We start from the raw sequence: 126,204 nt of genomic DNA, 5'->3' as shown, positions 1-126,204 counted from the left end.
ATAGAGTAGGAAAGATATAATGTATCTGTATAATGGATATAGAGTAGGAAAGATATAATGTATGAGTATAATGGATATAGAGTAGGAAAGATATAATGTATGGGTATAATGGATATACAGTAGGAAAGATATAATGTATCAGTATAATGGATATAGAGTAGGAAAGATATAATGTATCAGTATAATGGATATAGAGTAGAAAAGATATAATGTATGGGTATAATGGATATACAGTAGGAAAGATATAATGTATCAGTATAATGGATATAGAGTAGGAAAGATATAATGTATGGGTATAATGGATATACAGTAGGAAAGATATAATGTATCAGTATAAAAATGAAAAATTAAAAATGAAAAATTATTGGTGAACTTTGTATAAAGTACTTACGAAAAATGCTTTAGCTCCTAGTTGTTGCTCTGTGCTGCAACCAAATACAACTGCAAAAATCCAAAAATAGGAAAAAAAGCTCCAGCAGATTAACTGCAAAACATTTATTATGGGTAGTGGTAACACGACATGTTTCGGGTTAATACCCTTTATCAAGTGTACACTTGATAAAGGGTATTAACCCGAAACATGTCGTGTTACCACTACCCATAATAAATGTTTTGCAGTTAATCTGCTGGAGCTTTTTTTCCTATTTTTGGATTTTTGCAATGTATCAGTATAATGGATATAGAGTAGGAAAGATATAATGTATGGGTATAATGGATATAGAGTAGGAAAGATAAAATGTATCGGTATAATGGATATAGAGTAGGAAAGATATAATGTATGGGTATAATGGATATACAGTAGGAAAGATATAATGTATCAGTATAATGGATATAGAGTAGGAAAGATATAATGTATGGGTATAATGGATATAGAGTAGGAAAGATATAATGTATGGGTATAATGGATATACAGTAGGAAAGATATAATGTATCAGTATAATGGATATAGAGTAGGAAAGATATAATGTATGGGTATAATGGATATAGAGTAGGAAAGATATAATGTATCGGTATAATGGATATACAGTAGGAAAGATATAATGTATCAGTATAATGGATATAGAGTAGGAAAGATATAATGTATGGGTATAATGGATATAGAGTAGGAAAGATAAAATGTATCGGTATAATGGATATAGAGTAGGAAAGATATAATGTATGGGTATAATGGATATACAGTAGGAAAGATATAATGTATCAGTATAATGGATATAGAGTAGGAAAGATATAATGTATGGGTATAATGGATATAGAGTAGGAAAGATAAAATGTATCGGTATAATGGATATAGAGTAGGAAAGATATAATGTATGGGTATAATGGATATACAGTAGGAAAGATATAATGTATCAGTATAATGGATATAGAGTAGGAAAGATATAATGTATGGGTATAATGGATATAGAGTAGGAAAGATATAATGTATGGGTATAATGGATATACAGTAGGAAAGATATAATGTATCAGTATAATGGATATAGAGTAGGAAAGATATAATGTATGGGTATAATGGATATAGAGTAGGAAAGATATAATGTATCGGTATAATGGATATACAGTAGGAAAGATATAATGTATCAGTATAATGGATATAGAGTAGGAAAGATATAATGTATGGGTATAATGGATATAGAGTAGGAAAGATATAATGTATCAGTATAATGGATATAGAGTAGGAAAGATATAATGTATGGGTATAATGGATATAGAGTAGGAAAGATAAAATGTATCGGTATAATGGATATAGAGTAGGAAAGATATAATGTATGAGTATAATGGATATAGAGTAGGAAAGATATAATGTATCAGTATAATGGATATAGAGTAGGAAAGATATAATGTATGGGTATAATGGATATAGAGTAGGAAAGATAAAATGTATCGGTATAATGGATATAGAGTAGGAAAGATATAATGTATCTGTATAATGGATATAGAGTAGGAAAGATATAATGTATCTGTATAATGGATATAGAGTAGTAAAGATATAATGTATGAGTATAATGGATATAGAGTAGGAAAGATATAATGTATGGGTATAATGGATATAGAGTAGGAAAGATATAATGTATGGGTATAATGGATATAGAGTAGGAAAGATAAAATGTATCTGTATAATGGATATAGAGTAGGAAAGATATAATGTATGGGTATAATGGATATAGAGTAGGAAAGATATAATGTATGGGTATAATGGATATAGAGTAGGAAAGATATAATGTATGAGTATAATGGATATAGAGTAGGAAAGATAAAATGTATCTGTATAATGGATATAGAGTAGTAAAGATATAATGTATGGGTATAATGGATATAGAGTAGGAAAGATAAAATGTATCGGTATAATGGATATAGAGTAGTAAAGATATAATGTATGAGTATAATGGATATAGAGTAGGAAAGATATAATGTATGAGTATAATGGATATAGAGTAGGAAAGATATAATGTATCAGTATAATGGATATAGAGTAGGAAAGATATAATGTATCTGTATAATGGATATAGAGTAGGAAAGATATAATGTATCTGTATAATGGATATAGAGTAGGAAAGATATAATGTATGGGTATAATGGATATAGAGTAGGAAAGATATAATGTGTCAATATAATCCAGATAGATGTTGAGCGCTTTCATAGGGCTATTGACCTGGGGTTTCACTGAAACCCCTAGCTGACACCCCAGTCTCTCCCACTGTAGCACTACAGCTCCCAGAATCCTCAGCTCTCAAGTGTCTGACTGCATTTGTTAATCTCTTACTGAGGATGCTGGGTATTGCGCTCAACCTGTTGCCAAAGGGGCAACTGTGACTCAGAGGAGATATAAACCCAGCCATGATGCTGTCCCACTGCGCCCCCCAGTTTTACTATAGAAGTTGCCAAAAACATAATTATAAATGCAAGGAAATTCACCAATGAGAATTCTACTGATAAAAATCTTCATTATAAATGCAGAAGAAGTGACCAATGAGAATGCTGATTCCCAGCACTGTGTCAGGCCCCTTGCTGGTACCTTACATATAGAGATAATGATGGCATTTTCCCCTCATTATATGGCACAGGAATCAGACATGGGGATAAGGGCAGACTTGTTCAGTGCTGGGAAACTGGGTTTAATGCTCCCAACTCCAATTGCAGGAACAGAGAACATGGAGCCGGATTTATACAGATCAGCTGGGATTCTCATTGGGGGATTTTCACAGATTTTTTTGTAAATCTCAAAAATAAAATAAAATATATATATATATGTATATAGGCACATAAAGCATGTACCCTAGAATAACCCCAACATACAGCCCTGCTGGGCCCTATGGGTCTCACTGTACAAAATGTACAAGGAATCTCAGTCCGGCCTGGCTGCGCTACAGCAGCATCTGTTCCTCTATGAATTGGAAATAATATTAAATTATAGAGTGAGGGTTTGTTCCTGAATGCATTTATATGCAATAACTGACTCACATCAGTAGGATTCTGGCACATGTAGAATACTGGGATTTTAGCACAAGTCTGTGGATGAGAGAACTCTGTATCCTGGCTAGCCTAAATATACAGGATGAGTGGGGTATATGGATCACAACACATGAGTAGCATTTGGCGGGGGTGGAAGGAATGAGTAGAGATTATAATAAAATAAGAGGGTGCTTGGGAAGGGGTGAGTAGGGATTATAGTAAGGTAACAGGGTGCTTGGGAAGGGGTGAGTAGGGATTATAGTAAAGTAACAGGGTGTTTGGGAAGGGGTGAGTAGAGATTATAGTAAAGTAACAGGGTGTTTGGGAAGGGGTGAGTAGAGATTATAGTAAGATAAGAGGGTGCTTGGGAAGGGGTGAGTAGGGATTATAGTAAAGTAACAGGGTGTTTGGGAAGGGGTGAGTAGAGATTATAGTAAGATAAGAGGGTGCTTGGGAAGGGGTGAGTAGAGATTATAGTAAGGTAACAGGGTGCTTGGGAAGGGGTGAGTAGGGATTATAGTAAGGTAACAGGGTGCTTGGGAAGGGGTGAGTAGAGATTATAGTAAAATAAGAGGGTGCTTGGGAAGGGGTGAGTAGAGATTATAGTAAGGTAACAGGGTGCTTGGGAAGGGGTGAGTAGGGATTATAGTAAGGTAACAGGGTGCTTGGGAAGGGGTGAGTAGGGATTATAGTAAGGTAACAGGGTGCTTGGGAAGGGGTGAGTAGGGATTATAGTAAAGTAACAGGGTGCTTGGGAAGGGGTGAGTAGGGATTATAGTAAGATAAGAGGGTGCTTGGGAAGGGGTGAGTAGGGATTATAGTAAGGTAACAGGGTGCTTGGGAAGGGGTGAGTAGGGATTATAGTAAAGTAACAGGGTGCTTGGGAAGGGGTGAGTAGGGATTATAGTAAGGTAACAGGGTGCTTGGGAAGGGGTGAGTAGGGATTATAGTAAGGTAACAGGGTGCTTGGGAAGGGGTGAGTAGGGATTATAGTAAAATAAGAGGGTGCTTGGGAAGGGGTGAGTAGGGATTATAGTAAAATAAGAGGGTGCTTGGGAAGGGGTGAGTAGGGATTATAGTAAGGTAACAGGGTGCTTGGGAAAGGGTGAGTAGAGATTATAGTAAGGTAACAGGGTGCTTGGGAAGGGGTGAGTAGGGATTATAGTAAGGTAACAGGGTGCTTGGGAAGGGGTGAGTAGGGATTATAGTAAAATAAGAGGGTGCTTGGGAAGGGGTGAGTAGGGATTATAGTAAAATAAGAGGGTGCTTGGGAAGGGGTGAGTAGGGATTATAGTAAATAAGAGGGTGCTTGGGAAGGGGTGAGTAGGGATTATAGTAAGGTAACAGGGTGCTTGGGAAGGGGTGAGTAGGGATTATAGTAAGGTAACAGGGTGCTTGGGAAGGGGTGAGTAGGGATTATAGTAAGGTAACAGGGTGCTTGGGAAGGGGTGAGTAGGGATTATAGTAAAATAAGAGGGTGCTTGGGAAGGGGTGAGTAGGGATTATAGTAAAATAAGAGGGTGCTTGGGAAGGGGTGAGTAGGGATTATAGTAAAATAAGAGGGTGCTTGGGAAGGGGTGAGTAGGGATTATAGTAAGGTAACAGGGTGCTTGGGAAGGGGTGAGTAGGGATTATAGTAAGGTAACAGGGTGCTTGGGAAAGGGTGAGTAGAGATTATAGTAAGGTAACAGGGTGCTTGGGAAGGGGTGAGTAGGGATTATAGTAAGGTAACAGGGTGCTTGGGAAGGGGTGAGTAGGGATTATAGTAAAATAAGAGGGTGCTTGGGAAGGGGTGAGTAGGGATTATAGTAAGGTAACAGGGTGCTTGGGAAGGGGTGAGTAGGGATTATAGTAAGGTAACAGGGTGCTTGGGAAGGGGTGAGTAGGGATTATAGTAAGGTAACAGGGTGCTTGGGAAGGGGTGAGTAGGGATTATAGTAAGGTAACAGGGTGCTTGGGAAGGGGTGAGTAGGGATTATAATAAGGTAACAGGGTGCTTGGGAAGGGGTGAGTAGAGATTATAATAAGGTAACAGGGTGCTTGGGAAGGGGTGAGTAGAGATTATAATAAGGTAACAGGGTGCTTGGGAAGGGGTGAGTAGGGATTATAATAAGGTAACAGGGTGCTTGGGAAGGGGTGAGTAGGGATTATAATAAGGTAACAGGGTGCTTGGGAAGGGGTGAGTAGAGATTATAATAAGGTAACAGGGTGCTTGGGAAGGGGTGAGTAGAGATTATAATAAGGTAACAGGGTGCTTGGGAAGGGGTGAGTAGGGATTATAATAAGGTAACAGGGTGCTTGGGAAGGGGTGAGTAGAGAATGTAATGGGGGGTTATTTGTGTGTATTACACTATACTGTATACCAGTCTGTGTGTCTTACACCATATGCAGCCATGTGAGATTAAAGATATCAGAAGAGGCAATGGATTATGGGTAACTACTCCAGTTCCAGGGCTTCTGTCCTGCACCTCAGATTTGGGCTCAGAAAATATTATTTCCCCTTTACTGAAAAAATACTGTGGACAATGACTTATACTCCCCACATTGTGCCTGCAGGGGGCGCAGCTGCACATTAAATAAACAGTCAGGTTCTGCTGCCAGTCCCATCTGTTCCATAGGCAGGAATCGTGACCCTGCAAGCTGGGAGTCGGAGCAGGGACACAGCAGGGCCTCGACACGAACACAAAAATCATTTGATTTCATTAGAGCAACACAATGAAACAGACTGATGGGCCCGGGCACGAGTTCTGCTACTCATGGCGTATATATCTCACTGGGTTTGGACGTCTCTGGTTCTGTTCTGCCGTTAGACACACTCAAATAGACTGGATAATATAGTGAATAAAGTGCCCCCTATTGTAACATATAGGGATATTATAAGCCCCCGAGGAGTTCCTTATAATATATAGTGAATAAAGTGCCCCCTATTGTAACATATAGGGATATTATAAGTCACAGAGGAGTTCCTTATAATATATAGTGAATAAAGTACCCCCTATTGTAACATATAGGGATATTATAAGTCACAGAGGAGTTCCTTATAATATATAGTGAATAAAGTGCCCCCTATTGTAACATATAGGGATATTATAAGTCCCCAAGGAGTTCCTTATAATATATAGTGAATAAAGTGCCCCCTATTGTAACATATAGGGATATTATAGTTCCCTGAGGAGTTCCTTATAATATATAGTGAATAAAGTACCCCCTATTGTAACATATAGGGATATTATAGTTCCCTGAGGAGTTCCTTATAATATATAGTGAATAAAGTACCCCCTATTGTAACATATAGGGATATTATAGTTCCCTGAGGAGTTCCTTATAATATATAGTGAATAAAGTGCCCCCTATTTTAACATATAGGGATATTATAAGTCCCCGAGGGGTTCCTTATAATATATAGTGAATAAAGTACCCCCTATTGTAACATATAGGGATATTATAAGCCCCCGAGGAGTTCCTTATAATATATAGTGAATAAAGTACCCCCTATTGTAACATATAGGGATATTATAAGCCCCCGAGGAGTTCCTTATAATATATAGTGAATAAAGTGCCCCCTATTGTAACATATAGGGATATTATAAGCCCCCGAGGAATTCCTTATAATATATAGTGAATAAAGTGCCCCCTATTGTAACATATAGGGATATTATAAGTCCCCGAGGGGTTCCTTATAATATATAGTGAATAAAGTGCCCCCTATTGTAACATATAGGGATATTATAAGCCCCCGAGGAGTTCCTTATAATATATAGTGAATAAAGTGCCCCCTATTGTAACATATATGGATATTATAAGTCCCCGAGGGGTTCCTTATAATATATAGTGAATAAAGTACCCCCTATTTTAACATATAGGGATATTATAAGTCCCCGAGGGGTTCCATGACCATATATGGAACTCTAAACTGACTTCTAATATTGTCATATTTTACAACAAGTGGTACTTTATTTATTATAATATACAGGTTTCAGTGAGTCATGTGACAGAAATGACATCACTAAGCTCCAATTATAACTGATGACATCACTAAGCACTGTTTATAAGGATATTTTCTACAGTTTGGTCCCATAGGGAAATGACCCATGTGTATATTATAAGTGGATTATCCCTTAGCTCTTACCCTGTTGGTAATGGTAAATACCTACCCATGTGATTCTGGCCTTTCCATTAATATGGACCAGTGTTTGAGCTCCTATGTCAAATATAAAGCTATTATAAACAACCGACCCTCAACTAGTCCCCGTGTGGGTCATCGCCACTTCCACTCTTTGAAGTCCACCCTTGGGCTCCAAGCTGAGCTCAGCTTTTTGGATACCAGGGGCAATAGAAGATGTTTTTGGTTGGGGGGGGGGGCAGGAGAGGGAGGATTCAAAACATGGGGGGATTCTGGGAGGGCCAAGGCCCCCCTGGTTCCGACCCCTATGTTGGGTACCATCAAGATTGGTGTGAGGGAAAGGCACGGCCAGCCTGATACAGGCCCAGGCCAGAACCAGATTGGGACAGACTGCTAGCCAAAACACTGAACTGCTAGCCACAAACTGGAGCACCGAACTGAGCAGAACCGACTCCAAATAGGAACAGGCAGCACGGGTCAATAGATAACTAGATAACTAGAGAAATAGGAACAAGAGATCCTTTTGGCTCATTTATCAACAGTAGCATGGGACAGCAACCCATAGCAACCAATCAGTGATTAGCTTTCTTTCTGCTAGCTGCAAGTAGAAATAAATGCAACAATTTGATTGGTTGCCACAGGTTACTGCCCATGGGCACATTTGCCCACTGTTGATAATGAGCCGGATCATAACAGATTCCATAACGGAACAAGGCAGGATGGATCAGAAACAGGGTCGGACCAGACCCGACCCTTGCGGCGCTCCCCCTGCCCGACCGCTCCTGCCCTGATGCGTAAATTTTACCTGCTCGGGGGAGGACGTCGGGTGGGGAGGCCCTGCTAGGTGGGCCCCTTGGGGGGCTATGGGTGCAGGCCCCGGTGGGCCCTTCACCCCCAAGTCCAACCCTGATCAGAAATGACTCCGTATTTTCATAACGGTTGAGGTTGAAGCAAGACACCGAGGGGCAGAGTGACTAAAACTCCATTGTTTTTTTATTTTCAGATTCAACTGGGCAAATTAGCGGTTCAGACTCATAGGGGGAGATTTACTAATGCACGAACGGACCGAAAGCGTCCGAATGCGTTTTTTTCGTAATGATCCCTTTTTTTTTTTGCGACTTTTTTGTCACCATTGCAACTTTTTCGCATGTTCCATTATTTTTTTTGGCGCCGTCGCAACTTTTTCGTATATTTTCCGCAACTTTTTCTTTGCCGTCGTGAAAAAATCGGCTTGGTTTTTCCGCCGTTTACAATCGCTCAAGACGAAAAAATCGCGACTGTGGCATGAAATAGTCGCGCAAAATTCGATAAAGTCGCGAAAAATATGAAAAAATCACGACGGCGATGAAAAAGTCGCAACATTTTCATTTCCAATCCGATTTTTTCCCTTTTTTTTCCCCCCATAATAAATTTAGGAAAAATCAAAGTGTTTTTTGATCTAAAAATTAAATTTGAGTGTGCTGGGGGGGTGTGGGGCCCACTGTGGGGGTCCCTTGAGGGGGTGCGGGGCCCCTGGGGAGCAGTCCGACCCTGGCAGGTTAGATCAGTGGAATTGGGGCCCCACAAAGTCTGCTTCACTTTGGGCAACATCCAGAGAGCAGAGAAAGACGCTCTGTTTCCTATCAGAGGAGACAGATTATTGCGTTTGGGCCGAGGCTCCAGGGCTGTCTCTGCGCGGGGGGAATAAATCAGTCGTTACACACATCACTAGCGCCCATTTTAATCTGTAACCGGCTGGGAAACCCAGGGAAGCCAAAATCATTTATCCATAAAGGGAAAATATTCATATTTCATGTCATTTTTTTTATTTTTATTCTCCTTAAAGGGGTAGTTCACCTTTAATATGATGTACACATTGATATTCTGAGACAATTTGCAATTGGTCTTTATTTTTTATTGTTTTTTGGGTTATTTAGCTTTTTTGTTCAGCAGTTCTCCGTTTGGTTTTTAAGCAGCTATCTTGGTTGCTAGGGTTTATTTACTCTAGCCACCAGGCAGTGGTTTGAAATGAGAGACGGGAATATGAATAGTACGGAGCCTGCATAGACAGATAAGGAATAAAAAGTAACTATAATAATAAAATTGTGGCCCCACAGAGCAGTAGGGTTTTTGGTTGCCGGGGTCAGTGACCCCCATTTGAAAGCTGGAAAGAGGCAGAAGAGAAAGGCAAATCATTTAAAAACGATAAAAAATAAATAATGAAGACCAATTGCAAAGTTGCTAGGAATAGGGAATTCTATAACATACTAAAGGTGAACCAAAGGTTTAAATAAGCAGCAAGGAATAAGGAGCCACTTATCTGTGTGCCCTTAATGTCCCTCCCCCAGGTATTTGCACCCAATACTGATATACAGAGAAAAAACACAACAGGGGGGAATTTACAAAGTGCAGGGCAGGGGGGCAAAGTGCAAAATGGCACAAACCCCCATGTTTCATGCACGTGAATACAGTGTAGCCTGCGCCTGTCAGCTCTGTATTCATGCAACGATGAGCAATGGCATATAGGCAGGGTTGGACTGGGCCACCGGGGCACCGGGAAAAAACCCAGTGGGCCCCGGTGGCCCACACCCAATCACTCCAAGCACCCCCCCAGTCCAACCCTGCTGCATATAGGCAATCGGGTCCCCCATGTCTCAACATATTGGATAAGAATCATAGGCTTAGGGGCAGGGAGGAGGGCAGGAGGAGGGCAGGGAGGAGGGCAGGGTTGCTGGAGTCCTGACCACTCTGAGCCAGTTGGGTATATTAATAGCAGACTTGGCATGGCTCTACTCGTGGCATCTGTGGGACGGCTTGTATTACTGTTTCTCACAGTATCGGCCGCCCCAAGCCTGACTGCTGTGCATGATACATGGGGCAAGTCCTTCCAGTGTCACTGGGGGGGGGGGGAGACTGATAAACAAGGGCCCCCAGGCACTCAGGTTCTACCTGTTCTAATACACAGATCCAACTTGGTTCATGAATGGCTGGGAGTTCTTGAAAAGAGAAGGGTGTGGCTTACCTAAATGGGTGTGGCATGGTGGGATTGGGCGTGGCCTTGAACTCAACAGAAAGACCAGATACTGGGGCTGTGTCCCAGGTCACAGTCTGTGGGTGGGGGGCCTAGAGATAATATTTCATGGGGAGCCATAGGGTTAAAGTTATGCCCCTGGAGAGGACATCTGAAAGGCTGAACCCCCTGCAGTAGACTGGGAAGGGGGGAATAGTTGGGTCAGGCCCCTCATATGAAGCCCCCTTGGCATAGAGACTGTTGCTTCTGCGAGATGGATCAGTGTGTGTGACGGGAGCAGCCAGAGGGAGTGATGTTCTGACTGCCAAGAGCTTGTTTACACATCCCTGCCAGCACTTAGTGAGCCTGGGCCCATTAACCCCTTAACTCTCTGTAATCTGATCATTAACCCTCACCTGGGGGGGGGGCACAGCCCAACCTGTCACTGGGAGGGGGGGGGGGTAAAAAGCTAAACTTCTTAATGTCAGCTCATTAGTAACCCTTTCCTTCGGGCTGCAATTAGTGCTGGGGAAAGAGACGGAAAGCTCAGCTGCTGCAGAACATCTTTCGACTGGCATCTGTCAATCACTCTTCTGTCCAATCCGATCAGTGGTTTTAAGGTTATTTGCAAATGATCTCTCTGCACTGCTGCTTCTGACTCCTGAAATGATATATTAGCAACCTGCTGGTTTCTCATATCCTTATACTTTTCAGTAGGGGGTACATCATTTCCTATATAACTGACATGTTTTTGGTAAATTTGTAGGATCATGATATTCCGTTTGATAAACACATTGGCAGCACAGAAGTCTTTTCTGTCTCTGAGAATAGGAGCTGCCATATAGATTGACTTCCAGCTTGCTATGCTGTGTGCTGGCCTGTAGGGGGAGCATGACTCAGCAATGGACTCGATAATGCCTATACCAGGTTACAGACAATAGAAAGCCACTAAACTGGCCAGCCCTCACCTCCAAGTAGGTGGAGCAGGGTAGCCATTGTTACTCTGTCAGCCTTGGCACAAGTTTCCCATAGGCCTCCTATTGTTTTATAATAATGGCCAAAAGCCAAGCTGTTGTGCCACCCCTGATTATCCTATTGCTCTGATACCCTGCCCTGCTACTGTACATGCCCCTCGGTGTCCGGATAGCGGGGCAGTTGGCATCTGGCCCATATGGATTGCCACCATTTGTCCTGCTGTGTTGCAATGCTGTTTGGACACATTTCCCAGCAATCCCCGCACTTTCCAGTCTCCCTTTGGGCGTCCCTTCCAAGTGAAATAATATCCCTTTGACCCAAGTAACCGAGGGAACAGGAAGTGCGCCTGTTTCCAAATTCCTCCCTCCAAACATCTGGGATCAAACCAATATTCCAACCCCCCCCCGGCTCATCATTCTTCACCCCCCCCATCCCGTTGGAAGCATTAACTGACCCAATGATCAGTCTCAGGGACCAGGACAAAGCAGCCCTTCAGTTGTTGCTGAACTACAACTCCCAGCAGCCACTGCAAGCTTAAGGTGCTAGAATGCACAGCAACCAACCCAATGTTTGACTGGTTAAAACTCTGCCTACTGATTGGTTTCTGTGGGCTAATAGACCCGGAATTTTACCTTAGATTAGAAAGCGATATGGCAGCTCCCACAACGCAAAACGTCAGCATCTTCTGTCCTTTGTCTTTCCCCGAACTGCTGGTTCTGACTGTCTGCCTGTGCCCGAAGGTGATTGTTCAGTAGGTCGAGCGGCCCAAACACAATAAAAAAGGTGGGAACTGGAGGGGAGGTGACTACAGCCTGAATGATACATGTAGTCGGAACCAGCAGTGCAGAGAATAGAAAGAGACAGAATTTGCAATTGTATTTATTTGCTTTGAAAATCATTATTGTATTACAGGGGTTTCCCATATTCTGCTTTATATACAGTAAGGATTCCCCCACCACCCAACGTTTTGCCTGCACGGAAGGGGTTAAATCCGTCTGCCCCGGCTGCATGCCAGGAAAATAAACCAGCAGCAACAAACACAAACAAAAAAGAAGCGAATTTCCATGGCAACCGCCTAAAATTCTCCAGGCAAAAAGGCACGAGGTTTCATTAAAACATTTTCCTGCGGGGAATCTCTGTTCTCCGACACAGTCTGACAACTTGGGCACAGAGAGGATTTATTTGGGCTCCCAGGGGCCACATGATCCCCTCCTTCCCTCTTAGTAACCTCAGCAGATATGCCTTTGGGCATTTGTGGGTGCCCAATATGACTGACAGCACCAATACAGACCATGTTGCAGGGAATCTCTTGGGATCCATATCTCCCTGAGCCAAATCCCAGCCAAGTTGGGGAGATCACACAATCATGTCATTGACTGTGAAGCATTGGTTTCCCTTACTGATCTCCAGTTTGGGTGTTCCACCAGTTTTAAAGGGGATACAAACCCAGCCATGATGCTGTCCCACGGCGCCCCCTAGTTTTGCTATAGAAGCTGCCAAAAAACATAATTATAGATGCAAGAAAATTCACCAATGAGAATTCTACTGATAAAAACTTCATTATAAATGCAGAAGAAGTGACCAATGAGAATGCTGATTCCCAGCACTGTGTCAGGCCCCTTGCTGGTACCTTACATATAGAGATAATGATGGCATTTTCCCCTCATTATATGGCACAGGAATCAGACATGGGGATAAGGGCAGACTTGTTCAGTGCTGGGAAACTGGGTTTAATGCTCCCAACTCCAATTGCAGGAACAGAGAACATGGAGCCGGATTTATACAGATCAGCTGGGATTCTCATTGGAGGGTTTTTTTGCATATTAAAGCAGTCGCTGGCTGTGGGGATTTGGGGGAAAGTTTTATTGTGCAATATTGCTTTAAGAATACAGCCCTGATGTTGCTGGACTGCAGCTCCCAGCATGCCTCACCCTTCATTATATGTTACATTATTCTGGGATTTGTAGTCCAGCAACAACTGAGTAACGATTGGTTGAGCCGCGCTGTGCCTTTTTCCAGCTTTCAAATAGGGGGTCACTGACCCCGGCAGCCAAAACCTATTGCTCTGTGAGGCTCCACTTTTATTGTTATCTCTGGTTGCTAAGGTAAGATGGACTCTAGCAACCAAATAACTGCTTATTAAACTCCAAACTGGAGAGCTGCTGAACTGAAAATGAAATAACTAACAAACTACAAATAATACAAAATGAAGACCAATTGCAAATTGTCTGAGAATATCACTCTCTGCACCATACTGAAAGTTATCTCAAAGGTGAACAATCCCTTTAATATCATTTACCACTTCTTTAGGAAGTATTCTTTTCCCCTTCATCTTTCAAGATGATCAGTTTTCCAAAATGATTCCAGTTCTTCATTTCTAACTTTATAGGTCAATTTTTTTATGCCCCATCCCAGAGAATGTATCACAGTGGAATGTATTCTCTTGTAGGATCATTAAAATTCATATAAAGTCTGATCTGTTTGACAAGGAATTTTTAATAGCAGCCCTCAGTGACTTCTAATATCCTTATCATTTACAGTAGGGGGTACATTATCCCTTATAATACATGAGTGATACTCAGAGTTCCCTGTATAACTCAGCCTGCAGCCTTGTGCCTTTATATGGGCACAGAACCCCTCAGTGACTGCTAATATCCTTATCATTTACAGTAGGGGGTACATTATCCCTAATAATACATGAGTGATACTCAGAGTTCCCTGTATAACTCAGCCTGCAGCCTTGTGCCTTTATATGGGCACAGAACCCCTCAGTGACTGCTAATATCCTTATCATTTACAGTAGGGGGTACAGTATCCCTTATAATACATGAGTGATACTCAGAGTTCCCTGTATAACTCAGCCTGCAGCCTTGTGCCTTTATATGGGCACAGAACCCCTCAGTGACTGCTAATATCCTTATCATTTACAGTAGGGGGTACATTATCCCTTATAATACATGAGTGATACTCAGAGTTCCCTGTATAACTAAGTAGACACAGCAGAGGATACAATATCCTATATATTATTAAGCAACTGAAGCTAATTATATACTTGCATTTTCCCAGTGATTGCAATGAGCAGATGATTATAAAGCACTGAGATTTATATTAACAGAGCTGCTGTATTTAGATCAGTAATATGTCACATGGTTACCCAAAGTTCAATGGAAAAAAATGTCTGTTTTATTAAAAATAGTCTGTTACAAACAAATGAGCCCTTCTGGATACAAGAGAGAACGGAACATTAAAAAATAGGGTCTATTTGAGGGAAGATGAGTCATTTTATACTTTAAAAATCAGAATTCAAGGACTGATCACATGGCCTGGTGAGCATAGCAACAGAGATAACAGGAAAGTAAGTGTTACTCTATCTGCTCTGGCAAAATAATGGAAGGGTTCTTCTTTCATTTGCCATAAAAAATAGGGGTTGGTAGCACTAGGTAGGTACCTAATATATAGGGGCAGAGACAGGGGAAAGTGTTGGAAGGGTTACTGCCTGCCCTGCTCTCATTTCCCTACAGAAATAGGGGTTGGTAGCACTAGGTAGGTACCTAATATATAGGGGCAGAGACAGGGGAAAGTGTTGGAAGGGTTACTGCCTGCTCTGCTCTCATTTCCCTACAGAAATAGGGGTTGGTAGCACTAGGTAGGTACCTAATATATAGGGGCAGAGACAGGGGAAAGTGTTGGAAGGGTTACTGCCTGCCCTGCTCTCATTTCCCTACAGAAATAGGGGTTGGTAGCACTAGGTAGGTACCTAATATATAGGGGCAGAGACAGGGGAAAGTGTTGGAAGGGTTACTGCCTGCTCTGCTCTCATTTCCCTACAGAAATAGGGGTTGGTAGCACTAGGTAGGTACCTAATATATAGGGGCAGAGACAGGGGAAAGTGTTGGAAGGGTTACTGCCTGCCCTGCTCTCATTTCCCTACAGAAATAGGGGTTGGTAGCACTAGGTAGGTACCTAATATATAGGGGCAGAGACAGGGGAAAGTGTTGGAAGGGTTACTGCCTGCCCTGCTCTCATTTCCCTACAGAAATAGGGGTTGGTAGCACTAGGTAGGTACCTAATATATAGGGGCAGAGACAGGGGAAAGTGTTGGAAGGGTTACTGCCTGCTCTGCTCTCATTTCCCTACAGAAATAGGGGTTGGTAGCACTAGGTAGGTACCTAATATATAGGGGCAGAGACAGGGGAAAGTGTTAGATCTGTGTAGGATCTGTGCCACTGTGACAGAATGCTCTGTTATACAGATAGCTAGAATCTCAGCCATAAAGCAGGGCAGGACTGCTGCTTACAATGGAGGGATCAGATAGGATCTGTGCCACTGTGACAGAATGCTCTGTTATACAGATAGCTAGAATCTCAGCCATAAAGCAGGGCAGGACTGCTGCTTACAATGGGGGGATCAGATAGGATCTGTGCCACTGTGACAGAATGCTCTGTTATACAGATAGCTAGAATCTCAGCCATAAAGCAGGGCAGGACTGCTGCTTACAATGGGGGGATCAGATAGGATCTGTGCCACTGTGACAGAATGCTCTGTTATACAGATAGCTAGAATCTCAGCCATAAAGCAGGGCAGGACTGCTGCTTACAATGGGGGGATCAGATAGGATCTGTGCCACTGTGACAGAATGTTCTGTTATACAGATAGCTAGAATCTCAGCCATAAAGCAGGGCAGGACTGCTGCTTACAATGGGGGGATCAGATAGGATCTGTGCCACTGTGACAGAATGCTCTGTTATACAGATAGCTAGAATCTCAGCCATAAAGCAGGGCAGGACTGCTGCTTACAATGGGGGGATCAGATAGGATCTGTGCCACTGTGACAGAATGCTCTGTTATACAGATAGCTAGAATCTCAGCCATAAAGCAGGGCAGGACTGCTGCTTACAATGGGGGGATCAGATAGGATCTGTGCCACTGTGACAGAATGCTCTGTTATACAGATAGCTAGAATCTCAGCCATATCAAATATCCTTAAAAAATACATTAATCGGTTCCTCAGATTCGCTTTACTTTACTAACAATGTGTTTGTAATCTGCCCCACATGTTTCCAGCAAATATGCAGCTCAGATCAAAAGAAACCCCAGAAGGGCAGTATCAGAGATGCAGGCGTGACTGTACCTTTATAAAAGGGCAATAGATTCCAAATATTTCTGGGCACCTATAGGGTTAAGGTCTTGGGTTCCCATCTGTTTATACAAATACGAACATTATTTACTAACAATTTTGCTGAATTTTCTGCAGAATAATCAGAATCCACAGAAAGTCACTGACAGATCCCTATTGCCTGGGGCTGTAGAACCGCAAAATAATTACTATAGGAATAAAAAGGACAGTAAAACCTTTGTTTCACCCGGAGTTTGTTTGCATTAATCTTCCCAGGACGTCTTTGTGGCTAAAGAGAATTTTTTTTTTTATTATAGGGCAACTTTCACTTGATTTTGTTATAAATGTTCAGTAAAACTGTTTATTCTGCATAGTAAATGTTATAGCTTTATAAATGAGTGAGTGCTGACATACAGGGTGTTTTTTCATTGCAATTAGATCTGCAGGCTTCATAACAGTAAGGCTTTAACCCTGCTATAGTTCCAGGGGTACCCAGGGCACAAATAAGCACTCACCCCAAATCCCCCCTAACTGACCTTCAGGCTGGGCCCCCTTAGCCCATAACAAGGTTACAGATATATAGAAACATTGGGGTAACAGTCACCCTGCTATAGTTCCAGGGGTACCCAGGGCACAAATAAGCACTCACCCCAAATCCCCCCTAACTGGCCTTCAGGCTGGGCCCCCTTAGCCCATAACAAGGTTACAGATATATAGAAACATTGGGGTAACAGTCACCCCGCTATAGTTCCAGGGGTACCCAGGGCACAAATAAGCACTCACCCCAAATCCCCCCTAACTGGCATTCAGGCTGGGCCCCCTTAGCCCATAACAAGGTTACAGATATATAGAAACATTGGGGTAACAGTCACCCCGCTATAGTTCCAGGGGTACCCAGGGCACAAATAAGCACTCACCCCAAATCCCCCCTAACTGGCCTTCAGGCTGGGCCCCCTTAGCCCATAACAAGGTTACAGATATATAGAAACATTGGGGTAACAGTCACCCTGCTATAGTTCCAGGGGTACCCAGGGCACAAATAAGCACTCACCCCAAATCCCCCCCTAACTGGCCTTCAGGCTGGGCCCCCTTAGCCCATAACAAGGTTACAGATATATAGAAACATTGGGGTAACAGTCACCCTGCTATAGTTCCAGGGGTACCCAGGGCACAAATAAGCACTCACCCCAAATCCCCCCTAACTGGCCTTCAGGCTGGGCCCCCTTAGCCCATAACAAGGTTACAGATATATAGAAACATTGGGGTAACAGTCACCCCGCTATAGTTCCAGGGGTACCCAGGGCACAAATAAGCACTCACCCCAAATCTCCCCCTAACTGGCCTTCAGGCTGGGCCCCCTTAGCCCATAACAAGGTTACAGATATATAGAAACATTGGGGTAACAGTCACCCCGCTATAGTTCCAGGGGTACCCAGGGCACAAATAAGCACTCACCCCAAATCCCCCCCTAACTGGCCTTCAGGCTGGGCCCCCTTAGCCCATAACAAGGTTACAGATATATAGAAACATTGGGGTAACAGTCACCCTGCTATAGTTCCAGGGGTACCCAGGGCACAAATAAGCACTCACCCCAAATCCCCCCCTAACTGGCCTTCAGGCTGGGCCCCCTTAGCCCATAACAAGGTTACAGATATATAGAAACATTGGGGTAACAGTCACCCTGCTATAGTTCCAGGGGTACCCAGGGCACAAATAAGCACTCACCCCATATCCCCCCCTAACTGGCCTTCAGGCTGGGCCCCCTTAGCCCATAACAAGGTTACAGATATATAGAAACATTGGGGTAACAGTCACCCTGCTATAGTTCCAGGGGTACCCAGGGCACAAATAAGCACTCACCCCAAATCCCCCCCTAACTGGCCTTCAGGCTGGGCCCCCTTAGCCCATAACAAGGTTACAGATATATAGAAACATTGGGGTAACAGTCACCCTGCTATAGTTCCAGGGGTACCCAGGGCACAAATAAGCACTCACCCCAAATCCCCCCCTAACTGGCCTTCAGGCTGGGCCCCCTTAGCCCATAACAAGGTTACAGATATATAGAAACATTGGGGTAACAGTCACCCTGCTATAGTTCCAGGGGTACCCAGGGCACAAATAAGCACTCACCCCATATCCCCCCCTAACTGGCCTTCAGGCTGGGCCCCCTTAGCCCATAACAAGGTTACAGATATATAGAAACATTGGGGTAACAGTCACCCCGCTATAGTTCCAGGGGTACCCAGGGCACAAATAAGCTCTCACCCCAAATCCCCCCCCCCCCGGCCTTCAGACTGGGCCCCCTTAGCCCATAACAAGGTTACAAATATATAGAAACATTGGGGTAACAGTCACCCCGCTATAGTTCCAGGGGTACCCAGGGCACAAATAAGCACTCACCCCATATCCCCCCCCTAACTGGCCTTCAGGCTGGGCCCCCTTAGCCCATAACAAGGTTACAGATATATAGAAATGATATTAATAGAAAGAGTTCCTACATGTATCCCTCACCCCAAGCCTAAGGAAGGAATTACAGTAATACAGAGTAGGCGGATAACATTACAGGCCTACAGCCAAGCCCAATGGATGGGACGGAACTAAATCAAAGGGAATATATAATATATATATAAAAGGAATCTACATCAAAGCCATTGCCGGTGCCGGTTGTGTAAGTGTTTGCCTCAGACAATGCCGGACTTGTTTGGTGGAACATATGATGAGATTGATTATACAGTTAGTTGGACTTCTCTCCCTGTTACATGTGATTCTGAGAAGACGCCATGGGCAGATCTACAGTAGAACTTGCACGTGGCCCAGAACAACTCAGAATATTCTATAGACCAGTGACTTGATGGACTGCTTTGGATCCATAGACTGAGCCAATCACTCTTCTACCCAAGCCAATTGAGTAGAAACCCAGCCATGATGCTGTCCCACTGCGCCCCCTAGTTTTGCTATAGAAGCTGCCAAAAACATAATTATAGATGCAAGAAAATTCACCAATGAGAATTCTACTGATAAATAACTTCATTATAAATGCAGAAGAAGTGACCAATGAGAATGCTGATTCCCAGCACTGTGTCAGGCCCCTTGCTGGTACCTTACATATAGAGATAATGATGGCATTTTCCCCTCATTATATGGCACAGGAATCAGATAAGGCTTTCATGAAGGATTCAGGGTTTGGCCGAATCCCAAAATAGTGGATTTGGTGCATTCTGTAGAGTGTAAGCTCTTTTGGGCAGGGCTCCCTTCCCCTCTTGTATCGGTTATTGATTGCTTTATATGTTACTCTGTATGTCCCATGTATGAAACCCACTTATTGTACAGCGCTGCGGAATATGTTGGCGCTTTATAAATAAATGTTAATAATAATAATAATAATAATTCCTATCCTCCAGTTCATCATTTTGAATGTAATCGCCTAACAAAGCGTCAAATAAGATCCTAAGAGTTTTTGGACCAATAATCCCCAATATGAGATCAAAACCCCCCGGCCTTGGGGGAACAGTGCCCGGGGCAAACCACCTGCATTTGCACCCCCCCGCGCTTACACAGGGATGAACCAGGGGGAGGAGTGATGAGCAGTGGGTGGGGCTAGTGATGAGAACCATAGACCTCTGCTCATCTGATGGTTCTGAAGGACCTTGACCTAGGGGTAGGAGGACAGAAGAGGTATGTATCTGGCGTTCCTCAGAACCCAAAGAGCAAAATGTAGACAAATTAAAGGGGAACTGTCACCCACACATAAAAAGCTGTATAATGAAACCCAATTTTTTTTTTTAAATTAATTTATCCATACCTGTTATAAATGCATTTAAAAATCTGAGCTGATTTTTCCTTACAATTACTTTCACTTTCCATTTAGCACTTCCTAGATATCACCCAGAAGGCAAATGCATAAGATTTTGGAATGATATAAAGCTTTGCCTTAATAACACCATTTAAGGTGACAGGTCCCCTTTTAAGAGAAGGAAAGTTAAAATCACTGGGGGGGTGCAAATGTTAGGCACCCCCCTGTGATTGTAATCACTTACCTGATACCCTGGGCCGCTGCAGTTTGCTCCTAACAGGGGTTTCAATTACAATCTCTTACCTGAAAAAAAGCTTACCATTTGGCACCTCCAGTTATAATCACTGGGGGGGGGGGCAAATGTTAGGCACCCCCCTGTGATTGTAATCACTTACCTGATACCCTGGGCCGGGGCACCGGCCGGGGGTTTCAATTACAATCTCTTACCTGAAAAAAAGCCTAACATTTGGCACCCCCAGTTATAATCACTGGGGGGGGGGCAAATATTAGGCACCCCCCTGTGATTGTAATCACTTACCTGATACCCTGGGCCGGAGCACCGGCCGGGGGTTTCAATTACAATCTCTTACGTGAAAAAAAGCCCCCAGTTACTTAGCCTTTGCTTCCCCTTTAAACTGCAAATAACTTTTTTTTTTTTTTTACAGAAGCCTGTTGCAAAAAAATAGAGGGGGGGGGTGGTATTCATTTTATGGATTGGCATTCTGTATGGGTGCCCCCTTGTGTAGGCAGCGTGACTCAGCTCTCATTGACGCAGCCAACTGACGTAACCCTGTATGCACTGAGTAGCAGCAGGTATCCCCCTTTTCTATCTAATCTAATGAGCTTTAATCACTTTTTGGTTAAGATACCCCCCCCCTCCCGGCTGTGCCACTGCCTCAGATGTTGGTGCTACCGACAGGCGGGCAATTAGCCTGGCAGTGGGCAATATGCGTGGGCTCTGATTAGATTTGCTCTCTTGGCTGAGTGACGTCAGCGCCACTTGTCGTCGCAGAGCGTCCCATTCGGGATGGATAATCCGAGGACACAAAGTACTCTGTGTGGGTAGCGGGTTTACAGAAGGAACATTTCTGTACATAAACAGCCTTGTGCTTCTGCCGGATCCCCAAGCAGTGCCAGTCCCAGGGGCTGGGAAACAGAGCACCCATTCACTGGCGCGCCGCTCCGCAGGAAACACACAATGCTCTGCGCCGAGTACAAGACACGACTTGTGCTGCACTGTGTATATATATATATGTGTGTATATTGGCCAATGCAATGCTTATATAGAAATGCATGGTTAAATCAGGCTGGCAGCTCATTTCTAGTGATGGGCGAAATGTTTCGCCAGGCATGGCACGTCCAAAAATTGTCGCCGACGTCAAAAGAATAGCCACGCAACGAAATAATAGCCGTGGGCGACAAAATAATAGCCGTGGGCAACAAAATAATAGCCGCGGGCGACGAAATCATAACCGCGGGTGACAAAATAATAGCCGTGGGTGACAAAATAATAGCCGTGGGCGACAAAATAATAGCCGCCGGCGACAAAATAATAGTTGTGCGACAAAAGAATAGCCGTGCGACAAAATAATAGCCGTGGGCGACAAAATAATAGCCGCGCGACAAAATAATAGCCGCACGACAAAATAATAGCTGTGGGTGACAAAAGTATAGTCGCGAAACATTTTCGCCGTTTCACGAATTTTTCACCGTTTTGCGGATCTTTTGAAAGATTTGCAAATTTTTCGGCAAAGCAAAACGGAACAGATTCACTCATCACTACTCATTTCCGTATTTCACCATTGGCGACTTGTGCTGTGAAATATCGCCGCATAAATGCGCAGTCACGTCAAAAAAGGGCGGGGTACATAAAAAAGGGCGGGGTCACATCAATTGAAACGGGGCAGATTCGCTCATCACTACTCATACATAGCTCACAGCTAAATGCATAATAAGGGGTTATTTATGGATCCCTGGGCCCCAAGTGCTAGAGTGCGCCCCCTAGTGCTCACTTAAGAAGTACAAACACTGCTGGACCTAACAGGGAGTTGCAGTTTACCTTTCTAATGGCAGAGTAGTGGTTGGTTACTCATGTTGTACTGTGTTACTGGGGAGAACCATTAGGACATACCCAGTGCCAGGGGCATAACTTCATGGCCCTGGACCCCCAGCAAAATATTTCTTCTTTCCTCCCCACCCACAATTCACCCAAACACTTACCCTTAAGAGGGCCCTGTTCCCCAAGCCTCTCCCATAGTAACATGGTCTGCTCCCCCCTACAGTCATGCCAGTTAGGTGCCCCCAGCCTGCTCCCATACCCCACTACACACACTCTACTATCAGTCAGGCTTCTTGTGCCCAGTGCTTCTCCTTTCTGCCTAGATACCATCTTCCATGTCTTGTTTGGCTTAGCAACAAAACTCAAAGCCATCCCAACCCAGTATATAGTAGATGCCCCTTCCCCAACCCTATTGTCTCTTGTACTTGGTCTGCACAACTCAACTTTGTTTCCTACCAAACCCTGCCATTAACGCCCCCTGGGGGACAAGAGCTCCTAACAGTGGGCACAAAGCATCGCTGGACCATGGATAATGGAAACGTTGAGTGTTGGTGGCAGTTGGGGGGGGGGTGCTGCGCATTTATTGTATACAGATAGGATGGGGGAGTTAGATGGTGGGATTTGGAGTAATGGGAACCCCCCCAGCTTGTGGGAGAAGCCATTATTATAACAGAAGTGTGGCCTGGGAAGACATTCAGTAGGTAGCCCTGACACAAGTCTTTGGTGTTGGCAGCCAATCTCTTGTTGTAAAGTATGAAAACCCACACAACCCTCATGAGACATATCCCTTCTTCCACCTCTTCATCTAGAACCAGCTCAGATCATTTCCACCTCATCCTCTAGAACCTGCTCAGATCATATCCACCTCATCCTCTAGAACCTGCTCAGATCATATTCACCTCTTCCTCTACAACCTGCTCAGATAATTTTCACCTCTTCATCTGGTCCCACTCAAATTTTGGATATAGACCTTCTCAGCTCCACCACTTCATTGAGAACCCATTCAAATAATTTCCACTTTTTTATCTAGAACCCACTCAGATCATCTCCACCTCTTCCTCTAGAACCCATTCAGATAATTTCCACCTCTCCATTTGGTCCCACTCAGATTTTGGATATAGACCTTCTCAGCTCCACCTCTTCATCTAGAACCTATTCATATAATTTACACCTCTTAATACAGAACCGACTCAGATAATTTCTACTTTTTCATCCAGGACCCGCTCAAATCATTTTCAGATCTTCATCTAGAACCCACTCAGATCATTTGCACCTCTTCATCTAGAACCCACTCAGATCATTTTCACCTCTTCATCTAGAACCCACTCAGATCAACTGAGTATCTTTTCTGCAGAAAAGTGTCAAGTTTCCATCCGGACTTTGTACAGACAAAATAGAAATTAAATCAGCCCCTTGTCCCCTGCTCCTCCTCTTTCCTCCAACTTCATCCCGAGTTCTTGTCCCCTGCTGGACCTCTAACTTTATGTCTAATTATGGGCAGAATACTGAGCAGACTAAGTATATTTCTCTGAAAGTGCATTTCTGTCTGGATGTAGATTCCATTCATTTCATTATTATTTGGGAACAGCAAATTCCTCTGGCTGTCTGTGGTCATCGTCACTCCGCCTGTGGCTTCTACCGATAGCTTTGTGTTTGGCCTCAGTGCAAATTAACTGTATGAGACCTCACTCCTACCCTACAGTTGGCCCAGCCGTTCAATGGTAATATAAACTGAATGGCCAGTGTTAATCAGTATTATTCAGTTCATCGGGATCATTCCATTTGCATCTGTTAACTTTACTTAAGTCATAAATGAGTCCAGAGAGTAAGACCAAGCGCCTATAGTTATGGTGGGACTGGCCTAGCAGGAACCTCCCATTGGCCCCACAGAACCCATCAACAATTGTATTCCTTCCTGTGTAATACAGATATATAGAGATTCCATTTAGTATGTTTTTTAGATAATGGTGCATAGAGTGGGCCCCAGGTTTCCTGGGGGGCCCTAGGAGACCCAGAAAAAAACACATTCTTAGCATTATTTAACTTAGTGCAGCCTCCATATTGTACTGGGATCATCTAACGTTAGGAAAAGTCAATGGGTGCTTTTGTGTTGTTAATAGAAGTCACGTTGGTAATAGAAAGTGAGAGCCGACTGGTGGGACATTAGGTTGAACTGAACACCCTGGCCCTCAGCCAAGGAACCAATCACAAGGCAGCCAGCAGTGGCCTTTATTGGTGTCCATATCAAAAGACAATGTTCAGCTGAAGGCCTTTTTGCCCAGGTAACGTCTAAACGAACCCTGGTTAGATACTGAATGGGAAGATGATCATTTGTTGGACCCATAAACATGACAATCAGTTGCCAACAAACATCTGCAGCCATTTTGGAGGCAGACCTTCAAGTATCTCCTGAATGTCCTAGCTTGAAGGCCAATTATGGGGACATTTGGGGTGATGGCTTATTTGATGTTCTAGGTTAGAGATCCATGCCTGACCTAGACCTACTGACCCCCTAGACATCCTTGAAACCATGGCTGAATGATAAATTGATTCTTGTAGCACCCCAATATCTACAGCACCTCTTTCCATGACTAACAATTCCTGACTGGGACTTTCCTACAAGATAAGTGTCTGGCACCTTCTAGACATGAACAAAACCAGACATTGGCTGCACTGCCCGACAGATGAAATGCGGCCGTTTGGGTCCAGCGAGTGTCTGTACATTCCCGGCCTGGAGAGTTCTGTGGAAATAGAAATCCCTGAGGATTATTCAGCAAAGGGATCCAGCAAACTGCAGACAAAACTGGGGGTCCAGGCGTGAAGGGGCCACACTGGGGTGTTAATTGTGTTAGTGAGAACATCCAAAATCAGATGCTTTGTTTGTTGTACAGAGAAGCGAGAATTCTAAAGGGGAACTAAAGTTCTATAAAGAATTAGGCTAGAAATGTTTTGGGGTTCTGTACCAGCCCAAGGCCCCCCACGGCCCATTAGCAGGGAAGAACTATACAATATACAGTATATATACACTATAACGGGCACTATATACAGTATATATACACTATAACTGTCACTATATACAGTATATATACACTATAACTGTCACTATATACAGTATATATACACTATAACTGTCACTATATACAGTATATATACACTATAACTGTCACTATATACAGTATATATACACTATAACTGTCACTATATACAGTATATATACACTATAATGGGCACTATATACAGTATATATACACTATAACGGGCACTATATACAGTATATATACACTATAACCGTCACTATATACAGTATATATACACTATAACCGTCACTATATACAGTATATATACACTATAACTGTCACTATATACAGTATATATACACTATAACTGTCACTATATACAGTATATATACACTATAACGGGCACTATATACAGTATATATACACTATAACTGTCACTATATACAGTATATATACACTATAACCGTCACTATATACAGTATATATACACTATAACCGTCACTATATACAGTATATATACACTATAACTGTCACTATATACAGTATATATACACTATAACCGTCACTATATACAGTATATACACACTATAACCGTCACTATATACAGTATATACACACTATAACCGTCACTATATACAGTATATACACACTATAACCGTCACTATATACAGTATATACACACTATAACTGTCACTATATACAGTATATATACACTATAACTGTCACTATATACAGTATATACACACTATAACTGTCACTATATACAGTATATATACACTATAACTGTCACTATATACAGTATATATACACTATAACTGTCACTATATACAGTATATATACACTATAACTGTCACTATATACAGTATATATACACTATAACCGTCACTATATACAGTATATATACACTATAACTGTCACTATATACAGTATATATACACTATAACTGTCACTACATACAGTATATATATACACTATAACTGTCACTATATACAGTATATATACACACTATAACTGTCACTACATACAGTATATATACACTATAACTGTCACTATATACAGTATATATACACTATAACTGTCACTATATACAGTATATATACACTATCACTGTCACTATATACAGTATATATACACTATAACCGTCACTATATACAGTATATATACACTATAACTGTCACTATATACAGTATATATACACTATAACTGTCACTACATACAGTATATATATACACTATAACTGTCACTATATACAGTATATATACACTATAACTGTCACTATATACAGTATATATACACTATAACTGTCACTATATACAGTATATATACACTATAACTGTCACTACATACAGTATATATACACTATAACTGTCACTATATACAGTATATATACACTATAACTGTCACTATATACAGTATATATACACTATAACTGTCACTATATACAGTATATATACACTATAACTGTCACTATATACAGTATATATACACTATAACTGTCACTATATACAGTATATATACACTATAACTGTCACTATATACAGTATATATACACTATAACCGTCACTATATACAGTATATATACACTATAACTGTCACTATATACAGTATATATACACTATAACTGTCACTACATACAGTATATATATACACTATAACTGTCACTATATACAGTATATATACACTATAACTGTCACTACATACAGTATATATATACACTATAACTGTCACTATATACAGTATATATACACACTATAACTGTCACTACATACAGTATATATACACTATAACTGTCACTACATACAGTATATATATACACTATAACTGTCACTATATACAGTATATATACACACTATAACTGTCACTACATACAGTATATATACACTATAACTGTCACTATATACAGTATATATACACTATAACTGTCACTATATACAGTATATATACACTATAACTGTCACTATATACAGTATATATACACTATAACCGTCACTATATACAGTATATATACACTATAACTGTCACTATATACAGTATATATACACTATAACTGTCACTACATACAGTATATATATACACTATAACTGTCACTATATACAGTATATATACACACTATAACTGTCACTACATACAGTATATATACACTATAACTGTCACTATATACAGTATATATACACTATAACTGTCACTATATACAGTATATATACACTATAACTGTCACTATATACAGTATATATACACTATAACTGTCACTACATACAGTATATATATACACTATAACTGTCACTATATACAGTATATATACACACTATAACTGTCACTATATACAGTATATATACACTATAACTGTCACTATATACAGTATATATACACTATAACTGTCACTATATACAGTATATATACACTATAACTGTCACTATATACAGTATATATACACTATAACTGTCACTATATACAGTATATATACACTATAACTGTCACTATATACAGTATATATACACTATAACCGTCACTATATACAGTATATATACACTATAACTGTCACTATATACAGTATATATACACTATAACTGTCACTACATACAGTATATATATACACTATAACTGTCACTATATACAGTATATATACACTATAACTGTCACTACATACAGTATATATATACACTATAACTGTCACTATATACAGTATATATACACACTATAACTGTCACTACATACAGTATATATACACTATAACTGTCACTACATACAGTATATATATACACTATAACTGTCACTATATACAGTATATATACACACTATAACTGTCACTACATACAGTATATATACACTATAACTGTCACTATATACAGTATATATACACTATAACTGTCACTATATACAGTATATATACACTATAACTGTCACTATATACAGTATATATACACTATAACCGTCACTATATACAGTATATATACACTATAACTGTCACTATATACAGTATATATACACTATAACTGTCACTACATACAGTATATATATACACTATAACTGTCACTATATACAGTATATATACACACTATAACTGTCACTACATACAGTATATATACACTATAACTGTCACTATATACAGTATATATACACTATAACTGTCACTATATACAGTATATATACACTATAACTGTCACTATATACAGTATATATACACTATAACTGTCACTACATACAGTATATATATACACTATAACTGTCACTATATACAGTATATATACACACTATAACTGTCACTACATACAGTATATATACACTATAACTGTCACTACATACAGTATATATACACTATAACTGTCACTACATACAGTATATATACACTATAACTGTCACTATATACAGTATATATACACTATAACTGTCACTATATACAGTATATATACACTATAACTGTCACTATATACAGTATATATACAATATAACAGGCATAATACAAGGCTGATTAGTAATTAATTCAGAGTCACATTACATGGCAGCTCAGAAACCAGTGCAGTCAGTATTTAATAATGAGCCCTGTAGCTTCAGCTTCTATGACAGATGAATCTCACTTTCTGCTTGATGATTTCCCACACCCCCCCAAGCTCAGCTCCTCCCCCAGCAGCCCAGAGCCCACTGAGCATGTGCAGTGCCACTGACACACAAAAGATGGCCTAACCAGATCCAAGATGGGGGGCTGCTGGGGGCAACTGTGCAGACCTGTATCATTACTGCTATAGGGTTGCTGCCCCCTCTGGGATGGTACAGTAACTACAGTATATAAAATACAGAATTTCTAGCAATCTTCATTTTAAGGTTTTACTTCTCCTTTAATAGCTCCTTCAGTCTCCTATCCTTTACTATGCCAAGTTCCTTTGGGCCAAGACGTCAGTATGACGTGAACATACATGTGTTTTTGGTTTGGGGGGGGGGGGTGAGATATTTTTCCCCAATGTTTTCTTTGGGTCCGGCTACAGGGAAGCAATTTGTTTGTACTCCTAACTTCCTGTTGTTCCTCGCTGTACTAGATTACAGTAACCCAAGCAGGAAGTGAGTGAGTAGTAGGTGGCGTTACGCATAGACCGGACAATGTCGGCTTTGATTCCAGTACAGCCCGCGTCAGTGTCACTTCAACCACCAAAATATACTCAGCCCAGGCCAGACGGACAGCACAGACACTCATATACAGCATAACGCCAACATATGCCCCCCCCCCTACCCCCAGCTGGGGGCAAGATGCCAGCAAACCCTGCAGCAACTGGTTCTGTTGCCCAATACTGAGCGGCGCTGGCCATTTGAGTGATGTTTGTTTACATTCACATCTCAATGAATCATTCATCTCGACGTTCCCGGTCTCTGCCAGCTGGCGCGGGTCACCGAGCATGGAGACTGGGCTGGCAACAAATAACAGGTGGCACTTGTCTAAGCCGGAGGGGGGGGCGATTCTCTTGTCCAAAGAGCTTTACTTTCCCCCCCAAAAGTCTTCATTTTTTATTATTTGTAGTTTTTTAGTTATTTCACTTCTTGTTCAGCAGCTCTGCAGTTTGGCGTTACAGCAGCTATCTGGTTGCTAGGGTCTAAATTACCTTAGCGACCAGGGAGCAGTTTGAATCAGTAGATGGTAATTGAATAGAAGAGAAAAACAAAATAAAAATAATGGTAGAGCCGCACCGAGCAATGGCTTTTTTGGCTGCCGGGGTCATTGACCCCCATGGGAAAGCTGCAAAGAGAAGATAAAGGCAAATAGATCAAAAATATGAAAGAAATAAATAATAAAGACCAATTGAAAAATTGCTTAGAACAGGCACTTGTATAATTACAGGTGAACCACCCGTTTAAAGCCACATTTAGGGTTGACACCTTCTTTGTAGGGTAACTCCGGCCTTGGGGCAGGGAGTAGGCGGGGACTGGGCGGGGCATAGGCAGATCTGTCCTTATAAGGGGTGATCGGGCTGCAGAGAGGGATTTATAGAGTTGTTACTAATGTACCGGCAATTACATTGCCACTTACTGGCCGGCTGGTCTAATACTGGCCAAGTGCTAACCATAGCCACATTGGATTAAAAAAAATGAACTACATTGCTTAAAAGAGCACTTTTACTTTTTTCTGAACATTAAGTTGCCCTTTAAAGGGATACTGACAGCAAGAAAATTGTATTTCTAGACTCAGAGGAACCATCCCCAGGGCCGACAGATATATATTTGGGCCTACAGCTCACACTGCCGGCCCATTGTTCCCTATGGGAAAACACAGCAACCTGACTGCCTAGAGTGCTCCTTGGGCAGTCGAGATTATAAGGAGCTTTAGGCTGAGGGCATTAGGACTTGGTCCAAATAAACAAGAAAAAATGCCACTGTTTCTGGATCCCCAAGGATCTTGGCCATGAAGGGGTGGAAAACAGTTTAATATTGAACAAACAGTGCGTGTTGCCTGGCAGGGCTGTGAGCGCCGGGTTGCACTTATGCTCAAAAAAGGACTGGATGGGTGTCTCGCAATGAGAGCGCCCGGGACAGGACAATTAACTGCGCTCCCGTGTAGGTCTGTACAGACAGCTGCTTTAAAGTGAAATGATATATTGATCTTCTAGAATGGGGTTTGATTTTATACAGAGAAAATAAAATAGGACTTGACAAGTAGGTTGTGTGCTCTTCATCCGCAGTAGGGCAAGATGGAGACAGTAGGGCAAGATGGAGACAGTAGGGCAAGATGGAGACAGTAGGGCAAGATGGAGACAGTAGGGCAAGATGGAGACAGTAGGGCAAGATGGAGACAGTAGGGCAAGATGGAGACAGTAGGGCAAGATGGAGACAGTAGGGCAAGATGGAGATAGTAGGGCAAGGTGGAGACAGTAGGGCAAGGTGGAGACAGTAGGACAAGGTGGAGACAGTAGGACAAGGTGGAGACAGTAGGGCAAGATGGAGACAGTAGGGCAAGATGGAGACAGTAGGGCAAGATGGAGACAGTAGGGCAAGATGGAGACAGTAGGGGGAGATGGAGACAGTAGGGCAAGGTGGAGACAGTAGGGCAAGATGGAGACAGTAGGGCAAGATGGAGACAGTAGGGCAAGATGGAGACAGTAGGGCAAGGTGGAGACAGTAGGGCAAGATGGAGACAGTAGGGCAAGATGGAGACAGTAGGGCAAGATGGAGACAGTAGGGCAAGATGGAGACAGTAGGGCAAGATGGAGACAGTAGGGCAAGGTGGAGACAGTAGGGCAAGATGGAGACAGTAGGGCAAGATGGAGACAGTAGGACAAGATGGAGACAGTAGGGCAAGATGGAGACAGTAGGGCAAGGTGGAGACAGTAGGGCAAGATGGAGACAGTAGGGCAAGATGGAGACAGTAGGGCAAGGTGGAGACAGTAGGGCAAGGTGGAGACAGTAGCGCAAGATGGAGACAGTAGGACAAGGTGGAGACAGTAGGACAAGGTGGAGACAGTAGGGCAAGGTGGAGACAGTAGGACAAGGTGGAGACAGTAGGACAAGGTGGAGACAGTAGGGCAAGGTGGAGACAGTAGGGCAAGGTGGAGACAGTAGGGCAAGATGGAGACAGTAGGGCAAGGTGGAGGCAGTAGGGCAAGATGGAGACAGTAGGGCAAGGTGGAGACAGTAGGGCAAGGTGGAGACAGTAGGACAAGGTGGAGACAGTAGGACAAGGTGGAGACAGTAGGACAAGGTGGAGACAGTAGGGCAAGGTGGAGACAGTAGGACAAGGTGGAGACAGTAGGACAAGGTGGAGACAGTAGGACAAGGTGGAGACAGTAGGACAAGGTGGAGACAGTAGGGCAAGGTGGAGACAGTAGGGCAAGGTGGAGACAGTAGGGCAAGATGGAGACAGTAGGGCAAGGTGGAGGCAGTAGGGCAAGATGGAGACAGTAGGGCAAGGTGGAGACAGTAGGGCAAGGTGGAGACAGTAGGACAAGGTGGAGACAGTAGGACAAGGTGGAGACAGTAGGGCAAGATGGAGACATTAGGGTAAGATGGTGACAGCAGGGCAAGATGGAGGCAGTAGGACATGAAGGAATTAAGGGAAGAGAGAGACAATGGGCAAGATGGAGGTTGTAGGACAAGTTGGTGACAGTTAAGCAAGATAAAGGTAGTAGGGCAAGAGGAAGAGAGTAACTCAAGACCGGAGCAGTAGGGCAAGATAGAGAGATTAGGGCAAAAAGGAAACAGCAGGAGAAGTCACCGACAGAAGAGCAAGATGGAGGCAGTATGGCAAGATGGAGACAGTCGCCGACAGAAGAGCAAGATGGAGGCAGTATGGCAAGATGGAGACAGTCGCCGACAGAAGAGCAAGATGGAGGCAGTATGGCAAGATGGAGACAGTCGCCGACAGAAGAGCAAGATGGAGGCAGTATGGCAAGATGGAGACAGTCGCCGACAGAAGAGCAAGATGGAGGCAGTATGGCAAGATGGAGACAGTCGCCGACAGAAGAGCAAGATGGAGGCAGTATGGCAAGATGGAGACAGTCGCCGACAGAAGAGCAAGATGGAGGCAGTATGGCAAGATGGAGACAGTCGCCGACAGAAGAGCAAGATGGAGGCAGTATGGCAAGGAGGGAATAGGGCTGGATGGAGCTGGTACAACAAGATGAAGACAATGAGACAAGATAGAAACAGTAGGACAACATGAGTCACTAGGAAACAAGGGACTTATTATGATGGAAGCAGTAAGACAAGATGAAGAAAATGTGGGAAGGACAATTATTTATGTAGGACTTTTCTCCCATGGAACTCAAGGCACAGGGTTTTTCCCAACCAATCAAGGCAGCTATGATGGGTGCACTAAATATGCTAGGGAACCAGGGGACATGCCCAAGGAAATGCCACTAAACTGAGCCAGGGTTCTTGGCACAAAGGCTGATCACTTACCTCTAGGCCAACTCCTCCCCTAAAAAAGTGAGGTCTGGGGAAAAGGCCAACCTAGTCCCCCATTACTAGTAACTATGCTGTTGACTTTGAGGATCTGAAGAAATCACAGGGGTCACGATCAAGATCAACATCCAGCGTCCCAGCAGCCTCGGCCAGTTGGACAACACAACAGTTTTATATCAATAAATTGGAAACCATATTTTCTGCCCACCACAAAAGTCTCTGTTCTTGATACACGAGACCTTCCTTGAATGGATGGGACCCGAGTAAGGACTGGACCCCTAAGCTCCTGGGTGAAAGAACTAATGAAAGTGATCATCGCTGTCAGCCCCAGTGGTGCAGTTAGGGAAAGCAGCCAATCAGCACCTAGGACTGAATGGTGTGGATCAGTTAACCTAATAAAAGAAAACATCTGATTGGTTCTTGTAGGCGACTTCACTAGTTCATAGTTGTATCTGTTCTCTTACAGTTTTCTCCTTTGTCTCAGTTACCTGTTGCTACAGGCCAGTTGTCACAGCTACGTCGGTCACCCCCACACCAACGGATGATCGTTCAAATATCAGAGATGGCCGCCATGGTCCCAGTGTATGACTCCTAACCCCAGAAAGCAGCATGACCTCACCGTGACAGACAGCTCAGCTTCCCAAGGGGCATTGCAACAGCTGCCCCCTATGACAGACATGGGTACGATTACTTCATTAGGACTGCATGGGGGCAGAATGGAATATTGAGCCCCCCCCCCCCCGGTCCCACACATGGTTTGGCCCAGCTTGCAGCCACCACCTGATGTGTAGGATATATTTAGTAGGCAGTGGAATGTACAGGAAATGAGTGAGGAGCTCAGTAATTGCATCTGTTTATAGATACAGGGGTATCAGCGGGTACTCACTGCCCCCACTGTGCCCCCCCCCCGGGGAATCCCAGAGAGAGATGAGCTAATTGTACAGTAACTATGGCGGCTCAGCCGGCTTTGGTGCCCACCTCCATGCCCCTACGTGATGCCTCAGCCATGTTATCTGCTCCTTATTACTCGGTGGTTTTTCTTTTGGACCTGTAGCAGAGGCCAGGATAACAATTGCCCCCCTAGGGGGTTATACAGTATACACATTCATGGGGTGGGGCAGATACCTTTTGGCCTAATTTTCTCTCTCCCGTCGGTGAGCCAATGAAAGAGGCACAGAGAAAGGAGAAAGAAAGTATTATTGTGAGAGTGTAATTTGTGGGGAGAGGTGGGGAGCGAGGTGTGTGGGAAGGAACCAATCACAGCCGGGCACAGAGAGCGGCGTATATACAGGCTCCCTCTGTAGATCCCTATCATGGGCCCAACAAATCAAACGGTCTCATTGTAATCAGCTGGCAGGGGTCACCCCGTGTCCTCCGTCCCCTGCCCAACCAGAGGCCCCTTGGGTGGTGGGCCCTGACTATATTGATATGGGGCCCCGTGCTTTAAAAAAAAAAAAAAAAAATTTGTATCAAAATAGGTGAAACTTATGGCAAACTTAAGGGGCTGTTCCTGCTGAATTGTGCTTAGTACAGGGGAATCCCTATGTGTCATAGTTTTATGGTTTCTCTCTGTACAGGCTATGAGCAAACTTAGGGGGCTGTTCCTGCTGAATTGTGCTTAGTACAGGGGAATCCCTATGTGCCATAGTTTTATGGTATCTCTCTGTACAGGCTATGAGCAAACTTAGGGGGCTGTTCCTGCTGAATTGTGCTTAGTACAGGGGAATCCTTATGCTGCCATAGTTTTATGGTATCTCTCTGTACAGGCTATGAGCAAACTTAGGGGGCTGTTCCTGCTGAATTGTGCTTAGTACAGGGGAATCCCTATGTGCCATAGTTTTATGGTATCTCTCTGTACAGGCTATGAGCAAACTTAGGGGGCTGTTCCTGCTGAATTGTGCTTAGTACAGGGGAATCCCTATGTGCCATAGTTTTATGGTATCTCTCTGTACAGGCTATGACCAAACTTAGGGGGCTGTTCCTGCTGAATTGTGCTTAGTACAGGGGAATCCCTATGTGCCATAGTTTTATGGTATCTCTCTGTACAGGCTATGAGCAAACTTAGGGGGCTGTTCCTGCTGAATTGTGCTTAGTACAGGGTAATGCAATACTAGAATGCCATCTTCTGGTACATTCTGCAGGCATTACACCCATTTATTGACAATAACTCCAATTCCCATATGATATATATATATACAGTATATAAGGGTTCCTGCTGACATAAGAACACTGGAATCTTGTGATTAATAGCAGTGAGCAGACTGACATCATTTCTGGAAAAGTCCGGCGTTAGTTGACATGGAAAAAATTCAGAACTGTCGTTAGGTAACTAATTAATGAAAAGAGCTGGCAGCCAATCAAGAGAGTTCATTGGCCGCTGGTTGCCACGGTGCCAGTGCGTTGTTGCTGGTTATTTATTTAACGTTACAGGTCGGACATAACTGCAAGTAAGTTAGGGCTTCGGCACAGAGGAGTGTGGGGCAAATAAAGGGGGTAATGTAACAAAAAGTGCAACATTTGCTACAGGGCCTAGTAACCCATAGCAACCCATCAGCAGGTCAGCTGCGTTAAAGGGGATGTAAACCCTGCTGCACTGCTCAACCAAGCTTTAATCATTGGTCAAGTCTTCTGCTTTTATAATGAAGTTTTTTCAGCAGAATTCTCATTGGTGAATTTTCTTGCATTTATAATTATGCAGTGGGACAGCTGGGTTTACGTCCCCTTTAAAACAAACTTGAACCCTTTGCTTTGGGAAAGAGATGTTGGACAGACAGGGGGCCCCATACAATTCACTAACATTAGATCCCCGAGTAAATCCAAGTGCCAATATATTCCGTCCCGAGCCAGACTTTTCCCATAGGGAGAGTCATTATATCAACATTTGTTCTGGCAAGAGAGAAGTTTCCCCATGTTTGCATTGCATGCTGGGAAGTTTGTGACAATTTGACAGACTCAGGACAGGGGACTTTGCATTAGTTAATTGCACGTGCCTTAGTTGTAAATCTGCTTCACTGAGAATTCTGGGTAATAACACACAAAGATAGGATCTGGATATCATTTTATTGAGGCAAAGGATTCTGGGTAGGAAACTGCCCACACGGAGATATTGGCACTTCCACTCTAGAACAAGGTGCCCAGTTGCTGCACTGCTTGCCCTTTGGGCATAGGGTGGGCATCATGGCTGGCCAAGACAGGAGATGGGCAGCCCTTATAGTTGGAGAGATTCAAAACAGCCCCCTACAGGCCCAGTATAAGGGGAAGGTTTATGGCAGCCCCTTTGGCATTCACCTCATCTGCCCTAAGGTGGCCCTGTAACTACCCAGGCTCCTCTCTGGCCAATGTTCCGAGACGTCTGAGCACAGAATATAATCCAGGCCCTCTGCCCATTTTGGCTGGGGGGGTCCCAGTCACTGACAGATGGATTAGCCACGCCCCCTCTCTGCAGTCACTTTCTAACTGTAGGCACGGGGGCTGTGTGGGGATTTCACTTGTTTCAGCAGAGAGGAATGCACAAGAGCTGACGCTCCAATCCCTGTTACTCATGCACTGACCTCATCGCTCTGCATTGTGCCCCCACTACTGCTGCCCTGGCTATGGTCTCTATCCCATTCTCATCAGTCCCTGCCCCAGTGAGCTTACAATCTAAGGTCCCTATCCCATTCCCATCAGCCCCTGCCCCAGGGAGCTTACAATCTAAGGTCCCTATCCCATTCCCATCAGTCCCTGCCCCAGTGAGCTTACAATCTATGGTCTCTATCCCATTCCCATCAGTCCCTGCCCCAGTGAGCTTACAATCTAAGGTCCCTATCCCATTCCCATCAGCCCCTGCCCCAGGGAGCTTACAATCTAAGGTCCCTATCACATTCCCATCAGTCCTTGCCCCAGGGAGCTTACAATCTAAGGTCCCTATCACATTCCCATCAGTCCCTGCCCCAGTGAGCTTACAATCTAAGGTCCCTATCACATTCCCATCAGTCCCTGCCCCAGTGAGCTTACAATCTAAGGTCCCTATCACATTCCCATCAGTCCCTGCCCCAGTGAGCTTACAATCTAAGGTCCCTATCCCATTCCCATCAGTCCCTGCCCCAGTGAGCTTACAGTCTAAGGTCCCTATCACATTCCCATCAGTCCCTGCCCCAGTGAGCTTACAATCTAAGGTCCCTATCACATTCCCATCAGCCCCTGCCCCAGTGAGCTTACAATCTAAGGTCCCTATCACATTCCCATCAGCCCCTGCCCCAGTGAGCTTACAATCTAAGGTCCCTATCCCATTCCCATCAGCCCCTGCCCCAGTGAGCTTACAATCTAAGGTCCCTATCCCATTCCCATCAGTCCCTGCCCCAGTGAGCTTACAATCTAAGGTCCCTATCCCATTCCCATCAGTCCCTGCCCCAGTGAGCTTACAATCTAAGGTCCCTATCCCATTCCCATCAGTCCCTTCCCCAGTGAGCTTACGATCTAAGGTCCCTATCCCATTCCCATCATTCCCTGCCCCAGTGAGCTTACAATCTAAGGTCCCTATCCCATTCCCATCAGTCCCTGCCCCAGTGAGCTTACAATCTAAGGTCCCTATCCCATTCCCATCAGTCCCTGCCCCAGTGAGCTTACAATCTAAGGTCCCTATCACATTCCCATCAGTCCCTGCCCCAGTGAGCTTACAATCTAAGGTCCCTATCACATTCCCATCAGCCCCTGCCCCAGTGAGCTTACAATCTAAGGTCCCTATCACATTCCCATCAGTCCCTGCCCCAGTGAGCTTACAATCTAAGGTCCCTATCACATTCCCATCAGTCCCTGCCCCAGTGAGCTTACAATCTAAGGTCCCTATCACATTCCCATCAGTCCCTGCCCCAGTGAGCTTACAATCTAAGGTCCCTATCACATTCCCATCAGTCCCTGCCCCAGTGAGCTTACAATCTAAGGTCCCTATCCCATTCCCATCAGTCCCTGCCCCAGTGAGCTTACAATCTAAGGTCCCTATCCCATTCCCATCAGTCCCTGCCCCAGTGAGCTTACAATCTAAGGTCCCTATCCCATTCCCATCAGTCCCTGCCCCAGTGAGCTTACAATTTAAGGTCCCTATCACATTCCCATCAGCCCCTGCCCCAGTAAGCTTACAATCTAAGGTCCCTATCACATTCCCATCAGTCCCTGCCCCAGTGAGCTTACAATCTAAGGTCCCTATCACATTCCCATCAGTCCCTGCCCCAGTGAGCTTACAATCTAAGGCCCCTATCACATTCCCATCAGCCCCTGCCCCAGTGAGCTTACAATCTAAGGTCCCTATCACATTCCCATCAGTCCCTGCCCCAGTGAGCTTACAATCCAAGGTCCCTATCACATTCCCATATTGTGCCATTAGACCCCAAAATGAAGATCCTTCCTCCATCAACCCCTGACTCCTTGGGCCCACACACACCTTGGCACTGTCACTGGCACGATCCTTCGCTTGGCAGATTGTCCTTTTTATGACGCTTTCTCCTCCAATCACAACGTTCCGTCTGTGCCCATCTTCCCCTTGGCACCCTCTGCGCTTCCCTGTTTCCTTAAGGATAAAGAACTCCGTTTGTCACAATGTAACGTTGGGAGCAGCCAGAGACGTCAGCGGCTTGTTGGCACAGAGCAGGGGAAGGATTAGGATTATCCCTGGGCAGTGCCACCTTACACCGGTGCCTTTATACATTTGCTTGCCAATCTCTAGACTTGGCTACACATATTGATCTGCCCATACAGTTGGGCAACCTCCAGCTGAATTGTGTCACCTTTAGGCAATGTCTGTGCAACACAATAGACTGTGCCCACCCCGGCAGGGGTTCAATGCCCCCCTCCAGCTCTGGTTTTGGGCAAAGCATGAAGGCTTTTTGCTCTCCCCAATAAAGGGGTTTCTGCGTCTCCCCAGCTGCCCCCTCTGTTTTAGGATAGTAGGGGCACAATACAGGGGTGAGCTCTATAGAATAATAGGGAATCACTGTGGGTTCCCTTATCTAATAATAAGGCGAGAGACGTGTAATATACAGAGTATTGTGCCCTACTGAATACAGTGAGATGTGTATTATACAGAGACATAGAGGTTTATGATATAGAAAGTTATGTATAATACAGGGAGAAGGACACAGGGCTGTTTTATATGCAGAGAGCTGCGTATTATACAGAGAGAGGTACAGAGAGTTGTGTATTATACAGAGAGAGGTACAGAGGCTTATATATTATACAGAGAGAGGTACAGAGGCTTATATATTATACAGAGAGAGGTACAGAGGCTTATATATTATACAGAGAGAGGTGCAGAGGCTTATAGATTATACAGAGAGAGGTACAGAGGCTTATATATTATACAGAGAGAGGTACAGAGGCTTATATATTATACAGAGAGAGGTACAGAGGCTTATATATTATACAGAGAGAGGTACAGAGGCTTATAGATTATACAGAGAGAGGTACAGAGGCTTATAGATTATACAGAGAGAGGTACAGAGGCTTATATATTATACAGAGAGAGGTACAGAGGCTTATATATTATACAGAGAGAGGTGCAGATAACAGTGTATTATACAGAGGCACAGACAGACTTCTAATATATATATATGTTACACAGAGAGAGCCAAGTGTTATACATAGGGAGTAATACAAATACTGTTTATCACTGTAACAGACAGAATGGATTGGGGTCAGCGTTACCCTTATAATTTCGGGGTACATTTACAGACTCCCCAACTCTTTGCCAGAAATAACAACTACTGCTTCCCCCCCCCCCCTCAGTTACAGTTAGAATGGACCCACCCCGCTCAGAATGGGGGCAGTTAGGGCAGGGGGGTGCCCTCCTTACAGACTGCTCCCATGTCATCAATTAATTAAAATTAACTAAAACCAGATTGATTCTACCTGAAAGATTTACCTTACAATCCACCCCGACCAAAGTATTTCCCCCATTGATGCTGCAGCCTACACCGTTCCCATATAGCCATGCAGCGTCTTAATTACTTACTAATTAACCAATCAGCGTGGGGGGCGCCGACTCTCAGGTGTAAATGAATGGTTTGTGTAGATGAATTTAACCCCAAATGATACTTAGCAGTTCTAATGCCATTGCATGGAGTCTTTGCATTGCACTACATTACCCAGAATCCCTTGTAGTATTTTCACCTGGAGCCTAATTTCATGGATTTTGGCTGAGGGCTAATGAGCGTTTCTCCGCCGGCGTATTTACCCTTTATACTAGAGCCTTATAGTAAAGGAAGGGTGCTGGGAGTTGTAGTTATGTAACAGTAGCTAAATGGCAGCCTATTCATTATACACTGCAAAGAGGCAATTATTATTGCGCAATATCGGCCTCTTGTGTTTGTTGCAACATTTAATTCCCCCCCCGGGGGGTATTTGCACCGGCGCTGAAAGGGTTTGGGGAATTGGGCTGGGAAACGCCAGGAGTCGCTGCCTTTCCATGGAACTTACGGGGCTGGAGCAGCTGTGAGTGTGGGAGGGGGGAGGCTGGGATATAAAGCAGAGAGGGGGCAGCAGCCCACAGAAGCACATTCAGAGCTCCAAGGCTTGGGGGGCTCCATCTGGGGGAGAGAGAGGAGGGTTGGACCCTATACAAGCCTGGGACAAGCCTTGGATATTGCTCATTCTCCCCCTGCTGTTGGGCTGTTCCTGCTCGATATTTACCAACAGGATTAAATCCCCAGGTGCCTCCGATCTACTGCCCACCCCCCGGCCGCAGAGAACCCCCCCCAGGGAGCTGGATCAGTGGGCTACTACCTGGGCAACCATGTCGGCCAAGCAGGCAGAGCCATTGGCCGTCTGCTCCACTTACCAGGCGGTGATGCCCCACTTCAGCGGGGTCACCGAGGAATACCCCCAGCCCATCCAAGCCAGGACCCTGAAGGGCAAGGGCAAGCTCAGGCGGCCAAGGCAGAGCCGGTTCAAGACCCAACCGGTGACCTTCGATGAGATCCAGGAGGTAGAGGAGGAAGGGGTGTCCCCGACAGAAGAGGAGAAAGCCAGAAAGTCCTTCCTGCAGTCGCTGGAGTCCCTGCGGAGAAGCTCCCACAATAATCACATCCAGCGGGAGAAGCTGGGCAGCTCCAAACTGAGGCACAGCCTGGACTCCAGCGACTCCGACTCGACCCTCTAATCCCAGGCTGGGCTCTTCCTACAACTCGGGGGCCACTGTCACGGCCAGGAGGTGTCGCCTTCCTCCAGTGGGACCACTTTGGGGTGCAGCAGTTTGGGGGAACCTTGAATGGATCGCTGGAACATTACTGAGCTGTATATTTGTTTTTGGCATAAACAACACCCCCCCCCCCCCCTCCCAGCTGTTGCACTATATTCGGACAGAAGAGCTTGCAATTTCCAGTCTGGGGTATGGGGGGGACTGGCAGCAATGACTTGGCAAAGTCGTAGTAAACTTGCTGCTTTAATTCTCTTGTACTCCTGAAACCCTCAGCTGTCCATCGGCTAGCCGAGGATTCTGGGAGTGATTAAACAGTGCCACATGACTTGTTAAAGAGACGGTACACTTGTTTAAAAAAAATGGCACAAATCAGGGGTAGAACATATATAGCCTGCAACTCCCAGCATGCCCTGGGCTGTAGTTATCCAAAGCCTTCCGGTCCCCGTTTTGCCTTACTACACACAGGCTGGTTTTCATGCCTTGCTGGCTGAGGATTCTGGGTAGCAGTCACGCCCCTATATCTCTGTTAGCTATTTGTATTGGGTGAGGTCTTGACTTACTGTGGGGCCAATGTTGGGTGGGGGGGGGTGGTGTCCTTTTGGAATTAAGGCTGCTAAAGAGAACTACAACTCCCAGCATCCCACCTTCCACCTGTACTAGATGTAGTAATAGCAACTGCTACTCCCAGCAACACCTACTGGTTTAGGCCCAACACAAGTAGGTTAAATATCCTTGTTATAGAGCAACAGTCACCCCTACAGCTCTAGCAGAGGATGCTGGGAGTTGTAGTGCTATAAGCTTCCTATGGAGCCTTTATATACAAAGCTATGGGGATAGAGTTGATGGTAACAGTCATGACAGGGGTGGGTTGTGGGATTGAATTTAAAGCGACGGGCAATTCCCCATTGGCGTTTCTTTAATACCCCCAGGGGGGGCAGCCACATTTCCTACACTCACGGGGGGGTCCCTGCACAGCGAGGCTTATTTTTGTAACATAAATATAAAAAATAATGTGTTGAAATGGGGTAAATATTTATTTTTGCACTTGCACCGCTCTCTGCATTTCCCCTAGAAATCTATATATTTGTATAAAGAGGTTACTGTTCTTTTAAATAAACACTGTTCTTTTCTTTTTTTTTTGGCAACGTCTCCCCAATAGTCTGTGTTTGTGGGTTGTACCCCCAGGGGCACCTTGTACTGCATTTGTTAGGGGGATCCAATCAGCCGCCTTCTACCTATTGATGAACTGCATCTCCCTGCAATACAGATTGAGGCTTCTTCCCCTTTATGCTTATGGCTTTGCCTCCTGCTGCCCTCTAGTGACGACAAGGGGTAATTATAACATTAGGGGCAGTGAGAGGGGGATAATGTTTCCCAGATGTTTTTAGACTACAAATCCCAGCATGCTTTAACCCCTGATTGGATGCTGAAGATAGTTGAGAGTTGTAGTCCAGCAACATCTGAGCAAAGAGGTTAAGAAACTCGGCACAGGGGTTTAACATTACTGGTTAGAAGCTTTGGATGTGTTTAGACCCAGCTCTGAGTCTGGCCTTGCCCCTGATGCGCCCCAAATACCCACCCACTTTATATAATACCCACCTCAGGTCTGCAAAATAGGGGCTGGATTACTTCAATGGCAACAACAACAAAATAAATGCAAACTGTTAAGTAACTGTCATACCTGCTTACTTACTTACTTATAATATTGTTTTTAGGTGAACTTGTCCTTTAATTGCCACTGTGACAGAATGCTCTGTTATACAGATAGCTAGAATCTCAGCCATAAAGCAGGGCAGGACTGCTGCTTACAATGGAGGGGGGGGGGGGTCAGATAGGATCTGTGCCACTGTGACAGAATGCGCTGTTATACAGATAGCTAGAATCTCAGCCATAAAGCAGGGCAGGACTGCTGCTTACAATGGGGGGATCAGATAGGATCTGTGCCACTGTGACAGAATGCTCTGTTATACAGATAGCTAGAATCTCAGCCATAAAGCAGGGCAGGGCTGCTGCTTACAATGGGGGGGATCAGATAGGATCTGTGCCACTGTGACAGAATGCTCTGTTATACAGATAGCTAGAATCTCAGCCATAAAGCAGGGCAGGACTGCTGCTTACAATGGGGGGATCAGATAGGATCTGTGCCACTGTGACAGAATGCTCTGTTATACAGATAGCTAGAATCTCAGCCATAAAGCAGGGCAGGACTGCTGCTTACAATGGGGGGGATCAGATAGGATCTGTGCCACTGTGACAGAATGCTCTGTTATACAGATAGCTAGAATCTCAGCCATAAAGCAGGGCAGGACTGCTGCTTACAATGGGGGGGATCAGATAGGATCTGTGCCACTGTGACAGAATGCTCTGTTATACAGATAGCTAGAATCTCAGCCATAAAGCAGGGCAGGACTGCTGCTTACAATGGGGGGATCAGATAGGGTCTGTGCCACTGTGACAGAATGCTCTGTTATACAGATAGCTAGAATCTCAGCCATAAAGCAGGGCAGGACTGCTGCTTACAATGGGGGGATCAGATAGGATCTGTGCCACTGTGACAGAATGCTCTGTTATACAGATAGCTAGAATCTCAGCCATAAAGCAGGGCAGGACTGCTGCTTACAATGGGGGGATCAGATAGGATCTGTGCCACTGTGACAGAATGCTCTGTTATACAGATAGCTAGAATCTCAGCCATAAAGCAGGGCAGGACTGCTGCTTACAATGGGGGGATCAGATAGGATCTGTGCCACTGTGACAGAATGCTCTGTTATACAGATAGCTAGAATCTCAGCCATAAAGCAGGGCAGGACTGCTGCTTACAATGGGGGGGGGGGATCAGATAGGATCTGGGTCACTGTGACAGAATGCTCTGTTATACAGATAGCTAGAATCTCAGCCCAAACAGCTTGGGGTTTAAAAACTTAACTGAGGTTATTAACTACTACATCTGCGTAGTAACCCATAGCAACCAGTTAGCAGTTTGCTTTGACCAGTGTGTTACTCAGACAGAATAATTAAATCTGATCCCTAATGGGTTACTGCACAAGTAAGGTTGCAGGGAACTCATGTATAAGGGATAATGTACCCCCTACTGTAAATGATAAGGATATTAGCAGTCACTGAGGGGTTCTGTGCCCATATAAAGGCACAAGGCTGCAGGCTGAGTTATACAGGGAACTCTGAGTATCACTCATGTATTATAAGGGATAATGTACCCCCTACTGTAAATGATAAGGATATTAGCAGTCACTGAGGGGTTCTGTGACCATATAAAGGCACAAGGCTGCAGGCTGAGTTATACAGGGAACTCTGAGTATCACTCATGTATTATAAGGGATAATGTACCCCCTACTGTAAATGATAAGGATATTAGCAGTCACTGAGGGGTGTGTGCCCATATAAAGGCACAAGGCTGCAGGCTGAGTTATACAGGGAACTCTGAGTATCACTCATGTATTATAAGGGATAATGTACCCCCTACTGTAAATGATAAGGATATTAGCAGTCACTGAGGGGTTCTGTGCCCATATAAAGGCACAAGGCTGCAGGCTGAGTTATACAGGGAACTCTGAGTATCACTCATGTATTATAAGGGATAATGTACCCCCTACTGTAAATGATAAGGATATTAGCAGTCACTGAGCACAGAGCACCCCCTACAGGATCACACTGGGATTGCCACTCATTATTGGTACCTCCTGTAGGAAACTTCGAGCGACTTTGGAAAACTGAAGCCAAGGGCTTTCCATTGGCGACTCCTATGGTCGAGAGTGTAGAGTTCTGGGCAGTTTCTGAGACCTGTGCCAAGTTCTGTTCTCACTCTTCGATAAATATGCCCCCAAGCAGGGACACTGCAGCCATGGGGCAAAAAGCCACATTAATGGGGGCACGGGGGGCAGCATCCCCTTGGCCACCTCAGGGTCAAAACCCCCTGCCCCTTAGAACCCCATTTACATTTTGTGGCATCATCCACTACAAACCCCTTCTCCCCAATAGGGCCCCCCATATTTATAACAATAAAATTCTGACTCCATGGATTGGGACCCCTTAATTTCTCCAGACTGTGCCTTTACCTGGGCCCCCTGAAGACCCAGAGGCCCCCCTGCAGCTAGGGGTCTGCGGGGCCCTTATTTAAACCCTTGTTTCTGGGGTAAGTGCGACCTCCAACAGTTATAATTACAAAGTGAAAATCCACATGTAAAAGGAACTATAAACCCAAATGAATTTGAGATCACAGCGCCACCTGCTGGTCATTGCAACAGACTGGCTCCTGTCGGCTGAGAGTTCATTTCCTGGGAAAACAAAAGTCCAGCAATGTTTTTCAGCTCAGAAAATTGAAATAGCGGCATAGAAGAGTTTCCCTGATAAGTTCTATGCAGAGCAATATCGCAAGACTTTCCTTTTTTTCCCAAGAAATGAATTGTCAGCCGACTGGAGCCATTTGGTCAAAAGGACCAGCAAGTCATGCTGTGGGCTGTTTCAAATTAATTTGGCTTTACATTTTCTTTAATTAATTTAAAAAAAAAAAAAGACACGCAAACAATAAAAGTATAGCTCTAAATGGCCTTGGAATACAATTGTCTATATTATACTGAGAGGGAAGGGAAAGTTCCCCTTTAACTTAGAATAAGTCGTTTCTTGCACAGGTAACAGGCACACAGTACCAGCAGGGGTCACTAGTGAGTTAAACAAACTACATGATCAGACTATGAGCAAGTTTCTTACTGAACGTAAAGGCAATTGCCATTGCTCTTTCCTCCAGAGCTTACAATCTGATTCCCTATCCCTATAACACATACACACACTCGGGTCCAATACATTAGAAACCAATGAACCCACTAGTTTGTCGTGTGAGATAAATCCCGGATTGACTGAACGTACAAACTCCTTGCAGATCTTGCCCTAGTCAGAATCAAACTCAGGACCCAGCAGGGCAAAGAAGCAGTGTGGGGCAATTGTGGGTATTAATTCTGCCCCCCAGTGGCTTCAGCTAATGGGCATCTGGGCATCAGACTGTGTCACTGTTCCCATGGGCAAAGTCCTAGAGAGCAGGAAGAGCTGCCATAAGGAGATGCTGCCCCCCCCCTAATTCTGCCCCCCCCCCCAGTGGCTTCAGCTAATGGGCATCTGGGCATCAGAATGTGCCCAGAGAGAGCAGGAAGGAGATGCTAACCTGCCCCTTTGATGACCTCCCCCCCGTTGCTCCAGCTAATGGGCATCTGGGCATCAGACTGTGCCACTCTTCCCATGGGCAAAGTCCTAGAGAGCAGGAAGATCTGCCATAAGGAGATGCTGCCCCCCCTAATTCTGCCCCCCAGTGGCTTTAGCTAATGGGTAACTGGGCATCAGACTGTGTCACTGTTCCTATAGGCAAAGTCCTAGAGAGCAGGAAGATCTGCCATAAGTAGATGCTGCCCCCCCCCCTAATTCTGCCCCCCCCCAGTGGCTTCAGCAAATGGGCATCTGGGCATCAGACTGTGTCACTCTTCCCATGGGCAAAGTCATAGAGAGCAGGAAGATCTGCCATAAGGAGATGCTGCCCCCCCTAATTCTGCCCCCCCCCCCCCAGTGGCTTCAGCTAATGGGCATCTGGGCATCAGACTGTGCCACTGTTCCTATAGGCAAAGTCCTAGAGAGCAGGAAGATCTGCCATGGGAAGGAGATGCTGCCCCCCACTTTGCTGACCCGCCCCTCCTTGCTGACCCCCCCAATTCTGCCCCCCCCAGTAGCTTCAGCTAATGAGCTTCTGGGCATCAGACTGTGCCACTCTTCCCATGGGCAAAGTCCTAGAGAGCAGGAAGATCTGCCATAAGGAGATGCTGCCCCCCCTAATTCTGACCCCCCCAGTGGCTTCAGCTAATGGGCAACTGGGCATCAGACTGTGTCACTGTTCCTATAGGCAAAGTCATAGAGAGCAGGAAGATCTGCCATGGGAAGGAGGTGCTGACCCCCCCCTTGCTGACCCCCCCTCCTTGCTGACTCACCCCCCCCCTTGCTGACCCCCCTCCTTGCTGACTCGCCCCCCCTTGCTGACCCCCCACCCTTGCTGACCCCCCCTTGCTGACCCCCCCCCTCCTTACCAGCCTTCTCCCTTCCACCTGTGTGTGCCAGCCTTGGCTCTGCAGCGTCACTGCCGGATGGAAGCCTTTACATGGAATGAGCAGTGAGCGGAGCAGCCTGGGTGGGAGGGGACTGGGGTATAAAGCAGGGAGCCTGGAACCGGATTCCCAAACAAGCAGCTCCAGAGCGGAGGAGACACAAGGTGCCCCAGGGCTACAGAGCACCCCAGGGGGGCAAACGACTGCCACTTATACGCGTTATCTGCTCTCCTCCCTCTGCGGAACTACCCCCTGCCCCCTGTTCTGCCCCTACTTGGGTGAGGATGTCTGGGGGTCCAGCTGAGGAGCAGCTTTGCAGCTTCCAGGAGCTCCTGCGCCAGAGCCTGTTCCTCCAGGAGGAATTCCCACAGCCCCCAACATTCAGGGGGGCTCTAAGGTGGCCCTGGACTGGCAAGCTCAGGGCTCAGCCTCTGTCCTTCGAGGAGATCCAGGAGGTGGAAGAGGAAGGGGTGTCCCCTACTGAGGAGGAGAAGGCCAGGAGATCCTTCCTACAGTCGCTGGAATCCCTGAGGAGGAACTCGAATCTCTCCCAGAGAGGGAAGCTGGGAAGGTCTAGCCTGGACTCTACTGACTCCGACTCGGGGGCTCTGTGACCCCCCAGCTGAGAATCTTCCATGACTTGAGGCCAAGATCTGCTGAATGGTGCTAAACTCCTACACCCTGCTTGGTGCTGGTCCCATGCCTTTGGATGTTGGATTGGAGATACGTTGGGATGGAAACTTGAAGGACTGGCCAGTCTTTGGGTCTTTAGCTGAACTCCCAGCATGCCCAGGGGCTGCAAGTTGGCCAACACTTGCTCTACTGTCATCTTGTCATATTGCCCCCCTGTACTATTGCCCATTCCTCCCAACCTGCTCCTCTGTGGGCCCCAGTAGTACCCCCCATTGGCAACCCCAGCTCGTCTCATACCAAGTTCTCAGGATCCCCGAACCCCAAAATCCGACACCGAGGGGGATTAGAGACGGATTATTCTATTCCCATGGATTATCTGAGCGTGACAGAGCCAAGGACACGTCCGCAAATGTCCCTTTATTTTTGTATCAGGAAATATGAATTTATTTATAGTCTGTTGAATAAATCTGTGCCCGGCGGGGGCTGCCATGTGGCAATGCCATCCTGTAGGCTCTGAAATGTAAGTGTATAGATTTGACCCTTTTTGCACTGGTTCTGCCTTTTCTTTCAATAAATTGACATATTTATTATATGTTTCTGCTGCCTGCTGATTGGTTGGGGGTGGTGGGGTTCATTATCCTGGTCATGTGATATCGAGTAGTAAAAAGTCTTAATCAGCTCGTCTTGAAAATGTTTCCCCCCCCCCCCCATCTGAATGGCTTAGTCCAGCCGATTTACCAAATCGTTACACTGGACCTCTTGGTCGACCTGGTCCATAACCATAGCAACCTATTCCAATAGGAAGTTTCCCCATTCCAGTTCATTATAATGGTTAACTTCCCCTTTAAACTGATGTCATGACCGAGGGTGCTGATACATTCCAAGAAATTCCCATTGCCTATGGGTCTGATTCTTTTCCAGCCCCCCCCAGGGGAATTTTACCATCGGGGGGGTAGTTAAGTGCATATTTGCCCTTATGGATCACTCTTCCCATGATGCATCTTTATGACACATTCATTGGCAGAGAATAAATGCTGAGTGTGTGTGGTTAGGCACAGAAAGGTGGGTGCGTAGTAAGCCCAATATCCTATGACAGAGTCTCATGTAGATAATTATGGGATGTAACCCAGGGGAATTATTATTATTAACATGTATGTATAAAGCGCCAACATACCCCGCAGCGCTGTACAATAAGTGGGTTACATACATTGGACATACAGAGTAACATATAAAGCAATCAGTAACCGATACAAGAAGGGAAGAGGGCCCTGCCCAAAAGAGCTTACAATCTACAAAATGCCAGCCAGTTGGCACCCAGTTGGGATGCAGCACAAACCCATTGCTTTACGGGCAGCAGCGACACAGTAGGAGCTTGTACCAAGGTGAGTCAGTTGGCGCTGCCCAACCTATACCCATAATACTAGGTGCTGCAGCTTCATCCTGCCCCCTCCTCTCTCTGAGAATTCCCATCAGCCATTGAGTCACTGGGAGCTGGCCAGGGTGCTGAACTCTAACAGAATGGGTGCTGCTGAGATGCCCGACTAGGACTCTGCTGATCAATCAGGGGCCCCCCTGTACCTCCTGAGCCCCCCCAAACAGTTGCAAGGCCTGCAAGTATTTTTCCTCTTTCTTCCCATACAGAAATAGGGACTGGCCATAAAATAGGCCAAAAGCTTAGGAGTAGGAGGGCCCCCTGGGCAGTGTCAGTCTGTCCATCCTGGGTAAGAACAGAGCGCTGGAGAAAGCAGCCGGCAGTGTAAAGATCCCAGATTATTCCAAATCCTTTGTAATGTAATTAGCAGTATCTATCGGCAGGGAGGCTTATGGGCTGTTGTGTCTTTATCCGGGGCCGGCCATGAAGCATGGGAGCTGCCATAGTGTTTCCCTCAGACAGTACAGTATGGGGGTACAGCTTATTGTGTGCCCAGAACATTCCTTCTCTGTATATTTGTATTTATACATATGGGTAGGAGGTGCCATAGTGTTTCCCTTAGACAGTACAGTATGGGGGTACAGCTTATTGTGTGCCCAGAACATTCCTTCTCTGTATATTTGTATTTATACATATGGGTAGGAGGTGCCATAGTGTTTCCCTCAGACAGTACAGTATGGGGGTACAGTTTATTGTGTGCCCAGAACATTCCTTCTCTGTATATTTGTATTTATACATATGGGTAGGGGGTGCCATAGTGTTTCCCTTAGACAGTACAGTATGGGGGTACAGCTTATTGTGTGCCCAGAACATTCCTTCTCTGTATATTTGTATTTATACATATGGGTAGGAGGTGCCATAGTGTTTCCCTTAGACAGTACAGTATGGGGGTACAGCTTATTGTGTGCCCAGAACATTCCTTCTCTGTATATTTGTATTTATACATATGGGTAGGAGGTGCCATAGTGTTTCCCTCAGACAGTACAGTATGGGGGTACAGTTTATTGTGTGCCCAGAACATTCCTTCTCTGTATATTTGTATTTATACATATGGGTAGGAGGTGCCATAGTGTTTCCCTTAGACAGTACAGTATGGGGGTATAGCTTATTGTGTGCCCAGAACATTCCTTCTCTGTATATTTGTATTTATACATATGGGTAGGAGGTGCCATAGTGTTTCCCTCAGACAGTACAGTATGGGGGTACAGTTTATTGTGTGCCCAGAACATTCCTTCTCTGTATATTTGTATTTATACATATGGGTAGGAGGTGCCATAGTGTTTCCCTCAGACAGTACAGTATGGGGGTACAGTTTATTGTGTGCCCAGAACATTCCTTCTCTGTATATTTGTATTTATACATATGGGTAGGAGGTGCCATAGTATTTCCCTCAGACAGTACAGTATGGGGGTACAGTTTATTGTGTGCCCAGAACATTCCTTCTCTGTATATTTGTATTTATACATATGGGTAGGAGGTGCCATAGTGTTTCCCTTAGACAGTACAGTATGGGGGTACAGTTTATTGTGTGCCCAGAACATTCCTTCTCTGTATATTTGTATTTATACATATGGGTAGGAGGTGCCATAGTGTTTCCCTTAGACAGTACAGTATGGGGGTACATCTTATTGTGTGCCCAGAACATTCCTTCTCTGTATATTTGTATTTATACATATGGGTAGGAGGTGCCATAGTGTTTCCCTTACACAGTACAGTATGGGGGTACAGCTTATTGTGTGCCCAGAACATTCCTTCTCTGTATATTTGTATTTATACATAAGGGTAGGGGGTGCCATAGTGTTTCCCTTAGACAGTACAGTATAGTATGGGGGTACAGCTTATTGTGTGCCCAGAACATTCCTTCTCTGTATATTTGTTTTTATACATATGGGTAGGAGGTGCCATAGTGTTTCCCTTAGACAGTACAGTATGGGGGTACATCTTATTGTGTGCCCAGAACATTCCTTCTCTGTATATTTGTATTTATACATATGGGTAGGAGGTGCCATAGTGTTTCCCTTAGACAGTACAGTATGGGGGTACAGCTTATTGTGTGCCCAGAACATTCCCTCTCTGTATATTTGTATTTATACATATGGGTAGGAGGTGCCATAGTGTTTACCTTAGACAGTACAGTATGGGGGTACAGCTTATTGTGTGCCCAGAACATTCCCTCTCTGTATATTTGTATTTATACATATGGGTAGGAGGTGCCATAGTGTTTACCTTAGACAGTACAGTATGGGGGTACAGCTTATTGTGTGCCCAGAACATTCCTTCTCTGTATATTTGTATTTATACATATGGGTAGGAGGTGCCATAGTGTTTACCTTAGACAGTACAGTATGGGGGTACAGCTTATTGTGTGCCCAGAACATTCCCTCTCTGTATATTTGTATTTATACATATGGGTAGGAGGTGCCATAGTGTTTACCTTAGACAGTACAGTATGGGGGTACAGCTTATTGTGTGCCCAGAACATTCCTTCTCTGTATATTTGTATTTATACATATGGGTAGGGGGTGCCATAGTGTTTACCTTAGACAGTACAGTATGGGGGTACAGCTTATTGTGTGCCCAGAACATTCCCTCTCTGTATATTTGTATTTATACATATGGGTAGGAGGTGCCATAGTGTTTACCTTAGACAGTACAGTATGGGGGTACAGCTTATTGTGTGCCCAGAACATTCCTTCTCTGTATATTTGTATTTATACATATGGGTAGGGGGTGCCATAGTGTTTCCCATTAGAGACCCGAGCCTCACTTAAGTCCAGTAAATACCTGGTATGTATATTTCTATTTATGAAATTAAAAAGCTGCCATGTTGTTTGCCTACAACCACAGTAAAACATTATCGTATTGTGCTTTTGCTATAGGGTTTAAAGGGGATATAAACCCTGCTTCACAGCACTTCTAAACCAAACGTTACTCAGTTGTTGTTGGACTACAAATCCCAGAATAATGTAACATATAATGAAGGGTGAGGCATGCTGGGAGCTGTAGTCCAGCAACATCAGGGCTGTATTCTTAAAGCAATATTGGAGTTGGGAGCATTAAACACAGTTTAGACTGGGCAAGCAGTATGTCAGCTCCCATTCTCATGATAGGATTTTGGGCTCCAGTTCATAATAGAAATCCAAATGGGGGAAAAAGAATATAGAAAAGCAATACAATGAATAAAGGGAATGGTGCAATGTACTTTTCAGCATCTTTCCAACAGACATACATAGGGGTAATAAACCGACTGGGGGTGATTATTTGCCCCCCACCCCTCTGCCTAGAGCACATAAGTGATAACACAGACAATGGATAAAAAGTTAGAATAAATCTGTTTATTTGCCGATAAATACTGAGCAATCCAGATAGCAAGCGTGTCCCAGCACAGCCCAGCGTATCCTACATCAGTAGCGAGTATATACACCCCCCCACAGCAGCATTCACACATAGTGCATAGATCACCGTATAAAAAGACATGGCATTGTGTGCGGCACATTTATTGGCTCCGAATGACCCGTTAGTGGGCAGCCCTTGAATTTCTTGAGGCCCCCTTTCCAGAGCAAGGAGCGGACACCCAGCGCAGGAGGTAATCCCACCAGTAAAGTTCATGGGTGGCCCTAGGGACACAGTTAGAGACCCCCCCTGTTACAGTCATAGCACCGAGTCCAGGCTGTGTCTGGCGCCCCCCAGCTTCTCCCTCCGCAGGTACATGTGATAGGAGTTTCTCCTGAGAGATTCCAGGGATCGCTGGAAGGACTTCTTTGCCTTCTCCTCCTCACTTGGGGAGACCCCTTCCTCTTCCACCTCTCGGATCTCCTCGAAGGACAGAGGCTGGGTCAGGAGCCGGCTGTGCCGGGGCCGCCTTAGGGGACCCCTGGAGGAGGAAGGTTGGGAGAAGTCTCCCTCCAGGTAGGTGCTCTGGCGAATGGCCTCCTCGTAGCTGCACAGGTGGTCTTCAGCCTGGGGGGCAGACATGGCGAATGAGGAAGAGGAGCAGAGACGGGGGGTGCTGAAGAGCTGGCACAGGGTGGGGGAGATGCTGGGCAGCTGGGCAGAAGGATAAGGGGCAGCAAGAAAGGATAAATCCAATGATCTTCTCCTCTCCCCTGTGGCTGTAGGACCCTTCTCTGTGGCTGTAGGACCCTTCTCTGTGGCTGTAGGACCCTTCCCTGTGGCTGTAGGACCCTTCTCTGTGGCTGTAGGACCCTTCTCTGTGGCTGTAGGACCCTTCTCTGTGGCTGTAGGACCCTTCTCTGTCACCGTAGGACCCTTCTCTGTCACCGTAGGACCCTTCTCTGCGGCTGTAGGACCCTTCTCTGTGGCTGTAGGACCCTTCTCTGTGGCTGTAGGACCCTTCTCTGTCACCGTAGGACCCTTCTCTGTGGCTGTAGGACCCTTCTCTGTCACCGTAGGACCCTTCTCTGTCTCTCTGCCTGGAGCTCTTTGCTTGTGATTCCTGTTGCCGGCTCCCTGCTTTATACCCCAGCCCCCTCCCACACTCAGGCTGCTCTGATGACATCCAATTCCATGTAAAGGCTTCCATCCGGCCGTGGAGCTAAATAGGGATGCCAGTGGGTGGGAGAGGGAAGTGCCAGACAGATAGGGGGGCTTCCTGCACAGGCACTGGGGGGGGATTCTTTCTGTTATGTAACAGTTGTCAGTCAAGCAAAGATGGATCATTGGCTTACACTGGGCAAATCTGCACCCATTACAGATCTATAGATACATTGGGGTGTCACCCTGCTATAGTTCCAGGGGTACCCAGGGCACAAATAAGCACTCACCCCAAATCCCCCCTAACTGGCCTTCAGGCTGGGCCTCCTTAGCCCATAACAGGGTTACAGATATATAGAAACATTGGGGTAACAGTCACCCTGCTATAGTTCCAGGGGTACCCAGGGCACAAATAAGCACTCACCCCAAATCCCCCCCTAACTGGCCTTCAGGCTGGGCCCCCTTAGCCCATAACAAGGTTACAGATATATAGAAACATTGGGGTAACAGTCACCCCGCTATAGTTCCAGGGGTACCCAGGGCACAAATAAGCACTCACCCCAAATCCCCCCCTAACTGGCCTTCAGGCTGGGCCCCCTTAGCCCATAACAAGGTTACAGATATATAGAAACATTGGGGTAACAGTCACCCTGCTATAGTTCCAGGGGTACCCAGGGCACAAATAAGCACTCACCCCAAATCTCCCCCTAACTGGCCTTCAGGCTGGGCCCCCTTAGCCCATAACAAGGTTACAGATATATAGAAACATTGGGGTAACAGTCACCCTGCTATAGTTCTATAGATAGATAAATAGATAGATAGATGATAGATATAACGGTAGATAGATAATGGCAGTTCTACATGCTGGAGGTTGGTTCACCCGTAGGAGCTGGGAATAAAATCCCACACAGCCGGGGATACAGGGATAATCCCAACTCTGCTGATCTACAAGAATCTGTTCTCCTTGGTTCCGGATCGGATTAGGCCCCCGGATCAACACTTCTAGATAATTGTAACTTACAGCCGTGGGTAGAACAGAAAAACAAACTGATAAACAGGAAACCAGAGATTTATGTAACAAGCTTTCTGCCCCCTGGGGAGGGGGGGGGATGTTGGGGCAACCAGTGTGACCAAAGGGTAAGTGGATTATGTAACAATTAATGTGAATTCGGCCTCCCCCCCGTGATTACAGAGCTGTGACCAATCAATGCACTTTCTCCCCTTGGCGCCCCCCACTGGCATTAAATGGGCTCAGCTCCCCCCATTGCCCATGGCAGAGTGGCTTCCGGAACTGCTCTCCTATTTTCCCTTTATTCACTTATAAGGATGTGAGCCTGGGCGCTGGTTGCTATGGTGAGAAAGATGTCATTATCCCCCCCTTCTCCTCCTCCTCTCACACGTCCCCCACATTGGAGCAGCCACGTAACGGGGGGCGCCGGCTGCACGGATTTAGTGCCGAGGAACAGGGGCCGGAAGGAACGTTACATAACGGATTTGTCTAATAATGAGCCGAAGGCTTATGGGCGGCAATCCCTGGCACAGAAAAATGAGATCTGTATTCCTACACGGGAGCTGCCATGTTGATTCCCTTTAGACAGTACAGCAGAAGTAGCTTTGTTTATAGGTAGGAATGGGAGCTGCCATGTTGGTTCCTCTCAGTCAAGACCCCATAATAAGAGCCCAACACATACCAGTGCCCTAAGGCTTATAAATGAAAGGACCAGTAAGTCTATATACAGGGCCGCCATCAGGGGGAAACAGGGGGGACAGTTGTCCCAGGGCCGGGCGATCGTCACTTTAAAGGGGGCCCTGCCGTGATACAGGTGTAGCTCGGGCCACCTTTAAAGAATTACAGGCCCTGTCATTGGTGGTCAGCGGGTAATTCAATTGGTTATAAAAATGTGCAGATGCAGCGGGGAGCCGAGGAACATATCAAGAGGATGCAGCCAGAGGAAGCTGCAGGAAGTCACTGGGGGGGAGCTGGAGGATGCTGGGGGGAGCCGCAGGAGGATGCGGGGGGAGAGCTGGAGGATGCTTGGGGGGGAGCTGGAGGAAGCAGGAGGACGCGGGGGGAGAGCTGGAGGATGCTGGGGGGGGAGAGCTGGAGGATGCTGAGGGGGAGCTGGAGGATGCTGGGGGGAGAGCTGGAGGATGCTGGGAAGGATGCTGGGGGTGGAGCTGAAGGAAGCAGGAGGACAGTGGGGGGAGCTGGAGGATGCTTGGGAGGGGGGGAGCTGGAGGATGCTTGGGAGGGGGGGGGAGCTGGAGAATGCTGGGAAGGACACTGGGGGGGAGCCGGAGGATGCTTGGGAGGGGGGAGCTGGAGTACGCTGGGGGGGGTAACTGGAGGATGCTGGTTACCAATGTTTTAGGGGGCCTTGGCTACCAATGTCTGTGTGTCCTTTGTACTGATGGGAGGGGTCACTGAGGGAGGGGCCATTGGGGGCAGGGCTTGGGAGGCCAAGAAAATTTTGTTGTGAGGGGCCCCGTGATTTCTGATATATATTGTATAAGGTTTCCATTCTATAGCCCTGGCTGGGTTATGACCACCCCCCCCCCATCCTCTGTCCGATTTTTGAGCAGATATTAGTAGGGCAGTCCCATCACATTCTTTGGGAGGGACCAAGCTGGAAGCTTTAAGGCCAGTGGAACCTTCCGGATCTAGATCATAAGTAACTTAAAGGCAAATGAGCACTCGGAGGAGGGTGTCATTGTGTCTTTATTTGTATTTGGCAGCCTGTGTCTTTAAATAAACCCATCAATATACAGAACTTAATATACTTAGCTCATTGTTTCTGAGCCATAGAAGAAGTGCAACTCAAGACAGTTGGAAGGGCCCCACGCAAGGGCCAATAAGCTGCTGACTTGGTCTGGAGGCGCCCAGTCGGACGCTCTCATTGGCCCCTGGATGGTCAATTTAACTATCACCTGCCCAAAACACAGACAACACGGGGTTAAACCCCCACGCAGGACGACACAGGGCTTAGGAGGGATCCAAACTGGTCCGGTCTGGCTCTCCTCCTCCAATAACAGCAGGTTATTTTGCTTCTGAAGAGCATTTAGTGTTCTAATCGGCTTCTGAGAGCCGTATGGGCACTTGCCGGGGGGGAAAAGGCACAGATTACCCCCCTAGCAACAGCCCACAGACAAGGGGAACTGCCCCCCACCATTCACATTGATGCCTTATAGAACCCCAAAGCAGCAGGGGGCGCCACCGTCTCCTCCCACCATTGCTTCCGCAGCCGACTAGGAGCTGAGCGGTTCCGGATACATAGTGCGGAAAGTCAGGTTGATCCTGGGTCTCCTGTCGTGATATTCTTTGGGGACCCGGTGCTGGGGGGGGAAACAGAGAAGCAGCCACTGACTGAGGGCAGCAATACTGGGAATGCCGGGGGGGGGGGGCTGTTTGTGCCTCTGGGTACTGGGAATGCCAGGGGGGCTGTAAGGTGTCACAGACACTCACTATTTATTGGGCTGGGGGGGCTGTTTGTGCCTCTGGCTACTGGGAATGCCAGGGGGGCTGTAAGGTGTCACAGACAGTCACTATTTATTGGGCTGGGGGGGGGCTGTTTGTGCCTCTGGGTACTGGGAATGCCAGGGGGGCTGTAAGGTGCCACAGACAGTCACTATTTATTGGGCTGGGGGGGGGGCTGTTTGTGCCTCTGGGTACTGGGAATGCCAGGGGGGCTGTAAGGTGCCACAGACACTCACTATTTATTGGGCTGGGGGGGCTGTTTGTGCCTCTGGGTACTGGGAATGCCAGGGGGGCTGTAAGGTGCCACAGACAGTCACTATTTATTGGGCTGGGGGGGGCTGTTTGTGCCTCTGGGTACTGGGAATGCCAGGGGGGCTGTAAGGTGCCACAGACAGTCACTATTTATTGGGCTGGGGGGGCTGTTTGTGCCTCTGGGTACTGGGAATGCCAGGGGGGCTGTAAGGTGCCACAGACAGTCACTATTTATTGGGCTGGGGGGGCTGTTTGTGCCTCTGGGTACTGGGGAATGCCAGGGGGGCTGTAAGGTGCCACAGACAGTCACTATTTATTGGGCTGGGGGGGCTGTTTGTGCCTCTGGGTACTGGGAATGCCACGGGGGCTGTAAGGTGCCCACAGACAGTCACTATTTATTGGGCTGGGGGGGCTGTTTGTGCCTCTGGGTACTGGGAATGCCAGGGGGGGCTGTAAGGTGCCACAGACAGTCACTATTTATTGGGCTGGGGGGGGGCTGTTTTGTGCCTCTGGGTACTGGGAATGCCAGGGGGGCTGTAAGGTGCCACAGACACTCACTATTTATTGGGCTGGGGGGGCTGTTTGTGCCTCTGGGTACTGGGAATGCCAGGGGGCTGTAAGGTGCCACAGACAGTCACTATTTATTGGGCTGGGGGGGGCTGTTTGTGCCTCTGGGTACTGGGAATGCCAGGGGGGCTGTAAGGTGCCACAGACAGTCACTATTTTATTGGGCTGGGGGGGCTGTTTGTGCCTCTGGGTACTGGGAATGCCAGGGGGGCTGTAAAGGTGCCACAGACAGTCACTATTTATTGGCTTGGGGGGGCTGTTTGTGCCTCTGGGTACTGGGAATGCCACGGGGGGCTGTAAGGTGCCACAGACAGTCACTATTTATTGGGGCTGGGGGGGCTGTTTGTGCCTCTGGGTACTGGGAATGCCACGGGGGCTGTAAGGTGCCACAGACAGTCACTATTTATTGGGCTGGGGGGGCTGGTTTTGTGCCTCTGGGTACTGGGAATGCCCAGGGGGGGCTGTAAGGTGCCACAGACAGTCACTATTTATTGGGCTGGGGGGGGGCTGTTTGTGCCTCTGGGTACTGGGAATGCCAGGGGGCTGTAAGGTGCCACAGACAGTCACTATTTATTGGGCTGGGGGGGCTGTTTGTGCTCTGGGGTACTGGGAATGCCAGGGGGGCTGTAAGGTGCCACAGACAGTCACTATTTATTGGGCTGGGGGGGGGGCTGTTTGTGCCTCTGGGTACTGGGAATGCCAGGGGGGCTGTAAGGTGCCACAGACAGTCACTATTTATTGGGCTGGGGGGGCTGTTTGTGCCTCTGGGTACTGGGAATGCCAGGGGCTGTAAGGTGCCACAGACAGTCACTATTTATTGGGCTGGGGGGCTGTTTGTGCCTCTGGGTACTGGAATGCCAGGGGGGCTGTAAGGTGCCACAGACAGTCACTATTTATTGGGCTGGGGGGGGCTGTTTGTGCCTCTGGGTACTGGGAATGCCAGGGGGGCTGTAAGGTGCCACAGACACTCACTATTTATTGGGCTGGGGGGGGCTGTTTGTGCCTCTGGGTACTGGGAATGCCGGGGGGGCTGTAAGGTGCCACAGACAGTCACTATTTATTGGGCTGGGGGGGGGCTGTTTGTGCCTCTGGGTACTGGGAATGCCAGGGGGGCTGTAAGGTGCCACAGACAGTCACTATTTATTGGGGCTGGGGGGGGGGGGGCTGTTTGTGCGTCTGGGTACTGGGAATGCCAGGGGGGCTGTAAGGTGCCACAGACAGTCACTATTTATTGGGCTGGGGGGGCTGTTTGTGCCTCTGGGTACTGGGAATGCCAGGGGGGCTGTAAGGTGCCACAGACAGTCACTATTTATTGGGCTGGGGGGCTGTTTGTGCCCCTGGGTACTGGGAATGCCAGGGGGGCTGTAAGGTGCCACAGACACTCACTATTTATTGGGCTGGGGGGGCTGTTTGTGCCTCTGGGTACTGGGAATGCCAGGGGGGCTGTAAGGTGCCACAGACAGTCATTATGGGGGCTCCCTTCTGATTTAGGGTTCCCTTCTACGTGGTACAAAGGAGGGGGGGGGATGAATATAGAGGAAGGTTGGAGCTGGGGCTGAGAGTTGCAGTTCACAGACATCTAGAGGGGCCCCGTGCGATAGGACAAACCAATGGTTAAAGTAAAGGGTAAGTAAAGCGTCTCACCTGCCAGTCTTGCTGGGTGGCCCCCTCCATGAGCAGCAGGGTTCCGTGGTCCAGCGGCACGTGTACGCGCTCCACATAAGTGTAATCGCCGCGCTCCTCCTGCATCGCAGAGGGAGGAGCTTGGTCAGGAATAAGGGGAAAGCTCAGTGGCCAATATCTGCCCCCTGTACAGAGAGGGCCCCAAACTCCAAGACTTCAATAGGGGGAGCCTTGGATGTCTCATAAGGACTTCAGTTTATTTCAGGGATGCCCTGTTACCCTTCAGTTGCTCAACTGCAACTCCCTCCATCCCAACTAACTAAAGTCACAAATATTAGACTCACAGCATCAATAAAAACGAGTGAATCCCGACTTCCATGGGCCATAACTGGTTAAGAAAAACTGTTTGCAGCCGATTTTCTTTAAACCAGCGCCATCTACAGGTCAAGTTGCCAAACTGCAGCAGCCGGGAGCAGGACTGGCTCATTACAGCTCAGGTGAAAGGGGTGGTTTACCTTTAATTTAACTTTTACTATGTTGTAGAGAGCAATAGGCAATTGGTCTTTATTTTAAATTATTTAGCTTTATATTCTGCGTGGATTTTTAAGCGCTATCTGGTTAATAGTGTAAATGGCCCTAGCAACCAGGCACTGATTCGAGTAAGAGACTGGAATATGAATAAAACAGGCCCGAGTAGAATGATAATTAATAAGTAGGTTTTTTGGTCCCCGGGGTCAGTGACCCCAAGTTAACAGCTGGAAAAGGCAGAAGCAAATAATTCACTATGAAGACCAATTGAAATGTTGCTAGGAAGTAGCCATTTTATAACATACTAGTTGCCGTTATTATATTTCCTTGGCAGGTGGAATGCCTTCATTAGTGCCCCCCCCCCCGCCATCTTTCCCACTTGCTCACTCACAGGGGGCGGCTTCTTTCTCATCTGGAAGTTGCGGGTCTCCCCGAAGCTGAGGGAGGCAATGATGGGGCTCGTGCCCAGGGCCGGCTCGTCGTCGCTGTGCCAGTCGATGCTGTCCTTGTCGTGCCTGTACAGGTTGCAGAGGAGCGAGTTGAAGCCATAGCCCGTCACCTCCTCAATGCGGTCTTTCAGCATGGTGAGCAGGGGGTGCCACTGGGGGAGACAGAAATGGGGGTGACAGTCCTATTGCCCAGGGCAGAGTGGGTGGGCTTCAGCACACAAGCTCCTAACATCACCTGCAATAGGGAATCCTGGGTATTGTAGTCCTAAAAGAACCAAAACCTGGCCTGGATCTGTTTTAAAAGGTGGTGTAAAGCCCAAATGCCCCAAAACAGAATATGAACAGATTCCAAGTGGCAAAATGTTAATAACTGCCCCTCCCCTGACGCTAATGGTAATTGCCTGCCCTCTGCTGGTGGGTCAGGTGATTACTGCCTGGTCTCAAAAGCTTGGGAATTGTCCTTGCCCCAAATGGCACGGTGACTATATTCAGCAAGCTAGCATAGAAAGACAGTAGTAGCCTAGGGCCTCTCCATCATGGGACTTACTAGAGCCCTTAGCTGAGCATGCTGGGAGTTGAAAGTCAATAACCAATAACAATGGGGGGGGGGGGGGGGGGGAGATGCTCACGTGAGGATTCGCTTGCATCATAGAGCGCGAGTAAGTGTACGGCAGCTCCCCGTACCAGCAGGTCAGCCGGGGTTCCTGGTAAGATCCATCTGAAGGGAAAGAGAGGGATTTAAAGACAGAAACGACTCGGGTAAAATGAGACTTTGCTAATAACACAAGATATAAAGGGTAAATAAATCAGGGAGGGAAAAGGGTTAAACGTAATTGTTACCAAACAAAGATGAAATGACCAACAAATTTAGAAATCCATCACAGTGTGTGGTTCAGCGTTGCCTTTACTTTATATAACACTATCGTGGGTAAGCATTGCCCTCTAGTGGGCAAATGTAGGTACTGCACTATTTTACTGTATTATCCAGAACAGCTAATAAATTGCCAGCCTGTCCAACCTAAACTGCAACTCCCAGCAGCCCCTGTTAGAAGTTGCAATGTAATAGGTAGAAGGGTCACATAAATCCTTACCCCTCCCCACTTGTTTGTGGGGGTTTTTTTTTTTTAAACCTAAATAAACCTTTAGATTTCTCCTACCCGGGCCGACATTGGTTTTCTGACTCCAAGGGATTTCCTGGTGCAGCTGCTTGAACATCCAGTCTGCTTCCCGGGGGTCAATAAAGGAGCGGAACAAGCGCAGCCTGAGGGGGAGACACACAAGGGAGTAAACCCTGCTGCACCGCGCGGCTCAACCAAACTTTACTCAGTTGTTGCTGGACTACAAATCCCAGAATAATGTAACATACAATGAAGGCTGAGGCATGCTGGGAGCTGTAGTCCAGCAACATCAGGGTTGAATTCTTAAAGCAATATTGCACAATAAAACTTTCCCCCAAATCCCCACAGCCAGCGACTGCTTTAAAATGCGCAAAAACCCTCCAATGAGAATCCCAGCTGATCTGTATAAATCCGGCTCCATGTTCTCTGTTCCTGCAATTGGAGTTGGGAGCATTAAACCCAGTTTCCCAGCACTGAACAAGTCTGCCCTTATCCCCATGTCTGATTCCTGTGCCATATAATGAGGGGAAAATGCCATCATTATCTCTATATGTAAGGTACCAGCAAGGGGCCTGACACAGTGCTGGGAATCAGCATTCTCATTGGTCACTTCTTCTGCATTTATAATGAAGGTTTTTATCAGTAGAATTCTCATTGGTGAATTTTCTTGCATTTATAATTATGTTCTGTTTTAAAGCAACAGTGTTCCCTTTTCATAATTCATACCACTCCCAGTATGGGAACATACACAGCGCTGAGTGTTGGGGACACATTACCTGACACACAGGGGTGGGAAGGAAGGCAATAACTTACCTGGAGACCCCCGAGGGGGAGAAGCTTATTTCATGGGTCCCAGCAGCACTAGGGACAGGGGAGACACAGAAAAAAAGATATTGAATAAGTTGCTACTGGAGTTGCCTGAATGGCTTCTCTGTGGGGCAAATGTGTGTGTGGGGGGGCACTTACTCGATCACCCGGGGTTCCGGAACTCTCCGTACCACCTATGAGAAGAGAGAGAGAGTCACAGGGATGTACATGGCCGGCGGGAGGGAAAGGGCGGGGCTTACAGTTACCTCTGCAGGTTCCGAGTACACAAAATGCTTCTCCTGGGTGGGTTGCTCTTTGCCCCACGCTGGGGGTCTCTGGGCCGGGGGCACCGCTGGGAACCCTAGGGGCAAACGCAGGGCAGAATTACACCTTTGTACTGGTCTCTATAAAAGGAACCGGCCATGGGGGGAGGGGTTTTACCTGGTCGACTGCCCGGCCTGGCGCCTCCTGCCCAGCCCCCCTGTACCCGGGCTCTCTGCCGCTTGTTGTCCATGTCACTGTGTCACCGGGGCAAGTCTGAATGTGGGAAACAGGCAAATTATCATGCTTATTGCTGTGCCTATAGCGGGTTAACCCTTCCACTGCTGAAACAAAATCATTAAGCCACACCCATAAGCCTTGGTAGGTGCCCTATAGTCTGTGCCCTGTTTCCCTTCTGCCCTTGTACCCAGTTTATATGGCAATAAGGTCTGCCGGGGGCATCAGTCTGGGGGCCCCTGTGAGTGGCGCATAATCACAGTGACTATACGCCTTATGCCTCCCACTGATACGGGCTGTCTGACCCACACAGGGTCCCAAGGGAAAGGCCCCACCCATAATACTGATATGGGGGATCCTCCTGTATAGCACCCTAAAGAGTCCCACACAGTCCCCCCATTGAGTGTAAGAGGCAGGGGCTCTAATCCTGTGGGAAACTTGTATATAACAACACTGAGAATGGGCCAATAAGGGGTCAGGCTGCCAGAGGCGGTGCCAAGTCCCTCTGCCCCCAATCCATGCCATGTATCCAGTCCTTTATAATGGGGCCTGTACAGCAACACCCCACTTATATCTGCCCTGCCAATGGAGGAAGCCCCCCAGCCTATTGTACCAAAGCCTACTGCGCCCCAGCCTACTGTGTACCCCAGCCTACTGTGTACCCCAGCCTACTGTACCCCAGCCTACTGTACCCCAGCCTACTGTGTACCCCAGACTATTGTACCCCAGCCTACTGTGTACCCCAGCCTATTGTACCCCAGCCTACTGTGTACCCCAGCCTACTGTGTGCCCCAGCCTACTGTGTGCCCCAGCCTACTGTGTGCCCCAGCCTACTGTGTGCCCCAGCCTACTGTGTGCCCCAGCCTACTGTGTACCCCAGCCTACTGTACCCCAGCCTACTGTACCCCAGCCTACTGTGCGGCCCCAGCCTACTGTGCGGCCCCAGCCTACTGTGCGGCCCCAGCCTACTGTGCGGCCCCAGCCTACTGTGCGGCCCCAGCCTACTGTGCGGCCCCAGCCTACTGTGCGGCCCCAGCCTACTGTGCGGCCCCAGCCTACTGTGCGGCCCCAGCCTACTGTGCGCCCCCAGCCTACTGTGTGCCCCCAGCCTACTGTGTACCCCAGCCTACTGTGCGCCAACCTATTGCACCCAGCCTACTGTACCCCAGCCTACTGTGCGCCCCCAGCCTACTGTACCCCCCAGCCTACTGTGTGCCCCCAGCCTACTGTGTACCCCAGCCTGCTGTGCGCCAACCTATTGCACCCAGCCTACTGTACCCCAGCCTACTGTGCGCCCCCAGCCTACTGTACCCCCCAGCCTACTGTGCCCCCCAGCCTACTGTGCCCCCCAGCCTACTGTGCGCCCCCAGCCTACTGTGCACCCCCAGCCTACTGTGCACCCCCAGCCTACTGTGCACCCCCAGCCTACTGTGCACCCCCAGCCTACTGTGCACCCCCAGCCTACTGTGCGCCCCCAGCCTACTGTACCCCAGCCTACTGTGCGCCCCCAGCCTACTGTGCACCCCAGCCTACTGTGCACCCCAGCCTACTGTGCGCCCCCAGCCTACTGTACCCCAGCCTACTGTGCGCCCCCAGCCTACTGTGCCCCAGCCTACTGTACCCCAGCCTACTGTACCCCCCAGCCTACTCTGTACCCCAGCCTACTGTACCCCCCAGCCTACTGTGTACCCCAGCCTACTGTGCCCCAGCCTACTCTGTACCCCAGCCTACTGTGCCCCAGCCTACTCTGTACCCCAGCCTACTGTGCCCCAGCCTACTGTGCCCCAGCCTACTCTGTACCCCAGCCTACTGTGCCCCAGCCTACTGTGCCCCAGCCTACTGTGCCCCAGCCTACTCTGTACCCCAGCCTACTGTGCCCCAGCCTACTCTGTACCCCAGCCTACTGTGCCCCAGCCTACTCTGTACCCCAGCCTACTGTACCCCAGCCTACTCTGTACCCCAGCCTACTGTGCCCCAGCCTACTGTGCCCCAGCCTACTCTGTACCCCAGCCTACTGTGCCCCAGCCTACTGTGCCCCAGCCTACTCTGTACCCCAGCCTACTGTGCCCCAGCCTACTGTGCCCCAGCCTACTCTGTACCCCAGCCTACTGTGCCCCAGCCTACTGTGCCCCAGCCTACTGTGCCCCAGCCTACTCTGTACCCCAGCCTACTGTGCCCCAGCCTACTCTGTACCCCAGCCTACTGTGCCCCAGCCTACTCTGTACCCCAGCCTACTGTACCCCAGCCTACTCTGTACCCCAGCCTACTGTGCCCCAGCCTACTGTGCCCCAGCCTACTGTGCCCCAGCCTACTGTGCCCCAGCCTACTGTGCCCCAGCCTACTCTGTACCCCAGCCTACTGTGCCCCAGCCTACTGTGCCCCAGCTGAGGGACCCAGGGGCCATTACGTACATAACTGCGCCTTGCGTTCCAGGGAAGCCCTGACTGTGATTGGCTCATTTTATTGAGCGCTACATGAGTAGCCAATCACTGTACAGTCCGGCTGTTAGGGGAATAACCCGCAGCCCGACCCTGAGGGAAAGAATCCGATCCGGCCGCAGCCTTTCCCCGACCCCCACGGGCAGCAGCTCTACCCCACACACTGTATATACAGGCAGCTACCTACTCCCTTCCTCTTCTCCTACCTGCCAGCACTAGGGCATGCTGCTTCCGCTTCCGGTGTCCCAAGAAACCCCTCCGCTCTGCTTATAAGGGAAGGTTCTACCCCCCTAGAGTGAGTCTGTATATGTGATACACAGGGTCCTATATATATACGGGAATTCTGTATATATCATTACACACACACACACATATATATATATGTAATTCTATATACAGGACTCTTTGTCTCCATCATTTCCAGGCCGGTAACCGTGTCCCTATGATTTCCAGGGTACATATAACTGCAATGTGCTTGTACCCCACCTCCAGCCCCCCCACAGGCAGCTCCTTAACTCCGCCCCTGATCCACCAAAGCCCTGCCCCTTGATTTCACAGCCCCGCCCCCCAAGCATCCCAAGAAAGGAAGGGGGTAAATCATATTGGTTACCAGGTGTCACAACAGGCTTGGCCACACCCACTAATAATAATAAGTAAAGGAGAAGTAAAGCTGAAATCATAATTAAAGGACACATCAACCTACTTATCTTTTATTACTGTCCCAGGTACAAGTGCTAGAGCACTATGGGAAACCAAATGGCACCCTAAGTCCTTAGATAACAAGCACTTACATCAGACACATCTCTGCACTGTACTGCATAGCCATATTCTTCATTTCCCAGGGTGCCACAGCCATGTGACCTGTGCTCTGATAAACTTCACTCACACTTTACTGCTGCGCTGCAAGTTGGAGTGATATCCCCCCCCCCCCCCAGCAGCCGATCAGCAGAACAATGGGAAGGGAGCAAGATAGCAGCTCCCAGTAGGTATCAGAATAGCACTCAATAGTAAGAAATCCAAGTCCGGCTTGGGACTCCTCCAGTTACATGGGAGTAGGAGAAACAATAGGTTAGCTCAGTGTTTTTCAGGGCAAAGGCACACTTGTTTCATGAAAAAAATCATGAGGCACACCACCATTAGAAAATGTTAAAAAATTTAACTCTGTGCCCAGCAGCAGTGCCCCCCTAGTACATTGGTGCCAAGAGCAGTGCCCCCCTAGTACATTGGTGCCCAGCAGCAGTGCCCCCCTAGTACATTGGTGCCCAGCAGCAGTGCCCCCCTAGTACATTGGTGCCAAGAGCAGTGCCCCCCTAGTACATTGGTGCCCAGCAGCAGTGCCCCCCTAGTACATTGGTGCCAAGAGCAGTGCCCCCCTAGTACATTGGTGCCCAGCAGCAGTGCCTCCCAGTACATTGGTGCCAAGAGCAGTGCCCCCCTAGTACATTGGTGCCAAGAGCAGTGCCCCCCTAGTACATTGGTGCCCAGCAGCAGTGCCCCCCTAGTACATTGGTGCCCAGCAGCAGTGCCCCCCTAGTACATTGGTGCCCAGCAGCAGTGCCCCCTAGTACATTGGTGCCCAGCAGCAGTGCCCCCCTAGTACATTGGTGCCAAGAGCAGTGCCCCCCTAGTACATTGGTGCCCAGCAGCAGTGCCCCCCAGTACATTGGTGCCAAGAGCCAGCCCCCATAGTACATTGGTGCCCAGCAGCAGTGCCCCCCTAGTACATTGGTGCCAAGAGCAGTGCCCCCCTAGTACATTGGTGCCCAGCAGCAGTGCCCCCCAGTACATTGGTGCCAAGAGCCAGCCCCCCTAGTACATTGGTGCCCAGCAGCAGTGCCCCCATAAGTCAGTGTGCCCCGTGGCCCCCCCTAATACATTGGTGCCCAGCAGCATTTTACTTCTGCTCTTCGGCGGCTTCAGCAGCATCTTCCCCTCACGCGCGCCGCCTCTGCACTTCTGCCTACACGCGACCGCACACAGGCCCTTTTATAACGTTGCTCCCCGTGCGTACTGACGTCACCCGTACACACGGGGCGCAACCAATGACAGGGCCCGGATTTTATTAAAGCCCCCTTTGAAAGTAAAAATTGCGGCCCTGCCTACGGCACACCAGGCAACATCTCGCGGCACACTAGAACAGCGGTTGAAAAACGCTGGGTTAGCTGAAAGCAGTTCTAATGTGTAGCGCTGGCTGAAAGCTCAGACTCAGGCATACTTTACTGCTGCGCTGCAAGTTGGAGTGATATCCCCCCCTCACTCCCAGCAGCCGATCAGCAGAACAATGGGAAGGGAGCAAGATAGCAGCTCCCAGTAGGGATCAGAATAGCACTCAATAGTAAGAAATCCAAGTCCAGCTTCAGACTCCTCCAGTTACATGGGAGTAGGAGAAACAATAGGTTAGCTGAAAGCAGTTCTAATGTGTAGCGCTGGCTGAAAGCTCAGACTCAGGCACACTTTACTGCTGCGCTGCAAGTTGGAGTGATATCCCCCCCCCTCACCCCCAGCAGCTGATCAGCAGAACAATGGGAAGGGAGCAAGATAGCAGCTCCCAGTAGGTATCAGAATAGCACTCAATAGTAAGAAATCCAAGTCCGGCTTGGGACTCCTCCAGTTACATGGGAGTAGGAGAAACAATAGGTTAGCTGAAAGCAGTTCTAATGTGTAGCGCTGGCTGAAAGCTCAGACTCAGGCACAATGCACTGAGATGGCGCCTACACACCAATATTACAGCTACAAATACATTTGTTGGTTGAAGAATAAAAGGTTAAATGGCAGAGGGAATTATTTGCTGTGTAACAGTGTCATTTAAAAATAAAAAGTACCCCATAAATATAATGGCAGTGCCCCTTTATGGGCCAGAGGGCAGCACTGGCAGTAATTACCGCAATCCTTTGCACCCTGTGCCCACCAGGGGTCCCTAACCTGTGCAACAAGGTGGGTAGAGGGTGGAAGGGGAACCCCAATTTCCCCAAACACAAGCAGTACTGTATTCATTGGGGAAGTGCAGGCAGTTGGGCTCTATTCTGGAAACCTGCACCCCTAGTGCAGAACTACAATTCCCAGCAGCCCCTGTTGTAGTGGGTACAACCGGCAGTTATATAGACACTTGTTATGAACTATGCCTAAAGTGAGCCCATATATCCGGGTGCAGGGTGTGTCACCCACAGTCCAAGCTCCGATTGGTTTAGAGTCTAAATTGAGCAGCGGTCTCACACTCATACAGGCCGCTCCTGCTGGAACCAGTGTGTGGGGCAATGGGAACGAGCAATGTCTGTAAAGCACTGTGGTTGGTATTTTAGAAATGAATTTGAAACTTTGGGGCCCCCCATAAACACAAGTCCCCAGTACCAAGATATTGGCCACGCCCCTTGTGTGCGCAATATAAAGAGCTGATGTCACAATACGCAGTTCATATAGAGAGTTCCACTGATTAATGTGCTAATAATTCAGGCAGTTTATTGGGGGTCAGTGGGGTTTGCCCTAAGTTTAACCCCTTCCCACCTACCTGCCCCTGCTCTGCGCCGTCATTGCTTGATATGGAAGTTTTTGCATTACGTAAATTCAGGGGCCCAATGATGTTGCTATGGGGCCACATAACTAGCCAGTAGTAGTTAATAAAAAGAATTCATGTGCTTATAAGTTGGTATTTTATATGGGGGGGTTAGTGGCGTTTATACGTAAGTAACGGAAGTTTCTTTGAAAGTAACATAGGTTTCTAAGCAGTTTTTGTGGAAGTTACGTAAATTGCGTATATTTCGGCGTAACTTTATCTGTAAATTGTGTAACTTTAGCGACGCGACTGGGCCTAAGGAAGATTTCACGGAGCCCGGTACAATTGTACCCCTTCTACCCCCCATGGCGGCCCTCATATTGCTTGCACAGAGCATTACCCTGATATTGGCCACACGTGGGCCCTCCACGGGGATGGGGACATCCATTCAGCCCTCCAGTCTGGTATCTGCCATAGAATCAGCCAGACAGATTGGCAAATCCTATTGGCTCAGCGGTTAACTGATGGTACCAGCCTGTGGGTGATTCTGTTACAGTGAGTGGGGGGATCAATATGGCAGCTCCTACCTATTTATAAATACAAATAAACAGAGCACGTGTTTTGTTACGGATTTATTACTAATCGGGGTTAATCCATTGCTAGGGAGCAGGGGACAGCTGAGTGCAGTAGAACATTCCATACACAGTGCAGATCACATGATCAGTCCCATCTCGCCCTCCAGTTAGTTAGCTGTGCAGCCTGCATAGGTGGGTTAGTAAACTAGTTTCTGGGGAAGGGAGCTGCCATAGCACACTGGGTGGCACATTCCTGCTCAGAGATCAAGGCAGACTGGGCAGGTTCCTTTGGTTGGTGGTGTTGGCGCAGTCTCTTGGCTGTAAGTGCCGAGGGCCACAGTAGCCCCGCCTCCTATTTTTGTTTCGCTCTCTTCAAGAACCGAGCGCGGAGACCCTTGTTCATCTTCATGCCCAGGCTGATGGCGGTGGAGACCGGCACAAGGGAGGTGCTGATCCAACCCTAGGGGAGGAGACAAAGAGTGGAATATTAAAGGGGAACTCTACCCCAAATGTCACTTTCCTACTCAACATTCACTGGTTTTATAGTTTTTTTCATTGCTATTGACAGCAGTGTCTGTCTCTTTCTATCCCTGCACTGGTGGTACTGACTCTCTCTCTCTCCACTTCCCACAATGCCTTGCACGTTCTGTAATTGACAGACTGAGGTCTCCTTCATTGTATTTGAACCCACTAACCCTGGAAATGCAGTGAAGCGGATATCATACGGATAGATGACACCTGTGAATCTGGATGTGCCACAGGTATAAGATTTTTATAATTCCGGCCGATAGGCTGGGGGAGGTCACTGCACTTTTTATTAATTTTACCCCACCCCTATTTATTTTTTTGCACTTGGTTTGGATTGGGTGCAATACCCTTCGGGGCTGCACTAATCTAGGGGAGGGATGTGTGGCTATTAGGCCCCTTCTCTCCCTCACCCCTGGAGCGGGCACAAACCATTGATGGGACCTCTTCGGAGATCCACTTGTGTCCGGACCCCTTTGAAGTCTTCGGATGGGAGGGGGATGGATAAAGGGACTCCCCTAGCGTTGCGGCAAAGGGAGTCCAAAGACCTCCACAGCCATTAGGCCGTGGAGGTCGGGGAAAAAGGGGCCACCCTTTGGCCGGTTTTTATTTGTGACGGCCCGATTCTAGCTGCAGATATGGGTCCCTTAGACCGATTGGGCATCATGGCTGGGTCCGTTAGACCGATTGGGCATCATGGCTGGGTCCCTTAGACCGATTGGGCATCATGGCTGGGTCCCTTAGACCAAGTGGGCATCATGGCTGGGTCCCTTAGACCAAGTGGGCATCATGGCTGGGTCCCTTAGACCAAGTGGGCATAATGGCTGGGTCCCTTAGACCAATTGGGCATCATGGCTGGGTCCCTTAGACTGATTCGGCATCATGGCTGGGTCCCTTAGACCGACTCGGCAGCTAATCGGCCAGTGTAGAGGCACTACCGACGGGCCTGCCAATCGGGCAGGTTAAAAAATCTAGTCGGATCTGAGAAAATCTGCTCGCTTGGCGACATCACAAAGCGTGTGGATCTGAAGGTGTATGGGGACCTTTAGTCTTTTTTAAGGCTAAGTCCACTGGCACCCTCTTGCACTTGTGTGGCACTGTGTGTGACACTTGGCACTTGGGGTTTGAAGCACACTCAGGCTTCAATAAAAAAAAAAAAAAAAAAAAAAAAAAGAAAATCAGGACACTCACCATGATGGCGTGGGGCAGGTAGCCATTGGTCTGCGTCTGTAAGCCCACCGTATTCAGAGCTGATTGGACGTAGGTTTCAGGGCTTGGCTTGTCCCAGGTCGGCTTACGGATCTTGGCCAGTTTGGTGGCAACATAGAATGGGAGAACGCTCTGCAAGGGGCGGAAGAAACAATCTGCATCAGAGATGGCACGGACGTAAAGAGGTGGCACATTATCTAGAGAGGAAGGGGCCGGCTAAATGCAGCACCCACACTAATAAGAATGAAATGTGGTGGTCTGTGCGAGGTAGGGACTCCCAGCGCAGGCAGCCACGAGTTATAAGAGTGTCCCTGAGCCCAACACGCCTGCCCCCTGGCCAATGTGGCTATGGAGATGTTGCAGCACTCAGCGGGGGCACATTGTTCACCTTATACTCCAGGCTGCAGCTGTGTTGGGGGGAAACATTATTTTCAGCGATAATTGCCCTTTAAAGGCTGCAGTGGTGGAAAGTTTTGGTGTCTGGATGCAGAAAAGCCCAGGGAGGGAAATCTCTGCATTGGAACAAACACATGACATCACGTTATTGTATACACAGGGTGCAGTGTCCTCATCTGGCCACACGGTGGCGCCAAGCAATCGCCCAAGGAAATAAAATGAATATGATACTGGAGAATCCAGGGGAATAACAAGAACAGGATCATCGGTCTCCCAATGTAGATGAGCCACTCGCAGCCTTCCAGATGCTTCTGAACTACAACTCCCAGCACCCCACCCCAACAGTTTCACCAGACTTGTCTCAATAACTTGTTTGCTCATAGCCTGTACAGAGAGATCCCATAAAACTATGGCAGCATAGGGATTCCCTGTACTAAGCGCAATTCAGCAGGAACAGCCCCCTAAGTTTGCTCATAGCCTGTACAGAGAGATACCATAAAACTATAGCAGCATAGGGATTCCCCTGTACTAAGCGCAATTCAGCAGGAACAGCCCCCTAAGTTTGCTCTTAGCCTGTACAGAGAGATCCCATAAAACTATGGCAGCATAGGGATTCCCCTGTACTAAGCGCAATTCAGCAGGAACAGCCCCCTAAGTTTGCTCATAGCCTGTACAGAGAGATACCATAAAACTATAGCAGCATAGGGATTCCCCTGTACTAAGCACAATTCAGCAGGAACAGCCCCCTAAGTTTGCTCTTAGCCTGTACAGAGAGATCCCATAAAACTATGGCAGCATAGGGATTCCCCTGTACTAAGCGCAATTCAGCAGGAACAGCCCCCTAAGTTTGCTCTTAGCCTGTACAGAGAGATACCATAAAACTATGGCACATAGGGATTCCCCTGTACTAAGCACAATTCAGCAGGAACAGCCCCCTAAGTTTGCTCATAGCGTATACAGAGAGATACCATAAAACTATGGCAGCATAGGGATTCCCCTGTACTAAGCACAATTCAGCAGGAACAGCCCCCTAAGTTTGCTCATAGCCTGTACAGAGAGATACCATAAAACTATAGCAGCATAGGGATTCCCCTGTACTAAGCACAATTCAGCAGGAACAGCCCCCTAAGTTTGCTCTTAGCCTATACAGAGAGATACCATAAAACTATGGCACATAGGGATTCCCCTGTACTAAGCACAATTCAGCAGGAACAGCCCCCTAAGTTTGCTCATAGCCTGTACAGAGAGATACCATAAAACTATGGCAGCATAGGGATTCCCCTGTACTAAGCACAATTCAGCAGGAACAGCCCCCTAAGTTTGCCCATAGCCTGTACAGAGAGATACCATAAAACTATGGCAGCATAGGGATTCCCCTGTACTAAGCACAATTCAGCAGGAACAGCCCCTAAGTTTGCTTATAGCCTGTACAGAGAGATACCATAAAACTATGGCAGCATAGGGATTCCCCTGTACTAAGCACAATTCAGCAGTAACAGCAACATTTCAGGGTACATTAACCCTTTACAGTCAGCAGATTTAGGAAGGGTCGGACACTCAGACAGCGCACACATGGTTAAATAAATCCTTCCCTTGATTCTAAGGCAGATTAAAGAGAGGCAAATAAAGGGAATGATGTTTAACGGTGAAACAAACTAAGTCGGAGAGAGAGACGGGTATGTCACATTCCTGAGTAGGTGAATGATCTCGGTGTTGCCAAGACAGCCGCTGTTGCCATGGAAACCACACAATAACAAGCATCCTCGGCGCCGATGCCTTCCCCTCACCTGCACGGTGACACCCTTGCTTCTGTACTCGGCTTGGAGCCCCCGGGAGAAGAAATCCACAAACGCCTGTCAGGGACAGAGAGAGGGAGAACCAATGGGGAGATGGAACAAAAATACATTCTATAAAGGCCCCTATGTTACACCCCAAATCAGGGCACCCTATAAACCAATGGTGTATTATATGGCCACAGAGATTAATTCACATTAACCTTGCAATTGGTCTTCTTTATTTAAATGTTTTAATCGTTTTTGAATTATTTTACTTCTGCCTCTTTCCAGCTTTCAAATGGGGGTCACTGACCCCGGCAGCCAAAACCCTATTGCTCTGTGAGGCTCCAGTTTTATGGTTATTGTTACTTTTTATTCACCTTCTTTCTATTCGATCCCTCTCCTCTTCGTATTCCTGTCTTTTATTCATACCACTGGTATGGTCTGGTTGCTAGGGTAAACAAGACCTTAGCAACCAGACAGCTGCTGTAATTCCAAATTGCAAAGCTGCTGAACAACAAGCTAAACAGCTGAATAAAAACAGAAAAAAATAGAAAAATGAACACCGATTGGTGGCAGGTCTGATCGGTTACTGTTACCCCAAAAAGAATTTACGTTAACGTTAAGGAGAATGAATCCCACCCCAGTTCCCCCCCCCCATACGGCCTGCGCCCCTGTACCTACTGATAAGAAGCAGGGTAGCACAGCGGCTTTGGCATCCTTTCTCTCCCCAGTACCAACCAGGGGTACCATGCAGTGGAAGTGGACAGACAGAGGGGCCCCAGTTCTACAGGGAGAGGGGGCCACATTGGGGGGGCTGTAAAGGGTGCAGTTTAGGAGAAAAACATATAAATGGGGTTCATTCCAGTTCATTACTGACCCCCAGGAATGGAGCTTAGCGGAAGTAGGCACAGCTGGCACAGCACCCTGGCTATGTCTGTATAAGGGCGGCCAATACCCTTTGCCAATTCCATACAGATTCCGGCCCACTGGTCGAATGGAGGGGCACCATACTAGGGGCCATACGCATGTATCAGACTGACATAGTGGGGCATAGTGCCAGTGGCAGTGCCAGTGAGAGGTGGGTTCATGTACTGGACTCCCCACTGGCACCAAGCCACCCTGCTAGCCATCAGCCATATCCCGAGGATGAATGCACTTACCTTAGTAGCCGAATACACAGTCAGTAAGGGGACGGGATACATGCCGCTGGCGGAGGAGATGTTCAAGATGACGCCCCTGCCTCTGAAAATAAACACACAGATACTCAGTACCATTTGTGCCAGCCCTTCCCAACGACAACCAATCACAGCTGCCGGCTGGGGCAGAACCACATGTTGAGCTTGACATAAGCACCGACCACATCATAATGGAGTTGATTTCTTATAAACAATATCTTTCCATAGGGACCCAAAGAGGGGGCCCAGGTGTAACACCCTTTCAGGCTCTGAGTGAAACACTGGCTCACCCCAATTGGGGACTGGGAACACACCAAGCCCCAGTCATTCTGCTTGTGGGCACTGCAGTAAGAAAATGCTTTATGTGCCGTTGCTCAGGCAACTGCCTCCCATCTCATCCGTGCATGGTGTAGTATGTTGTGGCAACTGCTCTCTCTGCCCCCTGGTGGCAGTTGTTGCAATGTGCAGACAAACAGTGACCTACACATAAACTCCAACACATAGACATCCTGTATGTACCCCTTGGCTAAAGACGGGCAATTGAGAACATGGGCTGCCTAGCGCTAATTTAGACAAAGGTAAGTAGAAGTATTGTGCAGGGCCAATGGCTGGCTACATGGGCAAGTTAAAGCCAAGGAAGGCTGCTATGTGCTCAGTGCCCGCTTAATATCAGGGTTTCTTGTGGGCCTTTGGCCATTAGATGCATTAGGCGACGGCACGGACATATTTCGGAGGGCAGCTTGTCTGTGTGAGCCTTTCCGCTGCTTCATGGCTGTTGTTGAGGGGGCTACTAACTGAGCAGTGTGCCCCTAGGGATAGAGGTAGCCATACATGGGCCAATGAAAGCCATGGCACAGCCCTTGCAGACCAAGCCAACAGTTTGGTAGACAATCTTGCTGAGTTGATGCAGTCCTCTCCTGGCAGGTTTCCTCTGCCCCTCATTAAGATCCTGGCAGGCTCGGACTGGCAATCAGTAGGGTCAGGCAAATGCCAGAGGGGCTGCTGTAAGATGCCACAGACAGTCACTATTTATTGGGCTGGAGGGCTGATTAGGCCTCTGTGGATCTGTTTAGAAGCCCAGTCTGGGCCTGACCCAGTGGGCAAATGATTAGATAACCTTATAGTGTAAGTGAACTCTCCATGCCCCTGTTGGTTGGGCTAGTACATACTGGCATACATGGTAGCCGGTGACAATGGAAGCAAATCCATTGGTGAGGATGAGTTGGCTCCATTATACAGGGCCAACGTGGGCCCCTGCCCAACACAAATGCACGATATATCGGTATATAGCAGATAGTGATATTATATATATTTCTCTACCCCAGCCCTGGGTACCCTGCTACCCCCGGTAACCTGCCCTGCCGATACACTCCTGGCCTTTTGTACTCCGGCTCAACGGCTGCCTCTGGAACGCAGGTTATCCCCGAGGAACTTCCCACCCCCTCGCTCTCAGCAAATCCCCCCCTAAGAATAGAAAGCTGTTCAGTTTGTATTGATGACTCAGACTTTTATTTTTTTTTTTTCTTTCCCGATTCGGCTCTAAAAAAGCAAATCACCACGAGAGCGATGAGCATTGCACAATGTCGGTGAGTCACGCTCCGTGCCAGTGACTCACCTCTGATCGCTCCATCATTACCAACATGGAGGCCGAGCCGATTAGTCACCGAAAGCAAGGATTCTCCCCTATAAATAATAATGAGGTCCTGTCTGGGTAATGTTTATTTGTGTGTCTCGAGCAGATACTGACTCACCTTCCCAGCATTCCCGGCAGCACCAAGCGCGTCATCTGTACAAAAACATACAAACAAATGTTATTGGCAGTAGAGAGAGTTTGGCAGTGAGAATATAGGGAATCACCACGGCAGCTGGGAGATGGTTCATTGCATCCACTACTCCAATAAGCTCTAATCCTCCTCTTAATTCCTATACCATATAGACTGCCCAACTTTAAAACCCCAGTGCATAGTCCCTGCAAAGTGCATTACCCAACCCGTTCCCCCAAGGCTAGAAGCCCCCATGTTTGACTGCATCACTTCTGTTCCCAAGCAAACTGGGTCAGGAACATGCCCCAGCCGCTCCCCATTTGATCTTGTTAGGCCATCTTGTGTGTGTCAGTGGCACTGCACATGCTCAGTGGGCTGCTGGAGTTTGGTGCATCCCTACTATAAAGTGAGTGGGTCCCTAAGTGCAGGTAAGTGCCAGCAGAACAGAGTATGTGCTGGGAATCATGGGGGGGGGCAACTGGGGGCATCTTCAGGGGAACAGATCTTCCCTGTGAATGGGCTGTGGGGGCCTTGGGCTGGTACAGAACCCCATAACAAGGTGTAGATTATATTAATATTATATTATTATATTAATATTCCTGTAATCTCCCAGTAGGGCTGTATTTAGCTGTAGAAGAGGCTACTTGGCGGGACCCCCCTAAAGACAACTCTGCCGGGGGCAGATATAGGGAAGACCTTAGCTAGCACTGCTCTCTTCTCTAGTACCCTGGCACGGAAAGGGTTACACTGGAATCCTCCCCACTGTAAGGGATTCCTTTCCCACCCAATATTGACAAAAATCCAACCCTTTTACAGGGAATATAAAAACCCCGCACACACAAATGTGTTTGAGCAAAATGGGAAAGTGCCAGGCAGCCTGGGAGTCAGACGGCGATCGGAGGGGAGTGGGTGAGAGCAATGAGTGGGTGGCAGCTGTGTGGGAGGCAGTTGGCTGCGTAGGCGGCAGGACTCAAACATCCCCCTGAATAACTAACCAGCTAACAAGGACTCGCTGCTCACGAAGGCGAGGGGAGATGGCAGCCGCGCCGGCACGATGCGCTCCACAAAATCCATCAAAAATAAACACTAAATAAAAATATAGCGCTTTTATTGCTTCTAAAAAAAAAAAAAAAAAAGAAAGGTTCCCATGTGGGGTGGGGGAATCCGGTTTGTTTGCGGCAACACAGATGGCGGTTGGGTGGGGGGGGGGGGGGGGAACAGCCGGTCATTGCGAGTCTAGCGAGGGAAGCAATCAGTCTGCTGCGCCTCAAATTCCCTGGCACCGGCCCTGCAGCGAGTGAGGCAACACTGGGCCCAGCTTGGGGATTCCCACCGCAAAGCCATTCATGGGGGGCCGCCAATCTGCCCTGGGGGGGGGGGGCATCTGTACATTTGGGTCTCATATATTAATAAGTACTGCAGGAGCAATGCACCAGTATAGCACAGGTTGGCCTTCCTGCCCCAGGGGGGGGGGGCGGGAATAACTTTTAGTATGGCCTATTCTTAACAATTTTTCAATTGGTCTCCTTTTTTTTTTTATTCTCTTAAGTTTTTGAATTATTTCTCTTCATCTTTTGATGATCTTTCCCAACTTTCAATTGGGGCGGGGGGGGGGTCACTGACCCCGGCAGCCAAAAACTATTGCTCTGCGAGGCTCCAGTTTTATTGTTACTTTTCATTTTTAATCTTTCTATTCAAGCCCTGCTCTACTCGTATTCCCATTTCTCTTTCAAACCACTGCCTGGTTGCTAGGTTAAATTGGACCCTAGCAACCAGATAGCCGCTGAAATTCCAAGCTGGGGGGCTGCTGAACAAAAAGCTAAATAATTCGCAAATAATAAAACATAAAGACTAATTGCAAATGGTCTCTGAATAGCAGTCTCTACATTCAACTAGAAGTTTATTTGAAGGTGAACAACCCCTTTAACCTTTACCCTTTTTAGGGTACCATTCACTAGGTGCACCCCTATATCTGACTGGCCCCCTGCAGTGGGGGGAGATGCATGACAGCACTGGGTGGGCTTTGTGCCGCCTATAAGTGGCATGATTAAATGGAGAGTGTCACTGTGTGCCACTATGCTTATCTGTCCCATACGGTGGCCCCCAGGGTCCATTTATCAATCACGCTGGGCAGGGTGTATCTATGGCCCAATTCATAAGGGTTTAGCAGCCTTTCCAGTTACTATTTGACTGAGCTCAGAGCAAAGATTAATGAGGGAGGCCAAGTGAGCAGCAAAGGGAAAGTTGTGCCAAAGAAGAGGAGGAGGTAGAAGAGGTGTCTATGAAGTGTGAGGAGGAGGAAGGAAAGTTTTGGTGTCTGAGCCCCCTGAGCAACATGTTGCAGGACTACAAGTCTCTGCTTCAGGAACTTCAGCAATGGTCAGTGTATCCAAGCTAGCCGGTGTCCCTAAGAGCACCCCCTTGGAGTGAGCAGGTCCCCCATAGCTATGGGGGGGGGAAGCCCTGTGGCCAGCGCAGACTGGAGCCCCTGGTCTGGTATGTGCATCAGTCAGAGAGCAGAAGGGAGCGGTGTTGGGCTGGGGGAAGCTACAGGCAGCTGTACAATCATGCAAGCAGCTGCTGCTATGGATAGTGACCCCCGGCTGAGGGAGAAAGCAGGTACAAGCAGCACTGCTGTAATGGAGGCTGGCCATGTGCTTGGGAAGGAAGGCGCCATTTTGGAAGCAGCAAAGGGGAAGCTCCGCCCACCCAGTGCAACCTCGCCAGTGCTTTAAGTATGGGTCAAACAGGCCATTGGCCAATGACTGTGAGACCAAGGTCTGTGCTTTGTGTGGTGCCAAAGGCCATACCAGCAAGGAGTGCAATGTGGTGCAAGTGCAGGGGAGCTTTCCGGGGGGGAAGGGCAGGGGAAATATAGAAAGGAGAGAGGCCCCGGGGAGGGAGGTTCCTTTGTGGAAGGGGATGAGGGATCTCAGGGGGTGCAAGTTGGGGAAGAAGGGGAAGAGTCGGCAGCAAAACTCCCTAAAACATGATGAGTAACTCCCCAATCTCTTTCTGTACCCTTAATGTAAGGAGTATCCAGTCTCCCAAGGCAAGGTTGGTGGCTTTTGAATTTCTATTTTCATTGGTTGTAGATATCATTTCTATTCAGGAGACTCGCCTAACTAATAGGTACGATATCTACAATGCAAAGAGGGACTGGCAGGGCCCTCATTCTGGGCTATAGCAGAGGAACAGGCAGGAGGGGTGGGGATTCTGTTTGGGGGTAACCGGAACATTGAGGTGAGGAGGTTGGTGGAGGTTAAAATGGGCCGGTGTTATTGGATATTAGAATAGATGGGGAGGGTCTAAGGTTAATTAATATGAATGGGACCCAATCAGTAGCGGGTAGGAAAGAACTCCTAAGGGAAATGCCAGTTATCCTAGCCGGGGTTTTTAACCAGGTGACAGGCCCAGGGGATAGGTCTGGCAAGTATAACAAGTATGAGGGCTTTTTTCTCACTGAGGTTATACAGATGGCAGGGCTAGTGGATGTGGCTACTGAAGGGGCAGGAAGGCAAGCCATATGTATTTCTGTGGCTCTCACAGTAGCAGGATAGCCCAGGTTTATGTTAAGGCTGGTACTCCCTCTTCAGGGGTTAGGGAGACTGAAGTGGGGTTTTCTGACCACTTTGTGCTCTTGTTTGAATCTGGGGTGTCACTCGGAGGGTTTCTGGGCACCCAGTGGGCAGTGCCTGAGGTTGGTAGCCTATGCGGATGATGTGACAGTGGTTATCTCAAAGCCTGAGGAGGTGGAGAGGGTATCCTGTTGCATTAGAGGCTACTCGGAGGCCTCGGGGTCTCTGGTCAACAGTGAAAAGTCGAAAGCTTTGTGGAGTCTGGAGGAGGAAACCAGTTTTCCATTAAGAGCCTTCCCCGTTGCCCCCTCTCAAATTAAGATTCTAGGGGTTAAACTTGGGAGGGGAGATAATGCCGGGCTAAACTGGGAAGAGAAGTTGGATACTGGTTTGGCAAAAGTTCTGCGTTGGAAAGGGTGGAAGCTGACCTATAGGGAAAGAGTTAACGGGATCAGGAAAGTCTTGATAAGGTTGTTTCTGTATGTGGCCTGTGTGTTTCCTTTGCCAGAATCTTTCTATGCTCCAGTCTATAGCCTGTTCTTCCGGATGCTCTGAGGGAGTAGGCTGAACCCTGTCAAAAGAGGGGTGACGTTCCTGCCGAGGAAAGAGGGAGGTTTGGGCATGGTCCGTCCTGTCTCCTTCTTGGGTGTCATGTTCCTGAAGTCTGACTTTGGGGGTCTGACTCCCTGTGGGAATGTTGGGTCAGCTCTTGGGCATCGGCTTTTGTCATGGACTGGCTGCGGGGCAGTAGGGCGAAAGAGCTATTCCCCACCACACATTGCCCCTTATGTTGATAAACAGGTGGGGCATTGGGGTAACGGAACTCACATCAGCCCAACGGAAGCAAATCTACGTCAGGGTACTAACATTCTTCATACTGTTCCGCTGTCTATAAGGGAATGTACCAGTAAGGCCCTGGGAGAGGTATTGAAATATATAAACAGTGTAAGATTCCCTGCAAAGCTCTATGATAATGCCTGGCTGTCTCTGCAGGGCAAGTTATACGTAAGGGGCAATATGAAGTACCTGAGCCGTGTAAATAGGGAGTGTCCTAGGGGTGTGGGGTGGAGGAGAGTCAAGAGCACTGGTGGGTTGTTGTGTCCCCCCCCCCCCCCATTGTAAGCAGCAGTCCTGCCCTGCTTTATGGCTGAGATTCTAGCTATCTGTATAACAGAGCATTCTGTCACAGTGGCACAGATCCTATCTGATCCCCCCCATTGTAAGCAGCAGTCCTGCCCTGCTTTATGGCTGAGATTCTAGCTATCTGTATAACAGAGCATTCTGTCACAGTGGCACAGATCCTATCTGACCCCCCCCCCCCCCCCCCATTGTAAGCAGCAGTCCTGCCCTGCTTTATGGCTGAGATTCTAGCTATCTGTATAACAGAGCATTCTGTCACAGTGGCACAGATCCTATCTGACCCCCCCCCCCCCATTGTAAGCAGCAGTCCTGCCCTGCTTTATGGCTGAGATTCTAGCTATCTGTATAACAGAGCATTCTGTCACAGTGGCACAGATCCTATCTGATCCCCCCCCCCCATTGTAAGCAGCAGTCCTGCCCTGCTTTATGGCTGAGATTCTAGCTATCTGTATAACAGAGCATTCTGTCACAGTGGCACAGATCCTATCTGATCCCCCCCATTGTAAGCAGCAGTCCTGCCCTGCTTTATGGCTGAGATTCTAGCTATCTGTATAACAGAGCATTCTGTCACAGTGGCACAGATCCTATCTGATCCCCCCATTGTAAGCAGCAGTCCTGCCCTGCTTTATGGCTGAGATTCTAGCTATCTGTATAACAGAGCATTCTGTCACAGTGGCACAGATCCTATCTGATCCCCCCCATTGTAAGCAGCAGTCCTGCCCTGCTTTATGGCTGAGATTCTAGCTATCTGTATAACAGAGCATTCTGTCACAGTGGCACAGATCCTATCTGATCCCCCCCCCCCCCCCCCCCCCCCCCCCCATTGTAAGCAGCAGTCCTGCCCTGCTTTATGGCTGAGATTCTAGCTTTCTGTATAACAGAGCATTCTGTCACAGTGGCACAGATCCTATCTGATCCCCCCCATTGTAAGCAGCAGTCCTGCCCTGCTTTATGGCTGAGATTCTAGCTATCTGTATAACAGAGCATTCTGTCACAGTGGCACAGATCCTATCTGATCCCCCCATTGTAAGCAGCAGTCCTGCCCTGCTTTATGGCTGAGATTCTAGCTATCTGTATAACAGAGCATTCTGTCACAGTGGCACAGATCCTATCTGATCCCCCCCATTGTAAGCAGCAGTCCTGCCCTGCTTTATGGCTGAGATTCTAGCTTTCTGTATAACAGAGCATTCTGTCACAGTGGCTCAGATCCTATCTGATCCCCCCCATTGTAAGCAGCAGTCCTGCCCTGCTTTATGGCTGAGATTCTAGCTATCTGTATAACAGAGCATTCTGTCACAGTGGCTCAGATCCTATCTGATCCCCCCATTGTAAGCAGCAGTCCTGCCCTGCTTTATGGCTGAGATTCTAGCTATCTGTATAACAGAGCATTCTGTCACAGTGGCACAGATCCTATCTGATCCCCCCCCCATTGTAAGCAGCAGTCCTGCCCTGCTTTATGGCTGAGATTCTAGCTATCTGTATAACAGAGCATTCTGTCACAGTGGCACAGATCCTATCTGATCCCCCCCATTGTAAGCAGCAGTCCTGCCCTGCTTTATGGCTGAGATTCTAGCTATCTGTATAACAGAGCATTCTGTCACAGTGGCACAGATCCTATCTGATCCCCCCCATTGTAAGCAGCAGTCCTGCCCTGCTTTATGGCTGAGATTCTAGCTATCTGTATAACAGAGCATTCTGTCACAGTGGCACAGATCCTATCTGATCCCCCCCATTGTAAGCAGCAGTCCTGCCCTGCTTTATGGCTGAGATTCTAGCTATCTGTATAACAGAGCATTCTGTCACAGTGGCACAGATCCTATCTGATCCCCCCCCCCCCATTGTAAGCAGCAGTCCTGCCCTGCTTTATGGCTGAGATTCTAGCTTTCTGTATAACAGAGCATTCTGTCACAGTGGCACAGATCCTATCTGATCCCCCCCATTGTAAGCAGCAGTCCTGCCCTGCTTTATGGCTGAGATTCTAGCTATCTGTATAACAGAGCATTCTGTCACAGTGGCACAGATCCTATCTGATCCCCCCATTGTAAGCAGCAGTCCTGCCCTGCTTTATGGCTGAGATTCTAGCTATCTGTATAACAGAGCATTCTGTCACAGTGGCACAGATCCTATCTGATCCCCCCCATTGTAAGCAGCAGTCCTGCCCTGCTTTATGGCTGAGATTCTAGCTTTCTGTATAACAGAGCATTCTGTCACAGTGGCTCAGATCCTATCTGATCCCCCCCATTGTAAGCAGCAGTCCTGCCCTGCTTTATGGCTGAGATTCTAGCTATCTGTATAACAGAGCATTCTGTCACAGTGGCTCAGATCCTATCTGATCCCCCCATTGTAAGCAGCAGTCCTGCCCTGCTTTATGGCTGAGATTCTAGCTATCTGTATAACAGAGCATTCTGTCACAGTGGCACAGATCCTATCTGATCCCCCCCCCATTGTAAGCAGCAGTCCTGCCCTGCTTTATGGCTGAGATTCTAGCTATCTGTATAACAGAGCATTCTGTCACAGTGGCACAGATCCTATCTGATCCCCCCCATTGTAAGCAGCAGTCCTGTCCTGCTTTATGGCTATCTGTATTACAGAGTATTATGTTACCGATTTTGAGCCCCTCACAGGATTATAATGATTAAGAGAAAAAAACATAACAAACAAAGTGCAAGAAGTGCACAGAATAAGTAAGTAATTCTGAGCTGAATATATTTAGTAACGGACAACTTCATAGAACTTATTTGTGCATAAAAATAGAAAAAATATTTCAAATGTTTTAGATCTCATCAAAATCCCATTTAGCAAAATATATCAGTGAAACACAATATAAACCCACCTGCCCCTATTTTAGTTTAAGCATGAAACTTTATATTATTAATGTAAAACAAAAAACCCACAATTCTTACCTGACATACTGACGTAATGTTAATATTGATCATTTTGTCCAGGGTCTGTAATAAAACCAACAAACAAGCAGGTTGTAAAGGTGCAGAAATGTTCAATACTACATTTTCAATGCACTTACTGAGCACTAGACAAATACAGGTATGGGATTGGTTATCCGGAAACCCGTTATCCAGAAAGCTTTGAATTACGCAAAGGTTGTCTCCCTTGGACTCTATTTTAATCAAACAATTCAAATTTTTAAAATTGATTTCCCTTTTCTCTGTAATAAAAAAACAGTACCTGTACTTGATCCCAACTAAGATATAATTACCCCTTATTGGGGGCAGAACAGCCCTATTGGGTTTATTTAATGGTTAAATGATTCCCTTTTCTCTGTAATAATAAAACAGTACCTGTACTTGATCCCAACTAAGATATAATTACCCCTTATTGGGGGCAGAACAGCCCTATTGGGGTTATTTAATGGTTAAATGATTCCCTTTTCTCTGTAATAAAAAAACAGTACCTGTACTTGATCCCAACTAAGATATAATTACCCCTTATTGGGGGCAGAACAGCCCTATTGGGGTTATTTAATGGTTAAATGATTCCCTTTTCTCTGTAATAATAAAACAGTACCTGTACTTGATCCCAACTAAGATATAATTACCCCTTATTGGGGCAGAACAGCCCTATTGGGTTTATTTCATGGTTAAATGATTCCCTTTTCTCTGTAATAATAAAACAGTACCTGTACTTGATCCCAACTAAGATATAATTACCCCTTATTGGGGGCAGAACAGCCCTATTGGGTTTATTTAATGGTTAAATGATTCCCTTTTCTCTGTAATAATAAAACAGTACCTGTACTTGATCCCAACTAAGATATAATTACCCCTTATTGGGGCAGAACAGCCCTATTGGGTTTATTTAATGGTTAAATGATTCCCTTTTCTCTGTAATAATAAAACAGTACCTGTAATTGATCCCAACTAAGATATAATTACCCCTTATTGGGGGCAGAACAATCCTATTGGATTTAATTATTGTTTTATTGATTTTTTTTAGTAGACTTATGGTATGGAAATTTCAGAAAGACTCCTTATCTGGAACACCCTAGGTCCCAAGCATTCTGGATAACGGGTCCCCTACCTGCATTTACAACCCTTAGGGAAGGGCACTGTTACAGGATCCCATGTTATATCCTTATATCTCCTGTTATAAAGAAACAAGATTTTATTTGTATTCTGTGTGAATTATTCTCTAGAAAGCTATGGGTGTTCTGAAATGCAGAGGCAGTTTTTCGTTTTCCATATGTATTATAAGGGATATTATACCCCCTACTGTAAATGATAAGGATATTAGAAGTCACTGAGGGGTTCCGTGCCCATATAAAGGCACAAGGCTGCAGGCTGAGTTATACAGGGAACTCTGAGTATCACTCATGTATTATAAGGGATAATGTACCCCCTACTGTAAATGATAAGGATATTAGCAGTCACTGAGGGGTTCTGTGCCAATATAAAGGCACAAGGCTACAGGCTGAGTTATACAGGGAACTCTGAGTATCACTCATGTATTATAAGGGATAATGTACCCCCTACTGTAAATGATAAGGATATTAGCAGTCACTGAGGGGTTCTGTGCCCATATAAAGGCACAAGGCTGCAGGCTGAGTTATACAGGGAACTCTGAGTATCACTCATGTATTATAAGGGATAATGTACCCCCTACTGTAAATGATAAGGATATTAGCAGTCACTGAGGGGTTCTGTGCCCATATAAAGGCACAAGGCTGCAGGCTGAGTTATACAGGGAACTCTGAGTATCACTCATGTATTATAAGGGATAATGTACCCCCTACTGTAAATGATAAGGATATTAGCAGTCACTGAGGGGTTCTGTGCCCCCCATATAAAGGCACAAGGCTGCAGGCTGAGTTATACAGGGAACTCTGAGTATCACTCATGTATTATAAGGGATAATGTACCCCCTACTGTAAATGATAAGGATATTAGCAGTCACTGAGGGGTTCTGTGCCCATATAAAGGCACAAGACTGCAGGCTGAGTTATTCAGGGAACTCTGAGTATCACTCATGTATTATAAGGGATAATGTACCCCCTACTGTAAATTATTTGTGGCTATATGACCCACAGTGAATCATTTACAGTCTACACATAAACTTGACCCATTGCATTATATACATGCAGACACACAGGATCAGTTAGTGGCAGTTGCTGCACTGTATGATTAGTACTCACATTTTCCAAGTCTGGGATTTCGAGGAAATACTCTGGGTGTTCATAAGAAACGCCAACATTGTTAACTTAAAAAGAAGAATAAAGCACATTATTATCCCGCAATTCATGCAGAAAGGAAATATATATTCCTATACATAGAGTGCATTTTTGGTTTGTTCTACAGATATTTAGTCACAGAATTATTATTATTATTATTTTTTTTTCAATTGAATGGGCACAGTGGTGGCACCACTTCAGTTCTATGTGCACCATTACTGGGTCAGTGCAGGGCTGTTGAACTTGATGGGTGTCTGGGTGGGAAGATTTACCTGAATAAAAATTACCCTTTATACCAAGTTTATCCCTAACGTGTGGTTTTCCAGCAAAAGCTTAGGCCAAGGGTTACAGGTATTGCCTTACAACAAGGACAAACACTGTCTATTTGAAAAGATAAAAGTCAAATCTCATACTGATCATACTAATACTCATATTATTATCGTATATAAGCTGATCTCTGTTGTGTGCACAGGTGGATAATATATATACTGTATATATTTACATGTACACACACACACAATAAATGCTTTAGACACTAGATGGCAGCATCTCCTAAGAATCCGAAATATAATTTTTCCGCAGAATGAAAATAGCCTTGTGCCAGAGGATCTAAACTCATTGGAAGATTCCCTTAAGTGGTATGAATAAAAAAAAAAAAGTCAATGCTTCCCAGTCATAAAAGAAGAAAAGAGGGGGATTCTAAAGTGCCTTGGATTTCTGAGCACCCAAGATTTTGCACTCCAGTTCTTTACACTGATTTGGTTATTTAAGCCCCCTGTTAGTGCCCATTAGGTACCTCTCCTACCCCTAGTCTGTGCTCCCTTGTCATTGCCCCCATGATGGGGCCACACACGGGAGGGGGGATGAGGTGGCTATCCGGGGTGCCTAGGGTACCCAGTTGGCTTGGCCCGCCCCTGAGCAAAACCAGTCTTTAGAAGTAACAATGCAGCCGAGTGCAAATCAGTTGTCTAGGCACCGTTACCTATCATACAGGTTCCTTTATAATAAACACGGGGCAAATTTGCCCCTGAGCAGTAACCCATAGCAACCAATCAGTGATTTTTTTTTCTGTAGAACCTTGAAACTTCTGACTGGTTGCTATGGGTTACTGCCCAGGTGAAAATTTGCCCTGTGTTTATAAATGAACCTAAGTGGTAGTTGTAGTTCTGTAACAACCAGTCACAGTGTGCCTATGGCACCAAGGGACCTGCACCCAGCCCTGATTTAGACCATACCAACCTTACGACTTACCAAGGACGCCAATCTCCAGATCTCGCAAGCCCGATTCTATCCGCCCGTAGATTTCCGTGGGTTTCCCAAAATCCGCCGCAATGATCTTCGTCTCCACCTTGAATTTCTCTTCTGTAAAAGAGATAACATTTATCAGCATGTATCATGTGTATATTTGTTTCTACACACTGGGCAGTATTGGGGGGGTAATTGTTCGCCTTTGTGTTAACTTTTAGTATGATGTAGAGAGGAATATTCAGAGACAATTTGCGATTGGTCTTCATTTTTTAATTATTTCATTTTCAGTTCAGGAGCTCTCTAGTTTGACGTTTTAGCAGCTATTTGGTTGCTAGGGTCCAGGTTACCTTAGTAACCAGGGAGTGGTTTGGATGAGAGACTGGTATATGAATAGGAGAGGGGCTGAAAAGAAAGTTACAGAGAGTAACAATGAAATTGTAGCCTCACAGAGGGGTCAGTGACCCCCATTTGAAAGCTGCAAAGAGTTGCAAGAAGGAGGCAAATAATTCACAAACTATATATAATGAAGACCAATTGAAAAGTTGCTTAAAATTGGCCATTCTATAACATAATAAACGTTAAGGGAAAGGTGAACCTACCCCTGTAAAGGCCTCCCTCAAGTGGAGACTCATTCAAGCAGAGACGGGTGGTGAAGGCGAGGCTTGTCCAATAGACTTCGGGGACACAGCACCCCAATAACATTCATGCTACAGGAGTGCAAGGGTTACTTAATAGCAAGAATACCATCTGGGGTGCTCTATAGAGGCAAGGGATAGTCCTATTCATTAATAAATGACACTTATAGCCCAATACTGTACCTTTTCCTATTAGATTGTAAGCTCTCCACTATGGGTGGGTGTATGGAATTCTTCTATTGTACCGCGCTGCGGAATACGTTGGCACTTTAGATAAGGGATACTAATCATGCCCTATGCCTGCTACCGGTTGGCATGGAGGAAACTCACGAGAGCAATGTATCAATGATTGCCTGGGGTACGGGTGGCCAATGATGGCCGATATGTTTGCCCCCCCTTACCAACAGATGCTGGCTGGATGGGAAAGGCAAGGCAGGGAGAGGAGATGATTTCCATATAGATTTCTCTGAGATGGAGGGCTATGTAAGGACAGGAAGGCTGTGTCTCCGCCGCTCGGTGTGACTCACGCATAAAGCTCGTCGTGAGTCGCTCCCGTCGCACAGGTTTTCCTCTTTTGAAGAATTGTGCCAATGTCGTCTTTCCAGGGGAGGGGGGGGGAGCCATTCCGAGGGGTTTAGTGGACCCTCCCGACCTGATTAAACCCCCATGGGCAGTGAAGAGGTTAAGCACAAAAGTTCCCTTGGTTGCTAGATTTAACCTCTTGAGTGCTGAGGGAGTGATGTGCCTTAGGCAGAGGGGGGGTTAATACACAAAATGGCAAAAACAGATTTGGATAAAAGGCAGGGACCTTTCCGATCCAACCTGCCGCCATTAAGTTGGCCATACTCGGGCAGGTTTCAGCTGCTGATTGGAGTCCTTCAGACAGATTTGGGCCTACCTGACCGACATCTGGTCTAAAATTAGCCAGGTCTCAGTCGGGCAAGTTGAATTTTCCCATCGGAACGGGGACTGCATTGGCTCATTGATGCGGCCCTCGGTCCAACGGCTCCTATACCCGTTGTTGTAATTTCATTATTTGGCCCTCGGGCCATACGATCAAATTAGCTCAATATCGCCTACCTTAGGTGGGTGTATCGGGAGGAGATCCAAACGAGCGGATCTAAATGTGTATGACCTTTACACTGACCTTTAGGCTTCTGTGGGGTCCCCATGGGTGAGGCACTAGCCAGCAGGGCCGCCATCAGGGGGGCACAGGGGGGGACAGTCGTCCCGGGCCCGGGCAATCTTCACTTTTCTGACTAGCTCGGGCCCCCTTTAATCTACTACAGGCCCTGTCATCTGTAATCCAATCCGATTGACCGTGCCCTGTGTGTACGTGTGATGTCAGTACGTAGGGGGGCGCAACCTTATAAAAGGGCCTGTCTCGCGGAGGAGCCCGAAGTCGCCAGAGCCGCCGCTGCAGAAGATGCCAAAGAAGAAGCCGCAGATTGGGGGCACTGTGTATGGGGGCAATTGGGGGCACTGTGTATGGGGGCAATTGGGGGCACTGTGTATGGGGGAAATTGGGGGCACTGTGTATGGAGGCAATTGGGGGCACTGTGTATGGGGGCAATTGGGGGCAATGTATAAGGGGGCAATTGGGGGCACTGTGTATGTAGGCAGTTGGGGGCACTGTCTTTGGGGGGCATTGTGTATGGGGGGCCCTGGCCAGCATAGTGTTAGGGGGGCCCTGACTTTTTATGTCTGTTCTTTCTTTATACTGATGGGAGGGGGGCCTTTGGGGGGAGGGGCCCCGTGATTTCTGATGGCGGCCCTGCTTGCCAGTGTGGGGGCGAGACATCCTATATAGGTGCAAGGTACAGAGGACTAGAGATGAGGCCAAAGCCCAAAAGCAGAGCACTTGGGGCAGAGTTGGACTGGGATACCCTGTGCCCTCTGGGTACCAGATTGCCCCACGTAGCGCTACGTTCTGCGCCATTTCCACCTACAAAATGCTGTTGCGCCGTGCATTGCGTGCAGTGCTACGAATACCTATGTGTTCTATAAGTCCCTCCCCCCATTGGGTTCTTCCCATACCCTTGCCTGTAGAAACATGACATTAGAAAGCACCAATAGGAAACAATACAAAGTTGCCCTTGAATGCAGCGATACCGACGCTGTGCCGGGGAGAGGTAAAGGCGCGGAACCTTGTGCAAATAACGTATTTACATCGCAGGGCTATAAATTGCATCTCCAGCTCAAGGTAACCTGCGTCTCCCCCCTACGCCAGCACGAGTTTCTCTTGCACGACTGTGCAGCCATCCATCACTAGCCTAGCAAGGTGCCCGTTGGGCTCTGCCCTTGGCCAGTCACTGCTGCACCCCCCCCAATGGGTATTATACTGTGCCGTTAGTGCATTGTAGTAACTGCCCTGCCTTGGTGGGGGGGCCATGCCTGTTCTGCCTAAATGAGGGGCACTATAAGATATAGCACAATAATTAAAGGTGCGCTAGGAAGGACATTCCTATAGGGTGTTCCTATACAGGGCCACCATCAGAAATCATGGGGCCCCTCACAACAAAATTTTCTGGGCCCCCCCCTCCTCCCACGCCCTGTCCCCCCAATGGCTCCTCCCCCAGTGACCCCTCCCATCAGTACAAAGGACACACAGACATTGGTAGCCAGGGACCCCCTAAAACACTAGTATCCAGGGACCCCCTAAAACATTGGTAGCCAGGGGCCCCCTAAAACACTAGTATCCAGGGGCCCCCTAAAACATTGGTAGCCAGGGGCCCCCTAAAACACTTGTAGCCAGGGGCCCCCTAAAACACTGGTAGCCAGGGACCCCCTAAAACACTGGTAGCCAGGGACCCTAACACATTGGTGGCCAGAGGTTAAGGGACCCCCTAAAACATTGGTGGGGTTATGTTTTGCATTGGTGCCAGGGCAGGGACCCCCTAAAACATTGCTGGTTCTCCCCCGGTGTCCTCATACTATGGCCCTTTGCTTCCTGCTCCCCCCTACATCCTCTTGATATGCCCCCGGCTCCCTGCTGCATCTGCACACTTTTATAAGGTTGCGCCCCGTGTGTACTGACGTCACGCATACGCACGGGGCACAAACAATTGAATCACCCGCTGACCACCAATGACAGGGCCCGTGATTCTTTAAAGGAGGCCCGAGCTAAAAAACTGTATAACGGCCGGGCCCCCTTTAAAGCGAGGATCAACTGTCCCCCCTGACGGCGGCCCTGTTCCTATATATAAGCAAGGAAGTCGCTATCATGAAACCCCAAGGGAAAGGGCATTGGGCAGGTGAGGGCAATACTCTTCATGTCTTAGTGCTCAATGGGCCAGTTGGAATGCCACGGTTTGCCCACAGGTTTGGGCAAGTTGTGGGTTTCCCATTTGTTGCCTCCCTGTTCCCGACATCACAGCCTATACCCTGCCCCTTTAGCGACGCGGGTACCTTATACACCTCCCATCTTTGACACCATCCATCATGGAGGAACTGATGCTTTTGGACAGCCAATGGCTAACAACTGTATTCTCTATTATGGAACTTGTGCATATACTTACAGACCTTAAGGTGGCCACACACAGGCCGATTCTAGCTGCTCATACCGGCCCTTTAGAGCTATTCAGCAGCTTACCTGCCCATGTACGGGCACGAACAAAGGGCCTGTCCGACCAACAGGGTCTGACTATGCTGCCGGGAAAAACCCTGGTGGGCCCCGGCAGCCCAGACCCGACCCATGCCGGCGTTCCCCCTGCCCAACTGTTCCTCCCCTAACGCATTAAACTTACGCACACTCATGGGAGGACGTTGGGTGGGGGACCCTGTGGGGGGTTAGGGGGGCCCCTGCGGGGGGGGGGTTAGGGGATGCAGCTGGCGGGAGCCCTCGAGGGCCCTGCACCCCCAGTCCAATCCTGTCAACCAATATCTGTCCTAAAATTGGGAAGATCTCGAACGGCAGGTTTGATTTTTCCGTCGCATCGGGGACCCAAACTGGGTCCCCCCAAACCGATGGCGCCTATACCCGCCATTCTAATTCGATCATTTGGCCCCAGGGCCAAACGACTGAATTAGCCCAATATCGCCCACCTGTAGGTAGGGATATCGGGAGAAGACCTCCCCAAGCAAGTGGATCTTACCATGTATGGCCAGCTTTAGCTATAGGCATCAGAGATTTTGACCAGTACCCACCCTAAGCTGCCCTCTTCCATCCTGGACCCCTGCCCCACCAAGTAGAATCCTTCCAGATTGTGTGCGGATGTACACACACACACGTATGCGCACAGGCTGGAATTCTGCGTGTATATAGGCAGTGATTACATGCTATTATTAGCAGGCATTAATTTGACAGCAGAGTTGCAGGGGAAGATTGGATGTTAAGCCGCTCAGAGTTGGAAAAGCTAATCCGACGCAAATCGTGTTTCAATCATTCATAAAAAAAAAAAAAAAGTGTGCCAAGAACTTCCTGCAATCCCATGATGCTTCTCTCTCCATTCACGGGAAGGGAACATGTGGCGTGGCCCATTCATGCAGAATCCTGACTCAATCTGCTCCTCTCCGTCTGTTAATCCATTGGCTTCTGCTACATTGTTTCAGAAGGGAGGACCAGCAGTGCAGAGAGTATTAACAGCCATAGAGACCCTCCTTACTCAGCAACAACTCCCTGCAGCTGTAGGAATGCTGCCCCTCTGAATGCTGGGTAAGGTGCCACGGTGGCACTGCCCCGATTGCAATTTATTCTCTCTCTCTCTCTATTTACATGCGATATGGAACAGTGACCCCATTTGAACTGCACAATAATGTTAAACTGCAAAAGGGCGGAACATTCCGTTCCACGTACATCTGGGTCCGCAGTGTCCCCCCTGTACCGAAATAAAATATAAAAAGAAAACCCCAAAAGGCCCAATTAATCTGTGCCAAAGCATACGTATCAGTTTGAACAAAAGGAACAATGGGAACAATTGGCACAGTAGGCATCGTCGCAAATACGGAGAAGGCATATTATGCCTCTGAGGGGGTGAGGAAAATAGGGAGGGGGGGGATTTTCTTGCCCATTTCTAAGATCATTGGAGCTTACAATCTAATATACCTATCACAGTTTAACATATTAGAGTTTTATCAGAAACCTATTAATTTGTACATGCAATGTTTTTGGAGTGCGGGAGGGAACCAGGGTACCTATAGGAACCCCAATTCCAACATGGGTAAAGTCTGACCTTTCAGAAGGAGCCACATTGGAACTGCTTTCAGGTAACCTATTGTTTCTCCTACTCCCATGTAACTGGAGGAGTCCCAAGCCGGACTTGGATTTCTTACTATTGAGTGCTATTCTGATACCTACTGGGAGCTGCTATCTTGCTCCCTTCCCATCGTTCTGCTGATCGGCTGCTGGGGGTGGGGGGGGATAGCACTCCAACTTGCAGCGCAGCAGTAAAGTGTGCCTGAGTCTGAGCTTTCAGAAGGAGCCGGCGCTACATATTAGAACTGCTTTCAGCTAACCTATTGTTTCTCCTACTCCCATGTAACTGGAGGAGTCCCAAGCCGGACTTGGATTTCTTACTATTGAGTGCTATTCTGATACCTACTGGGAGCTGCTATCTTGCTCCCTTCCCTTCCCATTGTTCTGCTGATCGGCTGCTGGGGGGATATCACTCCAACTTGCAGCACAGCAGTAAAGTGTGCCTGAGTCTGAGCTTTCAGCCAGCGCTACACATTAGAACTGCTTTCAGCTAACCTATTGTTTCTCCTACTCCCATGAAACTGGAGGAGTCCCAAGCCGGACTTGGGTTTCTTACTAGTGAGTGCTATTCTGATACCTACTGGGAGCTGCTATCTTGCTCCCTTCCCTTCCCATTGTTCTGCTGATCGGCTGCTGGGGGGATATCACTCCAACTTGCAGCACAGCAGTAAAGTGTGCCTGAGTCTGAGCTTTCAGAAGGAGCCAGCGTTACACATTAGAACTGCTTTCAGGTAACCTATTGTTTCTCCTACTCCTATGTAACTGGAGGAGTCCCAAGCCGGACTTGGATTTCTTACTATTGAGTGCTATTCTGATACCTACTGGGAGCTGCTATCTTGCTCCCTTCCCATTGTTCTGCTGAAAGGCAGCTCCAAACAATAGATCCCAAACCTGTATTTCTGACCTTCCCAGCCGAGAGCCTCAGGCCCACGTTGCTGTTCCTACTTGCCCTTTAACTCCAAATTACATACAGATCAATGCCGCTCATTTCTGCACGAGACTGAGACGAAGACCAGGAAGAAAATATTTCTATATTAAATTTTTAAACAGGGTGACGGTGTCCGGTATTTTTAGGTCGTGCGTGATCGGTGGATGCAGCGAGTCCAGACCAACCAGGGAGAGGCATCTGGACTCGGGGAAAGGCGTAGGGAGAGGAAATTGGATGATGCAGAAGGTGGACCAGGTTCCAAAAAACCAACATAACCTCTAGAGCAAAACAAAGGGATGGGAGGCGACACTGGGGTCTGTCTAACAGGAATCCGAGACATGTAAAAGCTGGTTATTTGCGTGTGAGATCAACATAAGTAAAAGAGACCTCCACCCAAAACAAGGGATAGTGACAGCTGAAAGCTACTTTCCCATGTACATTAATTAAAAATGTTTAGCTATTTGTACATCTAATCGCAGCGTTTCTAGGTCCCTTTCCAGCTCCTGTATAGCAGAAGTCCATTCTACTCCAGGGATATTAATGAGATGGCTTCTGCTACATTGTTTCAGGAGCCAAAACCAGCAGTGCAAGGCAGGGAATAGCAAATGGCAGGCAGACACTGCTTTCAGTATGGCGACTGCATTTACAAGTAACTGAACGGTCACTTATAGTGTGAAATATATGTATATTGGAAAGTTTCATTAGGGCTCATATAGGTCTGCAGACACAGAGGGTAACTGGCGCTTTTCCCCATGGTCTAAACCGCCTTTCGTTAAAGGTACTTGCACCCAAGTGAGCTCATTCTGGCCGTTAGGCAAAAACAGTTTTGGGGCAGAGGTACCCTTATAGTGCTATCAAATGCATTAAAGTGTCACCTGAATCTGCAGAACAAGTTGGAGCACAAAGTGTTCTGCGGGGGCGTGGCCTGTGCAGAATGAGGGTGTGGCTAGGGGGGGGCACAGCTGCTGTGGGCAAGAAACACCCAGATCTCAACAGGTCCAAGTACACTTTCCTAATCACTTAAGCCAGGCATAAGAAGTCTAAGGAGCTACTAGTAGCAGCTACTTGTCGTGGATACTAAATTACACAATGCTGATCATTTACTGATAATTGTCTCTACATGTGTCTTAGCAGAGGCAATTCTCAATATTGTCTATGGCAGGGGATTCTCTGGAGTTTAGCAGCCATGAAAAAGTAGCTACTACTAGTAGCTCAGTGTGTCTTCACCCTAAGGGCTGTGGCAGACGGGGGGACTAGTCGCCCGTGAAAAAACTTCCTTGTCGCGGGCGACTAATCTCCCCGAAATACCATCCCACTGGCAAGTATGTAAACCGCCGGTGGGATGGCATACGCGGCGCCGTGATTTCCCCGAAATCGTGGAAGTAGCCTTGAGAGGAAACTTCTGCGAATTCGGGGGAAAACGTGGCGCCGCGTATGCCATTTTAAATGCAATTTACATTTTTGCCGGTGGGATGCCATTTCGGGGAGATTAGTCGCCCGCGACTAATTTCCACGTGTGCCACAGCCCTAAGGGTGAAGACACACTGAGCTATTAGTAGCAGCTACAGAAAAAGACAATTCTGATCATTTACTGATAATTGTCTCTACGTGTGTTTTAGCAGAGGCAATTCTCAGTATTGTCCATGGCAGGGGATTTTCTGGTGTTTAGTAACCGTGAAAAAGTAGCTGCAACTAAGTAGCTCCCTGTGTCTTCATCCTAAAAGGTGGAAATGCCATGTATGTATCCTGTTGCATTATAACCACTACATAAGCCGCTATATAAATTCCCATGAACGGCCAGCCCTAAACCAGAGCAGCAGTGAGGATGGTGGGGACAGAAAGGAAGATGGTGGTGCAACAATACCCCAGGCCGGGGCAGTTATCAGCAGAGAGGAGCACTGGCCTCGGCTCTGAGATTAGCAATGATAATGAGTGGGGTGTGCCTAACATACTGCGCCCCCAACCCAAGTGTGGGAATTAAAGAGAATGGGCTAAAGGCTCCAGCAGCTTAGAGTTCAGGGCCATTTTGACTTTCTTCATTATAAAACACAAGGCAGAAATACATATATTTCATACGTATTTGAGGATCAAAATTGTACCCTAACAACAACCCATCAGCAATTATCTTTCACTTGTCGACTGCAGCAACGATTAAAAGAAAGCCAGTATCTGATTGGCTAATAAGGATTATGACATTGAGCAGATATGTTACAATATCTATTAATTATACTGTTTCAAACACTTTCCTCTTGCCCACTTCAGTTCTTAACCTTTGTTGGACTAATAAAAGGCACTACCTTTGCCCAGGAGTAGTAAACCATAGCAACCAATCAGCAGGTAGCATTTATTAGTCATCTGTTTAAAAGCAACCATCTTATTGGTTGCTATGGGTTACTGCACCTAGGCAAACATGGTACCTTTTATTACACATGGGGGTTGGTGTTTCTGCTATGGCTACTGTGGTGAACGCACATCTACTATGTCAGGCTTAAGGGCGGAGCAAAGACTAGGACCGCCTCCGAGCCCAACATCATGATTGGTCGTCATTATTTATAGTTTTTCAATTATTTGCCTTTCTCTTGTAAATCTTTCCAGCTTTTTAATAGGGGTCACTGATCCAAGTGAACTTACAGTTTGTTATTGTTACTTTTTGATTCCTTATCTTTATATTCACTCCCTCACCTATTCATATTCCCATCTATTATTTGAACCACTGCCTGGTTTCTAAGGGAAACAAGACCCTAGTAACCAGATAGCTGCTAAATTCCAAACTGGAGAGAAAAACAAAAAGCTGAATAACTGGAAAACCACAAAGAATAAAAAATGGAAACCAATTGCAAGTTGTCTCCGAATAGCAATGTCTATGTCATAGTTAAAGATAATTTTAAAGGTGAACAACACCTTTAAATCCCTGATCTTGTAGATTTCACCTCCCGACAATGACAAGGACGTAACCTAGAAGACACATATACAAACTGAGGGGACTGCGGGGTCAGCCCATTGAACAAGGCTCATTTCCAAGTATAGAACTCACTTATTTGTTTAGCGACCTCTTCGAGTTTTTCAGGAGATCTGCTGATCAGAACGATATTCATTCCCCGCTTTGCGAGCTGTAAAATAAATAAATAAATATATATATATTAATATCAAAATAAGGATCATGATCTACATATAAATATATATTGTGCATAGAGACACAAAGTAGATATGCAAAGATGGATAGGGTGCATCAGAAGCAATCTATTAGCTCTCTCTCTCTATATGTATAGTTTCTCTCCCTCTCTCTTTTCCCTCTCTCTATTTTCTCTCTCTCTCTATTTCCCCCCTACCCCTCTCTCTCTCTTCCCTACCCCTCTATTTTCCCTCTCCCTCGCTTTCTCTATTTTCCCCCTACCCCTCTCTCTTTTCCTCCTCTCCCTCTCTCTTTTCTCCTCTCCCTCTCTCTTTTCTCCTCTCCCTCTCTCTTTTCTCCTCTCCCTTTTCCCTCTACCCCTCTCTCTTTTCCCTCTACCCCTCCCTCTTTTCCCTCTACCCCTCCCTCTTTTCCCTCTACCCCTCCCTCTTTTCCCTCTACCCCTCCCTCTTTTCCCTCTACCCCTCCCTCTTTTCCCTCTCACTCTCTCTTTTCCCTCTAGCCCTCTCCCTTTTCCCTCTCACTCTCTCTTTTCCCTCTACCCCTCTCTCTTTTCCCCCTACCCTTCTCTCTTTTCCCTCTACCCCTCTCTCTTTTCCCTCTACCCCTCTCTATTTCCCCCGCTCTCTATCTTCATTTATATATACATACACACACACACACACACACACACACACACACACACACACACACACACACACACACACACACACACATACATACATACATGCAATGCAGGGGCTCGGGTCTGTGCAAACCCACACTGTACATGATATGCAGGAAATAGAACTTGCCAGGAAAGGGTGGTGGGGTATCAGGGCTGGGGTAAGGTTTATCAATGTGTGTGAATAAGAGTATCAGCACTTTAGGAAGGCGCAAGTCTCACCTCTTCAGCATAGGCTTTTCCGATCCCATCGGTGGCACCGGTAACCACTGTATTGGAGAAAATTGAAATAAGAATATTAGTTTTGGCACTTGTACAGTGTCTTTGTGGCAGTCAAAATCTGGAATTCACATTAAAAGCCTCCTTTGGGGTCAGGCCCCTCCTAACAGTAAGAGGTGGTGCCTATAAGGGAATTAATTCAATTCCAATCCAATTAAAATCATTTACTGGGCCTTGAAAAAAAAGTAACCAAGTGCCGCCATCTTTCTTACCTTTCCCATGTGGCCACTCACAATTGAGTATAATGGCTACAAATAAGCATCTCTCTTCTCTCCTTAATATCACAATGCAGGACCCCTCTATTCCATGCCTGCTTTGGCAAGCTACCTATGCTGAAAAGAGTGGTAATTGCCCCTCTCCAACCTGAAAGTGGCAGTCCTTTCTAGTTGCTATGGCCAGTAGGCATAGCTACAGAACCTATGGGTAATCCTTCCATGCTTGGAGTCATACTTGGAGCATCAGAACATCTTTTTCACTAATGTTTACCTAAGAGTCAGTGGAAGCCATTTGGTAAATAATATATCTCTTATTATTCCGGTTTATTAATATGGGGCCCAACATATTCTGTAGAGCTTTAAGTAAAATCCTTAATCATTCACATCAGTCCCCGGCCCAGTGGAGCTTATAATCTTATTTGCTGCCAGGGACACACCAACGTTCATATACACCAGGGTCAGTTTAATCAGGATCAAATCAAGCAGCCATTGTGCTGTTCTTATTTATACCAACAAACCAGTAGCTACATGTATAGAATGTATTTGCCAGTACAATCACTTCAAGGGGAGAATTCAACAACTTCACTCACTGTATAAAATCCCGTCAGCCCTGAAGGTGAAACCTCTTTCCTACTAATCTCATGGGATGTCCCTGTTGAACCCCCTTTGAAGGTCCAACCATTGCCCAGAGCAGGGCCAGTTTTTGGTTAGGGCCACCATTAGTAGAGATATAACAATATACTAGCGTATCAGTGATTCGGCCTTGGTCATACGGAAATACGCTGGGAGCGTTCGTGTATTAGTAAATGTCCCCCTCAGTGTTGTATAAAACCAAACATTTCCAACTACACCTTTTGCCATCTTAAATCCTTTTCTTCCCATCCCTGCCTTCCAATACCCTCCTTTGTTCAAACCCTTTTGTACCCCTACTCCATCTACCATTAACTGGATTTCCACTTTTTCTTGCGTCCTTCCAATACTCTGCTTTTACACTTTAATCCATGAACTGTTTTGCTTGTGCTTTCCCATGGTGGCTTTTCTCTATCAACCCCGTGCTCTGCTCCGTACCTCTGGAAAACCATCTCTGAATTTATCCGTAAGGAGATCTCTATCTCAGCCACTTTAATACTAAACTCATATCCTACCACATTAGCAAAATATCTGGCAAGTGTCCCTACAATATTTGGTTGTGCTTATTACTCTCTACTCCTCTCCAGTTTGTCTTCATCTAGGGCGTTTTAATACATGCCAATAGATTTGGCCATACAGCTCCCAATTAAATCATAAGCAACATTTAAGAACATGTATGCTGGATGGACTATCCTGACTAATATCTATGTACCATGGATACCGATCAGTTCTTTGATTGCTTAGGTTTAAAAATATCAATTTTTGTGGCTATAGACCTAAGTGAACACAATAACAGATAGGTGGGCATATTGTACATGGCCTCTCATAGGTTATTCATCTATTAGTTGGATACTATATAGGACTGGCCATCTCTATGTATCTCCAAGTGTATCTTCTTCATCAATGTAAAGGTGCCCATACATGTGAAGATTTGCTCGCTCGGTGAAGTCGCCAAGCAAACGGATCTTCACCTGATATCCCCACCTACGGGTGGGCGATATCAGGCAACTTATAGGCCCTGGGTCCAAACGATCGAAATATGATGGCGGCAATGGGGCAGTCGGTTCAAGGACCTCGTCAATGAGCCGATGCGGTCCCCGATGCGACTGAATCTTTTAACCTGCCCGATCGATATCTGGCCAATTTCAGGTACGGGCGTCGTTTCCCTACACAGGCCAATAAGTGACCAATATTAGCAGCTACAATCGGCCCGTGTATGGGGACCTTTAGGCATGCCAATTCCCTCAGTAAAAAGTACGGATGTGGCTTGTCCTTTTATATGATATAAATAAAGGTTGCCCGTACTTGTGTTTCCCATAAAGAACCATTCCTTTGTCTTGATAACTGAATAAGTGAGTCTATGCATGACTTACACACAGCTAAATATGTATGATCTGAGTGTCTAGCCCAGGGGTCCCAACCTTGCTTACATATGAGCCATAGTCCATTGTAAAAAGACTTGGAGAGCAACACAAGCACCATAAAAGTTCATGGAGGTACCAAATAAGGGCTGTGATTGGCTATTCTGGGCCTCTATGCACACTATCAGCTTACAGGGGGTTTTACTTGGTAGGAGATCTTGTTTATATTCAATCTGCCGCCAAGTCAGGAATTCAAAAACAACTACCTGGTTTGGGGGCACTGAGAGCAACATCCAATGGGTTGGGGAACAACATGTTACCCCGAGCCACTGGTTGGGGCTTACTGGTCTAGTCCTTGGACCATTTATCAAATCTTACGGTGGCGCTTATGAAGCCCAGGGGCACACAAACGAACAGACAGAGGCAAGACCAGTATCCAGACTAGCCAACTGCAATGTCATTAGGATACAGCAAATGTTTTGATCCCATTAAGACCTTCGTAAAAGCCAAATCAGCAGCCAAAATCTGTCCAATCTTTAGCTCTAAGAAGTTCTATCTTACTCTATATTCTATATTATTTTTCTATGGTATAATATCTCTTTAAGAGTTTTCAAGTTATCCATGATTTGTGGCTACCTGTATCTGCACCAATTTGCATCTCTCACATCGGACCTGTTATAGAGAGTGTTGCATCCTCGTTGAGCGCTTTTATGCTATATATATATATATATATATATATATATATATATATATATATATATATATATATATATATATATATATATATATATATATAGACACAAAGCCTTCAGCAATGCCTGCTCGGCTCATTATACATTCTGCAGCCATAGCCGGTGGATGTAAAGGCTCCCATCAAGCAAATCATTTGCAGTCGAGAGGAGAGCTCCAGACTGTGTGGGTTAAAAATATTCTACTCACTTTGTCCTCAACTTTCTGGGAACAGATATTTTTAGCAGCTACCCAATCAACCTTATCTAAATCAAACATCAGAAATAGACTGGAGGAACACTGCAAGCCAATGGGATATTTATAGTAGCTCTGTCTATTCTTGCACCCCCAAAGAGCCCAGACGGAGCACGATTTCAAGCAGGACCTTCTTTGTGACCCCTCTTTATTTTCTTACCCCCCCCCCATAACACCTGAAATCAGAAAACCCTCCATTGATTAAAGATGAATACTGCTGCAAGCCGTGACAGCTGCCTTTCCCTTTTGGGAAGGGAGGTGGCGGTGGGGAGATAAGGGGGTATGTAGGGGGGGGCACGAGAGGAGGGAGGAATGACAGAGAACTTGCATCATTGTTCCTCTTGGGGATCCATTACATGGAAAGAAAATTGCTATTTCAATTCCCCTTTGTTGCTAAAAATAGCAGCCCCAATTGATTCAAGCAAACAGGGCAGCGGTTCTGCAGAGCCGAATTTAGCAAGCGCTGAATTCCCCGAGACTGAAAGCTAACGCAGTCGAACAGATGCCAGCTCGTATTTAACAAAGAACAAAGATGAGGAGTATGCGGGCTGCACGTTAATCAGACAGCAGCAACTCCCTGCATCTTCCCGCTACGGGAACAACTCACAGCAACATGGAGGCAGGGAATGAAAAGCATGGACACCGAGCTTATAACCCTTAGCCCATAACAAGGTTACAGATATATAGAAACATTGGGGTAACAGTCACCCTGCTATAGTTCCAGGGGTACCCAGGGTACAAATAAGCACTTACCCCAAATCCCCCCCTAACTGGCCTTCAGGCTGGGCCCCCTTAGCCCATAACAAGGTTACAGATATATAGAAACATTGGGGTAACAGTCACCCTGCTATAGTTCCAGGGGTACCCAGGGTACAAATAAGCACTTACCCCAAATCCCCCCCTAACTGGCCTTCAGGCTGGGCCCCCTTAGCCCATAACAAGGTTACAGATATATAGAAACATTGGGGTAACAGTCACCCTGCTATAGTTCCAGGGGTACCCAGGGCACAAATAAGCACTCACCCCAAATCCCCCCTAACTGGCCTTCAGGCTGGGCCCCCTTAGCCCATAACAAGGTTACAGATATATAGAAACATTGGGGTAACAGTCACCCTGCTATAGTTCCAGGGGTACCCAGGGTACAAATAAGCACTTACCCCAAATCCCCCCCTAACTGGCCTTCAGGCTGGGCCCCCTTAGCCCATAACAAGGTTACAGATATATAGAAACATTGGGGTAACAGTCACCCTGCTATAGTTCCAGGGGTACCCAGGGTACAAATAAGCACTTACCCCAAATCCCCCCCTAACTGGCCTTCAGGCTGGGCCCCCTTAGCCCATAACAAGGTTACAGATATATAGAAACATTGGGGTAACAGTCACCCTGCTATAGTTCCAGGGGTACCCAGGGCACAAATAAGCACTCACCCCAAATCCCCCCCTAACTGGCCTTCAGGCTGGGCCCCCCTTAGCCCATAACAAGGTTACAGATATATAGAAACATTGGGGTAACAGTCACCCCGCTATAGTTCCAAGGGTACCCAGGGCACAAATAAGCGCTCACCCCAAATCCCCCCTAACTGGCCTTCAGGCTGGGCCCCCTTAGCCCATAACAAGGTTACAGATATATAGAAACATTGGGGTTACAGTCACCCCGCTATAGTTCCAGGGGTACCCAGGGCACAAATAAGCACTCACCCAAATCTCCAATGGGAGACCTCGGAAGTAGGTCCCCCATTGAGCCAGAAGACACCAAATACAATGAGTAGATACTAGGAGGTATTTAAGTTTAGTAATAATATCTCCAAGATACACAATGACTGGCTCACATTACAATAACAGCACTTAATGTGGATTTGATTACGTCCAATCAATTAAAATGTTATTGCACACTCTACAGAGTGCAGGGATAAGGCCATAGCCATTTCCAAAGGTGCCCATACACAGCCGATATGTATGGGCAATATCGATGGGCCTGCTCGACCGACATCTGGCCTGAAATCAGGCAGATCTCAATTGGCCAGGTTTGAAAATTAGTTGAAACATGGACCAGATCGATCAAATTGACCGAATTAGCCCGATATCGGCCACCCGTAGGTGGGGAGATCAGGAAAAGATCTGCTCACTTGGCAACCTCAACAACGATCGGATCTTAGCTGGATCGGAAAAAGATCCGATTGCCTGACGAGGGCGCCAAGCGAGCAGATCTTCTCCCGATATCCCCACCTTAAGGTGAGTCAATCGATCGAATTAGAACAGCGGGTATAGGCGCTGTTGGTTCAGGGACCACATCAATGAGCCCATGCGGTCCCCAAACCTGCCTGATTGAGATCTGGTCAATTTCAGGCTAGATGTCAGTTGGGCAGGCCTGTCGTTCGTGCCCCTACACGGGCCGATAGGCTGCTGAATCCGTCTAAAGGACCGATATTGCCAGCTGGAATCGGCCCGTGTATGGCCACCTTAAGTTCAGAAGGTCATGCCCAAAACATGATCAGTTACAAACTATGGAGCAAGGAACATGATAAAGAGTGTCCCCAATGACAATAACTAATCAACACTGCAGGATGATGCTTCTCGGCAACCTTCGTGTTGCTTCCAAAATCCCTCTACATCAACTTTGGGTTCACCACAAGATGAGTTGCATTTTGAGGAGAAATATAAACATCTAGTCACTTACAAACTGGCCTATAGCCCACAAGCCAAACCAGTTGTTGCTGGTCAATATAACTGGTAAAGACGGCCATACACGGGTCGATTCTGGCTGCCGATATCGCTCCCTTAGACCGTAGGTGGGGATATCGGGAGAAGATCCGCTCGCTTGGCGACATCGCCAAGCAAGCGGATCTGAAGGTGTATGGGCACCTTAAGTTAGGTTCATGAGTAACTATCTCTACCTTTTATAATGCTGTATACACTCGCTGAAGGCCAAACGACCATAAATGGTCACCAATTAGGCTTGCTAAGGATTGCAATGCAAATATTTGGGTTAGGGGTCGGTTCAGATCAAATCAAAGCATTTTTCAGCATGATTCGACTGTATCCAAGCCAAACCAAATCCGAACCCTTAAAATCACATGACTTGGTCATGCAAGGAAATCAGTGTTTGGTTTCCAGTTTGGGATTTGCCCGAATCCTTCATAAATGACTAAGGAAATAAAGGAAAGCGATAATGCTTACCTGATACCCTGGGCTGGTGTTCCTATTGGCTGAAAAGTGCACTGGCCTGGGGAACCACTGCAGGAGCGCCACGTCACCACCTTCTTTTGGATCTTCTTCTACATTCAGTCCTGATGCAGGTGTGCAGTAGAGCAAATAGTCAAGCTTGGAAGCAAAAGGTCGGCTTTTCCCCCTGCTGCACATGTGCAAAGGGCCCTGGGCCCAAGAGAAATGTTAGAAAAATGACTACGTGGTTTGTGGTGATCCTAGAGAAGTTATCTCGGACCAGTGAAGTTTTCGGTGAACAGGAGCACCGCTTTGGAGTATCGGGTAAGTACTGGTGCGGGGGCCCAACATTTGGTACCCCCCCAGTCATTGAACCTTTCCTTCTCCTTACAGGTTCTTACTCAGGTCACTTATTTTCGAGTTTGTGAATTTGAGTTTGTTTCTCTAAAATCGATTAAACACGCATTTCAAATTCTCGTGTATCTTGTCATGCCCATTCCCACACCCATGGGCCGATTCACTAAGGTGCGTTGAAATGAGCACTATTTATAGCATGTGTTAAAAATGTTATTGTGTCTTATTTTTCGCGTTTTAACGCACGATTCACTAAAAGAATACTTGCGTTAATTTAGACGTGATGCTGTCTGCGATATTTAAGTCGCTAAGACTATTTTCATGCGGTATTTGATGCAACGTGCGCTAATTAACACAGCGCGCACAAATTCTCGCCGCGTGCGAAAAAATCCCACTGCAAAGTCCTTATTTTGTTGCCAAAAGCTCATGAACTGTACTTTTCTATAATTACCGCCTGCCCCAAGTAGGTGTTAATTTTTGCATAGACTAATGCGATATTTAGCGCGTTTAACACTTCATATGTATTTGTGAATCATGCGTTAATACGATTTCTATTTGCTAATTAACACAATGCGTTAAAATTAACGCATTCGGTTGCGTGCTATTTAACGCACGCGATCTGCGACTTAACGCATGCGATAATACTTTACCAAATCAATTTTAACGCAAAAAAGCATGCAATAACGCTTATCGACCTTTAGTGAATCAACCCTCTTGTGTCTCAACCCTTTCTCCTTATAGACTGTAAGCTCTTTTGGGCAGGACTATCTTCACCTCTTGTATCGGTTGCTTTATATGTTACTCTGTATGTCCAGTGTATGAAACCCACTTATTGTACAGCGCTGCGGGATATGTTGGCGCTTTATAAATAAATGTTAATAATAATAATAATAATTTATTAATTTGATAAACTTGTGCGAATAAAAAAACCTCAAATATTTCAAATCTTCAAGTTTACAAACTCGAATAAAACTCCAAAGCTCAAATATCTCGAATTGAAAATATGGCTTGACTTTGCCTAGGGCAAATCCCATGGACTTCTATAGAAACTCACAAGCATTTACTGTGGATGCCGAAGTTTTACAATCCAGTTTTTGGGTTTTTTGCACTTGATAAAGACATTTTTGAACAATAACTTAAATTTAAGGGTTTTTTTTGTGCAAACAAACTTGAATCGAGAAAAACCCCTTGGTATTTGGCCATATCTATCAAATCCCAGACCAAATTCTGGATTCGGTGCTCAATGAGCAAATTTTAATTGCCATTTATGACCTTCAGGACTGAAGGCCCCGTACAAATAATGTGTTTTTCACACAATATCGATGTATTGGATGAAGCATATCATCTGATATTGTACAAAGGGAAAATTTTCCATAATCGATAGGTGGATTGTTTGTTTTTTTTTTACTTTGAATTTCCAACTAAGACTAAATTATCTTGAGAAGCAATTTTAAGAGCAAAACACAATTTGTAGCGCAAACCACAAAGCCCATTTATTCAGAAAAGACATTTCTGGTAGAAATTTCAGCCTCCCGATTATAAACTGGTTAAAAAAAAAACGTGCATCATTTCTGCTCCAAGTACGATGACCGGTCCACGGTTTATTTTTGGAAACGGACGAAAATTGCAAATGAAAATTACCCCCTTCTATTAAATTCTAAAGGGAGCTTTGAGGCTTTTTTGTCCTTCTGAACGCTTCGCGCAGGAGTAACAATAATAGTGAATACGTAAGCAGCAACGTACGTGGAAATGAGTGAAACGCGTGACGCTAAACATCAGAGAAATGAAACAACCAAGTGAATAAATTAGAATAATAATAAATAAAAAAAAACTCCACCTTGCACCTTCATTCATTCTAATTTGAGGTGGATGGGTAAGAAATAAGGGGGTCGGTGTTAGAATGTAGGGGGGGCACAAATGAGGAGTAAATCTGATAATGAGGCTGAAGGGAACAGGGCTGTGGAATATTTATAAAACCGGATTGCCTGTCACACAGACACTGATGAATATTTTTACAGGATAAAAATGGCAATGAAGAGTCTAAAAATAAAGCACTCTGTTGCAGACCTGTCTGGCTTAGCTACGCCACCGGAATACAAACACTCTCGCTGGCACGTCTCTCCAGAAAGGATCTGCAAAGAGAGGGGATTAGAGAAAGGGGGGGAAAAGAAAAAGGGGAGAAAAAAAAATTGTGGATGGTGCTCGGGTCGTATTGAAAAACTAAATCTGAAAAGAAATTTGTATTGGTTTTGCCTTATGTCGCTGATTCTTGCTTCTCTTTTTTATGAGCAATATCATTGTACCAACTTAATATCATTAATATCATTATGCCAAGGAAAAAGTCAAGGCAATAAATCTAGGGAAATTCCAAGTTTGGTTCCAGGGTCGGATCACAGACAAATGGCAGTAGGAATGCACCAAATCTGGGGTTTCGGGGTTTGGCCGAATCCTTTGTGAAAGATTCAGCCAAATAGTGAACGGAATCCAAATCCTAACGCTTCAATTTAAAAAAACAAAATGTTTACTTCCGCGTTAATTTAACCAAAAGTCACGTGATTTTTAAGGATTCGGACTGGGTTCGGCCAGACGCTTGAATGCAAGTCCTGCTGAAAGAGGCCGAATCTTCGCCAAATCCCGAAATGAATGCTGGATTTGGTGCATCCCTAAGGGCTGCGACGGACGGGGAGATTAGTCGCCCGCAACAAATCTCCCTTGTCGAGGGCGACTAATCTCCCTGAAATGCCATCCCACCGTCTTGAATTTAAATTGCCGGTGGGATGGCATACGCGGCACGGAGATTTCCCGAAACTTTGGCGACTTCGGCGCTGCGTATGCCCTCACACCGGCGATTTACATTCAAGATGGTGGGATGGCACTTTGGGGAGATTAGTCGCCCCCGACAAGGGAGATTTGTCACGGCTCTAAGGGCTCTGGCACACGAGGGAGTTTAGTCGCCCGCAAAAAATCTCCATTGTATGTATATGACATCCCACCGGTGAAAATGTAAAATTTGCAGAAATCGCTGAGGCAACTTTGGCGATCGCGCCGCTGCGTATGCTATCCCACCGGCGATTTACATTTTCGCTGGTGAGATCGGGGCGGTTAGTTGCCCGCAACAAGGGAGATTTGTTGTGGGCGACTAAACTCTCTCGTGTGCCCGAGCCCTAAGGGTGAAAGACACACAGAGCTACTAGTAGCAGCTACTAAAATACACAATGTTGATAGTTTACCGATAATTGTTGTGTATTTTAGCAGAGGCAGTTCTCAGTATTGTCTATGGCAGGGGATTTTTCTGGAGAAAAAGTAGCTGCTACTAGTAGCCCAGTGTGTCTTCACCTTAAAACAGCCACCATTTAAGAGGAGAAACAAGCCAACATCACTAAGGAGTGCCAAATAATTTTGGTTACATAACCGTTTTCTCCTGAGACCAGGGCTATAGTTATCAAACAGACGCCCGAGGACCTGCACTCGGCAGCAGCTTTAGGGGTGCCTATTTGGAACACACCAAGACAAAATTCCCCCCAGTGAGTGTGTTCTATAGGCACCCCTAAAGCTTGCTAGAGTTAAGGTAGAAAGGGGGTACCCTGAATACAGCCCTCCTTTGGGGGCTTGGTTTGAAATTGGTTATTCACTGTATTTTTAATACTACTGTTTATTTTAGGAACCATTTTTGCTATTTAAGGGGGTCGAGGAGACTCATTTTTGGGTCTGACCCAGCATTCAAATAAACTGCTGGGTTGGAAAAAAAATAAAAATATATGTCCCCCACCCCAAAAGAATTGCTTTTACAGAAGCCAATGGAACTGGGCTCTCTGGCAAATAGGGTGTCCTGTCTGTCTTAGGGCAACTATTGCCAAACAAACGCTTGTGGGTAAATTACATGGAAGTCAATGAAGGTTTTAAATGGAAAAAGCACAGCAGCTCTGGTTATGGTTAGGGATGCACCGAATCTGGGATTCTGCCTTTTTCAGCAGGATTTGGATCTGGCCCAATTCATGTCTTTGGCCAAACAGTCCTTAATATCATGTGATTTTTTGTTGCAAGTCCAAAAACCCGCACGGTAGTGATATGTGGGTCGAGTTTTTCTCATCCCACACCCGATCCTAACCGGCCCACTCCCAGCCTGAACCCGACCCAGCTAATCCCCTCTATTTATAGACCCGCGCCACGAGGGGGCGTGCACGCCAATGAATAAGAGAGAAGCCAGAAGGTCGCCCGTAGCCTGAAAATGTAATGTGGAGGTTGACCTGAACCTGCCCGACCCGGTTATCGGCCCATCCTCACTACTCTGCGGTTCTTTGCCTTAATTTGCACGTGCCAATTAGGGTTCAGATTAGGAATGCACCAAATCCACTATTTTCAGATTCGGCCGAACCCCCGAATCCTTCCTGAAAGATTTGCCAAATACCGAACTGAATCCTAACTTGCATATGCCCCGCACGTAAAATTTTCAACTTCCATGTTCAGGTGACAAAATGTCACGTGATTTTTAAGGATTTGGTTCGGCCAGGAACCCTGCTGAAAAAAGGCCAAATCCCGAACTGAATTCTGGATTCGGTCCATCCCTAATTTCGATTCAGTATTTGACCAATTCTTTCACAAAGGATTTGGGGTTTGTTTGGATATTAAAATAGTGGATTTGGTGCATCTCTTGCTACGATACTAGGGATGCACTGAGTCCAGGATTCGGTTCTGTATTCGGCCAGGATTCAGCCTTTTTCGGCAGGGTTCGGATTTGGCAAAATCCACGGTCCTGGACCGTATGCTAATTAGCATTTGGAAGGGTTAAGTAGCATATGCTAATTAGGATTCGGATCGGTATTCGGCCGAATCAATCGGGGTGGATTCGGGGGTTCGGCCGAAAACAAAAAACTTTCTATGGCCTTTTTATCCAGATATTCTCTGCCCCAAGCAGAGAGCAGTATGACCTGTTTTTTTTTCTTTTAATATGTTCGGGGGGGGGGGGGGGGCATTACCACTGTCATGCTAAATTGCCCTACACCATATGACCCAGTTCCATGACCACAAATGAAAGGATTTTCTTTATCTGCATACACACTTAATGCTAATAAAACAAAGCAAAATACCGCCTTCCTTATTGTGGAGAGCAGTTATTACCAGTAGCAAAGCATTATGGGAGTTGCAGTGGTACTAGGGATGAACCGAATCCAGTATTTGCTTCGGTATTCGGCCAAATCCACGGTCCTGGCGGAACCAAATCCAAATGAGCATAAATTAGCATATGCTAATTAGCATTTGGAAAAATTAAATGTTATGGGAAAATTTTTTTAACCCTTCAGGATCCTAATTAGCATATTCTAATTAGGATTCGGTTCGGTATTCGGCCGAATCCATCTGGGTGGATTCGGGGGTTTGGCCGAACACAAAAAACTGGGTTCGGTGCATCCCTATACGGTACTCATCTAGATATGGGTTACTGTATGGTGACACACATGCTCTATGGCCTTTATATCCAGATATTCTCTGCCCCAAGCAGAGAGTAGGATGACCTGTGTTTTTTTTTTTTTTCTTTCAATGTGTTCGGGGGGGGGCATTACCACTGTCATGCTAAAATACCCTACCCTGTATGATCCAGTTCCATGACCATAAATGAAAGGATTTTCTTTACCTGCATACACACTTATTGCTAATAAAGCAAAATACAGCCTTTCTTATTGTGGAGAGCAGTTATTACCAGCTGCAAAGCATTATGGGAGTTGCATTCCTAACATCTGGAGCCAAGCATGGCATTCTTGTAAGAGCTGCACTTACTAACAAGCTGGAGCAAAGCACAGAATTCTGGGAACTGCCACTCCCTGCTGAGCATTATGGGAATGGCAATTCCTAATGGAGCAAAGTAAAGAATTCTGGAAATAGCAAGTGCCAACTAGCTGCATAGCATTCTGGGATGTGTAGTTCCAAACAGCTGGAGGGACACATAACGGATATCACTGCACGACCCTATAATTAACGACTTGGTCGTGACGGCAACAGATGTCTTTATGGTGTTCTAGGCTGTTCTCATCAGCGCCGTAGTCATAGAGAAAGGACAGAACAGTCCATCTGGTGTCCTTGTCCCCTCGTGCATTTGCTTATTAGGCTTTTCTGAGCAGTAATGGGGCGGAGGGGGACACAAAGTTTCCGTGCCGTTTTGGCTGAGAAGTAACATTTGGTCTATTTCATTGATAAATCAGGGAGTTCTCTTGCACCTGTTCAAACTGCAGAAAACGGCAGCCCGTGCTCATAGGCTGGCGCCCTCCAATCAGCTGCGAGCGCCGAGCCTTGCTTTTGTTGTCAAGGCAGGATTTTCCTGCTGCCGGCTCTCCAGCTCCCTCTGTTCTGCAGAGAACAGATTTTTTTTTTTTCTATGGAAAAAAAGGTTTCTGAAATCACGGAGACTGGATCATTCATAAATAAAAAAAATGGTCGGGTCGTGAGCTCGAAGGGCAGATTGTGAAAGAGAAACCGGATTCGGTTTAAAGGGTATACAAACCCCCAAAATAAAACGGTGCCCCGTGGCAGAAACGGCGATTCCGAGCAATATTCCGATATACATTCATTAGGAACTTTGCGTGGTTTTAAAGCTATTTGTGATTATATCGGCAGTTGGAAGTGGCTACCGGTCGGCCCTGTTGACACTAGGAGGCAACTGTTTAACAGCGTTAACGCGTTTCTCGCTTGTTACATTGTTGCATTTACATAGAAGTAGTATGACTTGCAACGCTTGCCAGAGGGGCAGCAATGGAAGTGAGAGTGATAGTTGTGCTTTTTTTTAGAACTTCCCTCACCTCAAACAACCCAAGCAAAATCCAAACGCGTGTCCTTAACTGGCTGTATGGCTGCAGTGCAATACCAGCGCCTACCTGCCCTCTAATCAGCACCAATCAACAGGGGATGCCTTCGCAACAGACTGAGCACTTAGAATCTCGTGTGTGTGTGTGGGTGGATTGGGAAGGTAAAAATGCCTGCTTGGCACCTAATACCCAAGGGGTTACAGCAAAAACAACACAAAAAGACCAAGAAAAAAAAAACACCGTCAATGGAGAAACTTGAATCGAGCTGGAATTTTGTTTTTCTTTTGGGGCTTTGACCAGAACTTGATTTAGATACATGGATCAATCAAAGGAAAAGGCTTGGGGGTCACATACTGCTAGGGTGCATCTGAGGGCCATTCAAATTATATTGCCCCCCACTGTGTTTATCTGCTGGTCCCCCTGCCCCGACTCCAAGAAGAAATGGAGGGCTGAGATGGTGGTTTGGCCGCATCACTTCAGTCCCTAAGCTCCGTGGCGGTGATTGCTGAGCGTGCTCCTAGTCTGCAGTCACCGCCATGGAGTGTACCAGCAGAGGTAACGTTCCCATAAACCCCTCCGCACAACCCTACACGTACAGCGGAACAACTTAAGGTGCCCATACACCTTGAGATCCGCTCGCTTGGCGACATCTTCTCCTGATATCCCCCACCTAGAGGTGGGCGATATCGGGAGAATCCAGGCTAATTCGGGGGCCAAACGATCAAATTATAATGACGGGTATAGGCAAAGTCGGTCCGGAGGCCGCATCAACGAGCCGATCAACTAGATTTTTTAACCTGTCCAATCGAGATCTGCCCGATTTCAGGCCAGATATCGGTCGGGCAGGCCCGTCGGTAGTGCCCCTACACGGGCCGATTAGCTGCCGAATCAGTCTAAGGGAACGATATCGGCAGCTAGAATCGGCCCGTGTATGGGGACCTTTACTTTAAGCCAGTGATCCCCAACCAGTGGCTCGGAGGCAACATGTTGCTCCCCAACCCCTTGGATGTTGCTCCCAGTGGCCTCAAAGAAGGTGCCCATTTTTGAATTTCTGGCTTGGGGGCAAAAAAAACCATGTGTACTGCCAAACAGAGCCTCCCATAGTCTGCCAGTTCACATTGGGCTACCAAATAACCAATCACATCCCTTTTTGGGCACCCCCTAGGAACTTTCATGCTTGTGTTGCTCCCCAACATTTTTTATATTTAAATGTTGCTCACGAGTAAAAAAGGTTGGGGACCCCTGCTTTAAGCAGTAGGTAAATGCAATAGGCTAGGAGTTTATAACCAGTGGGGGTGAAGTTAGTTCTTCTTTACATAGCAACCGGACCGGGTCCGGAGTAATCATTTCAGATTTTCCTTGATACAGATGCCCAAAGTACCTGGCCAATGTACAAAAAAATCATTTAGGTCACTAAATCATGACATGTATATCATGACACCTCTCTCCATTTACTACCTTGTCCTATTGGAAATAGGTCATTCAAACCACTGCTTGGACCCAGAGCAACAAAACAACTACAGAGCTGTGCAACAGAAACAAACATGAAAAATACACACATCCATTACGCTCAACCCGACTGTTGGCTGACAAAAAAAGGCAAAAAAAACTCATCTAAGCTGATGGCAGCCTAGGAGGCTAAGTCCCATAAATAAAAATAAATAATTATCAATCTATGGCCACGTTATCAGCTTCCTGGCAGCTCTGTATTTAGGTCCGGTACCACTCTAGGCACTGGAACTAAATACGTCCCCCACCCCCGGATGCGGAAGTGATGTCACGTGCCCACTGCGCATGACATCAATTCCGCATCTGCTGGGGGGATTTATAATTAAAAAAAAAAAAAAAGAAAGAAAATCAACTATATAGGCACCCCAGGGCCAGCCCCCAAAAACTGCCCAAAATACAGCCCTTGCTTACTGGCCCATGTATGGGGAAAAGCTGGAAAATTCTAATGGACCCCTGGATTGGGGCAGGAAGCCAAGCAACAACCTGATTTGCTCAGCAATTGCTTGGGCAATGTGGCAATATTCACTTATCTATGTGCAAGAAGGTATGAAAATTAGGGATGCACCGAATCCAGGATTCGGTTCAGTATTTGGCCTTTTTTCGACAGGGTTCGGATTCGGCCGAATCCCTTGGGATGGATTCAGGGCCGAACCCGAAAAACTGGATTTGGTGCATCCCTAAAGAAAATGAGCACTGAGGAAGTTCTACAAACACAGTAGAACCCCAACTTTACATTTTCCCACTTTTCAGACACCCAACCCCGATGAAAGTAACATTTGGGTTCTTCCTATATAAACCTCCACTAGGCATGGTTGACCCTCTGCTGCCAAGGACACCTATAAAGAGACCCACCAAACCTCCCAGCTGGTACCAGGTTGGGCACGTGGGCAGAGAGATAGGTTATTTTAAAGGGACGGCTTTTCTTTGTAGAAAAGTTCTTAGTGGAAAAGTACCAAGCACATTGTGTGAGCTCCCTTCCCAAGAAGAGCGGAGAGACAGACAGAGACACACCACGAGCCCGCGGGGGGAAAAATGAGCATCGGAGAACTGTATTCGACAGTCTCTTCTGCACGCTCTGCCCCCCCCCACCTATTCCCCCCCCCCCCCGCGCACGTGTACAAACCAATGCCACTGTCACATGACACGGCTTTTCTAGGGCTCAGCCACATCGAGTCATTGGTCCTTTTGCTCAGTGAAGAGATTACATTCAGCACAGTGTTCCTGATGCATGAATGGGCTCACACTTCAATTCATACAGGCAGAGCTTTCCCATTCCCAAATAAATAAAAAAAATTCTATCTGGGGCACATTAATAACAAACGAACGGAACTGTTGACGAATGCTGTAATAGGCGCCCGGAAGAAGAAAAAAAAAAAAACATTTTTTTTTTTTTGCAATGAAAAAGAGATTATGGAAATTAAAATATTTTTTAGGACTACTTTGGGCACATTTATCAACACTGTGCAAATGTGTCCATGGGCAGTAACCCATAGCAAATCAGTCAGTGGCATGGTAGAACAACGAATGCAACAAATTGGTTGCCATGGGTTACTGCCCATGGGCAAGTTTGCTCAGTGTTGATAAATGACCCCCAGTGACTCTCTGGGGGCAGCCTGCCTAGGTCCACACTCTATGATACAGGTATCGGACCCCTTATCTGGAAACCCATTATTCAGAAACTTCTGAATTACGGAAAGGCCATCTCCCATAGACTCCATTTTAATCAAATAATTCACATTTTTAAAAATGATTTCCCTTTTCTCTGTAATAATAAAACAGTACCTGTACTTGATCCCAACTAAGATATAATTACCCCTTATTGGGGCAGAACAGTCCTATTGGGTTTATTTAATGGTTAAATGATTCCCTTTTCTCTGTAATAATAAAACAGTACCTGTACTTGATCCCAACTAAGATATAATTACCCCTTATTGGGGCAGAACAGCCCTATTGGGTTTATTTAATGGTTAAATGATTCCCTTTTCTCTGTAATAATAAAACAGTACCTGTACTTGATCCCAACTAAGATATAATTACCCCTTATTGGGGGCAGAACAGCTCTATTGGGTTTATTTAATGGTTAAATTATTTCCCTTTTCTCTGTAATAATAAAACAGTACCTGTACTTGATCCCAACTAAGATATAATTACCCCTTATTGGGGGCAGAACAGCCCTATTGGGTTTATTTCATGGTTAAATGATTCCCTTTTCTCTGTAATAATAAAACAGTACCTGTACTTGATCCCAACTAAGATATAATTACCCCTTATTGGGGCAGAACAGCCCTATTGGGTTTATTTAATGGTTAAATGATTCCCTTTTCTCTGTAATAATAAAACAGTACCTGTACTTGATCCCAACTAAGATATAATTACCCCTTATTGGGGGCAGAACAGCTCTATTGGGTTTATTTAATGGTTAAATGATTCCCTTTTCTCTGTAATAATAAAACAGTACCTGTACTTGATCCCAACTAAGATATAATTACCCCTTATTGGGGGCAGAACAGCCCTATTGGGTTTATTTAATGGTTAAATGATTCCCTTTTCTCTGTAATAATAAAACAGTACCTGTACTTGATCCCAACTAAGATATAATTACCCCTTATTGGGGGCAGAATAGCTCTATTGGGTTTATTTACTGTTTTAATAATGTTTTTAGTAGACTTTAGGTAGGAGATACAAATTACAGAAAGACCTCTTATCCGGAAGACCCCAGGACCCAAGCATTCTGGATAATGGGTCCCATACCTGTTCCATACAATGTAATAGCTGCAACCATTCCTGGCAGGCCCGGACTGGCAATCTGTGGGTCTGGCAAATGCCAGAGGGGCTGCAGTCACTAGTTATTGGGCCTCTGTGCAATTAAAGGGGTGGTACACCTTCAGGTATATAACTTCTTTTAGTATATAATAAAGCGTATTCTTAGCAAGTTTTCATTATTTTTTTTTATATATAGTTTTTGAATGATTTGCCTTCCTCTTCTAATTCTTTCTAGCTTTTAAACAGGGGTCACAGACCCCAGCAACCATGAATTATTGCTCAGTGAGGCTACACTTTTGTTTTTATTACTTTTCTTTCTATTTAGGCCCTCTGCTATTAATATTCCAGTCTCTCTTTCAAACCACTGCCTGGTTGCTAAGTTAATTTGGACCATGGTAACCAGATAGCTGCTGAAATCCCAAACTGGGGAGCTGCTGAACAAATGAACACCAACTGCAAATGGTCTCTACATCACCAAAGGCCTTTTATACAGGTCATAGGACTCCAAAGTGACTTCTAATATCCTCATATTTTACAACAGGGGGTACTTCAGTGAGTCATGTGACATAAATTACATCACTAAGCTCTGATTATAACTGATGACATCAATAGGCACCATTTATGATATCATTTACAGTTTGGTCCCATAGGCAAATGACCAAGATCAATAAAACTTTCTATCAGGGTTGTCAAACAAGGAGCCTCCATTGGCTCTTGAATGACAACTCCCAGCATCCTTTAGCAGTAATCTACATATGAAACCAAGTAATAACCTCCAATTAAGAGCTGCATTAAAATGATATTGACCCTTATTCCAACAGGCCTCTTTACATCCAAGTGGGATTCCCTATTCCAAGATGGTTGCCCATTCCTAAATGTATATATCCCTCCACTGCACTAAAATAACTGGATATAAGAACATAAAGCAGGTACCTGTTGATTGGACAGACTCAGTTACTATGATTCCTATTTCATTTATAGAACAGGCAATTTACAGAGAACTACAGAGAATGCGTAAATCATTCTCATCCGGTAGAGCTTACAATCTAAATTCCCTATTACATTTACAGAATAATACATCAGGATCTTTAGGCTGATGCCCCATGGAGCAAGTTAGTTGCCCGATCTGGTATCACGGGCGACTAAACACGCCAAAATGCCTTTCCACCGGCAACAACAGGGGTCGTCGATGGAAAGGCCTACACGTGGCTAAAATGATCAATTAATATTGCCAAGTGGTGCTTTAAAACCTGAATATAATATAACAGAGAGCAAACGGACTGTGAGATAATTCCATCTCTGAGTTACAGCCTGAGTTTAAACCTTTAATGCAGATTCCCCCCCCCCCCCCCCAGAATGCACGAACAAAACAAAAATCTGTGTGAGTTTGTCCTTGTAGCAATAATCCCTTTCATTTACCGGTAACAATCCCTGCAGTGGCAAAGATGGTCAGTAGATGGCGCTAAAGAGCTCTACATACTGTACAGTATGAACGGGCAGGATAATCCGATTCTGCTTGGCACGACTGGGTACGGTGCCCCCTTCACACTGCATTACTATATTCATCATATGTAATATTACTCAAGTGTGGGAAAAGCTGGGGTGCCAGGCAAAAATTTTAACATTGTTTGGTCAGTCAGGGGCATAATGCCAATTGCCAATGGTGTCCACCAACCCTGCTCTACCTTATCAGTACAAGTATGGGGGGGAGCAAGGCTATTCTGGGGGGTTCCCTTGCTTCAGATGGGGGTCCTGTAGTTCATGTATTATGGTATTGTCATGTATTTTATGGTATCTCTGTACAGACAACGAGCAAACTTAGGGGGCTGTTCCTGCTGAATTGTGCTTAGTACAGGGGAATCCCTATGATGCCATAGTTTTATGGAATCTCTCTGTACAGGCTATGAGCAAACTTAGGGGGCTGTTCCTGATGAATTGTGCTTAATACAGATGAATCCCTATGCTGCCATAGTTTTATGGTATCTCTCTGTACAGGCTATGAGCAAACTTAGGGGCTGTTCCTGCTGAATTGTGCTAAGTACAGGAGAATCCCTATGCTGCCATAGTTTTATGGTATCTCTTTGTACAGGCTATGAGCAAACTTAGGGGCTGTTCCTGCTGAATTGTGCTTAGTACAGGGGAATCCCTATGCTGCCATAGTTTTATGGTATCTCTCTGTACAGGCTATGAGAAAACTTAGGGGGCTGTTCCTGCTGCATTGTGCTTAGTACAGGGGAATCCCTATGTGCCATAGTTTTATGGTATCTCTCTGTACAGGCTATGAGCAAACTTAGGGGCTGTTCCTGCTGAATTGTACTAAGTACAGGAGAATCCCTATGCTGCCATAGTTTTATGGTATCTCTCTGTACAGGCTATGAGCAAATGTAGAGGGCTGTTCCTGCTGAATTGTGCTTATTACAGGGAAATAATTAATACTTTGGCTTTGTGATTCTACTTTGTGTGTTTTATAGTAGGCAAATCTTTGTGCATCCCTGACCCCATTACTGCAGAGTACAGTCTGGGTTTATGAAAGTGCCAATATATACTCAAACTTACGCAAGGAACTGCCGTCCACGTTCATGACGTAAACTTAACAAGTCTCATCTAATTATTGAAACATTTCTAATTAGGGCTTCCCATCCCGCACAGCAACCCCACAGGCAGTATAATACACATACAAAGCACTATACAGGCCTCATTGGAGGCATACGGAGAATACCCAGCAGCCTCGGTCCCACAGCCTGTCCCTGTATATGCAGACCCACCTTCTCATCAGTCTCCCCCACACGTACCAAGCCTCCTCATTACTCATATAGTCCCAATCCACAATAAAACTCAAACGTCAATACTGGCCAATACTGATCACATTCCTGCTTCCATACTGACCAACCTTATCTGTGAGGCCTGTTGGCTAATCCGGTAAAGCCCGGCAGGACCCCATTGAGCCTAATAAATGTGCCCAAACACCGCACTTATTTTGTGGTTATTGCTTTTATGTGAAAACCAATGTATATAAAATATATTTATATATATCTACAGGCAACATTTACAGTCACTTGTATAGCCTGGGTACATACCCCACATTGTAACTGAACCCTTTTCCGATCATGTCTCTAAGAGCCCCCATTCTTTTGCACATCCTTCCATTTCCCTCTATCTTTGTACCCAGCCCTGCAGTGTCCCAGCTTGGCTTTTGCCACCATCTTTATCACCTTTCCTTTCCCTATTCCACTTCCCCTCTCCTTAAGTTTCTCCTTTCCTTTGCATCACCTTGTTTCTTTCATTTAAACCACCCTTCTTCCTGTCCCCCCTCAGCTTTGCACATCTTCCATCTACCCTAGTACCCCCCCTTTCCTGTTTGTGCCATCCCTTGCCTGCCTCCACCTCCCCTTGCACCAGCTCCACCTTGCCCTACACTGTCCCCATGTCTCCACCTTCCCCTGAACCTCCCCCTCTGAAGTTTCCAGCATTCCTTGCACCGCCCCTGTTCCTGTCTCCACCTTCTCTTGCACATCTCCCTTCAGTCTCCACCTTACCTTGTGCTGCCTCTCTTGGATCCCCACTATGCCCTGTACCTCCCACAATCTGCCCCCAACTTCCCTTGCATTTCCCTTTCGACATCCCCCCGCACTTCTTTCCTGTTTCTGCCTTCATTTGCACAAGCCCCTCCTTTCTTCACCTGTTTTAACCCTAAATTGCACCCCTCTTTTTTTCACCTCTCCTGCAACCTTCCCTTGCAATACCTCCTTTCGAGCTTCCACCTTCTCTTGTGCGCCTTCCACCTCCCCTTGTCTCCATCTTCCCCTGCACCCCCCCCTCCCTTTTCCTGGTTTCATCTTTCTTCGCACCTCACCCTTTCCTTGTTTCCCCTTCCCCTTCCTTTGCACCTCCCCTTCATGATTCCACCTGCCCCTTTCCTGGTTTCACCTTCCCTTGCACCTCCCCCTTTCCTTGCTTCCCCTTCCTTTGCACCTCCCCCTTTCCTGGCTTCCCCTTCCCTTGCACCTCCCCCTTTCCTTGCTTCCCCTTCCTTTGCACCTCCCCCTTTCCTGATTCTACCTTCCTTTGCATTCTTCCTTACCTGATTACCCCTTCCCTGGTTTCAACTTCCTTTGCAACCCCCCTTCTTTCCTGGTTTCACGTTCCCCTTTCCCTTGCACCTCCCCCTTTCTCCTTCCCTTAAACCCCCACCCTCCTGGTTTGACCATCTGCTTTCTTTGCACCTCCCCCTTCCCTGTTCCCACCTTGCCTGCACCTGCCCCTTTCCTGGCTTCAACTTCCCTTGCACCTCCCCCTTCCCTGTTCCCACCTTCCCTTGCACCTCCCCCTTCCCTGTTCCCACCTTGCTTGCACCTGCCCCTTTCCTGGCTTCAACTTCCCTTGCAACCCCCTTGGTTACCGGTTGCACCTCCCCCTTCCCTGATCCCACATTCCTTTGCTCCTCCCCCTTCCCTGATCCCACATTCCTTTGCTCCTCCCCCTTCCCTGATGCCACATTCCTTTGCTCCTCCCCCTTCCCTGATGCCACATTCCCTTGCTCCTCCCCCTTCCGTGATCCCACATTCCCTTGCTCCTCCCACTTCCCTGATCCCACATTCCTTTGCTCCTCCCTGTCTCCACCTTACCCTGCACTGCCCCCCCAGAACTTCTCTTGTGCCACCTTTCCCCCTGTCACTGCCCAGCACTATTTGCACATTCCCGCCCCACACAGTAGGCAGTTGGCCCCACACCCTCACAGTAACAAGCCCAGCTCCCCAGCCTACTCATCCCTCCATGGACTCTCTCTCTGCCTTCTCAGCAGTTCCTGCCCAGCTGTTTCATTCCCTAACCCCCCCCCCCCCCCACAGCTCCCTTTTTATGCCTGGGACAAACTCACCTGCCCATTTCCCGATCCTGGGGCCCACCTGCGCTCCACTCCCCAGTACCCAGACCCGGGCACCGTCCAGCAAGCACCATGCAGCCCTCAGCCCCCACCAGACGGCCGCTACCACACCCAAGTACCAGAAGCAATTACAGCCAGGTACCGGGACCTCCGCCAGGGACTCCGTGGCCATGTCCCACGGGAAACACGGGAATGGTTGGGCTAAATGGAACGGCACCCGGAAGAGCAGCTGAACACCGTGTGTGAAGAGAAGAACAAGGCTCCTGTCATACAGAAACCACACCTACTCCGCCTACAACTTATCCTCCGATTGGCTCTTGTCATTTTCATTCATTCTCGAACTGCCCATTTCGCCATTTTCGCAGTGTTAATTGGGCGAGACACCTTGCGAGATTAATTGGCGGATTATCGCCTCAATCAATTGAATCCGCCCATAACCTCTGATATTCACCTACCATTGGTTAATCGTTGCCATGGCTCCTTAGCCTACTGTCTTTCCCGCCCACGCTAAGCGGCTTTGCGTTTCCTAACTCCTTTCTTATTGGCAGATCAATCTTCGTCCCTTAGCAACGGCCCCCCTCTTGGTATCCCACGGAGCGACATCTTCATTCACAAAAGAGGTAAGCGGGAGGTATCTGTGATTGGCTGAAGGCGCTTGTTACTATGACTGAGGTGAGCTGTGATTGGTGGACTGGATGAGGCCAGGGCGGCCTTAGCCGCTGGGCTTCTGTCAGTCTGTGCCATGTGGTGGGCTCACAGTAAGGCCTATTCAAGTGATGTAGTTAAATAGTATGGCAGATAGTCTGGTAGAGTGGCCATACGAGATTTATTCACAAAGGGTAGATAAGTAATAGCTAATGAGTTAAAATATGAGGTAAAACTCTCTCTTGCAATGTATTGCTCATGATTTATATCTGAGGAACAGGTGAAGAGACTACTGCACGTCACAGCATCTAATTCAGGTGTAAAATGTGCTACATCTGTATCACCTCTCCCCAACCAAATATTCCTCAACTTAGTCACATGTAATTACTGGTAAAATAACCTCAAAATGAGGAAATTTCAACCTTTAGCAAGTTGAGCCAAGGAATTAAAAAATAGAAAATATCTTGATTCGCTATGAATTATGGGAAGTCAGAATTGTGCAACAGTATCAATTATAGTCATGTAGCTGTGTCTATAGTATGGCAGGCATGGGGTAGCACTATGTCTGGGTGCCACAGACACTAACTATTTATTGGGCTGGGGGGGGCTGTTTGTGCCTCTGGGTACTGGGAATGCCAGGGGGGCTGTAAGGTGCCACAGACAGTCACTATTTATTGGGCTGGGGGGGGGGGCTGTTTGTGCCTCTGGGTACTGGGAATGCCAGGGGGGCTGTAAGGTGCCACAGACAGTCACTATTTATTGGGCTGGGGGGGCTGTTTGTGCCTCTGGGTACTGGGAATGCCAGGGGGGCTGTAAGGTGCCACAGACAGTCACTATTTATTGGGCTGGGGGGGCTGTTTGTGCCTCTGGGTACTGGGAATGCCAGGGGGGCTGTAAGGTGCCACAGACAGTCACTATTTATTGGGCTGGGGGGGGCTGTTTGTGCCTCTGGGTACTGGGAATGCCAGGGGGGCTGTAAGGTGCCACAGACAGTCACTATTTATTGGGCTGGGGGGGGCTGTTTGTGCCTCTGGGTACTGGGAATGCCAGGGGGGCTGTAAGGTGCCACAGACAGTCACTATTTATTGGGCTGGGGGGGCTGTTTGTGCCTCTGGGTACTGGGAATGCCAGGGGGGCTGTAAGGTGCCACAGACAGTCACTATTTATTGGGCTGGGGGGGGCTGTTTGTGCCTCTGGGTACTGGAATGCCAGGGGGGCTGTAAGGTGCCACAGACAGTCACTATTTATTGGGCTGGGGGGGGCTGTTTGTGCCTCTGGGTACTGGGAATGCCAGGGGGGCTGTAAGGTGCCACAGACAGTCACTATTTATTGGGCTGGGGGGGGGCTGTTTGTGCCTCTGGGTACTGGGAATGCCAGGGGGGCTGTAAGGTGCCACAGACAGTCACTATTTATTGGGCTGGGGGGGGGCTGTTTGTGCCTCTGGGTACTGGGAATGCCAGGGGGGCTGTAAGGTGCCACAGACACTCACTATTTATTGGGCTGGGGGGGGGCTGTTTGTGCCTCTGGGTACTGGGAATGCCAGGGGGGCTGTAAGGTGCCACAGACAGTCACTATTTATTGGGCTGGGGGGGGGCTGTTTGTGCCTCTGGGTACTGGGAATGCCAGGGGGGCTGTAAGGTGCCACAGACAGTCACTATTTATTGGGCTGGGGGGGGGCTGTTTGTGCCTCTGGGTACTGGGAATGCCAGGGGGGCTGTAAGGTGCCACAGACAGTCACTATTTATTGGGCTGGGGGGGGGGCTGTTTGTGCCTCTGGGTACTGGGAATGCCAGGGGGGCTGTAAGGTGCCACAGACAGTCACTATTTATTGGGCTGGGGGGGGCTGTTTGTGCCTCTGGGTACTGGGAATGCCAGGGGGGCTGTAAGGTGCCACAGACAGTCACTATTTATTGGGCTGGGGGGGCTGTTTGTGCCTCTGGGTACTGGGAATGCCAGGGGGCTGTAAGGTGCCACAGACACTCACTATTTATTGGGCTGGGGGGGCTGTTTGTGCCTCTGGGTACTGGGAATGCCAGGGGGGCTGTAAGGTGCCACAGACAGTCACTATTTATTGGGCTGGGGGGGGCTGTTTGTGCCTCTGGGTACTGGGAATGCCAGGGGGGCTGTAAGGTGCCACAGACACTCACTATTTATTGGGCTGGGGGGGTGCTGTTTGTGCCTCTGGGTACTGGGAATGCCAGGGGGGCTGTAAGGTGCCACAGACAGTCACTATTTATTGGGCTGGGGGGGGCTGTTTGTGCCTCTGGGTACTGAGAATGCCAGGGGGGCTGTAAGGTGCCACAGACACTCACTATATATTGGGCTGGGGGGGCTGTTTGTGCCTCTGGGTACTGGGAATGCCAGAGGAGCTGTAAGGTGCCACAGACAGTCACTATTTATTGGGCTGGGGGGGCTGTTTGTGCCTCTGGGTACTGGGAATGCCAGGGGGGCTGTAAGGTACCACAGACAGTCACTATTTATTGGGCTGGGGGGGCTGTTTGTGCCTCTGGGTACTGGGAATGCCAGGGGGGCTGTAAGGTGCCACAGACAGTCACTATTTATTGGGCTGGGGGGGCTGTTTGTGCCTCTGGGTACTGGGAATGCCAGGGGGGCTGTAAGGTGCCACAGACAGTCACTATATATTGGGCTGGGGGGGCTGTTTGTGCCTCTGGGTACTGGGAATGCCAGGGGGGCTGTAAGGTGCCACAGACAGTCACTATTTATTGGGCTGGGGTGGGCTGTTTGTGCCTCTGGGTACTGGGAATGCCAGGGGGGCTGTAAGGTGCCACAGACAGTCACTATTTATTGGGCTGGGGGGGCTGTTTGTGCCTCTGGGTACTGGGAATGCCAGGGGGGCTGTAAGGTGCCACAGACAGTCACTATTTATTGGGCTGGGGGGGGGCTGTTTGTGCCTCTGGGTACTGGGAATGCCAGGGGGGCTGTAAGGTGCCACAGACAGTCACTATTTATTGGGCTGGGGGGGGGGGCTGTTTGTGCCTCTGGGTACTGGGAATGCCAGGGGGGCTGTAAGGTACCACAGACAGTCACTATTTATTGCGCTGGGGGGCTGTTTGTGCCTCTGGGTACTGGGAATGCCAGGGGGGCTGTAAGGTGCCACAGACACTCACTATTTATTGGGCTGGGGGGGCTGTTTGTGCCTCTGGGTACTGGGAATGCCAGGGGGGCTGTAAGGTGCCACAGACAGTCACTATTTATTGGGCTGGGGGGGCTGTTTGTGCCTCTGGGTACTGGGAATGCCAGGGGGGCTGTAAGGTGCCACAGACAGTCACTATTTATTGGGCTGGGGGGGGGCTGTTTGTGCCTCTGGGTACTGGGAATGCCAGGGGGGCTGTAAGGTGCCACAGACAGTCACTATTTATTGGGCTGGGGGGGCTGTTTGTGCCTCTGGGTACTGGGAATGCCAGGGGGGCTGTAAGGTGCCACAGACAGTCACTATTTATTGGGCTGGGGGGGGGCTGTTTGTGCCTCTGGGTACTGGGAATGCCAGGGGGGCTGTAAGGTGCCACAGACAGTCACTATTTATTGGGCTGGGGGGGCTGTTTGTGCCTCTGGGTACTGGGAATGCCAGGGGGGCTGTAAGGTGCCACAGACAGTCACTATTTATTGGGCTGGGGGGCTGTTTGTGCCTCTGGGTACTGGGAATGCCAGGGGGGCTGTAAGGTGCCACAGACAGTCACTTTTTATTGGGCTGGGGGGCTGTTTGTGCCTCTGGGTACTGGGAATGCCAGGGGGGCTGTAAGGTGCCACAGACACTCACTATTTATTGGGCTGGGGGGGCTGTTTGGGCCTCTGGATATTTGGAATGCCAGGGCCTATTTTGAATCCCAGTCTGGGCATGCTGGGTGCCAGTGCCTGTAGTATGTCAGGACTGTTCAGGGGAATGGCATTGTGTCTGGGTGCCAGTGTCATTAGAGCTGTGTGAGAATGGCATTGTGTCTGGGTGCCAGTGTAATTTAATTGTGTCTGGGTGCCAGTGTCTGTAGTATATTGGATATGTGTGGGGAAATG

The 126,204-nt window shown here is 46.9% G+C and overlaps 4 protein-coding genes across 6 annotated transcripts; 1 reads left to right on the top strand and 3 right to left on the bottom strand.

Annotated features, from left to right (window-relative positions):
• Positions 1–40,889: 40,889 nt before the first annotated feature.
• On the top strand, positions 40,890–42,970 carry c11orf96 (chromosome 11 open reading frame 96). The gene has a single exon (XM_002937301.5). It carries the CDS (start codon positions 41,169–41,171, stop codon positions 41,532–41,534), a length of 366 nt encoding a protein of 121 aa, XP_002937347.1. The 5' UTR covers positions 40,890–41,168; the 3' UTR covers positions 41,535–42,970.
• A 10,079-nt stretch (positions 42,971–53,049) lies between these two features.
• LOC116410241 (uncharacterized protein C11orf96 homolog) lies at positions 53,050–54,532 on the bottom strand. The gene is made up of 2 exons (XM_031900425.1): positions 54,152–54,532; positions 53,050–54,109 (listed from the first exon to the last, which is right to left on the bottom strand). Exons 1-2 carry the CDS (start codon positions 54,414–54,416, stop codon positions 53,388–53,390), a joined length of 987 nt encoding a protein of 328 aa, XP_031756285.1. The 5' UTR covers positions 54,417–54,532; the 3' UTR covers positions 53,050–53,387.
• A 2,399-nt stretch (positions 54,533–56,931) lies between these two features.
• Positions 56,932–66,290, bottom strand: alkbh3 (alkB homolog 3, alpha-ketoglutarate-dependent dioxygenase). 3 transcript variants are annotated; one of them, XM_002937298.5, is made up of 10 exons: positions 66,192–66,290; positions 63,491–63,586; positions 63,316–63,410; positions 63,209–63,243; positions 63,056–63,103; positions 62,282–62,385; positions 61,754–61,842; positions 61,067–61,276; positions 60,169–60,267; positions 56,932–57,563 (listed from the first exon to the last, which is right to left on the bottom strand). In XM_002937298.5, the coding sequence occupies exons 2-10, from the start codon at positions 63,561–63,563 to the stop codon at positions 57,477–57,479; spliced, it is 840 nt and encodes a 279-aa protein (XP_002937344.3). In that variant the 5' UTR covers positions 63,564–63,586; positions 66,192–66,290; the 3' UTR covers positions 56,932–57,476. The 3 variants fall into 3 exon arrangements, with proteins under 3 accessions (XP_002937344.3, XP_017948748.2, XP_017948747.2); XM_018093259.2 differs by having other exon boundaries at positions 66,173–66,193; XM_018093258.2 differs by lacking the exon at positions 66,192–66,290 and adding an exon at positions 65,959–66,135.
• Positions 66,291–70,094: 3,804 nt separating this feature from the next.
• hsd17b12 (hydroxysteroid (17-beta) dehydrogenase 12) lies at positions 70,095–121,748 on the bottom strand. The gene is made up of 11 exons (NM_001017234.2): positions 121,525–121,748; positions 98,821–98,867; positions 97,836–97,911; positions 88,048–88,158; positions 86,761–86,825; positions 84,518–84,562; positions 76,885–76,919; positions 75,119–75,200; positions 73,968–74,033; positions 71,767–71,916; positions 70,095–70,510 (listed from the first exon to the last, which is right to left on the bottom strand). Exons 1-11 carry the CDS (start codon positions 121,700–121,702, stop codon positions 70,403–70,405), a joined length of 963 nt encoding a protein of 320 aa, NP_001017234.1. The 5' UTR covers positions 121,703–121,748; the 3' UTR covers positions 70,095–70,402.
• Positions 121,749–126,204: the final 4,456 nt, after the last annotated feature.

This window comes from Xenopus tropicalis, chromosome 4, assembly GCF_000004195.4.
Source record: "Xenopus tropicalis strain Nigerian chromosome 4, UCB_Xtro_10.0, whole genome shotgun sequence".
In the NCBI taxonomy this organism is placed as follows: Eukaryota; Metazoa; Chordata; class Amphibia; order Anura; family Pipidae; genus Xenopus; species Xenopus tropicalis.
Note: the sequence above shows the minus strand (reverse complement) of the source record. Positions and strands in the feature narration are given on the sequence as shown.

Coding starts and splice junctions, on each gene's coding strand:
- LOC116410241 (XM_031900425.1), bottom strand. CDS start 54,416: ATGATCCATCTTTGCTTGACTGACAACTGTTACATAACAGAAAGAATC. Junction 54,110..54,151: donor AGGCAGAGAGACAGAGAAGG/GTCCTACGGTGA, acceptor CCACAGAGAAGG/GTCCTACGGTGACAGAGAAG.
- alkbh3 (XM_002937298.5), bottom strand. CDS start 63,563: ATGGACAACAAGCGGCAGAGAGCCCGGGTACAGGGGGGCTGGGCAGGA. Junction 63,104..63,208: donor CCGGAACCCCGGGTGATCGA/GTAAGTGCCCCC, acceptor CCCTGTCCCTAG/TGCTGCTGGGACCCATGAAA. Junction 61,277..61,753: donor TGATGCAAGCGAATCCTCAC/GTGAGCATCTCC, acceptor TGTCTCCCCCAG/TGGCACCCCCTGCTCACCAT.
- c11orf96 (XM_002937301.5), top strand. CDS start 41,169: ATGTCGGCCAAGCAGGCAGAGCCATTGGCCGTCTGCTCCACTTACCAG.
- hsd17b12 (NM_001017234.2), bottom strand. CDS start 121,702: ATGGCCACGGAGTCCCTGGCGGAGGTCCCGGTACCTGGCTGTAATTGC. Junction 75,201..76,884: donor CTGCCGGGAATGCTGGGAAG/GTGAGTCAGTAT, acceptor GTTTATTTTCAG/AGGCAGGGGCGTCATCTTGA. Junction 71,917..73,967: donor GCAAGGGTGTCACCGTGCAG/GTGAGGGGAAGG, acceptor CGCCCCTTGCAG/AGCGTTCTCCCATTCTATGT.